The sequence below is a fragment of the Medicago sativa genome, chromosome 3 (genome assembly GCF_051527215.1).
Source record: "Medicago sativa cultivar Bolivia chromosome 3, Bolivia_mono, whole genome shotgun sequence".
NCBI lineage: Eukaryota > Viridiplantae > Streptophyta > Magnoliopsida > Fabales > Fabaceae > Medicago > Medicago sativa.
The window spans coordinates 98,519,185-98,661,453 of record NC_140751.1 but is presented as its reverse complement, the minus strand read 5'-3'; the positions used below and the strand labels follow the sequence as shown (position 1 = coordinate 98,661,453).

The following is a 142,269-nucleotide window of genomic DNA, read 5'->3' as shown; positions in this document are numbered from 1 at the left end:
CATTGCTTAATAAGGCTATGGCTTGTTGGAATCTCTTGCTTGGTAAGGAAAACCTCAATATACTGAAAAGGAAAATGCTATTTATCTAGAAAAATAGCATCAAGAATTTTTCAAGACACATGTGGCAAGTTTTAATTGCATGATTTATTTGTCCACTTCCTATTTTTTAGCCACACCTCCTTGAATTGTGGCAAATAGTGCATTGTGATTTGCTACTCTTTATTCTTGAAGAATTCTTGATGTTTTTTTTTCTTGATAAATAGCATTGCTCTACTGAAAATAGATGTTTGTTATGTGGCTCGTTAATTTTAAGGAGTTAAAAAGTCATTTGTTTTTTGTTTGCAACCTTGCTCTTAGTATTTGGTGTAGTGTGTTCGGGGATTTTGGGTAGAAGCTAGTTGTTCTATCAAACGTTCATCCTGTTATCGATTTTGTGCTCTTTTGAGTTTTGGCAAAGGTTGGCATTCAATAGCATGGGTGATCTAAACGTTGTATAATCATGTTATGTTCTTCAATAAGGGGGTCATATGTGAGCAAATAATGAACTATGTCGATTTTTTTTCTTCTTCTTAAAAATGGTGGTTTGACGAGGCTTATAGGTTTTCATGGTCTTTTTTCGAGTCGAATGTCAGATCTACTTATGTGTTAATTAAATATTTACCGTGCTTTTATTTATATTTTTTACTTATTTGCTTATCTAGGTCTTCTCCTATGTTTTTTTTTTTTTTTGCCATTTCATTTGTTGTGGTTCCTATTTCCTTTATTTGGTTTTGCTTTTTGGTGGCTTATGTCACTTTGTTGAATTGAGTTGGAATACTCACTATACGTTATTTCAATTCAAATAAAACTAAACTCAATTTTTTTTATGAGCTTAATACTGAAGCTTACACATAGGGATGGGAATAGGCTAGGCCAAGCTAGGCTTTGTAAGGCCTAAGTCTAGCCTGTCATATTTTTCTAAAGCCCAAGTCTGGCCTGCGGCCTGTCATAGGCCTACTTTTTAGGCCTGAGCCTAGCCTTCTGAAAGGCCTGCTAGCCTGTTTAAAAGCCTATATTTTATGAACATCTTTAAATAAGCAATGTGATCTAAGTTTAAATGGACTAACAAACTAATAGTTCAATTAGATTAAACTCTATTTTGATAATCAACATGAGGTTTTAGGGAATTCGACTATATATTGTATCATATTTATATTCTAGTTTATAATAATACATTTATATATGCAAAAAAATAATGTAAACTAATAAAACTTAAATTATTGAACAAGTTTACAAATTTATATTTTAATTCAAAGTACAAAATATAATATGATGATAAATAATATTATTCATATTACTTAAATAGGCCTGCCTAATAGGTTTAAGAGGCTTTTTGAGAGGTCTATGACCTGACCTTTTAAGCTAAATAGACTTTAAAAAAAGCTTAGGTCTTTTCTATTTTAGAAAAAAGTTTTGTCTGGCCTGGCCTGTCGTAGGCTAGACCGTAGGCCCCTGTAGGCCGGTCTGGCCTATTCTCATCCCTACTTACACATACAATTCATATCCCAACATATCCCAATGTCTATGAAACTTTTTTTTTAGAAAGTATGAAACTTTTAATCATGCAAATTATATTTACGGGACAAACTAAAATCATTTCATTAAACAAATTCTATATGTATCTATGGCAAATAATTAACACTCAAATTATTTATAAGATTATTTCATACAAATGTTTTACTTGTTATTTTTTCTATTATTGTAGATCTACATCAAAAGAAAATTACACTTCACTTGATTAGTTAATTATATAGAATTCATGAACTCATGGAGATGGAGATGTAGTTGCTACTTGTTGGCTAGTTTATGAACGGGATGAAACAAGTTTCAGTACGACAGTGCTGGTGGTGAGGAGATGTTTGACAGGATAGCAACTTTTTTTTATTTTAAGGAAGGACTGCATACTTACATTATGTTTTTTTTTTGTCAATATCTTGTTAGTAAATTCATGGTTATTCAAAAAATTGTCATACACTCAAATTAAGAGTCTTTTTAATGATTTAATTTTTATGCATCTTATTTTACGTATGCATCTAATTAAATTTAAATCATGTCACATAATTATTTATGAAGATATTTCAAAAACTACATATAAAAGTGGCACTATCGTAGATTTAATTAGATACTACATGTGTAAAAAAGCTTTGCATCATTAAACGAGTGAATAAAAATAGGAATTTATATATGGTTTTTTTTTGGCACATTAATTTGAGGATTTTCTTCTTTTAAGTCGCTTTTTTTATGTTGCCAATACATAGTCTTATACGCACACGAAAAGAAAAAGTGTAGTGGCTCAAGATGAAACCTGAAATCTAACATAAAATGTCCTAAGAGACAATCCACTAAATTGTAACATTTAGAACTTATTTCAAGTCATTGTTTTAAGCATATATTCTTACTTCTTTTTATCCCATTGTTCCACATATTATGAGTTAGTTCAGAGAACAATACATGAATAAAAATATAATTTTTTTTTTTTTACACGGAAGCATTACAAAATCACCTTTCAATAGCATAGCATGTGAAAAAGAAGTTAGAATAGTTAAAAAAAATGAGAGTACAATTAGTACTGTGTAAGTATCACAAAAAATAAAATTAATACCTTATTAATATTATAGAACAACCTTTTAATCTTAATTTAGTCCAGCTTTTGAACAAGTGATTGTGAGCCATCTTTGTAGTTCTTCGTAGAAGTTGGGTAAAATGTTCTTATAATGATGTAGGATTTTGACCTTATTAATATTAATCCTATGTATATGTGTCAATTAATTGTTGAAGTGTCTTAAACAAAACCAACAAAATTGCTCCCTCGGTTTTAAAACGATTGATTTTGTTTGACTACATGTACTTTATATAACATACTTTAACCATATTTTTTTAATAATATAATAAGATAAATTGTAGCATATAAGACTTTGTTGATTTATTTCGATAAATATTTTAAAATAAATTTTTTGCTAATATGTAATTAAAGATATTATTTCCAAAAAAATATAATTAAAAATATTAAAAGTCAAAATTATAGATTGATATATGTGATGTGAGACAATAAACTAGGTCAGTAATCAATCAATATTGAAATTTGAAACACCATTTAGTAGAAATAAAAAATTTGAGTTGTTTAAGAGTTGCATAATTGTTTACCATTGAACTAATATGAATTACATACGTATGACCTAGCATTTTGGGCCACCAATCAGTGGTCTATAAAATCTAAAATGAATTATTTACAAAATAAACCATTAAAGATTCTCTTACAACATTCATGTCCAAACGACTCATTTGTATTGTAACAAAAAAACGACTCGTTTGTATTATTATTTTTCTTGGTACGGATTCGTTTAGACTCTTTTATTGATCTGCATAACAGATTTGAGAATTAGAGGCTTGGGTCTCTATACTTGATTTTCCTAACTACTATTGATCCTGATCGATGAATCATCAGATAAAAATATGAAGCACTTGTGGTACACCATTTGAAAATTAGTACTCTCGCCCAGATCCAACTTTATAACTATTATTTCATTTCTAAAGTGTCAATGGAAAAACTCACACACATTATGAGAAGTTGGATACTACAGGTTCTAAACCCACACCACCCATGATATCTCTGCAGTCTTTTTTTTTTTTTTGAGGGAAGTCTCTGCAGTCTTTTTATACTCATGGTATTACTTGTTAACCAGAAGATTATTATAAATCCATACATTCACTTAGAAGAAATTAATAAGCATACAAGATTACCCTAGAAAGAAATGTCTGGGAAAGGTTCTTTCTGAATATTTCTAATTCTAATTAAATTTTTGAGGTAATGATATTTGAAGTTGAACAACCATTTTTTGACAATTTGTGACAACATTCTCTCTTATATTTATATTATGTTTTTACTTTCTCTCTCTATTGTTTTAGTTTTTGTGCAAAGACCTCGTTTTCTTTGTAAAATTTTGATTATCTTAAAAATTGTCATATAAATTAATATTCAAATAACACAAATCTATTTGAAATGTAGGTATTGGCACAAAAAGTAAAGCAATGAAAAGAGAATAAAAATACAATGAAAGTATGAAAAAATTATAACAAAATATAGTGGTATAAACATCATTTATCTAAATGTTTTTATTTTTGATGGAGCAAATTCTAACTTCTCTAATCACATTGTTTTAAGGATGAAATCAATAAATTCAATGATTTTATTTTTATCATTTAGTTTGACCGGAGAAAGGGAAACAAATAAAGGGGGATCGATAACCCATGGATATAGCAAAGAAATCTGATCTTATGAATTTTCATTGTCTGTCATGTCGTTTTCATGTCGTTAATAATTCACAAGCCTCTTATCAGATGAATTTCCAGTTTGTACCAGAAAAGCTGAGGAATAGGAGGACCCTTGTTTTTTTTTTTTTTTTTTTTTTTTTTTTTTTTTTTATAATTTGGGACATCGCTACTTTTGTAAGTTGTAAAACAAACTTTTTTGCCAAAGAAGATACATATTCCAATTGAAATGATGCTTAAGTATAAAGACACCCCTCCTATCTTAAAAGTTTAATTAGTGTGTACAATTGTATTACACATGTATTTAATAAGGGTGTTGTCATATATTTTCATTGGGTTATGTTAACAAGTGTTCTAAAGGTATTTGTTAAGAAATCAAAAGAGAAAATATATTATTTGTAAATTTTATGTAGAAAATGTTTCCTTTTAAAATTTCAATATAATGAATGCACATTTTCCAAATAAAAGTTTCGTCTTTGGGTACTTTGTTAGCATTTCCCATTTTCATATTCATGAAGTAATTAATATGACAACAACATATTATTAGATGTATGTGTAAAACAACTGTACACCGATAGTATATACAAATTAAATTAATATCTTAAATGTACACAAAAAGTTAAATTTATTTGATTTAAATTTGAATCGAATATATTTAATTTTTTGTTTATATTAAAACAGTATTTGGATTTTATTATATCATTTATACTTTTTTTTAAGAATATCACTTGTACTTGTATTCTATCTTTTTTGTTGACCTTCCAATTAAAGAGGAAAATGATTTTACTAACTCAAAATTCGACTGAAAGATAAGTAAATATTCATTCCACCCAATTAAAATATATGCAAGTTGAACCCTGGACACCACCAAAAAAAAAGTCTTATGATAATTTTTTTTCTTCTTTTGCACTTAACCTGAGTTTCTTTTTATGAGTTTTTTTTTTTTTTTACCAAAAGCCTTGTAGTTTTTGGAGGTCTTATTTATTTTCCTTGTTAGATATTGTCGTTTCTAAATAAAAATTGCATCAAAATATCTATGGTTCTTCCAACATCTTGTTATGAACATTATCCGCTACATAGGATGTAAGTTGAAAACGATTCAACACATGCTTTGGCATATGGTGATTTTGAGTATATTTAGTCGGCGAATGGAATGGCGATGAATAACATTAACGATTCAAAGATTGGACGTACTTATGAGGAGATTTCAATGCTATATTAACAAATAGAGAAAGAAAAGGAACAATGTCTCACAACCGCAACCAGGAAATGGAGGAGTTTGCTGAATTCATAAAAGATATGGAGCTGATAGATGTCCCTGTACTGGGGAAAAAATTTACTTGGTTTAGTTCAGATGGAAAGTCAAAAAGCAGATTGGACAGATTTCTTATCACGGAGGGAATCATTGAAGAGTGGGGAGTGACAAATCAATGGGTTGGTGATAGAGATATCTCTGATCATTGTCCGATATGGTTGGATTGCAACGTTGAAAATTGGGGCCCTAAACCATTCCGCTTCAACAATTGTTGGCTTGATGATAATAGGTTCAGTCCGTTCGTGAAAGAATGTTGGAATTCGTTTGATGTGAATGGAAAGAAAGCTTATGTTATTAAGGAAAAAATGAAATTACTAAAAGAGAAGCTTAGAGTGTGGAACAAAGAGGTGTTCGGATGGGTTGATTTATCAATTGATAACACTGTCAAAGGACTGAATGAACTTGATAGTATGGTGGGGGAGGGGGCTGTACCTGATATACAACAGAGGAAAGAATTACAAGCTCAATTTTGGCAGCAAGTTAGACACAAAGAAAGCTTAATTAGACAAAAATCAAGGCATAAATGGATCTTGGAGGGGGACGCCAACACAAGATTTTTTCACGCGAGTCTACAACAAAGAAGGAGAAAGAATCAACTGGTTTCATTCAAGAAAGGAGATACATGGGTGGAAGGCGTTGAGAATGTGAAGAGGTAAAAATCCACTTTTCGGATCTGTTTGCAGAAAAAGAATTTAACAGACCAGTTTTGAGTGGAGTACCATTCAAATCCATCTCTGAAGAAGACAATGAATTTTTGCTGGCTCCATTTTCTGAGGAGGAGATAAAGGAAGTAATCTGGAACAGCGATGGCAACAAAAGTCCTGGCCCTGACGGCTTCAATTTCAATTTTATCAAAAAAGAATGGGATTTATTGAAACAAGACGTGTCATCATTCATTGGAGAATTCCATCAAAATGCAATTCTGCCAAAAGGAATCACAACATCTTTCTTGGCGCTGATCCCAAAGAACAATCATCCTCAAACCCTCTCTGAATACAGGTCAATCTGCTTAATTGGTAGCCTTTACAAGATACTATCCAAAATACTTGCTGCTCGACTGAAGCAGGTGCTGGGAAAAGTCATTTCGCCTTGCCAAACAGCATTCATTCCAGGCAGACAAATTTTAGATGGAGTGGTTATGCTGAATGAGTTAATTGATCTAATTAAGAAAAGGCAAGATAAGTGCATGTTTCTAAAGGTAGATTTCGAAAAAGCATTTGATTCTGTCAGTTGGAAATATCTGGAATATATGCTCAATCGGATGGGGTTCCATGAGAAATGGATTAAATGGATGAGGGCTTGCGTCTTCTCAAGCTCAATGTCGGTTCTGGTGAATGGAAGCCCGACAGAAGATTTTGAGGTGAGCAAAGGATTAAGGCAAGGAGACCTGCTTTCTCCATTCTTGTTTATTATAGCTACTGAAGGTCTCACAGGTCTTGTAAATAATGCCATCCGAAGTGGTTGTTTTAAAGGTTATATGGTGAGTAATGATCAACAATGTAACACCCCGTTTTTCCCAACTTAAAAATTTCATTTAAATCAGAGTATTTTAAATCATAACGGAATGTCACATACTTCTTGAAAATCATAAAATGGATAATAAGAATTATCTCTCAATATTTAACATCAAAAATCTAAAATCATGCAGCGGAAAATAGTTCAACATACTAAAAGTCTTGGCACGCAGGCCTCATCTGAAATCTTATAATTTTAGTTCGACATTTATTCATAAAAAGTTCATAAAGACACGTAAGGAACAGAAGTAAAAGCAAGCCCCCATCCCGTTACGTATCAGAGCACCTAGACAAAATGTGAGGAGTCCACTCACGTACGCCTCTAGTCTTTTTTTACCTGCAAGTTACCCATATGAAGGGCAACATTTTCAAGCAGAAGGGGTGAGATTTCACAGTCAATAAATTAAGCATGTAATTCATTAAAATGCATTTAGCAACATAAAACATTATTAACATAACAAACATTTATCATTTAGCATATTATCATTACATAATCAAATACCATCATCATATATCATCATCATTAAATATCATGTTCAACTTAACACTTGACTCGACAACACGACTCAACTTGACAATGCAACTCTTATCAACTTAACAACTTAACAACTTTAAACCATCGTGAAACTTCTTGATATGCAAATGCATGTGGTACCAATCAGCAACGTAAATGAGCGTAATTAGGCTCTCGACATGTGAGCACAAAGGCTGCCGGGCCTAAAGCCCCCAACTTTAATGAGCACAAAGGCTGCCGGGCCTAAAGCCCCCAACTTTAATGAGCACAAAGGCTGCCGGGCCTAAAGCCCCCAACTTTAATGAGCACAAAGGCTGCCGGGCCTAAAGCCCCCAACTTTAATGAGCACAAGGGCTGCCGGGCCTAAAGCCCCCAACTTTAATGAGCACAAAGGCTGCCGGGCCTAAAGCCCCCAACTTTAATGAGTATGCAATGGACTCAACTCCTACAACTTAGACATCTTGAACTTCTTAAACAACTTATATCCAATAATTTGGACAACTTCTTACGACTTCACAACTTAGACCGACACTTACAACTTATGACATTAATGGTCAACAGCATCAAACGATAAACATCAACATCTTAAACATCGCATCAACTTAAGCATCATAAATAACACATTTTTAAATCACACATCTTCCAAATAACACATCTTTATATAAGACCTTTCTTTGAATCACACATAGTCAAATAATTCATCAATTACACTTTGTTAAATAAAGCACACAAAGAACAGTTCTAGATCCTCTATTAATATTATAGTATTAAAGTAACAACAACCTTGACACTTCCTTTTAATATAATAAAACTTATACTCTAAGCTTTACTACTCAAGAGATCAAATGAACCAAATACACTCATTATTTAGCTAATATAGTAGTAATCCTTCACATATCAACGTACGTGTTTGTGATATGTTCACAATCTAGATGAAAAATTGATATCTTAAAAGCAAGCCAAACTGAATTATCTAGATTCATGGACGCAAAATTTAGTCAGGATATGATCCATAAAATTATGCAAAGGAGAACAATATTTGGAAACTAAAACCGAAAGCAAGGATGTCCAATGCCTAAAGAATCAATAACGTGCAATTAAGAGAGACTAGTTGAAATCAATTTATTAAACTAATTCAAATCATGTAAAGGTCACATGGAAGCCAATTGAAACACACATATAGGCATAGAAAAAAATTGTTTAAAACCCTTATCTTTTCAATTTAAGTTATATAAAAAAAACGAACCAAAAATACTTAACTTACTAGAGTTTCATGTTATAACCAAAAAGGGTAGTCTTGAATTTAATACCATTAGCATATGCACTATTGCCTACTAGGTTATCCTTTTGATCAATTATTTCACATGCTGGATTTGCGATGGAACAAAAAAAACATACGATCTCCATCAAGCCGGTTAAGTGTACAACAAAAACATAAGATCGAATTCAATTACTAAAAACAAAATATAAGATGGAATTCATTCACATATTTCGGAAACCAACAAACGACTAAAAACAAACAGGATTCAGCGAACAAGAATCTAATAATTCTCAATCAGTTACTAATAAATCAAACATAACATAATCATGAATCACCGACGAATTTAGCACAAGAAAATAATGAATTTAGAGACAAGAATATATCAAAATCACAGCAATAAAATTAGAACACGAATTTAACATGAATTTATCAATAGATCGTAAACAAAAATGGAAAACAAATGCCCTTCACTACACATATGTTCATACAACCCTTATGGTGAATAGAGACTCCCCCATACATCAATTCAGCAGTTTTCCATCATCTAATCATCAATTCTCACTCAAACTCTAATTTCTCATAATCTCACAAACTCATCCTAAAACATGTTAGATGCAATCTAATGATCTACAGACTTAATATTAGTGAAAGATAGTCTCACCCTTACCTGGTAATTGAAGAAAATCGATAGTCTCCTCTTGTTCTTCTCTCTTTCTGACTTTTTCTCCCTTTTATCTAAAAACGTACGTTCTGCCTAAAAACTTTTCTCAATCTAACTCCTTCTATTTATAACCTCACTCTAATTTCTCTTTACACCTCTAAAAATGCTCTTTTCACATCACAGCCCAAATTCTAATATTTTTATTTTATTTTCATATCTTATTTTATTTAATAATAAAATAAGTCACACCAACATTATAACTTCACAAAATCACATACTTCACATCAATCTTGAAAATCACACAATTTACCTATAAATCATGTAAACTACTTAAATTCATAAATCATATAAATCATATAAATATATGTTAAAACTCATCAAAATAGTTAAATAATTACGACGGGCGTTACAACTCTCCCCAACTTAAAGAATTTTCGTCCTCGAAAATTTACCTCAGATCAACGATTCTCACTCTCCGTCTGAGTACCAGATAAAGCAAACACTTTCCCTCTGGTCTGAGCCTTCTTCGGATTCTTGCATTGAGACCCAATATGACCCTCTTCATTGCAGTTAAAGCACACAACGTCTCCATGCTTACACTCTGCAAGTGTATGTCCTTTACTACCACAACGAAAGCATCGTTTAATATCCTTAGTGCAAACATTACTCTTATGGCCTTTCTCGCCGCAAGTGAAACAAACAATCTCCGCACCAGCATCTTTCTTATTTGACCTTCTTTCATCATTAGCTCTTCCTTTTCCTTTGTCAGCAGGAGCACTGTAAGGCTTTGGACGACTTTGCTGGCCCTTACCCCTCTTCTCACTCATAATCTTATAATGAGCTTTGCTATCATCTTCATAGATTCTGCATCTGCTCACCAAAGCAGAAAAGTCACGGATCTGTTGGTAACCAATGGCTCGCTTAATATCAGCACGCAAACCATTCTCAAACTTGATACACTTAGAGAACTCAGCATTGTCCCCAGTATAGTGTGGATAGAACTGAGCCAGCTCCACAAACTTTGCAGCATACTCTGTCACCGACATGTTTCCTTGCTTCAGCTCAAGGAACTCGATCTCTTTTCTTCCGCGAACATCTTCAGGAAAATATCTGTTTAGGAACTCTCTCTTAAACACAGCCCAAGTAATAACTGCATCATCCTGCTCTAGGGTAGGTTGGAGGCTCACCCACCAGTCATCAGCTTCCTCAGCCAGCATATGCGTTCCAAAACGCACCTTCTGATCATCAGTACATTGCATAACTCTGAAAATTCTTTCAAGCTCTTTGAGCCACGTCTGTGCTCCATCAGGGTCGTACCTTCCTTTGAAAGTAGGAGGATGATTTCTCAGAAAGGTCTCCAACATTCTCACATCAGCATTCGCACCAGCACCAGCATTTGGATGTTGTCCCACAGCTTGGGCTACAACTTCCAAAGCAGCAGCAATCGCAGCATCATTTCTTCCAGCCATTCTAGTCCTCTTATAACAGATAAAATTCGCAGCCTCCAGGTCTCTTCTCTGCACAACACACAACAATTAGAATAACATAATAATGGTATTCCAACTGCTAAAGACACAACTCGACTCACTACTTGGCCGGACGGACCGACCTGCTCTGATACCAATTGTAACACCCCGTTTTTCCCAACTTAAAAATTTCATTTAAATCAGAGTATTTTAAATCATAACGGAATGTCACATACTTCTTGAAAATCATAAAATGGATAATAAGAATTATCTCTCAATATTTAACATCAAAAATCTAAAATCATGCAGCGGAAAATAGTTCAACATACTAAAAGTCTTGGCACGCAGGCCTCATCTGAAATCTTATAATTTTAGTTCGACATTTATTCATAAAAAGTTCATAAAGACACGTAAGGAACAGAAGTAAAAGCAAGCCCCCATCCCGTTACGTATCAGAGCACCTAGACAAAATGTGAGGAGTCCACTCACGTACGCCTCTAGTCTTTTTTTACCTGCAAGTTACCCATATGAAGGGCAACATTTTCAAGCAGAAGGGGTGAGATTTCACAGTCAATAAATTAAGCATGTAATTCATTAAAATGCATTTAGCAACATAAAACATTATTAACATAACAAACATTTATCATTTAGCATATTATCATTACATAATCAAATACCATCATCATATATCATCATCATTAAATATCATGTTCAACTTAACACTTGACTCGACAACACGACTCAACTTGACAATGCAACTCTTATCAACTTAACAACTTAACAACTTTAAACCATCGTGAAACTTCTTGATATGCAAATGCATGTGGTACCAATCAGCAACGTAAATGAGCGTAATTAGGCTCTCGACATGTGAGCACAAAGGCTGCCGGGCCTAAAGCCCCCAACTTTAATGAGCACAAAGGCTGCCGGGCCTAAAGCCCCCAACTTTAATGAGCACAAAGGCTGCCGGGCCTAAAGCCCCCAACTTTAATGAGCACAAGGGCTGCCGGGCCTAAAGCCCCCAACTTTAATGAGCACAAAGGCTGCCGGGCCTAAAGCCCCCAACTTTAATGAGCACAAGGGCTGCCGGGCCTAAAGCCCCCAACTTTAATGAGCACAAAGGCTGCCGGGCCTAAAGCCCCCAACTTTAATGAGTATGCAATGGACTCAACTCCTACAACTTAGACATCTTGAACTTCTTAAACAACTTATATCCAATAATTTGGACAACTTCTTACGACTTCACAACTTAGACCGACACTTACAACTTATGACATTAATGGTCAACAGCATCAAACGATAAACATCAACATCTTAAACATCACATCAACTTAAGCATCATAAATAACACATTTTTAAATCACACATCTTCCAAATAACACATCTTTATATAAGACCTTTCTTTGAATCACACATAGTCAAATAATTCATCAATTACACTTTGTTAAATAAAGCACACAAAGAACAGTTCTAGATCCTCTATTAATATTATAGTATTAAAGTAACAACAACCTTGACACTTCCTTTTAATATAATAAAACTTATACTCTAAGCTTTACTACTCAAGAGATCAAATGAACCAAATACACTCATTATTTAGCTAATATAGTAGTAATCCTTCACATATCAACGTACGTGTTTGTGATATGTTCACAATCTAGATGAAAAATTGATATCTTAAAAGCAAGCCAAACTGAATTATCTAGATTCATGGACGCAAAATTTAGTCAGGATATGATCCATAAAATTATGCAAAGGAGAACAATATTTGGAAACTAAAACCGAAAGCAAGGATGTCCAATGCCTAAAGAATCAATAACGTGCAATTAAGAGAGACTAGTTGAAATCAATTTATTAAACTAATTCAAATCATGTAAAGGTCACATGGAAGCCAATTGAAACACACATATAGGCATAGAAAAAAATTGTTTAAAACCCTTATCTTTTCAATTTAAGTTATATAAAAAAAACGAACCAAAAATACTTAACTTACTAGAGTTTCATGTTATAACCAAAAAGGGTAGTCTTGAATTTAATACCATTAGCATATGCACTATTGCCTACTAGGTTATCCTTTTGATCAATTATTTCACATGCTGGATTTGCGATGGAACAAAAAAAACATACGATCTCCATCAAGCCGGTTAAGTGTACAACAAAAACATAAGATCGAATTCAATTACTAAAAACAAAATATAAGATGGAATTCATTCACATATTTCGGAAACCAACAAACGACTAAAAACAAACAGGATTCAGCGAACAAGAATCTAATAATTCTCAATCAGTTACTAATAAATCAAACATAACATAATCATGAATCACCGACGAATTTAGCACAAGAAAATAATGAATTTAGAGACAAGAATATATCAAAATCACAGCAATAAAATTAGAACACGAATTTAACATGAATTTATCAATAGATCGTAAACAAAAATGGAAAACAAATGCCCTTCACTACACATATGTTCATACAACCCTTATGGTGAATAGAGACTCCCCCATACATCAATTCAGCAGTTTTCCATCATCTAATCATCAATTCTCACTCAAACTCTAATTTCTCATAATCTCACAAACTCATCCTAAAACATGTTAGATGCAATCTAATGATCTACAGACTTAATATTAGTGAAAGATAGTCTCACCCTTACCTGGTAATTGAAGAAAATCGATAGTCTCCTCTTGTTCTTCTCTCTTTCTGACTTTTTCTCCCTTTTATCTAAAAACGTACGTTCTGCCTAAAAACTTTTCTCAATCTAACTCCTTCTATTTATAACCTCACTCTAATTTCTCTTTACACCTCTAAAAATGCTCTTTTCACATCACAGCCCAAATTCTAATATTTTTATTTTATTTTCATATCTTATTTTATTTAATAATAAAATAAGTCACACCAACATTATAACTTCACAAAATCACATACTTCACATCAATCTTGAAAATCACACAATTTACCTATAAATCATGTAAACTACTTAAATTCATAAATCATATAAATATATGTTAAAACTCATCAAAATAGTTAAATAATTACGACGGGCGTTACAACTACACCATATATTACAATACGCAGATGATACCATACTTTTGGGTGAAGGTTCGTGGGAAAACTTATGGAGCTTGAAGTCGATTCTCAGAGGCTTTGAATTAGTATCAGGACTAAAAGTCAATTTCTACAAGAGCAAGTTGTATGGAACTAACCTTGAAGATCAATTCCTTAATGCTGCATCTGCCTTCCTCTCTTGCAGTGTTGATAAATTCCCGTTTCGCTTCCTTGGTCTACCTGTTGGGGCAAATCCGCGGCGTTGTGATACTTGGAAGCCGGTTGTAGATGCAATGAAAAAGAAGCTATCATCATGGAATGGGAGGAGTTTATCCGTGGGAGGCAGAGTAACTCTCATCAACTCAGTTTTAAGTAGTCTACCTCTATACTACTTCGCCTTCTTCAAAGCACCGAAAAAAATCCTGAATGAATTGATTAAAATACAAAGAATGTTCTTGTGGGGAGGGTGCTCAGAACAACATAAAACATGTTGGGTAAGTTGGAAACAAGTATGTCTGCCAAAGAATAAAGGTGGGTTAGGTGTCAAAGACTTGGAACTTTTCAATATTTCTCTTTTGAACAAATGGAAGTGGCGGTGTCTTATAGACAAAAATGCATTGTGGTATGATTTGTTAAAATTCAAATATGGTTCGTTAGCTCGTAAAGTACTCAGCCGTGATGGTCCTATGATAAGAAGAAAGGACTCGAATTGGTGGAAAGACATTTTACTTGCAGGCACAACAAACATGGCGAGCGAAGCATGGTTTCCAAACAACATTAAATGTAACTTGGGCAATGGATTGGAGATAGATTTTTGGAAGGACAAATGGTTAGGCAATGAACCATTCTGCAGTTTATTTCCATCAATTTATTTGTCTAGACCTGCAGAATCTTCAATGGTTGCGGACAATGGAATTTGGCAAAACACATCATGGAGGTGGAATTTGAGCTGGGCTGTCAATAATGATATAACAGTTGTGCAAGAATTAACAGATATGAAAGCAGTGCTACAAGGAATAACACCATCGAAGGAGTTTGCAGATTCGTGGAGTTGGATTCCAAACAAAATCACAGGTTTTTCAGTCAAAACATGTTATGAAATTCTGCAGAAGTCTGCATCTTCTTCTTCACCAGAAGTAAGCCAAAAGAAAGCGATTAACAAACTGTGGAAGAGTGGTGCCCCATCAAAGATCAACATGTTTGGGTGGAGACTTTTCTTGGACAGACTCCCAACCAAATCAACACTTATGCATCGAGGAATTCTCGATGATTCACAAAACGCTACTTGCGTATTCTGCTCAGAACATGTAGAATCAAGCTCTCATTTATTCTTTTCTTGTAGGCAATCTGCTGAGTTATGGAAAGAGATACATGAATGGATGGGAATCATTATTCATGAAGACATTGTTGGCATAGAACACTTTCTACAACATGGACAGCAGTTGAAGGGAAAGGCATACCGGAAAACTCGCTTCTTGATTTGGCTAGCTACAGTTTGGAACATTTGGCTGTTGAGGAATGCTATAATTTTCCATGGGGCTGTGGCTGATTTTAAAAATCTAAAGGCCAAAATCCAAGCTCTATCATGGAGTTGGCTAATTAGCAAGAGGGATATGGCATCTGATTCTGTATTCTCAAACTGGTTGGATAATCCTTTAGAACGCCTCTGTAGTCAATAATTATAACTTATTATGTAATGGGGTTAACTCCCCCTATCATCTTTGTATTGTTGTAATGGGTTAGAGTACCCCTTGTACTCCATTCAATATTACATCTCTTGCTTATAAAAAAAAAAACGATATGATCAAGAGAGATGCTATTTCTTGTCAAAAAAAAACAGAGAGATGCTATTTTTTTATTATAAAAATAAACGATATTTATTTATTTAAATTGATAGAGTATATTAATATAATACAAATCTAAACTTGTTAAAAACAAAAATGATGAATTTGCGAACAAAATAACAACATTTATGTTAATAACATAAAACGACAAAATACTTATGTCTACATGTATGATTATATTTAAATCTTCAGAATATTCATGTATTTGGATCTGTAACGTTGACGACACAAAACTCATTGATCAAATATGCACTTACACATAAAAATACATCACGAAAAAAAATACACTTGCGCTAACAACTATCTTGAAATTATAGTGAGATAAGTTTTAACGACGTCTAACAATTTTCTATGATTAAAATTAACTCTTTGGTATGTTTCATTTGTTTTGTTTGGGGACCGATTTATAAAAACATTTAAATCATATATATCATATACTATATATAAATCTTTAAAAAAAAAAATCCGTTTTTTCATAGAAAAGGGGATGGCAATCCGACGTTCGATTGAAGGTAAGTACAATCCACCAAAGAATTATTCGACTAGTAATCGAACTGAAGTTCTCTTAAACAATTTGTCATATGATGATTATGAAATGAGAAATGATAAACAAACACATAAGTTTAGACATAAAATTGACATCAATGGCATTATTGTAATCGTAATTAAAGTGCAAGGACAAAATCGTAATTTCGTCTCTCAATTTTCCAGTTTTCCAGCAGTAGGAACGCGTAACTCTCTTCTCTCCTTCATTGTTCTTCTTTCTGGTTCCCTGACTTCTCTCTCTCCTTGGTCTAGTTGCAGTGAAGGCGAAGGAAATGAGAGGTTCGATTGCGGTGGTGAAACAAGGTGGAAAGGATGACGATGAAGGAGGTTGTTGTTGTAGGAGACGGCGACGATGGTGAACAAGCTCGCTGGTGGTGGTGGTCAGATATGAAACTATCGAAGGAGGAGATGTGTGTGATGGTTGCTGGAGGCGGTGGTGGTCAGATCTGAGAGTATCGGAGGAGAAGAGACTATGACTGGCGAGTGCTCAGGCGGCGGCGGTGAGAACAATGATGACCGTGGTTGCGGTGGGTGAGATGGATCTTAGAAGAAGGTTGAGAGGTGGGGATATGAACGGAAATTGGAGCGATGACCGGAGAGAGGAGCAGCGGTTGGTTGGTGGTGGTGGGAGATGAAAGAAAGGAAGCAGTGGGGAGGGAGAGAAGAAAGAGAAAGAGGAAAAAGACAAATAAAAAACAAAAAAATACCGTATTCTAACATGGTGTCTGTATTGTGTTTGAAAATTTGTGTCCATTTATCATTCCTCTTATGAAATATTTCATATGCCATATGATGATCATGTAACATATTGTATAATTCCTTGCAACAACCTGATCGAGGGATCACATAGAGGTAACTTGACGTCATGGTTTGCCTTTTACTAATCAATTTCCTCCATGTCAACATATCAAGTTCATTCGGTAATTCATAAAAGTAGAAGTTCACGAATTTGTATAAAGATTTTATAGTAAAACCACCATTTCTACTTACATTATTTTCCATAATAAATTAAGCAACAACAACCATATTCATCTTCCTCTTCAAATTGTCCAATTCATCCACGTTCATCAACTTCTAAAAACGAAGCAATTTGAATGATGATCACTCTATAAGGTTTTTAATTAAGTGTAGGAACTTCTCTTAGGTTATTCATATTTCAACAACTAAATAAAACAGTTTTTTGTCAAGGTACATCTATGAATTTTTCTCTCTAGATGGATTGTAGCCCACCCCAACCCTAAAGTAGCTCTCCCTCCGTGTATAGTATATATCATTGTTTTTATTAAACGTAAGAGTCAAGGGAAATGATACTGAATATGGATGAAATATTATATGTGTCACTTTCAATTTTATGGAAAATCTACTTGGGTTGACTTGATGATGTTGACTTGAGATCTTGGAATGTGTTCTTCTCCAATGTCTAAATTCTACCCGAAGCCAATTTGAGTGGATTAGTTATTTTTTTATTATTATGAGCTATGTTATTTTTACAACAAAAATTGGACAACTAATGCAACACCATATATAACATTGTGAAGAACATGCAAATCGAAATTAGTAAACAAGTATTAAAAAATAACAAACAAGTTGTTGGTTGTATAAATGAGATGTTCAGGTATCATTCCTCTTTTATTATTTTGTGACTTTAGTCACTCAAACTTGTTTATTGAAGATGTAGATCCAACGCAGGTGATGGTATGCTTGGCCTTCATGGCGGCATCACCATCACATTTCAACTTTGGGGTTGCTCATCGCCTTTTGTATGTTTTTTTTCTCCGTCGTTGATTTTGTCTGATTATGTCGTTGCCAGTTGCTGTTTCTAGCTAATGTTTGTTCGGATCTGCCTGTTTCCAATCGATGTGGTAGAAAAGGCAGAGGAGGTTGCGACGCTACACAAAGCTGGAGCTTTTGGTTTTTGTCTTGCTTTATGGTTTGGTTTCTCATATCTAGTCCGCTGGAATCATGGTGTCGATGTGTTGTTGTGACGTCGGGTGTATTGTATGTGTGTCATTGTTAGTACTGTTGGTTTCCAACTGTTTTGGTAAATGTTTTTTATGTTTTGTTCTTGATCAGGGACTGATTAAGTGGTTTTAAAATGTGGGCGCTTTTTGTTACGGTCCTGTTTCAAAACCTAAAAGGGCCTGGTTGGTTTCAAAACTCGCAAGCGTCTCGTTCTGTTAACCCAATAAGGTATGGTTACTAACATATTTGACTCATTCCTCGATATGAGTTCTTACGCATCTGTTGGAGTGTTTGGTGGTCTAACCTCTTCGATTATTTGATGTTTCAGATCTGTTGAGATCTGCAGGTTTCAATGTGTCACACCTGTCTCCACTCGGGTATCATGTGGTTCTCTGTGTCATTTATTGATTGTTCTCATAACGGTAACGCTCGAAAGAGCTTTTAGCTTGTTGCTTTGTTCGAGCAGTTGACACTTGGATTCTGATTCCGTGTTGTCAGTCAGTTCATTCATCAGACATTCATTAATCTTTTTTTTTTGTAACTTGGTTCCATGCCCTTACGCGGGTTTGCTGGATTGGGCCCGTTATAAGTAGATTTGTGTTAGGATAGTTTAAGGTCTCGACGTATTCACCGTTTTGGGTTGTACCTGGGTCAGGTCTGATGTCCCCACAATCTTTCCATATCTTTATTTTTATTTAATATATTTTTTCTTTACCTTAAAAATGTATTTTATAGATAAATTGATGATTAAAATAAATTATTTAGATGCATGAAAAAAATGTTATGTAAGAGATGAGATAAAGTCACCAAAGATATACAATCTAAACCCTGTCTTTCTCAAGACTATATGCATCACTCACTCTCAATTTCAATGTAAATTGTCAATTTAATATTAATCAATTTTTTTCAATTACATCATCAAATTAATATTATATATGTATTTATTTTGATTAAATATATCTTTCACTCTACATTTTTCAAAATGATGAGTACATCATTTTAAAAAAAATATTATTAATAATAATATCTTTTTTATGTACACATTTTTTTGAATAAATATACTTTTTAAATTCATTTGTAATTGTCAGATTCCCTTATCATATAAAATAAATATCAATTTTTACTGCGAAACCGCGAAGGGAATTTTTAAATATCAATTTCCTGCGAATAAATATCAACTGCGGCGAATAAATATCAATTTTTAAATTAGTTAATCCAAAACCGCGAAGGAAATTGTTGAACTTCATATCTAGTAGAATAAAATTTTACTGCGAAATAAATCTGGAAAGTTAAGTCTACTTTGAAACATCTAAATATGAGAATGAAATTAATATGCATGAGATAACCAATATAAATATTGAACAAAACTAACAAAATATAAAGCAGTAAAAATCGAATTGAAATATGTTAACAAAATTAAGCCATTTTCGTTGGTATCCCGGTGAGAATTGATGAATAGTGTGAAGATTGTTAGTTTGTTACCAACCCAAAGGAAGAAGACAATTCTTCTTATTGATGATTATTTAAGAAGATGGCGAATCGTGTGAATATGAGAGGAAAAAAAATTGATGAGAGAAGAGGGATATGAAAAAAAGGGAAGTGAGGAAAGCATGTGCAAAGGTAGAGAGGAAACGGACACCAACCACAGTGTTGACTTTTGGACGAACATGGAAGAAACTAGCTAAATTAAAATGGAGTGATCTTAAGTCGTTACCACTATAAAATGTCTGTTTTACCCTTTATAGTTGTAAAAAATCAAAGTACAAAATAATTAGTTTAGGGGTAGTTTAATATTTGTTACCACTATAAAATGTCTGTTTTACCTTTTATAGTTGTAAAAAGTCGAAGTACAAAATAATTAGTTTAGGGGTAGTTTAATATTTTTAGTAGTCATTTGTATTCATATATATAGAGTAGATTTTCAAAACCTCGAGAAAAAACAAGTGACGCTAACCACTCCCACGGTGGATTCACCGCAACAAACTCTCCGGCGATCGTTCTCCGCCGTCAATCTTTCTCGTCACACCGGAAATTCCATTCTCTGCATGTTTTCGTCTCATCGATTACGATAATTTTCTCTCAGAATCGCCGTCGATTTCTTGCTTCAAGAATTACAATCCGTAACGCATAGGTAAAGTTTCTTTTTTCTTCATATGTTTTGAAAACTCAATTCGAAACGGTAATTCGTTAAGATTCACACATTGTGATTTGAAATCGAAGCTTAACGAGATCATTTTTGGTTCATCGTTGAGTTGTCTTTTGCAGGTTTAAGAAGAAACGTTGATGGAGAAGAGCGAAACGACGCTGGATTTAGCTAATCGGAAATTTGCGCGGCAATTGGATTTCGCCGCCGCATGTGGAGGTCCGTCGTACCTGACATTGTCGCCACCGACGCCGCAGTCACTGTCACAAACCATTCTACGACCTCCGACACCGTCGGATTTGCCTCCTCCGGCGCAAATGCATTTGGATTTTCAGTCACCAGTGAGACGGCCGTGGAAACAATCACCACCACAGTGGCAGCAGCAGAGAACGTCACAGTCTCCGCCGGTGATGCCGCATTTTCAATCACCGCGCCCGCAGTTAGTTTCGATGATTCATCGATTACCGTACTCCACACCAAAGCTTCCGGTGAAGAGGTTTCAAGCGCTGTAAGTATTAAGAATTGAATTTAAAAAATAAATGATAATATAATAGAAAAGTGAAAAATAGCGTTTTGATTTTTTTTTTCCTGAATGTGTTGCATTTTATTTATTTTTGGTAGATAGACGAAATGACAAAGTCATTATAAACCCATACACAAGTGGCCCCGTGAGCTTAGCTTTGGTAAGGACAATGCATAATATATGCAAGGTCCGAGTGTCGAACCTCGAACACCACAAAAAAAAAAAAAAAACACCATACACAAGTGAAGGTGTTGGTGTTCGAACCCCGGTCATGTTGTTCGACCTAACAATTTCGGCATTTTGACGGTTGAGCTAGGACCTGTGGATTGTGTTGCATTTAATTTAATGATAAGAATGTTAGTGTATGGAAAGCATGTTGACATCGATATTTTATTGTTTTTTTTTTAAAATGAAGAAATTTAATTAACCACACGTTGTGTTGGTGTTGATGCATATCGAACACCGGACACACTTTTCGTATGGAGTGTTTTTTTTTTTTGACAAATCGTATGAAGTGTTAATGCTACATAATTTAGAATGCAGAATTGGATGTATTAGGGATGTATGTTTGGAATTTTAGTATTAGAAACATAAGGCTTATGCTGGATGTTAGCTTCTATTTGAAGACAAGGGCTCTTGTCTATAATTTGATTAGATGTGCGAAAAGCATGATTCTTGGAGAACTTTTAAAGATATGGATGGCCACATAAGTACTAATGTAAAGAGCATCAGGGATGAAAGTCTGGATTTTCTACCAATTTAAGTCAATAATTCATTTCACTAATCATTTATGTTTTTTATATTTTTCTTCCATGTTTAAAAATAGAACTTTGTTTGCTTGTATCTGAATGCAATCTGAGCATCATTCCGAGGTTTGTTAATGATTGCATTTTTGGGAAAAAAAAGTATTATAAATTTGCCACTAAACTAGGCAATCACCAAATCTTATTAGTTTTTATAAAAGGAAAGAAAAGTGACCTAAACTTGCCAATAAAAATATACTGATCATTTCATCTGTCCATTTATATTTTATACGGTCCCCTTCAAAAAGACTGTTTTATCTCTTACTCTATGATTGAATTTTGCTTCACAGTAAGAACTCTTACTCTACTAATTTGCATTTTGTTGTGTTTGAATGCATTTGTTTTCCTTCAGAAACGAGTCTCCTAGCCCTAGATCACAGCCTCAAAATAAAGCAGGGTTAAAGGACAACACTCTAAAGAAGCAAAAACGGTGTAACTGCAAAAATTCCAAATGCCTTAAATTGTAAGTACTTTAGCTTTGCTGTATGAAAAACTTTCATCAAGGATATTTCATCACATGACCGTGCACTTTCTTTATAACAATAGCTAATTTTGCAACTGCAAGGTACTGTGAGTGCTATGCAGCTGGGATCTATTGTGATGGTTGCAACTGTCAAAATTGTCATAATAATCTGAACAATGAGGCTGCCCGAAAGGAGGCAATTGGAATGACACTGGAAAAAAATCCAAATGCTTTCAGACCAAAAATTGCAAGCAGTCCGCAAAAACCAGAAGTTTCTATGGTTAGTAGTTCAATTCAACTCCCTCATGTATTTATAGTTGGCGTTTTGCATCAGTGAGCTAAAATTTGGTGCTGTTAATAACTATTATGGAGTCAGCTGATATTTTAGCTTACTTGTGGTGCCATTTAAATGTCTTGAACAAACTCAGGAGGAAGTGTCTGAAATTCAATTAATAGGAAGGCACAATAAAGGATGTCACTGCAAGAAAGGTTGCCTTAAGAAGTATTGTGAGTGTTTCCATGCCAACGTCCTCTGCTCTGAAAATTGTAAATGCATTGACTGCAAGAATTTTGAAGGAAGTGACGAATGGAGAATAGTTTTACAAGAAGAGTGTAGTCTAGTTCAAATCAGACAGGCAACTAATGCTGCCATTAATGGAGCAGTTGGACTTGGACCCTCCATCTCTGGAACCCATATAACACCCAAGAAGAGAAAAATCCAGGAAAGTTTTTCTGGCAAATCACTCACAGATCAAACTGTCGGCATGACTGCTCAACACCAACAGGTGCTTCTTTGCATTATTGATACGGTGTCGTTGGATCTATTTAATAATCATTTAGTTACTCTTTCTGTTGTAGGGTCACCATTCAAATTCACTATGTTTGGATTTAAAATCAATGTGAAACTAATAAGGTTATAACATTGTCATATAAATAGTCACTGCACCCCGCATTTATCAACTTCTTAGTTCTGTTTTAATCCCTTGGAACCATCAATTTCCTTGCTACTTCCCTATTAATTTAGCTATCAATATCAGTTTTCTCCATGCTCTGACATCCGATTGTAATTAATATCTTTTACGCTATCTTGAATTTTAATCAGGAACTTGATCCTATAGCTTCATCTCCCTTATCCCTGTCAGCTTCCTTTGTTTCCGACACTGCCTATAAAATAATTTCAAGACCTAAATTCAGGTATGTGATTTTTTTTCAATCATTAGGTGAGCGGTTTATATTATGCTTGAAATATGAATATAAAAAAAAACCGGAATTAACAATATTTCATGTTGAAGGTCTGTGTTGGCTGATGTCCTCCAGACACAGAATGTGAAAAATCTTTGTTCACTTTTAGTTGTTCTCTCCAAAGAAGCTGCAAAGACAAATGCAGGTTTTGACTAACACATGGATGAACACTCTATATTCATCTTATAGTAATTTGATGCATCTATTTTGTGGTGGATGATTGAGAATATTTTTGTTTTCATTTGCAAACTTTCCAAATTTTATGCTGCTAGGACATTTATTTAAGTAAGCATAAGTGTTCTTTTGAACTTCAATATTTGTCTTTATTTTCTATTCTCTAGCTTTTCACCCGTCCCCTACTTTTTCACACATTTGATCTGTGAGACCGACTGACATTGTAATTGTTTTTCAAATTTCCAGAAATGAGAGGGAAAGCTGCTAGGAAAATAGAGACCGAGAAATATGAAGCTTCTATTGCTTCATCATCTCAATTGCTGCAAGACAGTAGAGATGTTGCCAAGCCTGTTTCGGAGAATCATGCAAATAAAGATGTAGCAGATGCAGTTGATATTGACATTCATAATAGGCCACTGTCACCAGAAACACTTAAATTGATGTGTGATGAACAGGATGGGATGTTTTTCGGTAATGGTTCTGCAAATGGAGTTGCAATTGACAATACTTATCAGAACATGATTCAAAAGTCTTCCAACTCTGATGGATACACTGCTGTTTATGCAGAGCAGGAAAGGCTTATCCTGACCAAGTTCAGGGATGTTCTTGGTGAACTGATTATTATTGGTAGCATTAAAGGTTAGGTTTTCATATTATGATGCTGAAGCCTTTGCAATTTTGACATTGTTGGGGGAAAAATTAACTCAGGTTTTCCTGTCTTAAATATACATGTGGTATTCTATGAAGTCATTGTGAAAAGCCTCGTTTGACATAGCTGAAAAATACTTGATTCAAATGGGTTTATATTAAAGAGGATAATTAACCCGTGACCCATCTATAGATTTCTTGCTTTATATCGGAAGAGACCATCTTTTTGTCTCACTCACATTATCCTCATGAGCCAAGAATCTTTTTGCATGGTGAGATGGGCATATTGATTCAGCTGAGGTGACCATGTAGTACACCCATACCTGGCCTCTTTATGATGCATTACGCTTTCTAGCATTTGTCTTATCCAGCTTACTTTGTAGCATCATCATCATATTCATGAAATTAAGAACGTCAAGTTGGAACGTAAAAATTATGAAGCCATATATTCACCCATAGCAGTGTCACCTTGTTGTCATGCATCGGCTTATATCTGAATCAAGAAGCAATTCTGGTCACCAAGGAAGAAAATGGTGATAAGTATGGTTTCATCATTTGTATGCATGTATCCAAACTATAGCAACTATCCTCGTTCCTAGGTAAAAGACTGTAAATGGTACCCTCTCTATCATAAAAAAGATCATCCTCAAAATTATCGATATCAAAACCTTTAGGATAGTTATCCAGGAACATCTTTCTATATTAGACAAAAAAGAGCTTAGGCTCTTCTGCTACTTTTTTCGATACAGAATATTGCATTTCAGCTTACAATATTCTCAAGTGAAATTGCCCAACACACTCAATACATTGTATCATTGCTATAAACAGCATGCCATTTTTTTGCTTTGTTTTTGAGACCTCTTTTTAGGATGTTAAGTTTTTTTTTATTTTTTTTTATAAATTTTCCACAACTGAAAAATCAAGGAAGCGCATTGTTATTTGGTTAAATATGTGATGTGATTGAGGTAATGAACAATCTCTCTATTCTTAGTGTAATATCCCTAAATTATAAATTTTAAAGAGATTGACTGTTCATGCATAAGCCAGATTGCAGAAGCAGAAAGTGGGAACAGAAATAAATGACACTCTGTTCTGTCTCTCTCTTTGGGGAGTTAGTTTTTTTTTTTTCCTTCGTATTCTTTAAGTGTGTTGTCCTTACTCCTTAATGACGATTAAATTAATAAAAATGGCATAGAAACAACAGATGCCTATATTCTAGTGTTTTCTGATCAATTGTTGAGAAGCACTTCACTTTCTTTTATTTTTTCCCAGAATGGCTGGTGGTTCCTGAATTTTTTTTATTTCCTCAGTTCATCTTTAGCCATATGTTTGATTGATACTATAATACTTTGAAATGATTAATGTGACCCTAAAAGTAGCTTTAATTTTTTATTTAACATCAGTAACCTGGGCAACTGCAAGAATAATGATCTATTTTGTTCCTTTATTCCATCAAACTTCTATATTAAGAAATATAATTCACTAATTTTCATTTACTAATATTAGCTATCTTTAAATTTGTAGAAACAATGCACTCTTCATCAGTGAAGAAAGATATGAGTATCGAGAAAACACCTAAAAACAATGGTGATAGTGGTGCTGAAACTAAGGGAATTCTTCTCAACAACTGCACTGCCAATTGCTCCATCCCAGTGGCTACCTATGCAAGAACTAATGGACATGATACTACTGATCTTTCGTTGAGGTTGCCTGCGGATTGAACAACCGGAAGTGGTAATCTGGTGTATCGTGAAAGACTTCCTTTTTCTTTTGACAGGACTGAATTTGGATTGTGAAGGACTTCCTAGTGACCTTACTTGTATATTGGAGTTAAGAAAAGGTTACCAGTTTTTTTGTGCAGCCCGTAAGTGATGCTGCTCATGTGCATATAGTTAGATGTTGGTCCCAATCTCTTTCAAATATTTTGTCTGGAATAACTATCAACTTGACTCAACTGCATGTAACTGGAACCTCTCTAGTGACGTTGATAACCAAGTCTTGGCATGGACACAGATAACTTTTGTGTTTACTTTCAACTTTTCAAGGATATTGATAACACTATGTAATGTCCACCGAAAACCCATTTTTGGTCTTAGAAACTTATCTCCGAAATATAGCCGCTGTAAGGCACATGTACTCACATTCATATCATTTCATGTCGGAATTCAACATCAGGGTGATAAATCTCACTATTAAAACTCACTTGTGTATCTTCAAGTTGATGGAATCATACGAGTTTAAACATTAAATGGTGATTGGTGGGGTCTCACATGTTTTCACTATATCTTGGTACCACTTGCTTAATATTTTTCGAGACATCTTCCTTTAGAATTTGGATCATATTGAGTATTGATACATATTTGTTATAGACTCTCTCTCTGGAGTGTAATAACGCTTCCTCAATTATGTGTTATCATCTTGTTAAGTGTTAACATTGTGACAAATAAGTGCTACCGTAACAATCCTTAAAAAAAAAAAAAAGTACTACTGTAACAAAGAACACAGTAATAGTATTTGATCATGATAAAGCCATGAGCTGAAGCTTCGTTTATATTCTGTTATGTATTCTCAGTAGAAGACATGATTATTTTGTTTGGTAAGCAATAAGCATAATAAATTTGATCTCTAAAATGGATATATTAATGAATTATCTATCTTTCGAGGTCAAAATTAATTTTATTTATATATAGTTTAGATGATAAAAGACTCAACGACGAGATGATTATTTTTTAATAACAAAAAATTTAGAACAGTTATTTAAAAAATGTTAGTTTGTCATGAAATAAAAGTAGAATAATATAAATACGTTAGAAGAAATACTGATTTCGATGAAACGACATGAGTGTCTTTTAGCTTAACCAAAGTCCTAAGTTTGAATACAAACATGGTTATGCAACAATTTTAAAACTCTTAGAAAACATTTCCCTTCCATTTAAGTCTTATAAGACTTGAGAGATTATTTTTCACGGTTGCACACGAAAGATACCATGTTTAAAAAAAAACAATATTATTAAATAGAAAGGAAGAGCACGAGGTGTAATCCTTACAATGCCACATATTAACTGTTGTATTTTAATAGATATAATAAGATAATAAATAATTAAGGTTATGATAAAAAGAAAAAATTATAGTTACGTAAAATATAGTAAAGAGTTTATTGGTTGTATGTTAATAGAAAGCTCTAAATACCAATTAAAAATTAATTGATTGAATATATTTTAAGAGTAAAAAAAAATAAAAAATAAAATTGATGGAATAGATGTCGTGGTCGTTTCTCATTTTTACGATTGGAATAGTGATTTAATTGTTTTTTGAAGTAGATAACGATTAAACTGTTATCAATTTGATTAAAACAACGAAAAATAATTTTAAATAATGATCCATGGTGAACCGCATACGAAAGTGGACCATAGTAGAACTCACACTAATATATACTCCCTCTAAACACTTTTATAGAATAAAATTTGTTTTTTCAGATTCATTTAATAATTGACATATATAAATTATATATTTTTTATTTTCAAAAACCCTGATAATCTAAAGTTCGACTGGAATGTAAATAAAGTTGATTGATTTGTTTTATGGATAAGTTCATTAACCATTTTCCCTAAAAAAACGTTCATTAACCATTTAAATATAATTGCTTGGTTACATATATAAATTATAATAAATCAGATATGTTGGTTTTTCAATAAATCTAATGAAAAAAATAATATTTGATTATAGGGTTAAATATGTTTTTGGTCCTATAAATATACTAACTTTTTGTTTTAGTCCCTTTAAAATTTTCCTTCAACTTTTAATCTCTATAAAATTTTCAATCATTACTTTTGGTCCTTATTTTTAAGTAATTTTTTTGTATTTTTTAATGAAATTGTGCAGAAATGTGTTGAATATTGTAAATATTACTCCCAAAAAAATTAGAATTTTTTAACAAAACATAAATTAAATATGAATTTTTAAGAGACAAAAATATAAAAATTCATATTTAATTCATGTTTTGTTAAAAAATTCTAATATTTTTTTGGAGATATTCTTATAATATTATAAAAAAATTCTGCAAAATATATGCAAGGTCTGAGGTTCGAATCCCGTACACAAAAAAAAAAACTGCAAAATTTTATTAATGAATTTTACACATGAGTTTACTTTAAAGATGGACAAAAAGTAAAGACGAAAAAATTTTAGAAGATTAAAAGTTGAAGAATTTTTTTAGAAAGATTAAAACAAAAAGTTAACATAGTTTTTTTTTTTATTTTTTTGAGAGGAAAAGTTAACATAGTTATAGACACCAAAATCATCTTTAGGAGAATAATAATGGAAGAGTAATAAATAAGTAGAGAGAAAAATTAAAAGTTTTTTTGTCTTGTTGCATAGTATTAAGGAACGAGACAATCGGAGGAAGCTACCCATAACATAACTAGTACCACCCACCGTATCTTCTTCTGGGTTGCATTCAGCAGCTAAATGATGAAAGTCACACCTGCTTACCCACTCCCAAAACTGCACGTGCTAACTCTTTTAAGCCACACGTGCCTTCCTCTAACTGCTGCTACAACTACTAATTTGTTTAATTATAAATTCAAAACTCATGCAACACCTGCCATAATCGCTGAGGCTCACACTCACATAGAATCTCCAAAAATGGAAGAAAATGGCGCCATTGAAGAACAGAGCAAATTCCGATCAGAGTTTCTTCAAATCCTCCGTAACAGACGACCTCCTCAAGGTACAACGTTTCCGCGATCTCGATGGCTATGTATTGATTGTTCACCATTCTTCTAGAAATGAAATTCGTTTGTTATATATGTTTGTTTCAGTTCCGTTAACCGTCCAAGTCGCAAAACCAATGGTGCATAACTTTCCTCCATCAACCGATGAGGAGATTATGAAATCATGTCCAAAGAAAGATATTGAGAACTTCAATGATTTGCTAAAGGAGGAGAATCTCTACTTAACAATAGAGGTAGTTATTATAATAATTAACTAATTAATTTGATTTCATAGGGACGTTGAAATTGAAATATTCGTTGATTTTGTAGGAAGGAGATCAAGGACGGTTGCCTGTGTTGATTTTGAGCTTGAAGGAAACCGATAAGCAGACAAGAAGACCTGCAGTTGTTTTCCTTCACAGTACAAACAAGTATAAAGAATATCTACGTCCGTTGCTTGAGGTTGCTTACTACATTTTCTCAGCTTCAATCATCACTCATTTTGTTCTACTCCTAGGAAACAGGATTTATCATGATTGATTAGCTTATAATAAAAAGGATTTATGATTTATTATAATCATCGATTTTTTTTGCCTTTGGTCTTCGTGTTTCAGGCATATGCTTCGCGAGGATATATAGCAATTTCTGTTGATTCTCGTTACCATGGTGAACGTGCAAAGAACGCAACCACCTATCGCGATGTATGTATTTGCTTTCCTCTGCTTACGTTTAGTTATAGTCTGTGAAGCACTTACACGGACACACGAGACTGACACATAGATATTGATAATAACTTGAGAAAATAGAAGTCACCGTAAGTGTTGTGTCAGACCGCGAATGTTGGTGGTATATATTTTTCAATCAATGAATTGCACTATGTTATTTAGGAAAAAGATTTAGCTGATGCTCAAACTTCAATCTACTCAGAGAAGAAAAAAAAAAAATCTATGAAGCACTTACACGGACACAGGAAAATGAACTGCAACTTATTCAAAGTATTCAAAGTAGCTGAAATAAATTATATATTACACATAAAGTAAATTATTAGTTCAGAAAATGAATTCCAGAATAGCAATTTGATTTTTAAATTAAAACAAAATGACATTTTAGTGATTTTGAATAAGTTGTGAAAGTTGCCTTATAGAATCTAAGCTTTAGAATAAGTAATTTGTCATTTATATTTATGTTTTTCTGTTCATCACATCTTTATATATAAAAGAAATTAACTATTGTTTTTTGACTGAAAACTATTTTTCTGCAATATTACTACTTGAGATCCTTCACAGAGAGAAACATAAGCAGTCCGTATAAATTCAAAATTGATCATTTGTTTTTCACTTTTGTTGGTTAACCCTTTGGGGTAAAAATAACAGGCTCTTATATCCGCATGGAAAACCGGAGACACAATGCCATTCATATATGACACGGTAAATTCCTTCCTTGTCTATCATGCTACTTTGTTGTTTAACTTAGCCACTTTGTGCCCCAAATGATTTGGTTGACCTGTAGCTCCATCGATGAAAGCATTAGCGCAGTTTGAACCATGATTACTTTGGTTTAGAAATAATGTATTATACTATTGTTCCTTGATCTGGCAGGTGTGGGACTTGATTAAATTGGCAGATTATCTAACAGAGAGAGAAGATATAGACCCCTCTAGGATAGGAATTACTGGAATATCACTTGGAGGTTGGTTGAGAGAAGTTGAGAGGAATATGTTGGATACCAAGTTTGTTGTGACACATCACTTACATTATTCCTTGATTCAGGAATGCATGCATGGTTTGCTGCAGCTGTTGAAACTCGCTATGCTGTGGTTGCTCCTCTGATTGGTGTTCAGGTGACATTGAATTATTGAATGAGGATTATATTTAACAAGATGTGCTTCTGAAACAACAATTTCAACACTTTCACATCATATACTTGCAGGGATTTCAATGGGCCATAGACAACGATAAGTGGCAGGCTCGAGTTGACAGTATTAAGCCGGTTTTTGAAGGTACGGTGATGTATTGTTTCTGAAATTTCTTGTATTTCACGTGTTTTTTGCTTTGCTTTAGTTATTGTCCTACTATTTCATTAGATTTATATAAAATGGAAGTCACTGTTCATATAACCCTAGTAACCATGTACCGGTTTGTTATGTGTAGTGCTTTCATAAATTATAGTTAGGATTTCATATGTAATGTCAATCAATTTCTTAAAAGAGAAATGGTCTCGTTTATGATTCATTATTTATAAATTATAATATACTACCTATGGATTAGAGTACATGGTGAAGTTAGAATCGTGTTTAAGAGTAAGACCTAGAAGGAAAATATGATATGAACATAGGTGCTATTGGGTACTTATTCAAGTTTGCCAGCTATGAACGACTAAAAAAATATTCTGAATGTGCCTTGGTAATTTGTACATCCTAATGCTCTTGCCCTCTTGGGTTCATGTATGCAGTGGCTCGTGATGATTTGGGCAAAAGTGCTATTGACAAAGAAGTGGTGGAGAAGGTCAGCTAAGTTTTTATAATTCTAGCTATAATTGTCTCGAGACTTCAAATGAATTTCTATATGCTTTGATATGTTTACTACTTTAAGAAAGCATGCTTGACAATTGTTGGTGCTATGGTACATTAATCTACTATAATATCTAGTTATTCATCCACTGGACAGAATTTCCATATAGAGTTTTGTCTTTGTAAGTCAATTTTACGTCTTTCGCAGTAGATACTGGATACTAACCTTAAGATTTTATATTTCTGAATCAGGTGTGGGACAGGATTGCTCCTGGTTTAGCTTCCCAGTTTGATTCTCCGTACTCAATTCCATTAATTGCACCACGACCTCTGCTTATTCTCAATGGTAGTATTTTGTTGTTTATTCAACACTTTCAAATTGTAGTTGGAAATAATATTCATATGCAAATTGATGTGTGGAAAGCACTACAATACAAGTTTTGCACTTCTTAATTATATATCAATTACTTAGTAGACCTATGCATCTGTATTAGTCAATCTAGATACTTTTGGGGGTTTTGATTTAACTTGGAATTGAAGCATTCAATTGGGTGTTCATAATTCTAGGTGCGGAAGATCCTAGGTGTCCTGTTGCCGGATTGGAAATTCCAACGGCAAAAGCAAGCCAGGCATACAAAAAATTTGACCGTGTAGATAATTTCCAGGTATGCACTCATATTAGCACTTTGTTGAGAAATCTCACACCTGCCAAATGTGGACTCCATCATAAATTTGAAAAAAAAAAGCCTAGATATAACATTGGCTGCAACCATTTAATTTTAAACTACGCATAATAATAGAAATGGTAATGAAGTCGCTTGAACTAAATCTTTGCAATTGATTGCTTTGATACGCAGTTTATTGCAGAACCTGGAATTGGGCACCAAATAACAAAATTCATGGTGAAAGAGTCATCTGATTGGTTTGACAAGTTTCTAAAGCCTCAACTTATGCCCGGATTGTAAACTTATAAACGAACTCACTCTGGATCATTCCAGTTGTCTTTGTATCATTGTATGTGTGTCGTTTTATGATTTTCTGTTTAATGTATCCTCTAGTCCATGTTATTATCGCAATAAAATGTAGAACCATAGTTCTATGTGTGTCTGACTTATGGCCAAGAGATATGATTCCTATCTGTTCTGTATGCACGCACGCCTTTAGAGTGTTATTGGTTAAGGGAGCTACCGAGGCTGTAACAAGAGATATGCGCAGCAGTAGCAAGAGATATTAGCACTTCTCTCTCTTTTCTTTTTTTTAGGATTAAATGTAAAAAAATTAGTATGATTTTCTTATAAATAATAAAATGATGTTTTTTCTTATGAAATGATATTTACTAAAATATAAAATCGATAAATAGTTATTTATTTCATGAAAATGATCGTGAATTTATTGATTTAAAAACAAGTGTATCAATAAACTTCAAATTTTGGATTATTCATATTTGAGTAATGCTAACGAGTGTGTCTTAAATCATAAATTTTTATAAAAATTTATGTATTCAATGCATTAAAAATTGAACTATTTAACTTTTTTATGGAATAATTTCTTAATTTAAAATGTTTAAAGTGTGTTTTGAAGACACTCGTTAGCAAGACCCTTCATATTTTAACCTTATACCGGGGCAATCTTAGGAATAGCTTTTTCAACAAGTGAGAGCTAATGGATGTAGAATTTTGAAAAGAGTCTTTATGTTAAGTGGGAAAGATGAAGTACATCTATACTTTTTTTTTTTAGATAATGAAGTACATATACGTAACGGTGTTACTTGGCACAACAATATTTTGTTTAAAAGCACACGGATGTGTTTGGGACCAATAAAAATACTAAAGTCAAAGTAATGGCGGGAAACACAAAAGCATGATAAACAAGCAACCAACTAAATTAATAGATGTATTTGTCAAGTTTCTGTGTCGTTTTAATAATTATACTATTAATTTTTCTTAATATATTTAAAACATGCAACTAGTGTTTATAAAAAGGGACCGAGTGATTGGTAAACAAAGAGAAAATAAGTGTCACAAAAGTTAATTCCAAAATGGATGAAAAGGAAGCCATTGAAGCTCAGAGCAAGTTCCGATCAGAGTTTCTTCAAATCCTCCGTAGCAGAAGACCTCCTCAAGGTACTATTACAATCTCGATAGCTATGTATTGATTATGCAATGATTCTTTTTTTCTTCTTCTAGAAATGATATTCGTTTGTTATATTCAGTTCCGTTGATCGTCGAAGTTGCAAAACCAGTTGTGCATAACTCTCCTCCATCAGTGGACGAGGTTTTCAAGTTTCAACACTCATTTTCGATTTTCATCTTCATTTGCTTGTTCAATCCATTAACAATTTTATAGCAGGAGATTTTGAAGTCTTGTCCAAAGAAAGTCATTGTGAACTTCAAAGATTTGCTCAAGGAGGAGAATCTCTATCTAACTATAGAGGTAATTATAATTAATTAACTAATTAATTTGATTTCTCTAGAGTTGAATTTTTGGATCGACATTTTCGTTATTTGGATTTGATTTTTGGGTCTAGTATTATAATTCTTGATGGAACTCATAGATGACAAGTATATTGATTAATTGAGAGAATTGTCATTACATACAGTAATAAAGCCTATATAGCAATCAGAACAATTAATAGTTTAACTAACTAACTAATTATAATTAGTCTAACTAACTAGTATGATTAATATTGTATCTAATATCTAGAGAATAATTATGTTTGTTGATTTTGAAGGAAGGTGATCAAGGATGGCTGCCGGTGTTGATTTTGAGCTTAAAGGAAAGTGATAAGCAAAGAAGAAGGCCTGCAGTTGTTTTCCTTCACAGTACAAATTCGCATAAAGAATCTCTGCGTCCGTTGCTTGAGGTTGTTATACTGCATTTTCACTGCTTCACTCATCGCTCATTTTGTTCAACTCCTATGAAATAAGATTTGTGATTGTTTAATTATTATATTGTGGATTTAATTTGTCTTTGGTTTCTATTTTTGTGCTTCTTGTTTCAGGCATATGCTTCGCGGGGATATATAGCAATTTCAGTTGATTCTCATTACCATGGTGAACGTGCGAAGGACATAAACACCTATCGTGATGTATGTATTGATTTGCTTTCTTTACTTCACTTAACTTTCTTTTAGTTCTAATCTATGAAGCGCCGGCACAAACACCAGACATGACACATAAGCAGAGATAAAAATTATAGAAATTAAAAATAAGTAAATGTAACTACATGTATTGGTTAGTATCGTGTTAATTAGTGTAGAATACTAACATATGTCAGACAACATGTACGACAGCTAACTCGTGTTCAATCTAAAATGGGTGTGATGCATAGGTTATGTCCAATGGATTGCACTATGTTATTTAGGGAAAAGATTTAGCTTATGTTCAAACTTCAATCTATTCACAGCAACAAAATTTAGAAATTGATTTGATTTGAAATCATTGGATTAGTGGGGCATATTCAAAATAATGGTAATAAAATAAGTTACTCAGTACATTTTTAGTTCCAAAATAGATTTTGATTTACAAACTAACTCATTTATTGTTGTAATGAATTCCAAACATAGGAATTTCATATATAAATTATATTGTATTGACATCGTAGTGATTCTGAATAAACTGAATGAAAGTTGCCCTATAGAAAATAACTCTCTGGTAATTTATTTTTCACTTTTGTCTTGGTTACCCCTCGGGGTGAAAAAAACAGGCTATTATTTCCGCATGGAAAACTGGAGACACAATGCCATTCATATATGACACGGTATAGCCCCTCCTTGTGTATTATGCTGCTTTGTTGTTTAACTGAGACCACTTTATGCCCTAAATTATTTGGTTGACATGTAGTTTTGTAGTTCGTGGCATTAGCGCAGTTTGAACTCACGATTAACTTTGACTCAGAAACTGTGTATTATTCCTTGATCTGGCAGGTATGGGACTTGATTAAATTGGCAGATTATCTAACACAGAGAGAAGATATAGACCCCTCTAGGATAGGAATTACTGGAATATCCCTTGGAGGTTGGTTAAGAGAAGTTGACACTTGAGAGGAATATGTCAGTTACAAGATTTGTTGTGACTCATCACTTACATGATTCTTTGATTCAGGAATGCATGCATGGTTTGCTGCAGCAGCTGATACTCGCTATGCTGTGATATCTCCTCTGATTGGTGTTCAGGTGACATTGTATTATTGAATGAAGCTTACATTTTAAAAGATGTGCTTCTGAGACGACAACTTCACATGTTTTGCATCATATACTTGTAGGGATTTCGATGGGCCATTGACAACGATAAGTGGCAGGCTCGAGTTGAAAGTATAAAGCCTGTTTTTGAAGGTATTATAATGTATTGTTTGAGAAATTCCTTGTCTTTCACGTGTTTATTATTGCCTTTTGCTTTAGTTATTGCTCCTACCACTTCATTCAGATTTATATAAAATGGAATAACTGTTTTGGTCATATAACCCAGTAATCATACCAGTTTTTGTGTATTATGATTTCATAAATCATAGTTTGGATTTCATATGTAACGTTCAAACAATCTCTTAAAAAGATTAATGTTCTCATTTACGATCAGTTATTTATAATTATGATAGACTGCCTATGGAATCATATGGTGAAGTTGGAAAAGTGTGTAGAAGGGGGTTATGTAATGGTATGAATCTCGGTCCTATTGGGTACTTATGCAAGCATTACCAGCAATGAATGACTGAGCAAATATTCTAAACATGCCTGGAAATTACATCCTAATGCTCTTGAGTTCATGCTTGCAGTGGCTCGTGATGATTTGGGCAAAGATGCTATTGACAAAGAAGTGGTGGAGAAGGTGCGCTAAATTTTTACAATTCCAACTATAATTGTCTCGAGACTCCATATGAATTTAAGTGTTTTGCAGTAGATACTAACCTCAAGAGTTGATATTTCTGAATCAGGTGTGGGACAGGATTGCTCCTGGTTTAGCTTCCCAATTTGATTCCCCCTACTCAATTCCATCAATTGCACCACGTCCTCTGCTTATTCTCAATGGTAAGATCCTTGTCTTTATTGTTTATTCAACATTTCCAAATTGTAGTTGGAAACAATATTCATATGCAAATTGATGTGTTGAAAGCACTGCAATAAAAGTTTTGCACTTCTTAATGAATATATCAATTACTTATTAGACCTATCCATCCGTATTAGTCAATTTAGATACTTTTGGGGGTTTTGATTTTAACTTGGAATTGAAGCATTCACTTGGGTGTTCCTAACTCTAGGTGCCGAAGATCCTAGGTGTCCCCTTGCCGGCTTGGAAATTCCGAGGGCAAAAGCAAGCCAGGCATACGAAGTTTTTCACCGCACAGATAATTTCCAGGTATGTACTCATATTGTATGCTCAACATCACTTTGTTGAAAAATCTCACGCCTGCCAAATGTGAACTTCCCTCGTCAATTTGAAAAAAAGCCTAGAGTTAACATTGGCTGCAACCTGCAATTTTTATTTCCAATGTTGCACCATTTAATTTTAAACTACTCGTAATAATAGAAATGGTAATCAAGTCGCTTGAACTAAATTTTTGCAATTGATTGCTTTGATATGCAGTTTATTGCAGAACCTGGAATTGAGCACCAAATAACGAAATTCATGGTGAAAGAGTCATCTGATTGGTTTGACAAGTTTCTAACAAGTTTCTAAAGCCTCAACATGTACCCGGATTGTAAAATTATAAACAAACTCACATTCCAGTTACCTTTGTATGATTGTTTGTATGTCGTGTTGTGATTCTCTGTTTAATGTATCCTCTAGTCCTTGTTATTATCACAAAAAATGTAGAACCATAGTTCTATATGTGTCTGACAATCTGACTTATGCCGGGGACATAATTCTTTTCTACTTAGGATGCACACGCCTTTAGAGTGTGATTGGTTAAGGGAAATACCGGTGAAGTGTAGCAAGAGAAACGGCCATTTTCTCTTGATTGGCAAGGTAAACCAATGGGGTGGGGGTGCGGGGGAGAGGGTGTGGCCCTCCAATTTTTCTTCATAGATGAGAAGAAAAGTGGCAGGGAGAGCTCTTACCTTTTCGGTTTTTTTTTTTCTCGCATGTCTTTGGCTCTTTGCATTGATAACAATGCCTACATAAAATCATTCATATATAATGTTGACTAAAAAAACATATTCATATATAGTGTTGAGTAATTTCATTTAAATCAAATTAATAATTAAATTAATTGAGTTCAAATAAATTAATATTGATTGATACTAAATAGGGGCATTCTTGTATTTTCATAAATAACTCATACTTATTTCTTCTTTTTTCCGAATAAATCAATACTTATTTGAAGTTGGATTTAATAAAAAAAAAAAAAAAAAAAAGGCTAAGACCCCCCCATAACTCTAGTTTGGATCAAAGTGGTATCCACATTTAGTGTGACATACTGACATGACTCAGAGAATTAACTCCAATGGAATAAACATGCGAAAGAACAAAATAAAAAACCAAAAATTAATTCACGGGAAGGTGTGGGAAGACCTAGAAGCTAGATTGAAAATAGGAAAAACTTTCTCCAACGCCCAACACGAGTTCGGATACAGACATTAATTCTGTTATAATGAATGAACACGACTAGACATTCTATGCTGTCCAAAAATGTACATCAAGAAACGTAGGAGGTTTTTTATAAGGTCCAAGTTTGGTTCTGATACTAATTATGTGGACGTAATCCATGGTCTGTGGTTTCTCCTATCCTCATCCCAGATTGGAAAAAATTTCAAACAAAATGTTAATGTGTACCATACACTATGACCTCCATGTAATGCGTCTTTCTTCCTTGGAGATAAAAGACCATCAGATAGATAAGTGAATCCATTAATAGATAATAAATGGTGTAGTCAATAATCCAATGCTTCCTCCAAAAGGAATCAAGAATTATCACACCATTAATCAAACCATGGAAGTAATTGGGCTGGCACACTACGTTCCACCGTACTTAAAATTATCAGCACAGGAGAAAGCTAAATGTCAACCTCGAAATACGACTTTAATAAAAATGGAAGCAATCAAATGTTATACAAGCACGTTGATTATTGAGCTCAATTCTAGCCCAAGTACAGATACATAAAATCACATCAAACGCTGTACAAGTCACCACTTCAATACACATCTTAAAACAACAAAAATCATTCTTACAGAAAACGTATACATTTTAAACAATTTAAGATTTGAACAATGAACTGCTATATTAATTGCTAACTTGTTACCTAGACAAACATAGAACATAAATGATCAGAAATCAATCAGCCTTTTTTTGGCATTGCTGCAAGCCTAGTGTACATTCTTGCCATGGACTGATAGCCTCTAACATCACCTGAACGTAGAAGATTACCTGCACCGCCAACAGAAAATAAGTGAGAAATGACATTCTTTCCAACTAGATTACAAGTTTTCAGTTCACATTATTTTTGTTTCAGTACAAAGAAAATAAGGTGTATATATTTTGGAATGAGTTGCGGGCTTAAGGATTTGAAGTCCTTTATCTTCCAAAAAATACTGATATGCTAAGACCTGCTGGGAAATTTTATAATGAACAACGAAAATCTGGAAGCATGCATATAAATTCAAATAGCACGCAGTTAAAGAACAGAAGGGCCATCATTAAGTGAAATGTCAAATCCTAGTGGACCACCACACCCATTCTATCGAGCATAATTGATAAGCATGATGATGTTTAAAAATAGTTAATTGGCAAATCTTTTGCAGTTTCTAAATCCTCAAGTCCAGTTTCAATCTGATCGCCTATAATCAATAAAGCTATACTACATGGGATCCATATCTGAATACAAGTTTCTTTTTCTAGCAGTTTTATTATTTATTTGGAGGGAGGAGGATATAACTTCTTTCCATTCCATGGCATTAGAGAAAGAAAAAAATGATATGGAACAGAGAAAGTTTAACAACCTGAATCACAATTCAGTGGGCTGTCAGGTTCTGGATGAGCCATCAATGCAATTATAGCTCTACAAACAGATTGCAGAGTCCATGCGGGGCTCCAAGCAGTTTTCAAGATATCTAGGCAAATCTCTCCGGTCTGCAAAATTATTACAAGATTAAAAAGTATTCATGAAAAAATGTCAAGAAAAACAAATCCAATTGAATAAAATGAAGTTATCTATCAAATTTATAAAGAACAAAAGGAAAGCAAAAATAATTGACTAGGAATTCAACTTCAAATCAATATTGTTGTCAGTTTCCAACAAGTTTTTATGAAACTCAAAGGGTAGGGGGCGTAATAGTGGAAATTACTAGTCTCTAACTTATCAACATCATTGGTTTTCCCATTATAGAGAGGGCAGTCAAGACAACCATACCAGTCTAAATCTTAATTCAACCGTTTGATTCAGATTGGCTGGAGAAAAAAAATTAAAACCGATCTAATCACATGCAACATGTTTGGATCCTCCTATACCACAAACTCGAAACAAGCCAACTTGTGAATATCCCTAATTTCACACTGATGGTTCAGATCCCATTCACTCTTCATGTGAACAACTACTAGATATTTTTAAGTGCAAATTACAATGACTTCCCTGAGATATCTTCAAATAACACAAACATCCCCTCTATTTTTAAATCAAGCTCTATCCTCGTTTAATTTTAAAGGTGACAGTTGCCTCCCTTATAAATTAACATCGTTTGCCATCCATTAAAACAAAAATTCCTCAGACCATAGTTTTAAAAACCGGACAGGCCGAACCGGAAACCAGACCCATGGCCGGTCCAGTAACGGTGTTGGACCAGATATGCATATGAACCGGTTGATTTCCAGTTCAACCGGTTGAACCGGTTTGATTCAAAAGTTAAACTGGTTTGTAGTTACATCAAAAATTAAATAAATGGCACTGGATCTCTAAGGAGTAGAACTTGAGACACTTGTACTACTTTACATCCTTAACCGCTGGGAAAACGTGGAATCTTGCAAAATTATCACTTCTACTTGTAAATAAATATATATATATATATATATATATATATATGTTACTAGTTTTCTTGTGTTAGATTACTTGCTTTAATACGTATGTTACTACTTTTTTCAAAAAAAGTATATACTAACATTTAACTTCTATAAACTAAATTGTTATAACTTAAACTTTCAAGACTTATCAAATTAAAAATAAATTTAGTATATGTATTTATAAGTAATAAATTTGTAACGATTTATATTTTAATATAAATCTACCTTTTTCATCACAATTAAAATACAGCACCTGAATTACCATGTGTTGCCGAATTAACATTAACTTACTGGTACATTTTATTTTGCTAATTAAAATCCATATTTCAACAAGTTCAATGAAATTGACAGAGCATAAAGTTCACCCAAATTGGTCGGCTTATTGTTAACCCGACAACAAGTGGCATACAGGATGCGGACATCCAGATAATGGCTCAATACCCCAATCATGTGAGGCATATTAGTGGTGCCATGTTCCAACCAATTTGGTATATTAGTTGCTCAATTTGGCATAGAGATAATTAAGTTTTGCCAGCCAAACCAAGATGAAAATAGACCAACCAATTTGATATATTATTAGCTATTGTCATCGTGTTCTTGATTTTGTAGACAAAATATATGAAGTCAAACACCAAACTGAAAAAAGCAAAGTCACGGGGTGTATCCATCACTCACACCAGACTTCAGAAAAACACCATTATTACCCTCAAGCATAGGAGCTTTAGGCTGAGAAAGCCAGTTTCATAGATGAGACACCAAATGAAGAAGACGACAGACAAAAACTTTTTCTCTTTTTGTCTATAACAGCAAGGTAACAGTGTTAAAGTTGGGGGAGGTTAGTGTCTTTGGCAAACTAGAGGGGTGTATGTGTAACATTTTAACATATCTCAGGGGAATGTAATGCAATTTACCCTATTTTTATCATACAATTGTGTTCTAAAAGTGAAAAGCATCAGCAAACAACAATCTGATAGTAACCTGCAGAAGGATCCATCGTACCTTAAAATGCACGTTGGGGTGAAATATTTTAGTCAAAAAGCGAACTTGAGGAGGTTGTAAAGGATAATGCTCTGGAACAGAAAATGCAAGCTGGAAAACACCCCCGTCATATGGAGTCTCTGAAGGTCCCTAATATTGAACAAAATAAACCAGAGCAAATTTCAAATCATCGCAGACCGGTTCGTTCAAATTCAAATCTTTTAAAATTCGAGATTATTAGCTACTATACCTTGATTAAAGCTGTCCATTTAAAAATGTTGGAATCATCGCAAACGAGTTGAATATCAGGATCAGCTGTCTTCTCTCGTTGCACTTCTTTGTACTCCTTGAACAGCCTCGCCCTTGATGCCTGCGTTAAAAACACAAACAAATCCAATTTCAATGCTAAGCTTGCTACAATTACAATAACACAAATCCAATTTTGCATAACCCTAACTCCTAACCAACAAACAAATACAAGTTAATTAAAGACACTAAGAATTGAATCCATTAACGAACGAACCTGCATGATTCAAGAATTGCACAGCAGCAACAGGGGTGAAGAAATCTCAAAAAAATATCCAAGAAAATTGACACTACATTCGTTTCTCTCTCATCTAATTGCTACTTTTCCCTTTTGTGAATCAACCGTTGGATTAATACAACGGTGGAGAATTGCACGGGATAGACTGTAAAAATAGACAAAAATGCACTAGGGGATTGGATTCCAGCTGGCTTTCTTTTTTTATAATTTTTTTATTTTTTAATTATATTGAATAATTTATAATTTTAAGAGATTAGTGATGATGATCGTGTAAAATAATTTTCCATCGTCATCATACACACTTCATCTCGTTATATAGATATATCTTGTAACCATCTTTTAAAACTAACAAACAATTGCATTTTTCTATTCTTTTAGTTTAAGGCTTAGTAAGGAAAAATTACTAACATAACTATAATTTTTCATTCAAAACATGTTTACTCTTTTTGGTGGTGACCGGGATTTGAACTTCAGACCGACCTTGTATATATTATTCATTGTCCCAACCAACTGAGCTTAGCTCACGAGGACAAAACTTGTTTACTCTAATGATACATATTATATTTCTTTAATCTAATTTGATAAATAATAAGACTTTAATGGTGGTGAGTTGACGATTCAAAACAATTTTGCACACACAATCAATCAAAACATTTCGAATCGTCACATCAATTAATATTTTTAATCAATGTGGCAATTTAAAATGTTTTGATTGGTTGTGTGACAAAATTGCTTTGAACTGTCGACCCACCACCATTAAATTTAAATAATTATAAGGGTCATGTTAACTTTTGCAACTTTTAAGACATTGAATGCACAAGTTCCAAGAAAAACCTTAGTGAATATGAACTAATTGGGTAAATTAGAGCATGTCCCATTTTCTCAATAATTAGGGTACACAAATCAAGTATAATTGGTATCCATTTCAATGTTAACTTTTTTATAAGAATTCAATCTTATATTATTATTTTGGTCCTCGTTATTTCTTTAATCCATATAATATTATTTTTCATTTAAGTCTCTGTAATATACATTTTCCCATTTCAAACTCATTTTTCGGGTCGAGACACTATCATATATGGAACTAATTAAGCATAAACCAAGCGTGACCCTAGTATGGACCCTGAATTAAAAGAACCATTGGTGAACCTCAACAAATCAAAAAATGAAAGGTCCATGTCTCAAAAACAGTGACAAAAATGATGGGGAACAAAACTAACAGGAACCCAGAGTATAACAAGGATCGTAATGAAACGAAGGTGGCATTTAGGGTGGGTGAGGGAAAGAATTCCCCACCATGGAAAAGTATTATTTTGACCATTAGATCAAAATAAGAGCACCCTATTACCATACACTCCCAACACTAAATTACACTTCCATCTCCCTTTCTCTCTCCTCCCACACTCACCCACCACCACTAGCAACAACAACTTCTGGTTCCTCATTTTTCTCTATCTCCTTTAATCAGTTCTTTCTCCCTTCCAATCGTTCGTTTCCTTTCAATTTACTCATTCATCATTTCAAATAAAATTGTTACAATCAAATCACCATTGAATTTTAAGAAGGAAAAAAAACGATACTGTTATGTGATTTGTTTGATTCAATGGTTTCATTTTGTGAATTTCTTAATCACTGCAAAATATTTATTTTTGTAAATATGTTTAAAGTTTTGATTTTTGTTTATCTTGATCTTGGAAATTATCTAAATATAGAGGGTATTAGAAAAAGAAAGTGATATTTTCATGTTTTTGTTTGGTTGTGATTTTTATCTTGGACACAAGAACAAATTCTTATGATTTCATACCCAAAGTTATTTGTAAAAGGGTTGCAAGATGTATACACGATTGCTGGGTTTTCGTTGTTTTGTGGCTGTTTGCGGCTGGCACTGGTGATTCTTGACTGGTGTGGTGTTTTGCATTCTTTTGGACCCTGCAGTATGTTTTTTGGCTGCCTGTCGCTACTGATTGGGTGCTGGTTTTGTTAGGCTAGTGGAGGAAGAGTTTTCCGGATTAAAGGTTTTATTGATAATTCTAAGGTTGAAGACAAAGTGACAAAAAGATATTGTGTGGATGGACCATAATAAAATCTATGTTCCTCTTTAATTTAATGGTCAGAATCTACTTTCCTATGGTGGGAAATTCTTCCCCTCACCCACCCTAAATGCCACCTGAAACGAATACATTTAATGGAGATCACTCCAAAAAAATAAAAAATCAGGGATCAAAGTAAAAATGTAGGTATATTTTTGAAAAAATGTAGGTATATATTACAGGGATAAAAAAAGAAATATTATTATAGCCTAAATCTATCGCCGGTTGGCAGAGAAACAAAACAATATGGAACGGTAACAAAAAAAATATACATACATATTAATACTATATAAGAAAGTAAAATGTAAAGAATAATGAAGAAAAAAAATGGCAAACAAGTGAAAAAGGCAAAAAACAAATCATAGTTTTGTAAGGGCTATCAGCTCGGGCCTGGAGTGGATTTTGGTTTCACTTTTGAAAAGTCAATAAGGTCCCCAAATAACTTATCCTCTGGTTTGGAAGGCGGCTTTCCGGATGGCGCATAAGATGCAGCAGAAACCTGGTAAGGATTTCTTGAAGCATTATCATCTCTCACAGATAAACCATACATTTGCTGCTCGATATATTGAGGCCCTTGTTGCTGTTGCTGTTGCTGACCATAGCCATATCCCATAAATTGGTTACCATACATCTGTTGAGGATACATGGAAGCCACAGGACCATTTTGCATTTGATGCGGAACCATGCCCATATAAGGACCTGCAACACCCTGAATATACGGAGGCTGCAATCCCAATTGGTTACTTTGAACCTGGTTATTGATTGAAGAGAAATGGCTAGCATTTGGCTGCATATACATTCCAGCAGCCTGGTCATACCCGGTTGCTTGAGGTCCTTGAGGAAAGGCAGCAGTTTGTACATGTACTGTGACTTGCACTGGCTGCGGGTATTGACTGCCAGCTACTGGACTACCTTTGTCTGCAGGTTGAATTTCCCAAGGAGGAGGGGGAAATGATCCGCCACTGTGTGTACCTGTATGCAAGAATAAAAAAAAAGTCCAACATAAATGAGAGCAGAAATCCTAAATAATGACATCTCAAAATTCAACAGGTTACTGCTACTGAGTTGGAAAATAAAACACCAAAGATTTGCAAATTTTTCATGAACCAACTTAAAAGCAGAGATCAGAAATCATAGAAACTACTAAAAAGAATAGAACATAATTGTGAAAGGGTTTGAGCTAGACAGGAATTAAATCTAAAAAGAAGCATTAAGCACACCATAAACAGGTGAAAGTGGCTGTTGCTGTTGCTGCTGCACAACCTGACCATTCCAGGCAGGACCTGTGTTTTGAGTATATAGTGATTGATCGTACCGAGGTGACCCCACATTAGGCATACTTCCATTCGGGTAAAATACACCTTGAGATATGATAGTTTGTTGTTGAAATTGGGGAGCTATTGGCTGGGTATTAACAGGAGTTGGCACAATGTTTCCATTAGAAAACAAATCAAAAGGAACAAGGGCATTCTGTTGAGACACAGGACTGGCAGGCTGTTGTTCTACAGGAACAAGGGCAAGTGAATTATCTGCTTTTGGTGAGTTATACTCTTCACCACTGAGCAGATCCCATTTGGGATCAACCTTCACTGGAGGAGCTGAACCATTTGATGTAGAGGGTGCAGGAAGCAACAATTGATTAAATGTTTGAGACCCTGTTTCAGCACTAGAAGATGATCTGCAAAAAAACATTAACTTGAGAGCCATATAATATAACCAAAAGGCACCAGACAGGTTTAGTCAACTTGAAATGCTTTTCGACACCAATCTATTTCTGCATGTTTATACTTAATATACACAAATCTGCAGCCAAAACTAAGCCTATGATCCATTGCTCCGACATATAGTAGAACACATAAATGGAGACTTCCTGTGACACATAATGCTCCCAGGTCAAATAAGAAGAATGAAAAAAACTAAGTGTCTGTTTGATTCCCTTACTAAAATTCATTTTTCAGTTTTTAAATAAAAATTGAAAACCTTGTCTGATTAACTTTTTAGTGAAATTGTTTGACAAAAATGATTCTTGTTTTCTTGTTTTTAAAACTTGAAAATCAAAACAGGTAATACTGGTTTTAAAAACTAAAAACCAAAATACAATCAAACAAGCCCTAACAATCCAAAATAAATTAGAACAGAACTTCACACAGCCCTAGCTTTAAAGCCAAAACTCATCTTCAATTCCCCATAAAGCAAAGAGATCAGACACTAGAAACAATATAATAAAGTTTCCCAGTATCATTGGCAAATATAACTTTTAATTTATTTTGAATTAGAAAAATCAGTGTCAAGAAGAAAATAGCAAACAGAAAAGAATCATGTGTATTATAACAGGGTGAAAAATGAATTACTTGAATTATAATTGGGTAAGAGTTAAGAACAATAGTATCCTATGTTAATGAATGCAGAGAGTAGAAATGGAGAGCGGCAATAGACATTGGACTACCTCGCATCAGTTTGTTTACTAGTATCTCCAGTATCAATCAAAGGACCATCAACATCTATAAGTGCTCCACTAGGTTCAGGATTTGGTTTCTCAGTGTGATTTTGAACAGCAGCTCCCGAAGAAATGGATTCATGCTTGTCATTTTGAACAGCAGCTCCCGAAGAAATGGATTCATGCTTGGAAAGTACACGCTGCAGATCATCATTAAGCGCTAGTCCTTGGCATAGAAGTGACTCATCCCTGGAGAAAATTAAACCATAAATAATAACTAGTTTTTTCTTTGGATTTAAATAAGAAATTTCGTCAAGAATACACTAAAATGAATTTAACATGTAAAGAATATGATGATGTGGTCATCATGAAAAAGAACAGCAGGCCTTACGAAGTTGAATTAACAAGGTGTACCACTCTTTGCTTGTATGTGCGACATTGCTCCACCAAATCAACAATAACTTCCTGCCGGAGCCCCTAAACATAGAAGTAATGGTCATACATGTAATGCACTAATGCTACATATTCAAAAAAAAAACGGTGCTTCCCCCATTGATAAAACCCTCAAGTTTCACATGATATTTTTCTATCTAGATACTAGATACATCATAATTTGAAAGCTGAAATTGAACATCTTACTTCTTTGTTACCAGGCTCTAAAGCAGTGAGCATTTCTGCAAGAACGTCCATAATACCACGTGCATTCTGAATTTCGGTCAAACTGACAACAAAAAGCTCAATTAGAACAAATCAATGCACAGTCAGATATGGTAATTTGTACCACAAAGAATAATGTTTATCATCGTCTAAGAATAGTTAAGAATACCAACAACAGACTTTTCTCAAAACATTCAATATTATTCGGTAAGTTTTCCCTCTTAAAAACCTAGGTCCTCTCTATGTAGTGGGACCAACATGAAATTGACCAATAATAGTGTGTTGTAAAAATTGTCAGATGTTCCTCTAATAGTTATTACTGATAACCTACTCTTGAACAGCCTTATCGTAGTTCATAATGTCAATCCATTTAAATTCCCAAAGGTTAAGGGCCTGTTTGATTGTGTTTTAGTTTTTAGTTTTTAAATACTCTTTTGTAAATCTGTTTTTAAAAAGTCTTTTTAAGAAGAAAAAGAAAAAAAATCTTGTTTGGTAATCCTGCTTTTGAAAACGGTTTTAGAGATGAAAAATGAAAAAACTTGTTTGATAAATTTATTACCAAACTTCCACTTAATTACCAAACTGCCATTAATGAAAATTGTACATTTTCTCCATGTTTTCTGTTTTCAATCTTTGTAGAAAGAGAAAAGCAAAAGTGAAAAGCAAAACCCATATTTGCTGTTTTGATTTTTTACTTTTAAAAACTGCAAAATGGAAAAAAGTTTTTAAAAACAATTTTACAAAATCATACATCCAAACAAGTTTTCTAGTTTTTAATTTTTAAAAACTGAAAAACAGTTTTTGAAAACTCAATCAAACAGACCCTAAGTTATTAGATTTTGGGTGGGGGGCTTGTTCAAAAAAAGATTTAGGGCGGGGGAAGGGGTTGGTCTTACAAATTTCGAGATACTGTTGAATGTACCCATATACAAGCATTTCTTAAGCGATCATATAAATCGAGAAACAAGAGAAAGCTTTAAAGTCCAATTACATATTGATCTTCCAAGCTATCTTACATAGATCAAGAAACAAACAAACAAACAATAAATATGAAAATGGAGTGACAAAGTGATTTAAGGGGAGGAACATATGATAAATGTATAGAAAAACTATGATGTAACAAACATCTTAACTGAAAAAATAATATGCAAGGCTATGCCAAATACAAAATGAAACAGAACATGTCTTAAAAGGTGGCATTTTAGCTTAAAAGAAAATCTACACAGATAATGAATATGGTTATGATAATGTACTACACTAAAATTAAGTATAATTAACAAATTCCATATAATAAAGATATGAAGATAGCTTGAGGGTTAGAAAATAGGAAATATGAAGATAGCTTGAGGGTTAGAAAATAGGAAATGAAAACAATTATGATAGCATCCTTTTATATGATAACACGGAGAGAGATGTACCTAAGGGTTGGAAACTCAGCCTCCACTGAGGACTCAGCTTCCGGTTGCCGAGAATCAGAATCACGTATATTTTGAGGGTATGATCCCAATGGTTGTGTTTGTACTGGTGTGAATACAGGTGCAGATTGCTCAGATCTTGAAGGGAACGGAGCCCCCGCATGCTAACAAAAAAATCCATTTATAGAATTAAAGAGATGTACAAAGATATTAATTTAAAAAAGTTTTATGCAAATATTCTGGGTGCAACCATTCATTCCCAAAACCTATATAAGCAAGCAGATGAGATTAGAGAGCATTATATCCTCAAAAAAAGTGCCAAATGCATCTCAACTGTAATACGATATGAAAATATCTTTTAGTACCTTGGTATTGTCTTGAAGTATCTTAGATTATCTAATCTCATAGGACAAGTTATTTCATTTCATCTTAGAGGCTCTTGCAAGATTAGATTGCTGCTTAAATTAGATTCCATATTTATTTAGTATATTATTGTGATTTGTTTCCCTCTCTTAAATTAGGATTTGGAGTCTTGTATCTGAATAAATAAAGGTCGGTGTTTAATCTTAATGCGTCAATCATATAAAAACATATTTATCATTGAAACTCTTTATTCTTTCTTTTCCCTGTTAATCTAAAATCTTACAACTTCACATAGATTCAGAGTAACCCTCCCTATTGCTAGGGGGACTCTACTATAATAATAATTGTATTCAAAAACCTTTCTTGGCCATCACTGTCTTCCATCAAGGAGGCTGATCTTTCTAATTTGGTTGTCATATGTCCAAGGAAATGACATGGTTTGGTACAGAGCCTGCCAATTGGGTGTTCCCACAAACACGGTCACCGGAGGAGTCTCACGGATAGTCACATACATATGTCTCGAGACTCCAAAGCTTTTCTTGTCGGCATGTGAGGTCCAGAGTACCTTTATGTGGTCTACTCATTGTATCGCTGGTTACCTTTGGTCCAAAGTGCTTCCTGGTTATGTTGAGAGTAAGACCCCTTTTAGCTTGTGGGTCTCACATTCAAATTGATTTTGCCACCATTTGCATTGAGCTGTTGTGGCCCCTCAACATGATCTTCCAAGATATACTCCTATTCCTTCAATCCATCCTAAAATAAGACGTGTTTCTTTAAAGACACTCGGTCTTTGGCATTGATCTTGTCCCAGTCACAATTTGGTGTTGGTTTTTGTCTTTAACCGCACTTTGGTACGATTTTATCCCAAATTTGGTCTCCTCGACAGCTATATTTGGCCATTTTTGTCTTTTAAAAGATGCAACTATAATAAGTAAATTGTAATAAGCTTTAACTTGAGGGAGATCGTTAGAAGCAACAAGAATATGTTATAATATCTTGATATTTTTTAGAATGTCTTCGGTCATTTCATAAGATTAATTTCAATCTTGGGGTATCCTAGATTATCTCTTAGAATTAATTTCCACGCCTTTTTGTATCACATCATATCATGAATCCTAAACCATATTCAAGAGTTTAAGTCTTCATTCTTTATCTTTCCTCTTTATCTAAAACCCTGCAGCTTCAACATCAGCTAACAGTTCCCTTCCTACCTACTCATAATGGCAGGTAGAGAGCAAGGATAACGTACCAGCAGTTCCTGGTAGGCAGCATAATACTGTGGATATTTTGCCCTTGTTCCTCCAAAAGCTTCTTGCCAAGTATCAATAAGAGCCAGTATCTTCTCTCGGACATGATAATCGGGCTACAATTGGCGTGACAAATATTATAAACATATTTTGCATGATGAAAGCGGGTAACGAAATAGGAAGGCTACTGAAACATTAAAGAAATATGAATACCTTCTTCTTTACTATTTTCACCATCTCATGAAGAACCTCTCTCTCGGCAACATGCATGTGGACAATGTCCCCGCAATTCTTTATGATTGTCTCCAGCAGCTAGAATATAACAAAAACAGACCAATAAAAAAAGTATTCTAATTGTTAAAGATGATAGAGGCTGTTAGACCGGTGATTCAAAAGAAATGATGTGTATTACCCATCCACAAAGAATACAAGATGAATACAATCTCACTAAGGCATTTGAGAGGCCTTTTCTCTCCTAACAGAATGTCAATCACAAATAAAAAATAATATATATATATATATATATTGTCGGCTCTCTCTATATGCTTGGGGTTGTTTAAAGTGGAATGCTTATTTCAGAAAGTAACAGGAAACATTAAATCAAACAACCGCAGTGTGAAAAGAAGGTCAAAAAATACATATATACAAAAGCTGATTGAACAATGTTAAGATCTGGGCTGAAAATACTTATAGTAAAGTATATGAGCTCACAGTTAGCGCAAGAATTTGAATTTTAGAATTTCTGTGTCCAATCCGCTTCTTTAAACCTTTAACAATATGCTTTGCTTGCCTGAAAAATCATAACCACAATGAGTTCTCAAACTATGAAGAAGCAAAACTAAAAAATTATATATAAGATTTCCACTTAAACACTCTTGCTAATTAAAAAAACCAAAGAAAATAAACATTCAGCTCCAAACTGTATATACAGAAGAGTAGAGAAACGTGAACATGTAAAAATTGGGACATACCACCCGTTTCTCCCAATAGTAGAAGACATAAAACAAAAGAAATACTACATTCATACATGGGATTCCCAAACTTTGATACATAACTTGATATACACAAACCCGAAACTATTGGTACCTGAACGAATGCTCTAATGGTCCTTTTGGAACGGCGTCTGCCTCACATTTATCGCGCCTCAAAGCAACTCTAATAATGGTATTATATTGAAGCTAGAAAATGTAGCCGTGAACGCACGTGCAATTAACTATGTTTTCAACATAAAAATGTAATGTTCAAGTGCAAATATTTCTTCCTCGATGATAAATAGCCAGCAGTTATGAATGTTTAACGAAGACAAAGTGAAAATTTCTTTCACAAAAAAAATTCATAATAGCCTATCATACAGCGACCAAAAACAAAAGACATGGTGTCTTGTAATTACAGCTCAGATGGTAAACGCATGCATGACATTTGATATGATGTGTTCGAACCTGCAATTCCTCACTACACAAGTGGATCACACTCAAATTTGCAGAATTCAAAATAGCCATGTACTATCCCTATTCCCTGATTGATCAAACAATCTAAAAAAAAAAAAATAGCACTCAAATTCAAATTCAACAAAAATTTGCTATTTCTAATTTTCTCTGTTCCATTGCAATGTTTATCACAGCGATCAACACAAACTCCAGTCAATAACTTAACTGTCATGAATCATCCATACAAGAAAATCAAAGGAATTCAGTCTTTAATTTTATTTTATTTTATGTGTTAATTCTGCAAGAAAAACAAGTATTCGATGAAAATACGCAAGAAAGAAGAAGAAGATTTGAAATGGAAATGCCAACGCAATTGGTAGTTTCGTACCCGGGATCACGATTGAGTACATCACAGATCTCGAGATTCAAAGCCCAATCAGGACCAATGAGGAAGTCGCTGGTGGCACGTTCAACCAAAGGATTCACCATCGCAGTTTCACCAAGAGAATCGATCAAACACTTCACCACGTTGCAACGATCAAAGAAAGAGTGATACAGCAGAGATAAAAAAACGTAACGGTTCCTCTCTTTCTATCTATCTCTCACAACACACGCACAGACACAAAGAAGATGGTGAACTCAACTGAATTCCGTTGAGGTAAATTTGCAAGGGTGGAAGAATAATGTTACTTATCAACCAATAACAACACTCCACGTGTTTGTCCAGCTATGCCGACCAAGTTTATTTAATAAGCAAATAATGGCATGCAGCTTCGAATGTTCAGTTCCACCACACCTGACTTAAAAACAAGAAACATTTTGGGATCTTCTTCTTCTTTCGAATCTTCTATTTCTATTTTGGGAGTATTTAAGTTTCAATATATACCTTTCTCATTTAATTTTTAACACAAAGTACTACTTTTCTGATTTAGATCATAAATAACATTCATAATTTATTTTTGAGAAATGATATTTTGACAACCACTCTTTGACAACTTTTGGACAACTTTCTCTCTCATACTCACATGATATTGTTATCCTCTCTCTTCCTTTTCTTCTCTCCATTGTTTTTGACCAATAAGAAGTGAGAAAAACAAGGTTGTCAACAAAGTTGTCATCAAATGGATGTCAAAATATCATTACTCTTTATTTTTTTAGGAAATAAACATTCATAATTATTTATTGTGCATTCATAACCTTAAAAGAAGTTTATATATTCAATACAATATTTATTGTTTCATTCTATTTTAAGATCCTTATCTTGTAATTACATCACTTTTTTACGTAAAAAGTTTATTGTTAAATACCCTGAAAAAATTAGATTTTTAGTTGTTTTTACCTTTTTATCACCAGAAAATTATTTAAATTTAATAATTCTAAATATAAGTATTTTATTCTTGAAAAAAGTAAAGGGATGACTTATTTTTACAAAATCATAACTAGAAAACCAAGTACTACCTCCGTCCCAATTTAATTGACACAATTTTGTTTTTCACACATATTAAGAAAAATGTATAAATAAAGGGGGAAGTGGAATATATTGTATTGGGAATTATAAAAGTAGTATTATTTAGTGTTATATTGTATTGGGAATGATGAAAGTTGTATTGAAAATTGAAATGGGTCAGTTATTTTGGGACACTTTTTTTTAGAAAATGTGTCAGTTATTCCGGGACGGATGGAGTAACTAATAGTTAACAACCACATTATCATAAATAAATATTCCTTTTTAGTTTTATCAAGTAATAGATGTACATATCAAATAATAGATGCTCATATAGTGTATTATAAATCAGATACATTAATTATTCAATTAGTTTAAAAAAAGAAATATTGGCTTGTAAGTACTACGATGGTTAACCAATTTGCTTAAAAGTCAAAAGTCAACTTCATCTGTATATCCTGTCAAAAAAAAAAAAAAATCATCACCTTTTGTACACGGATGTCATCCATTCTCTTTATTAAACAGAAAAGCCATGTCCGTTCTAAGTTGGCTTGTTTTGGTTGTTTTGTTTGTTTGTTAGTTAGGGTTGTTGACCCCTTTATCAGCACGAATAAACTACCTTTCTTCTACTGTTTCTTCCATAGAACGCTAAAATCTACTGCCTCTGTTAATGTTGATATTTTGTTGGATGATAAACAACAGTTTTAAAGAATTAAGAACCAATTTGGGACTGGTAATTTATTTGGTGAAAAAAGATATCAATAACTGCACACCTGTGGTGCAACAATCATAAACGGAATCATGGTTCAATGAGATATTTGGGACCAAAAGATTAACTACCTCAAAATAATATCAATAGGGGAAAAGAAATATATCCTGAAGAAAATTCAATTTATAACCTCCGAAGGAACTGAAGGAAAATTTTCACAAATTCCCAATTCAATGAACAGTTACCTAACTATCTTAGTTATCTTTTCCACCCATTTCGATTACTCCTTCACTCTGCAACTCCAAAAAGTATGTGTAGCCGAGCATCCTTTAGATGAAAATAAAGGATGCAGGAAACTAAGTTTGTGCAGAATACCAAACAGAAAAGGCAGAGATCACTTCAAGTCTTCTTCGGCCTCTTTGAACTTCCTTCTCTTTTGTCGATCTCTGCAGACTTCTTCTTATCCTTCCTTTCTCTCTTCTTCAAAGCAGTCATGTGGGCCTTTAATATAGTTGCATAAGAAGCTTGAAAGCGTTGATGATCCTTTGGGCCAACCTTTCAAATGACAATCCAGTAAAATTAAATATTAGAAGTGGAAAAGAAAACTTACATAAACATGAAAAGCATGGAGAGAAGGGAAGAGTAGAAATAGCCAAAGAGATATGGGGGGACTCGCGCATGATGTTTCATCCAATTCAAAAACAAAATCTACATAAACTAGGCAACTAACAAGAATTCTTCACTTAGGGCATGTTTGTATTCATTTATTATAATTTATCCAGTGACAAGCTATTCAACTTATTTCCATAAACTCTCAAGGATTGCTTATGAAAACAAACCTTAGATGTACATAAATTATGTACATGAATCAAGTGTGGAAGGAATCCAAAAAGATTTGCTAATTTGGACAGTCATACCGAAATTGAAGATTTAGCAAGAATGTGTGATGTTCACTTACCTAACTTCAATTCTGTTTTGAATGAGTGATAGTATCTCCATAATTGAACTTTTTAAGTGATATTTGACATGTTGAGGATAAGAAAATAAAGGATCTTAAAGATATAACCAAAGGTTAAAGTGTAGCTTATAACTAACTTGACCCTAAAGTGTTAATAGGAGCCCAAAACCAAGTAAGGTGGCAAGCTAGATAACAAACTTTGATTAATTGATCAAGCCTAATTACATAAACCCAAATGGCATTAACATAAGCAGAGCCAAGATAACATCTATGATAAGGCATTACCAAACAGCAAAATGAAACAGAGTCAAGAGATGATCCCTTCTGTTGCCCTTCATTTTCATGCCTTACCTAAAACTAATTGTGCTAATATTCTTGATGGTGTATGAAAAATAATATTCGGTCACTGATATTTTAAAAAACGACTTAATAATTACATGCTATTCTGGGCCTAAATAACATCGAAAATCAGCTTAGGGAGACAGGGAATCCATTCAAGTGAAATGTAGTCACCAGAGTATAGCACAAACCAAAAGATCTACCAGTAAAAAAATTGGTAGATATTAGGACAACACATTTCACAGCATAAACTAACTGCAACGTTTTCCACAAAAGTAGGTTGTACCATAACATATAAAACATGTTTCAAATTCAAGAAGCTTTTCCACTGAAATCACATCTCCAGCTCAAATGTCCATTCCAATAAATAAAAGCAAAGATCGAAGTTATCTTCAAGAGAACTGATGCAGGAAAGATTGATAGGAGGTGCTTGGAATATTTAAACCATAATATTCATGATATTAATAGTTTCATAAATCCCTTTGAACTAGTTTTAAGAAATTCATTCATGTTGTTCAAAACAAAGCTTATTTTTGAACTAGTTTATAACGTCACAAGGAAGAACTTGCAGAGTTATTCAGAAAAATCTGCATAATTTTTAATATAGCCAGCTTGACCCTGAAAAGTATAGGAAGTTAGGAACACAAAACCAAGTAAGGTACCAAGCTAGACAACAATCTTTGATGAATTGGTCAAGATTCAAGCCTAATTGCCTAAGCTCAAATTGCACCAACAAAAGTATAGCCATGGTTGGTTGTAACCCGTGTACAATATACATATATAACACCATTAATGATTATTGAGGTGTTATCGAGCAAAATGAAATAGAGTCGAGAGATTGTTCATTTTGTTTCACTTTATTTTCATGGTTTGGTCTACAATTAGTTTTTAAATAATATTCCGCACAAGCATGCCATAATACACAAAACAATTTTCAAAGTTGAGAAATATTTCTACTGGAATTATATCTCCAACTCAATTGTCTGGTCCAATAAATAAAAGCAAAGATCAGGAAATCTCCAAAAGAACTGATGCAGGAAAGATTGATAGGAGATGTTTGGCATATTTAAACTATAATTTATGGTATAACCAGTTTTGTAAATCCCTATGAAAGTTTTTTACAGAATTCATGTTGTTTATAATAAAACATGGCTTAGAAGTTAGAACTAGTTCAATATCAAATATTTTTCAGTAAATCTTTGTTAATCTGTTTTGAACTTCAGAATTAGTATAAATGTTCAGTAAATGTAAATCTTTGTGAACCTGTTTTGAACTTCAGAATTAGTATAAATATAGGAAGAAAGAGAAATATGGAAACTTTTATTTCTTTACATTTGAATTCGTTTTGACATAAATGATGTTCCAATAAGAACTGGTTTTTCAAGTGTGAGAAAGTAATAAACATACAAGATCATGAAACCACCTCCAATTGACCTGCTTATCCTGTTTTTGGAGTTTGGAAAGCACGCTAAAGATTTATTATATGCAAGCCATGCAGTGAATCTTTATTTATTTATCTTTCATTTATTTCTCTGTGGTGAAAAATCAGTCTATTCTAATCAAGGGCTTTTCACCAACACTAACAGCAAAGCAAAAATTACATTTTGGAATGAGACAAATACAACATGAAAACTGAAATTTAGATAAATCCACATTCACATAAAATATATATTATGCAACAAGTGAATTAATTTAAAAAGAACATTGTTTGATGATTAAACACGATAAAATATACATATGCACAATAAAAAAGCGGACATATGGGCACATTAGTCTCTGTCTACCCGTTAGCCTTGATTAAGAAACTCCTATAAGTTAGAAGCCAATCAAAATGTGCCTAAAAATTTAATGCCTAAATAGCCAGAAGGTTGTATTTCACTAAGTAACCTAGTAAAATATTGCAAGAGTTCATCTAACAACATAGTTTTAATTAAAAGCATAGTGAAAACAACAAACTCAAAGATACATACCGTAGTAGAAATTGTCTTTTTCCCATTGGTGGCACGTATAAGGCATCTATACTCAATTGCTTCACCAGCAGTAACCAATTTATTCTGCTGAACTTTGGATTTCAAGGATGCTGGAAGATAGAAGAAAACGCAACAACAACAAAAATACAAAAATAAGTTAATGAACATATAAAACCAAAACCTTCACTCAACCTAGCAAATAAAATGGTTAAATATGTTTTTGATCCTATAAATATCTATATGGACTAGACATATTTTATTTAACCCCAAATGAAAACAACATTAAAACATACATCGTTTGAGAGTAACCCAAACAGTGCCCTTCTCAGTGCTGCGCTCGAACATGCTGGTGAGTTCATTGAGAAACGGATCTAACTGTAGCAGAACCTAGTAAAATCGGGAAACGCAGTGGTCATTAGGATTAAAATGATTCAGAAAGATCCCTTAGTACATTGATTAATGACATAATACTACGTTAACACTGATTCGTTGTAGATCAAGACAACATGATGATTTTTCCAGATGAATGTGGTCCAAAATTCAAATGAAAATAAAAGATTAAAAATTAAAAAATGACAATATTTTCTTAAGTAAATCTACACAATTGAAGAAGCTTTAAAGGTCACGGCCGCATATAAGTCAGAATGCCATCTTCCGCTTTGCTCCTCACTGTTTAACTATGTAGCACTGGCACTCATGACCAAATCTAATCAAAGACGTGTCAATATCTAACACCGAGACAAACTGATTACATTCAATTATATCATTTTCTCAAATTATTATCACTGTCGACGTGTGTTTGTGCCCGGATTCAGTTTTTTATAGCTATCTAATCAAATCACATACAACTCACGATTTCATCATGAAGCAATAGATCAATGAATATTATAATTCGCAGATCCGATCAATTTAACAGAGGGAAAAATCTAGAGCTTAAAATTGATTGTTGAGATTAAAATTTACCATGATCGAGTAGCAGCTGTAACGTTTGCGGGATGGTTGCGATGAAAAATTGACGGAGAGAAACCCTAAAACACTGCTAGAGACGAGTAGAGAAAAAAGAAGAAAGTTGAAGAAGAAAGGAAATATTTGGTTTATGATAATGGGCTTGGACTTTTTCTGATCCAAGATAATCATGGACCAATTTATTATTTATTTCTAATTTTATTTTTTTATTTTTCTTTGACACATTAAAATAGTTAAATATGTGTTTACTCCTGTAAAATTGAGACTTTCAAGTTTAGTCATTTCATTCTTTTTATTTCACTAACGCATGTAAATTATGAACAGTTTTATTACACTAACGCATGTAAATTATAAATGGTTTTTTATATGAAATTTTAGTTTTAATTAAAATCTATATTTATACCATATGTAAAGAAAACTACACCTTTCAGCATTTTTTGGTTAGATTTTTCTTTCTAAAAATACCATTAACTTTAAATACAAATAACACGTATAACAAATAGATTTATACTATATTTATATTATATATAAAGAAAAATACCATTTTCAGCACTTTTGGGTTGAATTTTTTCTTTCCAAAAATACCCTTAATTTTAAATACAAATAACACATGTAACAAATAAATGTTCTTACCTCATTGCGATGTTTTGGCCCATAGGGTTTTAGATACAGTGATGTATAATGTTTATATTAATTTGTCTAAATTGTGATCCCCTATCAATCCTTCTTGTTTTCTCACACAATTTCTATCTTGCCCCTAAATCGATTTACTTGTGTTGTTTTCATCACCACTCATTTCAATCCATACAAATTATTACAGTGTTCCCTAATATTCCTCTATGTTGCAATTTATGGTAGTGTTGCTCGGGTTTTCACACAACCACAATCATGTTTCCTTACAACGCTTTGGTTGTGTGAGTGATCTCTCGACCATATTTGAAATTCTAACTCATCATTTATGCGATTTCTCGACCATTGCAATCATTTATGCGATTAATCACCCTCTACCTCGTGTATATTTTACTGCCATCGATGTCTTGTCATTTGTTGAAATAACTTTTGACCGCTTATTTAAAAGCCACCACGACAACTTAGTGGTTTGACCACTTCATCGTTTGTTAGTGTTTTTATGATTTCATTGTTATGCTTTTTTGTTTGTGTTTTTCCTTTCTCAATTATAATCAAAGCTGAACTCCACATGTTTGTTGAAATACTTGAGAAATACATGTTTTATCACCAACATATTTTGAGGATGAGGCTAACGATGTGTATCACCGATTTTGGCACATACGACTTGTCAACAAGTGATTAAATTGGTCATCTTAGAGACTATCAATGGTCGATTTTAGTGAACACTTGCAAATATATTTTTTCCACAGCTGAATGTCAAATACCGTTCATCTTAAATTTTTACCCACCTTTGACCATTTGGCAAAGAAATTAGATTTGTTGTTAGTATTTTAGTGAACCTTTGATTTGTCAACGCTTTATTAGCTTATGAACTTGTTTTATGTATAATTAGTGTGTATCTAGCCAGCCATTTTAATCACTTTTATTCATCCCAAGTTATGGATGCGGATGACATACTTCACCATTCTTTGGATTGTATTACTATTATTTTAGGATTTCAACGATTGTAGTTATGTTAGTTTAAAAAAATATGTAATCATCTAGTTCGAAAACATATCTTTATTTAACAAAATAAGAGTAGATGCCGCAATTATATCATAATATCAAATAATTCTTGAAATAAAGTCATGCTTTTTTTCGCATCAAATATCCTCTACATGCAACATAAGCCATAATTGAATAGGACAACGGTGGATAACACGCTTATGAAAGATTTGTATTATCATGATTGAATTTAGAAATAAGATTTACGGTTAAGTTGAAAAATATCCCTTAACAAAATCATGAATTTGTTAAATTAACATCACCTAATATTTTTAACTTCTTATAAAAAAAACTTAATTTTATCTTCCTCAAACTTTAATCATTTAGAGGATCCGAATCCCAATTTAATGATCAAAACAATCCGGTAATTCCGATCGGACCAGTTATTTTTGGCGATCCTCCACTCTTTTTTGTTAAGCAGCATGCCATAAATTCACCTTTTACATACCAATTATTTTTGGCGATCCTTCACCATTTTTTTGTCAAGTAGCGTCGTAGATAGAAATTCATATTTATATTTTATAAGGTGAATATACAGGGTGTCTGAGCTCGAACACCAACCATGCATACATTATGCATTTGTCTCTGCCAATTAAAGCAAGTTCGTAGACCTCCCTCCACATTTTTTTAATTACATTACAATAAATTAAAATCCAAAGTAGTAACTTGTAAGGATGTTATGTCTTGTGAGCTTACCTCAAGATATGAATAATCCAATAATATATGCAAGGTTTGGATTCGTTGTCATGCATAATCTTTTGAGCTAGTACTATTTTGAGCTTCATTGTCATGCATAATCTTTTGGCTAGTACTAAAAAGGGGTAATAGTCACTTTGGTCCCTGAAATTGTAATGAGTAGTCAAAACAGTTCTTCAATGTATCAAAACTTCAAAGTAGTCCCTGATTGTGCATTTTGTTAGTCAAAATAGTCCTTAATGTTAAAATATTTCATTAATATTGTCAGATTAGTCCTCCAATATACTTACTTATTGTCATATTATTCCTTATAAGCAGTACATGTTTATTGTCATTTTAGTCCCTATATGAAAAGAGTTACTGTTAACATTGAGAGGTTATTTTTAGTGTCAAGGACTATTTTAACTAACAGAATGCACAATCAGGGACTATTTTGAAATTTTGATACAATGAAGAACTAAAATGACTAATCATTACATATTCAGAGACTAAAGTGACTATTACCGCTACTAAAAAATATTGTTCGTCACCTGTATAAAAAATTAATAAAATTGAAAAAACATTCATTTCATTCATGTTTAGTTCCACCGTTTAATCATTTTTAATTGGAGATTCAAACCCTAATCCTTCAATTACAATTTTGAACCACTTTCACTCCGCAAGACAGATTTCAGTGATTAAATTCATCAGAGTTAGGGTTTTAATAAACCAATCTGGAAGAAATTGGAAACCCTAATTTAGAAGCCGGTTGCTGTTTCCGTCGATGTCGATCATCAGCGACGCGCTTCGGCAAGCGTTTATGCCGAAGCGCGAGTACGAGAGTCTCAGAGAAGAAGAAAAAGCATGGGGCAAGCTTCAAAGACCAGTGACAATTTCATTTGTGGCTATAATTTGGCTTGCAATCATTATTTCTACCGTTATCAGTTTGAAGATAGTGTTTCCCGCTAGCGATAGGAAGAGACCGTTCTGCGTTCGGAAAATTCAATCGATGGAAATCGGAATGAAAGGTCGCTCTTATTCGGATTTGATTCCTGGTGCTTTTTATCTTACTGATCAAGAGATTGCTGATTATTATTGGATGGTCGTGTTCATTCCTTCTTTAATCGTTTTCGTCCTTTCCGGTGTCTATCTCATTGCTGGTAAGAAATTTAATTTTATCTTTGCTTTCTATGAGTGTTTAATTTTATCTGATTATTATCGCCATGCGTAGCTAGAAAATAAAAGGATATTAGCGTATGTTTGGATTCACGGTGAGTTTAACAGAATCTCAGAGTTGAATCACAGTGACAGTGATTTTACAAAAGCTACATTTTTTGAGCTTCTGTAAAACCAGGGTCTACACCTACCCAGAGATGAGATTGCATGTAATTTTTTCAGAGTTTTGATTTGAAAATATTTATAGTTGCAATGTGATATAATAAATAAGACAATATAGGTAGCAGACTGCAGTTCCTTTGAGACGGAGGATTTTTTGGCATTGAAACAAATTTCAAGAGTGTGCTGGTAGAAAATAGGGAGAGTTCAACTGTAGATATAATCCTTTTCATGGTGAAATCACAGCTATAAGGAAAAAGCTTTGAATTAAAAGTATAGAAATTAGAAAGCCTAATGAAGATGGTTAATGTCAATAAAATATTAAACGAGAGAGAGATAGAGAGAGAGAGAGAGAGCCGTGATGCTTAGAATGGAAATTGTCTTGATTTCTCCATAAACTTGTCTAGTTTATGATTTTTGGAAATTAGAATGCAAAGACAAACTATAGTTATAGATCTTGTTATTTGCTGTATGTAGAAGTATGCGATTGTCCTCTTTATAAATTTGAATCTAAGATTTATAGTATTCTAGAGGATTATTAGAGAATTTGACCACTTGGTGCTTTTCTGGAAATCTTCCTTGCATTTGTGTAACTTTTATCACTTGATTCATTTCTAAGATGAAAGTCGAGAAGGGGAAGTGTCAATTTTAGAGTAGAGTAGTGCCACATTCTCAAATCTTGGATGTACAACTTTACATAACCATATAGTTTGCTTCATCCAAATCAAATAATTTTACTTTTTCAACCTAAGAGAAGCAACCGATACCAGCTGCAGCCTGCACCAATTTGTCAATTCAAGAGTTGCACAAATTCCATCTCTGTTATGTTGGACTGTTTCTGTTTCTCATTTGTACTTCAGTACAATCGACCTTGTTGGATTTTTTCAATAACAGGACAGTTCCAACCATGTAATTTCCTTTTACAGATTTCTCAAATAACGTGATTTTAAGATTGCCAGCCACATTATCATGCTCTGGACTATATTTAATCTATAGCTTAAGTTGTTGCCAGAACTAATCCTTTTTTAATTGTCTTCTTGAATTGATGATCTTGAACATATTTGATGGTTTGTGGTGCCAACAGCTAAGAGCATATTTGAATATAAGTTTGCTAACTATGGTTTTATTCAATAGGAAAACATATATCTATTTTGCCAAACATACTGCAAATTAAGGTGCAAACTGCAATCCAATAGGGAGAGTTGGGGTAGCACCTATAGTAGAAAAGATGGTAGAAAATAGGCTTAGGTGGTTTGGACTAGAGAGAAGACCTATGTTGTAGTAAGAAGAGTAGATCAGATGGAGGAGAGTCAGATCAAAATAGGGAGAGGAAGACCTAGAAAAACTTTAAGAGAAACTATTAGGAAAGGTTTAGAGATTAATGAGTTGGATCCAAATATGGTGTATCATAGACCATTATGGTGTAATTTGATCCATTTAACCGACCCCACTTAGTGGGATAAGGCTTGGTTGTTGCTGTTTATTTTGCCAAACTGCAAATTAATGTGCAAACTGTAATCCAAATATTTATTTAAAGAATGATTTTCCATTCTCTATTTTGTACTTCCCCTCTTGATCCATAACTTGTTTTTTACTGTACTATACACATCCTATTTTATAACACTTCTCTTCTTTAGTAGTGCAGTATTATTTGATTGTTTATAAATAAACACCTATTTTATATTCCTGGTATATTATCTTGTTTAACTAGAAGGTAATTCTGTTTTTTGGTGTGAAAAATGACTTGTCAACTTCATTCAAAAGCTTTATGCCATAATTATGGAGAATATATTTTTGCCTTTGCCGATGTTTTAGTATTTTATATTATAATTATCTTGCAGGTATCACTGTAGCTTATTCTGCTCCAACAAGGCATGGATGCTTGAAGGTGGTTGACAATAATTATTGTGCCTCAAGACGGGGTATGATTCCTCTACTGTCTGATATTTTCACTTATGTCCTTCTGTGCACTTTCAGTTAAGGCCTCATTTTTCATCTGACACTGGAGAATTTTTTTGGTTCAATTAATTGAAGTTTTATATTGGATAACCTACAGGTGGCGTCCGCTGTCTATCCATCTTGAATCTTATATTTGCCATCATCTTTGGTCTTCTTGCCTTGTTTCTTGGTTCAAGTCTCTTGACATTCATGAGCAACTGCTCTACACCTTTGTTTTGGTGCTATGAAGTTGCATCGTGGGGACTGGCTGTTCTATACGGTGGCACTGCCTTCTTCCTTAGGAGAAAGGCAGCTTTGATTCTTGATGAGGGGAGCTTTAGTGGACGAAATCTAGGTCTCGAAATGTTGGAAACGACTCCCCTGGAAGTCACACCAGAGGTGGAAAGACGTGTTAATGAAGGTTTTAAAGCATGGATGGGTTCGTCCCTTCTTTCTTCTGATGAAGAAGATGAACCCGACAGTTATGAGGAGGCACCTCATTTAACACATACTAACTCAAACAGGCAAATACCGTGAACTCGATAAATTCAGTTCTAAGAAGTTGGCACTATCTTTCAAGCCTTTCATGAATTGAAGAATGCTATGATGGGTGGAATTCAGTTTTGGACAAATAATTGTTTCAGCATGTATCATAAGACGAGAATAACAATTACAAATGTTGGTTAAAGGAGTATGGACTTGATGCTCCTTTGGACGAGGATAACAATTACAGATGTTGGTTAAAGGAGTATGAACTTGATGCTCCTCTGGACGAGGATTTCACCTCATATATTAGGGATCTAGGTAGTTTAGTTTGTTAATATTTATGAATTTGTTAATGACCAAGCTTTGTCTTCCTGAGGTGGATGGCATAGCACTCTTGCTAATCTCTGTTCGTGCTCACTTGTTTTACATGGTTTGTGTGCTTCATTTGGAGCTACTTAATAGATAAAGTGGTTTTTACTTTTGCGTGAAGTTATAGGCCATAGAGTAATCTTGAAGCTTCAAAAGATCACGTTTGGGAGCTTGTCGCTGAGCATTTTTCCACAGCTTTGTGCTTGGCACTTGGCAAGTAGTCAATATCTTAAGATAATGAATTTCTTGATGTTTAAATATTTTCTATTTGAAAAAAAAAAAAAAGAAGCTCAGCATAATTTGAATCTGAGGTAGGTTCCAGACAATTTTGACCTGTTCTCACCTTAAGTGCAATCTAGCATTTTTTTTTTCTTCAAGTAAGCTAGTGGCTAGATTCACATATAATATGGTGGAGAAGTGGGGGGAATCTGGGGTTCGAACCCCGACCCATGGACATAATGTCTCTGGGAGCTACCAATTGAGCTACATTTAGGGGATATTTTTATTAAGGGTCTTGCTAATCAGTGTCCTTAGGGCAATGGTTAAGAAATCTCCAAATATAAATTTTGTCTTGGAAATATAACATGTTACTGTTGATCAAGAAATGATTACACAACTTTTTCATAAAAACTTACTTGTATTGGTTAACATTCTCCTTTTTCATAAACTCTGTATTGACGCAACCGTAAAGAATAATTGCATTGCCCTATTTATAAATAGAGATGAAAATTAATTTGACTATTGATTGGAACTAATAATTTTTAATCAATACTTCGGTTTCAATTAACTTTGACGTCCTTATATTGCACAACAACTCATTATTGCAAAGTTACTTATTTTAGTACTTTAACCAATGTCCCAAGAACACTAGTTAGCATTCTCCTTTATTTATTGATGTGAAGTATCTATCCACTTTGACGATAACTAATTTTTGTAGGAGAATCTCCTTGTCTACTTTTTCGTGAGATCTCCCCTTCCAACCGCATTCATAAAATTTAAAGGGTCTTATAGAGACATCCAACTTTGTGAATGTCTCGTTATTAAATATCTTGAGAGAGAGAGAGAGAGAGAGAGAAAGAGAGAGAGAGAGAGAGAGAGAGAGAGAGAGAGAGAGTTTAATCGTCCAATGCAGGTTTCTCACATAATTTTACAATAAACAATTTCTCTTAATAAAAACTTACCATTTTTAATTGTCTTGACATATGCAATATTGTACTGATAGACAAATCATTATTTAAAATTTATTTGAATTAAGTTCAGCCTAAAGCGAATTTAAATTTTCAAAATAAAACTAAAAAATGGATTTTATTTGTATGTATTGTTAGTGTAAAATTATTTTACACATATATTCAAATAACATATTGTTAGAATATTTAACGTGTTTAAAAACACGTGAGTTGTCATATTTATTAGCTGATGAGATTAGGGTCCTCGTGAACTTAACTTAATCGATAAAAACAATTTATAATATATGTGGAGACCATGTTCGAACCTCAAACATCCTATTTTTCACATTTAAAATGTGTGACAAAATGGGGGTAACACACCATTGAATGTATATATAAAACTAGAATTTTGACCCGTGCAACGCACGAGTTTTGTCGACTATAATAGAGACCAATGAATAATCTTTAACCCGTAAGATCATAGGTCGATCAATAAACACAAATTAGATTATTAGAGATACAATATTAAAAACAAATTTGTCTTACTGTGTCCTTCAATGACACTTGAATCTTATCAAATTTTACATTTTAGTTTTGGAAAACAGATCAATTAAAGACTGTTATTTTATTTTATCAAAATATATTATTGGGGCATTATCTTATCATTTTTTTAAAAAAAAATTATAAAGAAAAAAGAATTTAATATTATATTGTTGCACGAGTCAATTTTATTTATTACTTTTATAGTTAAACATCAAAAATTGACTTGTAATAATTGTTTTAAATTTCTACTAACATGAAAAACAAAGTCACTTCAATTAATAGAAATTTTAAATCACACGTACAACTCTAAAAAGAATAATTACAATTGATATTTACTAAAAGTAATAATATATTTTTCCAACCAAATACATATCATATCTGCATATATCATAGAATTTAATAATAGAAGAGATCTTATACAATGTATTAATTATTTTGAAGATGTGTGTGCTCTTGGTTGAAGAGCTGTGTATTTTCCAACGGGTATAACAATAGATGTAATTTAATGCAGTTCATCGTTCCTAACAATTTTTTTTGAATTTCAAATTGACGAAGTGTTGGAAGGAAATACATAATTAGGTTAGCACTTAGCAATTAATGCGGATCATTTAAAAGAAACTAGAACGCCGACCCGTGCAACGCACGGGTCTCACGGGCAGGAATAATTTGATACATTATAAAACGAATAATTAATAAAGTTTTTAGTCCCTATAAATATATCAAATTTAGTTTTTAGTCCTCGTAAATTTTTTTGATAGATTTTGGTTTCTATAAAAAATTTCAGCACGTAGTTTAGTCCCTATTAAATTAAAATTTATTTAATTATGCTTAAAATTTTAAATTTTTTAATGATCTGTTACATACTTGTTTAAAACATTATAAAATGTTCCTTCGCTTAAACACATACTAAGCAAAGGCAAGCAGACTAACTTGGTTTTATCAATCTGTACTTTTAATTTAACATGTGAATGCGTGGGATCTAGTTACTTAAGCCAAATCAGTATTGGGTTTTCTTCATCAAGCATACCAACTTGGTGAATGACTATCTAACATTCAGAAAAATATTAACACCTTCCGGAGGTAAATCTAAAAATAAATTTCGTACATTTAGAGGTCGAAGCGCTAATAAAAGACAATGATAATAAATTGTTGAATTAATACTTATGCCAATGAATAAATTTATTTAGGTGGACTGGAAAAAGTTTCCTTAGCTAAGTAAATATAGACGACACAGCAACTTGAAGAAAATTAAAAACCAAACTGTAAAAAACAAAAGGAAAAAACACAGATTATTTAATGTCTGATTTATGCAGATTGAAGGAATTCGATAACAAAGCAAACGACTCTAGCATTCGAGCAAGCTAAACATCTCTGTCGTCCTTGTGCTCAATTTTGACACGAACAACTCTGGTAGGTTTTGTGGCCGACGTCTGGCCAGCTTCATCATCATCAACAGCCACATATTCAATGCTTTTAGAGGACCTCTTAGCACCTGTTTTGGTGGTTGGTGTGTCAATCACACATGTATTGCTGCATGAGTCCTCAGCCTCTGGTACATCCTGCAGACATTGGCGGCAAACAATTTGATCAATTGTGTTACGGATTAAACCTTTACGGACTCATGAAAGATTAATGTAATAATTACCATCTGAACATTTGAATTGTTTGGCGCAGCACAATCCACACTAAGCTCAACAACAGATCCATCGTCGGAGTTATTAATTGTATTTGTTTCTCTACTGACTTTAGTCTCGTAGAGCTAACGTGCCTGCATGCACCTTCCATTCCACCGTAAAGACTCATCGCCACTGTATCAGAACACTTTTCACCACTGTTGCCTCCATCGATTCCTCACCGAACAGATCAGTTACCATACATTGATTGATTAGTAACTAATTTAGTAAGGGAACCATAGTTTCAATTATAAAATTAAAAAAGTGTACCAAAAATTATATTAGGAGAATACCAGCACACAGATTTGTTAGCAAACAAATGAATAGTCACGTAACCGTTTAAAATTTCAGAGTAAACTTAAAAATGTCGTGATTTTATAGGAACTAAACATATTTATTTATAAACATAAAATTTCATTAGATATAGATAAAGAAACTATAAATTGTAATAAGTTAAATATAAAGTATGTAAATAAATTAAAAATTAAAAATATAATTATGTCTATATATACTATATTTTATTACCGTGTTTTTTAAATTCGTTTAAATATTATTTTAATTAATGGTTAAGAAAAGGGAAAATTTCTTATACGATATTTAGTGTGACAATAACAATAGTTAAATATCATAGTAATATGAAATCATGAATATAAATATGATAAAGGGCGACAACGGATTATACCCATGTTGGAGAATCGACTTAAACTAAACAATTTTAGAAGCTACTATGCATGTGTTTGATTATGCGGTGACCAAAATTGAGTTTGATTGAATTGATTTTATATATTTTTTTGAAAAATAAAAGAAGGATTATATTAATTGGAAATGGATCCCAAATTTCTTTTGGATTTTCTTCTACCCAAATCTTATTTAAAAGACTTAAACGCACTTTTGGCCCCTAACTTTATCATAGTTGCAATTTTGGTCCCCTATTAAAAAAACCACTTTTTAACCCCCTAAGTTTACCCTTTTTTTTTCAACTTTAAGGTCCCCTTAATCTTGACTCTATCAACGCCCACGTGGCTCATCACTTAAGTGAGTTGGACGCCACATGCATTATTTTTCAATTAAATTTAAAAGAAAAAGCCACATGTGTATATTATAATTAAAGAAACAAAAAAGAAAAAGGTAATGGGAAGGGGCGCATGTGACAATCTTCATCTAAAACACAAACAACGATGTGAGCAGTTCAACATCTTACAACATGAACAACAACAAACCACTTATTATCAAAAGAAAAAAAAACTATGGTCCTCTTTAGAAAGAATTTATCAGGCCACACTCATGCTTTCTCACCTACCATTTCTTCTTCCTTTTCATGGATAAGAAAATTCAAGGATGAAGGTGACATTCACAGCCATGGTCGTGTGTATTTATAGTTATACCGTATGAAAGAAAGAAGTAACAAACAACACCTTTGTGTTCTTAGTAAAGTGGATGAAAAAATGGGGGGAAAAAATTAGGTTTAGGGTTAGCTTTACGGATTAAGCATTTACCACGGTTTAGGGTTTATTTTTATCGAGAGAAACAGGTTTAGGGCTTCGTATATATAACCAAAATATTTGCTTCATAAAAAAAAGGCGAGGATAAGAATAAAATTTGTGCGATGCATTTTTTTAGATGGAATTTGTTATGTTAAATTGCAATCGTAAAAGTGTAGAAAATATTTGTTTAAAAAAAAAAAAAAGGAGGATACGAATGAAATTTGTTAGGTTAATTTTTTTTTTTGAAAGGGAAATTTGCTAGGTTAATTAATAAATAAGGATTCGGATGGCCAAAACTATAGGAAAACAAATTTCGGATTTAAGTGAATTGATAACAAATTTCGGATATGACCAAAATTATAATTAGAGATAAATATGAAATAGTTGTTTCGGAAAATAGAAAAGATAAATACGAAATAGTTGTTTCGGAAAATAGAAGAGATAAATATAATATGATCAATGGCTAAAATTGAATGGCGCCTAAATGCGCAAGATCCAATGGTTTAGAAAAGTGGATGAAAAAATGGGGGGAAAAAATTAGGTTTAGGGTTAGCTTTACGGGTTAAGCTTTAGTAAATAAGATTAGGTTTAGGGTTAGCTTTACGGATTAAGCATTTACCACGGTTTAGGGTTTATTTTTATCGAGAGAAACAGGTTTAGGGCTTCGTATATATAACCAAAATATTTGCTTCATAAAAAAAAGGCGAGGATAAGAATAAAATTTGTGCGATGCATTTTTTTAGATGGAATTTGTTATGTTAAATTGCAATCGTAAAAGTGTAGAAAATATTTGTTTAAAAAAAAAAAAGGAGGATACGAATGAAATTTGTTAGGTTAATTTTTTTTTTTTTTGAAAGGGAAATTTGCTAGGTTAATTAATAAATAAGGATTCGGATGGCCAAAACTATAGGAAAACAAATTTCGGATTTAAGTGAATTGATAACAAATTTCGGATATGACCAAAATTATAATTAGAGATAAATATGAAATAGTTGTTTCGGAAAATAGAAAAGATAAATACGAAATAGTTGTTTCGGAAAATAGAAGAGATAAATATAATATGATCAATGGCTAAAATTGAATGGCGCCTAAATGCGCAAGATCCAATGGTTTAGAAAAGTGGATGAAAAAATGGGGGGAAAAAATTAGGTTTAGGGTTAGCTTTACGGGTTAAGCTTTAGTAAATAAGATTTGATCAATTGTGTTACGGATTAAACCTTTACGGACTCATGAAAGATTAATGTAATAATTACCATCTGAACATTTGAATTGTTTGGCGCAGCACAATCCACACTAAGCTCAACAACAGATCCATCGTCGGAGTTATTAATTGTATTTGTTTCTCTACTGACTTTAGTCTCGTAGAGCTAACGTGCCTGCATGCACCTTCCATTCCACCGTAAAGACTCATCGCCACTGTATCAGAACACTTTTCACCACTGTTGCCTCCATCGATTCCTCACCGAACAGATCAGTTACCATACATTGATTGATTAGTAACTAATTTAGTAAGGGAACCATAGTTTCAATTATAAAATTAAAAAAGTGTACCAAAAATTATATTAGGAGAATACCAGCACACAGATTTGTTAGCAAACAAATGAATAGTCACGTAACCGTTTAAAATTTCAGAGTAAACTTAAAAATGTCGTGATTTTATAGGAACTAAACATATTTATTTATAAACATAAAATTTCATTAGATATAGATAAAGAAACTATAAATTGTAATAAGTTAAATATAAAGTATGTAAATAAATTAAAAATTAAAAATATAATTATGTCTATATATACTATATTTTATTACCGTGTTTTTTAAATTCGTTTAAATATTATTTTAATTAATGGTTAAGAAAAGGGAAAATTTCTTATACGATATTTAGTGTGACAATAACAATAGTTAAATATCATAGTAATATGAAATCATGAATATAAATATGATAAAGGGCGACAACGGATTATACCCATGTTGGAGAATCGACTTAAACTAAACAATTTTAGAAGCTACTATGCATGTGTTTGATTATGCGGTGACCAAAATTGAGTTTGATTGAATTGATTTTATATATTTTTTTGAAAAATAAAAGAAGGATTATATTAATTGGAAATGGATCCCAAATTTCTTTTGGATTTTCTTCTACCCAAATCTTATTTAAAAGACTTAAACGCACTTTTGGCCCCTAACTTTATCATAGTTGCAATTTTGGTCCCCTATTAAAAAAACCACTTTTTAACCCCCTAAGTTTACCCTTTTTTTTTCAACTTTAAGGTCCCCTTAATCTTGACTCTATCAACGCCCACGTGGCTCATCACTTAAGTGAGTTGGACGCCACATGCATTATTTTTCAATTAAATTTAAAAGAAAAAGCCACATGTGTATATTATAATTAAAGAAACAAAAAAGAAAAAGGTAATGGGAAGGGGCGCATGTGACAATCTTCATCTAAAACACAAACAACGATGTGAGCAGTTCAACATCTTACAACATGAACAACAACAAACCACTTATTATCAAAAGAAAAAAAAACTATGGTCCTCTTTAGAAAGAATTTATCAGGCCACACTCATGCTTTCTCACCTACCATTTCTTCTTCCTTTTCATGGATAAGAAAATTCAAGGATGAAGGTGACATTCACAGCCATGGTCGTGTGTATTTATAGTTATACCGTATGAAAGAAAGAAGTAACAAACAACACCTTTGTGTTCTTAGTAAAGTGGATGAAAAAATGGGGGGAAAAAATTAGGTTTAGGGTTAGCTTTACGGATTAAGCATTTACCACGGTTTAGGGTTTATTTTTATCGAGAGAAACAGGTTTAGGGCTTCGTATATATAACCAAAATATTTGCTTCATAAAAAAAAGGCGAGGATAAGAATAAAATTTGTGCGATGCATTTTTTTAGATGGAATTTGTTATGTTAAATTGCAATCGTAAAAGTGTAGAAAATATTTGTTTAAAAAAAAAAAAAGGAGGATACGAATGAAATTTGTTAGGTTAATTTTTTTTTTTGAAAGGGAAATTTGCTAGGTTAATTAATAAATAAGGATTCGGATGGCCAAAACTATAGGAAAACAAATTTCGGATTTAAGTGAATTGATAACAAATTTCGGATATGACCAAAATTATAATTAGAGATAAATATGAAATAGTTGTTTCGGAAAATAGAAAAGATAAATACGAAATAGTTGTTTCGGAAAATAGAAGAGATAAATATAATATGATCAATGGCTAAAATTGAATGGCGCCTAAATGCGCAAGATCCAATGGTTTAGAAAAGTGGATGAAAAAATGGGGGGAAAAAATTAGGTTTAGGGTTAGCTTTACGGGTTAAGCTTTAGTAAATAAGATTAGGTTTAGGGTTAGCTTTACGGATTAAGCATTTACCACGGTTTAGGGTTTATTTTTATCGAGAGAAACAGGTTTAGGGCTTCGTATATATAACCAAAATATTTGCTTCATAAAAAAAAGGCGAGGATAAGAATAAAATTTGTGCGATGCATTTTTTTAGATGGAATTTGTTATGTTAAATTGCAATCGTAAAAGTGTAGAAAATATTTGTTTAAAAAAAAAAAAGGAGGATACGAATGAAATTTGTTAGGTTAATTTTTTTTTTTTTTGAAAGGGAAATTTGCTAGGTTAATTAATAAATAAGGATTCGGATGGCCAAAACTATAGGAAAACAAATTTCGGATTTAAGTGAATTGATAACAAATTTCGGATATGACCAAAATTATAATTAGAGATAAATATGAAATAGTTGTTTCGGAAAATAGAAAAGATAAATACGAAATAGTTGTTTCGGAAAATAGAAGAGATAAATATAATATGATCAATGGCTAAAATTGAATGGCGCCTAAATGCGCAAGATCCAATGGTTTAGAAAAGTGGATGAAAAAATGGGGGGAAAAAATTAGGTTTAGGGTTAGCTTTACGGGTTAAGCTTTAGTAAATAAGATTTGATCAATTGTGTTACGGATTAAACCTTTACGGACTCATGAAAGATTAATGTAATAATTACCATCTGAACATTTGAATTGTTTGGCGCAGCACAATCCACACTAAGCTCAACAACAGATCCATCGTCGGAGTTATTAATTGTATTTGTTTCTCTACTGACTTTAGTCTCGTAGAGCTAACGTGCCTGCATGCACCTTCCATTCCACCGTAAAGACTCATCGCCACTGTATCAGAACACTTTTCACCACTGTTGCCTCCATCGATTCCTCACCGAACAGATCAGTTACCATACATTGATTGATTAGTAACTAATTTAGTAAGGGAACCATAGTTTCAATTATAAAATTAAAAAAGTGTACCAAAAATTATATTAGGAGAATACCAGCACACAGATTTGTTAGCAAACAAATGAATAGTCACGTAACCGTTTAAAATTTCAGAGTAAACTTAAAAATGTCGTGATTTTATAGGAACTAAACATATTTATTTATAAACATAAAATTTCATTAGATATAGATAAAGAAACTATAAATTGTAATAAGTTAAATATAAAGTATGTAAATAAATTAAAAATTAAAAATATAATTATGTCTATATATACTATATTTTATTACCGTGTTTTTTAAATTCGTTTAAATATTATTTTAATTAATGGTTAAGAAAAGGGAAAATTTCTTATACGATATTTAGTGTGACAATAACAATAGTTAAATATCATAGTAATATGAAATCATGAATATAAATATGATAAAGGGCGACAACGGATTATACCCATGTTGGAGAATCGACTTAAACTAAACAATTTTAGAAGCTACTATGCATGTGTTTGATTATGCGGTGACCAAAATTGAGTTTGATTGAATTGATTTTATATATTTTTTTGAAAAATAAAAGAAGGATTATATTAATTGGAAATGGATCCCAAATTTCTTTTGGATTTTCTTCTACCCAAATCTTATTTAAAAGACTTAAACGCACTTTTGGCCCCTAACTTTATCATAGTTGCAATTTTGGTCCCCTATTAAAAAAACCACTTTTTAACCCCCTAAGTTTACCCTTTTTTTTTCAACTTTAAGGTCCCCTTAATCTTGACTCTATCAACGCCCACGTGGCTCATCACTTAAGTGAGTTGGACGCCACATGCATTATTTTTCAATTAAATTTAAAAGAAAAAGCCACATGTGTATATTATAATTAAAGAAACAAAAAAGAAAAAGGTAATGGGAAGGGGCGCATGTGACAATCTTCATCTAAAACACAAACAACGATGTGAGCAGTTCAACATCTTACAACATGAACAACAACAAACCACTTATTATCAAAAGAAAAAAAAACTATGGTCCTCTTTAGAAAGAATTTATCAGGCCACACTCATGCTTTCTCACCTACCATTTCTTCTTCCTTTTCATGGATAAGAAAATTCAAGGATGAAGGTGACATTCACAGCCATGGTCGTGTGTATTTATAGTTATACCGTATGAAAGAAAGAAGTAACAAACAACACCTTTGTGTTCTTAGTAAAGTGGATGAAAAAATGGGGGAAAAAATTAGGTTTAGGGTTAGCTTTACGGATTAAGCATTTACCACGGTTTAGGGTTTATTTTTATCGAGAGAAACAGGTTTAGGGCTTCGTATATATAACCAAAATATTTGCTTCATAAAAAAAAGGCGAGGATAAGAATAAAATTTGTGCGATGCATTTTTTTAGATGGAATTTGTTATGTTAAATTGCAATCGTAAAAGTGTAGAAAATATTTGTTTAAAAAAAAAAAAGGAGGATACGAATGAAATTTGTTAGGTTAATTTTTTTTTTTTGAAAGGGAAATTTGCTAGGTTAATTAATAAATAAGGATTCGGATGGCCAAAACTATAGGAAAACAAATTTCGGATTTAAGTGAATTGATAACAAATTTCGGATATGACCAAAATTATAATTAGAGATAAATATGAAATAGCTGTTTCGGAAAATAGAAAAGATAAATACGAAATAGTTGTTTCGGAAAATAGAAGAGATAAATATAATATGATCAATGGCTAAAATTGAATGGCGCCTAAATGCGCAAGATCCAATGGTTTAGAAAAGTGGATGAAAAAATGGGGGGAAAAAATTAGGTTTAGGGTTAGCTTTACGGGTTAAGTTTTAGTAAATAAGATTTTTTAGGTTTAGTTGTTACAAACCTAATAAGATTAAAGAGTAAGGGAAATCATTTTTTTTAGAGTGTAATAAAAACTTAAAAAAAAAAACTATTTCTAAAAAAAAAATGAGGGTAAATGAATCGCAGTGAAACAACAAAAACCCTAATCTGTTTGGATACTGCGGCCGTAAGCTACCTTCACTCTCTCTGAATCTGCTGTGACAATGGCGAATGACGAAGAACGTCTCCAAGCTCAAGACCTAGGCTACGATCCCAACTTCGTTCCCGATCCAGTCAAAACCTTCGTTGTTCACCTCTACCGTCACATCAGAGAGAAGAATGTATACGAGATCCACCAAATGTACGAAACTTCTTTCCAAACCCTATCTGACCGTTTCTTCAAGGACACACCATGGCCCTCCGTAGACGCTGTCGCTCAATACGTCGATAACGACCATGTCTTCTGTCTTCTCTACCGTGAGATGTGGTTTCGCCACCTCTATGCTCGTCTCACTCCTACGCTTCGTCAGAGAATCGATTCGTGGGATAATTACTGCAGTCTCTTTCAGGTGGTTCTTCATGGTGTTGTCAATATGCAGCTTCCGAATCAATGGCTTTGGGATATGGTTGATGAGTTTGTTTATCAGTTTCAAAGCTTTTGTCAGTATCGTGCTAAAATGAAGAACAAAACTGAACAAGAAATTGCTCTCTTGAAACAGTTCGATCAGGTATATATAATTAGCTCATTTTTATTGTAATTCATTGTGTAATGTTGAATTTGATTTGTCTTTGTGTTTTTTTTATTATCTATTTTATCGGAGGTAGGGTTTGTTTGGATTGATTTATTTGAGTTTGGGTCTGTTTGGATTGACTTTTTTGTTCAGTAGAACTTTTGGAAACAACTTATGGCAATTTTGTAAGCTTTTTTCAACTTATTTTCATAAGTTGTGCAATATAGCTTGTAAAAACAACCTATAGCATTTGCAAAAACAATTTAAAATTAGTTTATCTTTTGCTATAACAACAGCTTATGCAAGCTTATACATAAGCACTTATGCTACATGTTGCAAATATGTTGTTTATCCAAACAAGCCCTTTATATACTAGCATAAACACTTACGAGACTCTGGACCTGTTTGAATGGACTTATTTGAGCTTATCCATTGGCATAAACACTTGTGACACTGATTGAGAGAACACATGAAGACAGGTTATGACATGTTCATAAACTGTTTTAAGCTTATTTCCATAAGCACTCCAAGATAGTTTATGACAACAGCTATATAGCTTATATGAAAACAGTTTAACTTTATTTATCCTTTGTTATAGAAATAGCTTATACTTAGGCGCTTATCATGGTAAATAAGCGCTTATGCTAGAGCTTATGTAAACACCTTATGATGTGTTCCATAGCTGTTTTTACCTTATTTCCACAAGTTTTCCAACTTGACTCATGAAAACAACTTACAACTTATATGAAATCATTTTGACTTAATTTATCTTTTGTAGTAGAAATATATTTTACATAAGCACTTAATGAAGCTGTTCATCCAAAAAGGGTCTTAATTATGTTGTCTTTTGCTGTCTTAGGCTTGGAATGTTTTTGGTGTTCTGAACTTCTTGCAAGCACTAGTTGAGAAGTCAACAATTATTCAGATACTCGAGCAGGAGAAGGAAGGGCTTGAGCAATTCACTGCAAACGATGGCTATGATTACAATGGTGGTAGCAATGTCTTGAAAGTTTTGGGGTATTTCAGTATGGTTGGTTTGCTGAGGGTTCATTGTCTCTTGGGTGATTATCACACTGGTCTCAAGTGCTTGGAACCTATTGATATTAGTCAGTCAGGTGTTTACACCATTGTTATTGGATGCCACATTACCACCATTTACCACTATGGTTTTGCCAATCTTATGCTCCGCAGGTCACGACTTCCACTAATCAATTGCTTGCTTGCTGTTTTGTGTGTATATGATGACATGTAGCTCTTTCAATAATAGCTTCATGTTGTTAGCGATTCATGTGTCTTAACTAACTAAAATAATTTTACCAACTAAACTAATTTATTTGAGGCAGCTTTGCCTTGTATCACTTGAATGGCCGTCTCTATTCTGTCAGTGTATGGTTCATGTCCACAGGCTCAAATAATATTGGTAGTGTTCATTGTGTGTTGTCTTATATAGAATAATATCTTGCACATATCCACACATGGAATGGGATTTCTATCTCTGTTCTTTCTGGGGTTTTTAGGTTATGAATTACAATTGAACATTTAGGATTCATTAGAAATTGGCAAGTAGTTGAGTATCATTTGAAGGTGTGGCATCTCCATTGTAGAATTATATTTCAAAGAGTAAATTACACTCCCCTCCCCTCAAAGATGCTTAAATTACACTCCCCTCCCCTCTTATGTTAAAATATACACTTCCCTCCCCTTTTATTCAAAACATATTAGAAAATATTTCAATCCCCTCCCTTGAGAGAAGCTTGAATTACATTCCCCTCCCCTCTTATGTTAAAATAAAATCTATGCTTTAGTCCCTCAATAATTTTTTTTATTTATAATAATCTAACAAAAAAAATAATCCAACACACTTCAAAGAAAAATAGCATTGTAGGTTCATTTTAATATAATCAAATTTTGAACACATATCTTTCTCTATTTTTTATTCACAATTTCATTAACATATAGTTTTAAACTCTATTATAAAATATGAAACAACCCAAAATAAAATTAAAATATGTGAAAAATTATTAAAGCCGATTAAGTATGGTTATTTAAAAGTGAATTTTATACTCTAAATTATAAAATTAATAACAACATATTTAAATTTAATTGTCATTGACATTTAGATTATAAAGAAACGAATTTATATTTTTTAAATGGTGATGCAAAATTAATATATATTATACAAGTATTTATTTATGTTAAAATGGATTAAAGTGTAGTCCTTATTTACTTATTAAGGGAGGGGGTTGTAATTCAAGCATCTTATAGGGAAGGGGAGTATAAATTTTACTTTTCAAGGGAGGGGGTTGTAATTCAAGCATCTTATAGGGAAGGGGAGTATAAATTTTACTTTTCAAGGGAGGGGAGTGTATATTTCAACATAAGAGGGGAGGGGAGTGTAATTCAAGCATCTTTGAGGGGAGGGGAGTGTAATTTACTCTATTTCAAAAGATGTTTTTTTTTTAATTTTTTTTTTATTTTTTATGTGTGCTTTCCCTTCATGGGTTATAAATTATTACATTACATGGCATGAAATGTAGCCTTTTCTACAGATACGTGGATGCAATTCGTGAATTCAACAAAATTCTCTTGTACATCTTTAAGTACAAGGTGTACCATCAGAAGTCTCCACAATATGAACAGATATTGAAGAAGAATGAACAAATGTATGCGTTGCTGGCGATTTCCCTCTCGCTCTGCCCCCAAAGCAGGCTTGTTGATGAAACTGTGAACTCTCAGTTGCGAGAGAAGTATGGCGAAAAGATGAGTAGAATGCAACGATATGATGATGAGGCTTTTGCTATGTACGATGAGCTCTTCTCATATGCATGCCCCAAGTTTATTACCCCTTCAGCGCCCAGTTTTGAAGAGCCTCTAGTAAATTACAACCAGGTATATCTTATCTTAGACTCCATCTGTGATCTTGGTTCTGGACCATAGAGCATTTTGAGTGAGTGCATAGACCCAAACATTTCAAATTTGAAGTTAGCTCCAATTAGCTTCAAATTTGAATTTCAAAGTCCTTGTTTTCTCTCTCTCTCTCTCTCTCTCTCTCTCTATTGTTTAACTTGTGACTCGTGAGTCGTGAGTAATCATCTTTGCTTCTAGATTGAAATAAATCTGGTTTGGAGTACCTAGCTCCATCTCCCAAAAAGCTGCATAAAGAGAAAGAGAAAATGATCTGTTAATCTATAATCAGATGAGCAGTTAGTGAGCTGTCATAAAAATAATTTTGACTTTTTGAAACTCAAGTTCTCTTGAATTTCATTTAGAATGACTCATGCTTGTTACCTGATTTTTTATGGGGTACATATTTCTTCTTTTTCTACAGTTATATGCTCATTTATCGACATTTATTTTCACATATCTGTTTTTAGACCTCTATTGACTCTGAGCCTTCTATGTTAATGGCTTTATTTGAGGTTTGCAATGATCTGACAAAGTCACTCAACCCATCAGCTGTCATTGTTTAGATGTTATTTTTGCTCCTTTCCAATCCCCCCTTTTAATATATAAATTACTTAAAGTTATTTGTTTCCCCAGGATGCGTATAGACTTCAATTGAAACTGTTCCTTTATGAAGCAAAGCAACAACAGTTGTTATCAGGTCTCCGGACCTTCTTGAAAGTATATTCAACAATCTCCCTTGCAAAACTTGCAAGTTACATGGAAGTAGATGAACCAACTTTAAGGTTGCAAGACTTCTAATTAATCTAGCATTTCCTTGGATCAATATTTTTTTTTTGTTTATTAAATATATATTTGGACACTAGTTTGTTTATGCATTTCCATTTTGATGCTTGGCAGGACTATCTTGATGACATACAAGCACAAGACTCATGCTGTTGATAGTGCTGGAAAAGTAATATCCAATGCTGATGTGGATTTCTATATTGATGATGTAAGTTTGCTTACTATTTCCTCTTGCCTAATCCTTTTCTCTTTGAAGAGATTCATATTTCAAATACAGTTTTTAAATTTTTTAAATAGTTTCTGGGCCACATAAACACAGGTATTTTGTTGAGTTTAAACCTGTGTCTTGATGGTAACAGTAGTATCATTTCGTTGTTCTCAAAATCTATATGAAATTGATGATCAAGTAACTCTGAGCTAAGACCGTTGTTAACTCGCTTCTTGGTCAGGAATTCATATTAATTGTCCTAGCTTGAAGGCGAGAATCAGGCTTTAGGAACTGAACTGTATAGCAATATTTATCTCGAATGATGCTGCAACAATTTTTTAATGATGTTTTCATTTATTGCAGGACACAATTCATGTTGTGGAGTCTAAACCTTCCAAACGGTATGGAGATTACTTCTTGCGTCAGGTTGTTAAGGTATGGTTGCGTCTCCTTTGCGGTCCATATTATTTAGATTTGTCAAGAGTATTCTCTCTAAAATTTAGACAAAAACATTTGACTTTTGGAGCCCATTGCTTGCATTTTGTTACGAAGTAATTATTAGTTCTTATGTAAACCGTCTGTCTTGTTTGCAGCTTGAAAAGGTGATCAACGAGATGGACAGTATAAAGCTGGAGTGAGTTGATGTACTTGGCACCCTTATCGGTTCCCCTTTTTAATTTGCTTTGCCGGCAGAATTTTGTTCACATTTTGTTGAAGGGAAGATGTAGTTAGCTTCCTACGTGTAATACCAAATACTATTTTTTGCTTGTCTTTTATTTAGAGGTATTACCCACCCACTTATGTTTTCAAATGGGGGCATAAAGATTCAATATTCCTTTTTTTGTGGACAAATACCATGTTTCTTTTGATGCGTTGTTCGTTTCTGTTCCTTGTTTATTGCTGAACGCTGTTAATGGCTAGTTTGTAGCATCTATCACTTAACAGTGCAAATATGTAGATTAATGATACGGCTGGGCCTTTCAAAAGCGGAGGAGTCGCAAACTCCGTTAGCTGTCCTTTGTGCTTATCCTTACTCAGTATGTGATGCTCACTATCAGTTTGTTATCAGTTGTCCAATAATGTTTTTGAACATATAAATTTGGTACAAATACTCGACAAAGTACGTTTGGACGTATAATATTTTGTTAATGATTTTTTTTTTTTAAATTTTTTATAGATAAAATTAGAATATATTGTTAGCACAAATATTTTTTTTACAATGATTTTTTGGAACACAAATGTGTTTGATTTCTCACGGGAACAATTTTTGGCGGTTTTAAGGTTCATTTCCTTTAGAAATCAAAGGTTTAGTACAATTTTTCTGTTTTTTAGGGCGTTAATTAATCACTTATTTAACATGTATGTCATTAACCACTAAAGTGCATTGATAAGTCATTAACGACTTAGAGTATTTCATTTTAGTAATTGATAAAATATTTTTTAAATGGTTGCTCAAAAAAAATATTTTAAATGGTTGATGATTCGCAATTGAATTGTTAACTTTGTAAGCAACTAATGAAATGTGTGTTTACTTAAATCATTTTGTAACTGTCAAATAAATTACTAATGTCTAGCATTTTTTGGTTAATAAAAATGTATATACTTCATCATTCAACTCCATATTTTGTCTTTTCTTTTTGAAAGGAACTTTATCAATGAATGGCGTACACTCTGACTTAATTATAATTAAAAATATAAAAAATATTAGCTCGTGTTCTTACAACAAACATCAAGGAATAAAATAAAAATATCTTTTTGAAGATGTGTATTTAAAAAATTTATATTTCCGTTTTAAAATTTGTGTTTTTGTTTTATATTTACCTCGTTAACTTGTTTTCTAAGATACAAGTTAACATGGCCTCAAATTAAATTTTGGTAACTGTATAAGGTAGTCGATACCCTTTACTTGCGGCATTGTTTTTTGTTGCAACAAACAAGTTGAAGAGAGAAGAACGAAAACCAAGGTAAGAATGCAATAAGATAGATAGATAACCCGCCGACTACTACTAGTACATGATATTTATACATGCTTTGCTTCATGATCATGACACGTGATAACAATAAGAAGGGGTTTTCATCAAACCACAACCAAACAAATTCATTACTCCATATATAGAGAGAGTTTTCAACACCATAAAGTTTCTTTCTTTCTTGTTACAAACCGCATAAAGTTCACGAGAGTATACCACCTTTCTACATATTTTAAAATTAAATTTAAATAGGAACCAAAACCAAGGAAATAATACATAGAATATATACAGCATGCGCCCACCGGTTATTCTCGAATCAACAACCACTTTTTATTCTTCTTCACCTGATCGCAGGCTAAACACTATTGCAAAACACTTTCTCGACGTTAACGATCAAAATCAAATGGCTTCTCAAAACATCACTCCTTCTCCAACCGCTTCTTCTGATTCCGTCTTCGCTCATCTCGTTCGTGCTCCTGAAGATCCTATCCTCGGTGTATGTTTGTTTTCTTCTCTTTCTCTTTCTCTTCGATCATCAGATCACTATTTATTTACTTTTTTTTTAATGCTTTTTCATGATCCAATTTCGTCATCTCATTAAGATCGTTTCGTCTGTGATCTTATCTGCACAATTTCAATTTATTAATTATTTTGTATTTATTTGATGAGATTATTATGCAATTTTGATTGTAAATTACGCATGATTGAATTTCAAAGCGATACGGTTCTGATGCTGATGGATTCTTATGTTACGTATCGCAATTGTTTTCTTGTGTTGTGACTTGCGAAGCTTACGCTTCTTTGATAGTGACATAAATTTAATTTCATTCCAAAATTTTGTTAACGATGATTGCTCTGTTATCTTACCTCTGTTTTTTTTGTCTATTTCTTGTGTCTGTGTTTGAAAAATAGGTAACTGTCGCTTACAACAAGGATCCAAGCCCAATTAAGCTCAACTTGGGTGTTGGTGCTTACCGAACTGAGGTTAGAATCTTATTTATTTGGGATGTGGTAGTATTATGTGATACACTATTGCATAATCTGTGACATAATCTATATGAACATCAAACACAACACCAATGCATAATAATTTAAAAAATGGAAGTGATTGAATGCAAATCACATGTGTCAGTGTTGGAGTTCAACACGTCTTCATTCTGAAATATATAGGCATTGTTTGGATATACAACTTATTTGCAGCTTATAGCAGAAATGATTACAGCGTTTTTGTTTAAGCCATTTGATAGTAAAGAAAGAGTTATATTGTTTTCTCATAAACTATTTTGGGGAACTTATGAAAATAAGCTGAGAACAATTTATGAGCTAGTGTTGTAAGCTGTTTTTATAAGCTGTCTCAAACAATATCACAAATCTTATGTTAGGAGATAAACTCAAATAAGTCAATCCAAACAGACCTATACTGCATAATCATCTTTTGCATAATTTGGTCATTGAAAATGCATGTTAAGGAATGATAGATCGATAAGGTAATGAACAATGAAAGCTTCAATTAAAGTGTCAAGATAAGCTTTAAAAATATACTTACTTATTGTGACTTGTGAGTTTTACTAATGGCCTGTGATACTTACCAGGAAGGTAAACCCCTTGTGTTGGATGTTGTGAGGCGAGTTGAACGCCAACTATTGAATGACATGTTAGTACCTGATTCACTATACTTTCTTTTTGCTCATTTGCGAAGATAATTTTTTTCTTTCAGTCTTTATATAAATTTCTGTTCTGCATTGTTTTTAGGTCACGCAACAAGGAGTATATTCCAATTGTTGGGCTCGCTGATTTTAACAAATTGAGTGCTAAGCTTATTTTTGGTGCAGACAGGTTAATAATTGAAACTTGATGTTATTATATTAACTTTTCTTGTTCAATCAATAATTTCTTGTTTGCAATTAAATATTCTTATCAGTGTCCCCGTGAGCTTAGCTCAGTTATGCATAATTTATGCAAGGTCCGAGGTTCACCACCAAAAAAAAAAAAATATTCTTATCAGTCAGTTCCTAACTGTTCTTTTGCCCACTTTTTTGAACATAGCCCTGCTATTCAAGAGAACAGGGTTACCACTGTTCAAGGCTTATCTGGTACTGGTTCGCTAAGAGTTGGGGGTGAATTTCTAGCTAAACACTATCATCAAGTAAAGTGATCTATCCTTAACTTTCTCTCCCCTTTATATTTTTTTAACTAATATTGCTGTATATCGTTGGGCTTACCGTGTTTGTTTGCCTTGATCTTTTCAGCGCATTATATACTTGCCAACACCTACTTGGGGCAATCATACAAAGGTTTTCAACTTGGCAGGTTTAACTGTCAAAACATATCGCTACTATGCTCCAGCAACACGAGGGCTTGACTTTCAAGGTTAGAAACTATTCTATCAAGCTGTGAAATGTTCATTCCTTATTTTCGCATTTGTATCAACGTTCATGTGTCCCAATATGCATCATGATCAATACTCAATAACATAATTGGATTTCATTTAATGGTATTTCCCCCTCCTTGTTCCTTACAGGACTTCTTGAGGATCTTGGTTCTGCCCCATCTGGATCTGTTGTTTTGCTACATGCATGTGCACATAACCCTACTGGTGTTGATCCAACGCTTGAACAATGGGAGCAGATTAGACAGCTGATAAGATCAAAATCTTTGTTACCTTTCTTTGACAGTGCTTATCAGGCAAGCATTTTGCATAACATTGTGCTTTTTGTTTTCTACCATTGAGAAACTTGTGTGTGGACATAATCTACAAATGTTTACTTCAAAATCACAAATCCAACCATTTCTAATCTCTTGAATCTTGAAGCTTCCCATTTCTTGGGATAATCCATGGTGAATAATGTCCACACAAGAATATACTTCTACCATATCTCCAATGCATATTCTTTTATTGAAAACTCTTTTTTAGCCACATCTATTTTTGTTCAACAGGGTTTTGCCAGTGGAAGTCTAGATGCAGATGCACAGCCTGTTCGTTTGTTTGTTGCTGATGGTGGAGAATTGCTGGTAGCCCAGAGTTATGCGAAGAACATGGGTCTTTATGGTGAACGTGTTGGTGCCTTGAGCATTGTAAGCATTTCAAAGCATTAAATGGAGACAATTTTATGGGTTTCATCTGTAGTGATTAGTGATCTGGCCTTGTATTTCATCCCATTCAATATGATTTTTTCCCTGCTTATGATTTGAATCATGTTATCTTTTTAGCACAAATAATGTGATTGATAAATTTAGATTTTTCTACATAAAGAAGCTTGGCCACAAGTAACATGTGTTTTTGACGAGTTTCCCTGATTTTCCTTTTCTACAATAAATGCTCCCCAGGTCAGCAAGTCAGCGGATGTTTCAAGCAGGGTTGAGAGCCAACTGAAACTTGTGATTAGGCCCATGTACTCAAGTCCTCCTATTCATGGTGCATCCATTGTGGCCGCCATTCTCAAGGACAGGTAGTGAGACAATATACTTCTGCTTCCCTTGGCTGGACTTGGACATATGTATTCTTACTTGTTTTGCTCCTCTTTCAGGGATTTGTACAATGACTGGACTATTGAGTTGAAGGCAATGGCTGATCGCATTATCAATATGCGCCAACAACTTTTTGATGCTTTACGTGCTAGAGGTTGGTCTCTACAAAGAATCTTTTGCAATTCCTTTGGCTTGTCCTTTCTGTACAGTTCTTTATCATTGTTTTGCACATGTATGCGAGAAGTTCTTGTTTGCTTTTGCTTGCTCATTCTTTCTAATCTCTGTCTATCTTCTCCTGCGAGAATCTTTCAAGGATTTTATATCCATGAAACATTTATTTGAGTTGTACTTATTTCTCCTGCAATTGAATAGGTACACCAGGTGATTGGAGTCACATTATCAAGCAAATTGGAATGTTTACTTTCACAGGGTTGAATCCTGAGCAAGTTTCCATCTTGACTAAAGAGTACCATATATACCTGACATCTGATGGGTAAGACAATTTTATTTCTGACTTATTCAATTAGTTCAGACGAGTAGGATGCAAATTCTCTTTTGTTTCTTTATGTTCCAGTTAAGTGTGAACATGGTGCCTATAGCTTGCGTACCATGCTGTTGTCCAATTTATTTTGCTGTTAATAAATATGAAGTTGCAATGTGCAACATGTTGGGGGCTAAAGTTTAGAATCCATTATTCTCTTAATCAAGTCATCATACATATGTTTGTGTTTTCTGCATCATGCTCATTGTTTATAACAAGAATTTATTTTGTTATTAAGGCTGGTTTTTGAAGTCTAAATAAATTCTTACAGTTCATTTAAAAAAAGATTATAGTTCATTTATAAAAAGATAAATTCTTATAAACAAACTCTTGAACCAAAGATTTTTGAAAGTATGTACTGTTTGATGTGGTATTTAGTTACTTTTTAGTTTGAGTTGCATTCTTTTTAGTTTAAGGACTATGAGAGATGATGCTGTCTCAGTAACTATTTGCTTCTGCTGTCTCTTGCTGTTAATCTCTACCTACAGCATGGATATATATTTCTGATAACCCTTATGTGTAATCATTCATTTATGCTGAAATTCCACATAACTCAAGACATGCATTTGTTTATTGTGCAGGAGGATTAGCATGGCTGGTTTGAGCTCCAAAACAGTCCCACATCTGGCTGATGCAATACATGCAGTTGTAACCCGAGTTGCTTAAATTTCAATGTTTGTTATCAATTCATCCCCGTGATGGTGGATATTTTTTGTCTAATAAGTGTCCCATCAACAATGAAACCTTTATTTGTCAAAAACGATCAAGTCTTTTATATGATGTGAGAATTACAAACAACTTCCTGATGCCTTCCCCCCATAGAGAACTTTCCTTGTACATCTGTTGCTGGGGAGAGCCGTTAAGTTCTCATAGGACATATTGAAAAAGAAAAAACGACTCTGTCGTAGGATTTGGCATGTACTTTAGTTTCTTAATTTCATGAAGAGTCTCAAATCTTTGTATGGTTTTGGGGGTTTAAGTTTCCTCTTACAAAAGAAAAGGTATCATTTTTTTGACAAAAAATAAGGAATGATTTTGAGCAGGAATGTATTCTTAATTTAAGGGTTTGACATTGTGGTAAAAAAAAACAAGTCTTGCAAGTCTAGTATCTTCTAAAAATTATACATCATATTAATTATAACTCAACAATGGACATTTATTATAAAATTAATTTACTGAGGTTTAATGATGCTAGTTTACTGAGGCCTAATCCCTACTTTGATTTCGGTCTTGCTAGTTTAATTAGACTAGTTTTCGAGCCTCCAATCTTATGGAACAAGTCAAGTGGAGTTTGAGTTTCACTAGGCTTATTCTGATGCTAAAACCCCTTATAAAGCTCTCATGTAACACCCCGTTTTCCCAACGTAAAAAAATTTCATAATTAAAAATCAGAGTATTTCACTTTAAACGGAATGCTACACTTCTTAAAAATTCATAAACTGAATGAATAACAATTTATTCTTCAAGATCATTTAACATAAGTAATTCAAAACTTCGCAACGGAAATTAGTTCAACAATAAAAATAATCTTTGGCACGCAGGCCTCAACATAAAAATCTCATAAGTCTTGTTCAACATTTATTCATAATAATCCATAAGTAATACGTAAGGAATAGAAATAGAAGACATAATCTCATCCCGTTACGTATCAGAGCACCTAAGACACACTTGTGAGGAGTCCACTCACGACCGCAACTAATCCTGGTTACCTGCAAGTTACCCATACGAAGAGCAACATTTTCAAGCAGAGGGGTGAGATTTCTCAAACAATAATATTAAGCATATAAATCATATAAAGTACATTCAACAACTTAAACATCTTATAATTCATTAATCATATCTAACAACTTAAACTTCCTTAACTAGTGTCATTAATCTTCTTATATTGGTCGTAAAACTATCTTAATACTAATCATAAACATCTTCATATATTATCAATTACTAATCTTAACATCATCATATAACATCAAATAATAGTCTCCAACAATCATCACATAACATCAATATTAATCACAAACGTTACCACATTTCATCAAACATTATTTATAAGCATCAACACCTAATATCAAATATAATCATAAGCATCATCATGTAATTTCACATAAGTATTATTATCAAAACATAGCATTACCGAAAACAACTTCATAATCAAATTCGTAATCAACTTCATATATCAACATAATTATAACTCACGTAACATCTTATCATAAATCATTCGTCTTCATTCATCATAGCTCTTCATTAATAATTTATCAACTTGACATCTTAACAACTTGACAACTTGACATCTCAACATCTTAACAACTTCGACTCGACTATGCAACTTCTACTTCTCAAATCATCTTAAATCATCTTAGACATCTTCATTATGCATGTGGTACCACCAGGGCATTAAGCCCTCTTCTCTAAGGTCATAAAGGACCTGTCGGGCATTAAGCCCCCATCTCTAAGGTCATAAAGGACCTGTCGGACATTGAGCCCCCATCTCTGACTATGCAACGACACAACTCAAATGCAACGACATAACTTTCGTACAACTTAGACAACTTCATGAACATCTATGACACCCTAACATCTTGACATCTTGACAACATAACATCTTAACAACTTGATGACTTCATAACGACTCTACGACTTAACAACTCTTATCATCTTAACGTCTTAACATCTTAACATCTTAGCATCTTAACAACATATGGATCACATAAATAATTCATGTCATATCATAATATAACAATATCAAATGATAATAAACAACATCTTAAAACATCATATTCATCAATCATAAACAACTTCATATAACATCGTATTTAAACATCGACAATAATTCACTATGTATCTTTGTAAAAACATAATAAATTATCCACAACATATTTTCATGTCAAACCAAAGCTACTGGAAAGATATCACAAATATCAACAACTTTCATGTTTACAACAAAGATCAATTCAAAACAGAAACATATGAACAAAACGCAAAAACATGAAACAGAGAATGCTGTCACCGTACAATTTTGCTAAGACCTCCCTGTAGTATTTTCATCATAACTCAAAGACCAAACGTCATTTTCACGTCAAACCAAAGCCACTAGAAAGCTAACAAAATTATCTAAAACTTTCATGTTTACTCCTAAGACCAATTCTGTACCGATCAATACCAGTTTTCATTTTAAATTCGGAAAAGTTGTGCTGAAAGTCCATAAAAATTCACTGTGACCTACGTGCAGTAATTTGACCATAAATCAAGTTCTATAAATCGTTTTGACGTGAGACCAATGGCATTAGAAAGCTAACATTCATACCTACAACTTTCGTGTTTACACCTAAGACCAATTCCGCACCGATCAATACCAGTTTTAATATCAAAATTCGGGCAGAATGCAGATTTTCTTCAAGTTTCACCTAATCTCATGGTGCTAACCTCAAAACTGATTCTAAATATCATTCTAATGATTATCTAAGGTTTGTACACAATTTCTACATCAATTCAACAAGTTTTCATCATCTAATCATCAAATCTCTCTCAAAACCCTAATTCTCAAATTCTCACAAACTCTCCCCAACTTGTTAGATGTAATCTAATGATTTAACAACTTAATATTAATGCAAGATAGTCTCACCCTCACCTTAGATTAATTCTTGAATCAGCAGCAACGTTCTTCTTTCCTAAGGTATTCTCTTCTTCTCTTGACTTTTCTCTTCTCTTCTCTTCTTTCTTGTTCTCCTCTTTTCCAAAAAGCGGTTTAAGGTAAACTCTTTCTAACATAAGCTTCTCTATTTATAATACTAAAATATTCTTCCCAAATCTATTTAGGCCCAACAACTTATTCTTCTTTCTATTCTAACCTCCAATTTTACTCACACTAATAATTCTCATATTCTAATAAATAATATTTCTCTACTAAATATATAATAATACACCAAATAACAAATATATATCTATAACAATTAACAAATATATTATGCTAGTAAATACCAACATATAACATAACAAAATATATTAACTAAATTATAAAAAGACATCTAATCTCAACAAATCATATATCTCTCATATACATCATATAAATATATAAATATATTCTAAAACTAATTAAAATAATTAAATAAAAAGGAGGGCGTTACATCTGATGGGTGGTGGAAAGTGGTTAGCAAAAGATGGATTTTGGTTGAAAATCGTTCTAGAAGGATTTGATGAGTAAATCAATCAATTTTTTTTAGAACAAAAATCAATTAACTTGACAGACATGGTAAAAACTGAATTTTGTAATACCATTAATCGATTTGACACGAGGATTGAATACATATACTTTCAAATGCTTCTGATACACAAGGAAAACCAAAACAACTGGAAACGATAAAACCATGGGTAACTAGCGATTTAACGAATATCATCTATTAGAATATGACAAATTTTATAAAAGAAATGTAGAAAAACACGATTCATCATGTACACCCATAAAAACAATCATCTCGAACGCAAAGGTGGGAGGAGAAATTCAAGATTATATCATGAGGAGTGAATCGTTGGTAGTGACTAAGAGTGCACAAACGACACAACATGCAATAAGTCAAAAAATCTGAGTGAAATTGCAACAAGCCTGTTAAGGTTCTTATGTACATTGCAAACAAAATTCACTTTATTTTTCAATGTTATGCATTCTAGTTAGGAATTCGCGCAATTAAAGTTTGAAAGTTACGTGTAAAAGGCTAAAAATATTGAGTGAAAAAAAGTTTATTATACAAAATCATATAAAGTTCAAAGAAAATAATTATAGTGACAAAAATATATAATAACATATTAATATGATTTTTTTTTTATAAAAATCTGGGGAGACAGTGACTGTAACACCCGGTTTTCCCAACTTAAAAATTTCACAAAAATTATCAGAGTTTATCAACATAACGGAGCATCACATACATCATTTCCAACAATTATAGTAATAGGAATACTATTTATTTAAGCGACCTGTCTTTATAAAATTCAATAATCAAATGCAGCGGAATTTAGTTTACATCATCTCATAAAATCCTTGGCATTAAAAGGCCACAACTTAACATCTCAATTAGTCTTCATAAAATACTTCAACATTATTAAAATAAAATACGTAACAAGGAAAAACAAGCATCAGACAATCCCCATACCGTTACGTATCAGAGCATTCTAGACACGATGTGAGGAGTCTACTCACGAACACATCTAGTCCTGGTTACCTGCAAGTTACCCATACGAAGGGCAACATTTTCAAGCAGAAAGGGTGAGATTTCACATTCATTAATTAACAAATAATAATTCATAAAAAGATAACCAACAACATATATCTAACATTAATATCATCATTCTAACATCATTTAACAAAGCTAAGTAGTCAACAACTTCATAGTTACCAAAAGCAACATATTCATTCTTATAACTCATCATTTATATCATTTATTAACGTTAGGACAGCAACAACAACGGCAAGACAGCAACATCATCACATCATTCATCATTTATCATAAGTTATGATGACTCTACAATGCAACAACAAATCCAACAACAACTTAGACAACTTCAACATGCATGTGGTACCACCAGGGCATTAAGCCCCCATCGCTAAGGTCATATTTGGACCTGTCGGGCATTAAGCCCCCATCGCTAAGGTCATAAAGAACCTGTCGGGCATTAAGCCCCCATCGCTGACTATGCATCAACTCGACTCTAAATGCAACAACTTCATTTTTCATGTTAAATTCATTAATAATTACTCACAAGGATTTCATCACAACATAGATTAAATACTTATAAACATCTTAATTACACTCATAGTACTCAAGCTTTGAAGTTTGGAGACAATCTATAAGTTTTGGGTTAGTTTTCATAAAATTTCACTAAGACCTCCTTAAAGTGTTTTCATCATATCTCAAAAACTAAGACACATTTTCACGTCAAACCAAAGCCACTAGAAAACTACCTCAATTATCTACAACTCTCATGTTTACACCAAGAGCCAGTTCAAAACAGAAACGGGTGAAAAAGACGCAAGAATGCGAAAACAGGGGATGCTGTCACTATTACATCGTACTACGATGGAATGCATCTTACTACGATGGAAGGTGCTGAAAAAGTCTTGTTTGCTACTGGAAAAATCGTAGTACGATTTCCCAGCATCGTACTACGATGGAACGTGAACAGCTCTACGGGAACAGACCAGTTTTCACTCCAAAAACCCCAATTTCATCAACCCAAACCCCAAATTTGATAGGGAACATTACCTATGATAAATCTAAGACCTGAACATCAATTTAACACAACTCCAATGAATTTTCTACTCTATTAACAACCCAGCACATCTTCAAAATCTAATTTCTCAAACAACCAAAACTATGAACATCAACATAAGATTAACCCTAATCCCAATCCCTTAAACCTACAACAATTGACCACTTCCTATGAATCAAAACTTGTTAATAATGAGAGTTAGTCTCACCCTTACCTTAGATTATCTTCCTGAAATCCAACAGCCGCGTTCTTCGTTCTTAGGGTTCTCTCTGACTTCTCTTCTTTCTCTCCTCTTTTCTCAGTTGTACGCGTTCTAATTTTTCTTTCTCACTTACAGATTTTATTCTTTCCCTAATTGCTCTTCTCACCACAATCCTACTCTTTCCCCTATTAATTAATTATTTCTACTAACAATAATATTTCTCCCCCACTTAAGAATAATACTTATATTATCAACTATTAACATATATTCCACCAATATAAATATAATAACAATAATAATAATAATAATATTCTAATAAAATGCAATAGTTCACTCAAATAATAATTATGAAAAAGTGGGCGTTACAGTGACCTCTGTTGGTTCCCCTTCTAACTCCATCCTTGACTGCAGCCAAGTAATTAAATGGACAAATAAGTCCACTTCTAGAAGGCCCAAACCTTACTATATGGATTGAGAAATTTTATCGTTTCATGGGAATAATTTACTCCTCACCCCAAAAATTATATATCCCTACAAATCATAAAAAATATAAATTTTAACCTTTTTTTAAAATAAACCAGTTCACTCCAAGTTTTTTCCACCGATAAAAAAATTCATATAACAACTCATACATATAAAACTTTTTAATGTAAAGAATCAGATGTTTGTTTCTCTTTTAATGATATAAGTCTGATTACCGATTTCATCATAAAATTTCCTAGGCTATTCTCATGCTTCGAAACCTGTGCCTAACCTTAAATTTTCAGCAACATCTTTGTCTCTCGACTAAAGTGGATGCCTAATATTTTCTTAAACACACTAGGACTAGATTAGGTTTTGAATTCCCTTAACAAAAGAAAAGAATGAGGTTTTGAAAAAATTCATCATATGACTACTTTCCATGATCCCAAGACAAAAAGAGACTACTCATTTGTCATAGTAATGAGCAATCTAAAAAAATAAATAAAGAGATCAAGTAAATAACAAGTAAAAACAATAAAACTTTTATCGGAAACATGTGCACAATTACAAGAGATCTACTCCCTCCGGTCATTATTATAAGCAAAAATCAACTTTTTAGGTTCATTCATTAAATGATGTATTTAGTCAATAATATAGACTAAATACATCATTTAATGAATGAACCTAAAAAGTTGATTTTTGCTTATAATAGTGACAGGAGGGAGTATATGAAATGCCGTGTGAGATAAAGGTTAGGCTTGTCTCCCTAAAAAAAAAGGTTAGGCTTATCATATAAAATTCAATCACACAATTGTAAGATTTTCGATTCAAACTCAGAAGAAGATATCAACATTGAGAGTTAAACCAAATTAGACACTTGCTAGTGAATTTAGAGTAAGAAGGAAAATTTATATTTAAGACCAATTTATATTTAAGACCACTTTCTCTCGTGGCCTAGTCAAATATCTTTTTTAATAGGTAGGCAAAATGACAATAACCATTGAAAACTAGCAACAGACCCGTGCTAAGCACGGGACCGTGCTCCGCACGGGCTGCTCCTTAAATCACGATTTATGCGTCAAAACGCATTTACAATATTATTTACATTGAGAAATAAGAAAAAAAATTATTGATAAAGATGAAGATAATAATAAAAATATTGAAATATTTTTTATTAAATAATATAAAGTGGTAGACTAAAAATATGTGAAAATATTATAAATAATAAAATCACAATAATGATAACGGAGACTTTAATAAACCCAGTGATTTTTATATATCATTGAAAAATATTTGTAATTTTTTTAGCATTTTTTTATTTTTATATGAATTCATAAACAATGAATATGTATATCGTGCAAGATTATTATATCAAATTATAATTAGTATATGTAACCAAAAAAAATATAATTAGTATATTATAGTTACTCCCACTATTATTTAGAAGATACAATTAAACATGACAATGAGGCGGGTGGGGATAGGTTTTACCTTCCCCGTCCCCATACCCTACTACCATATACTTACCCGCTATCCTACCCATACCCAACAGGGATGAGAAATCAAATCTCATCCCTGTCTTCGATGGGTTCGGGTATCTCAGCTCCATCCCCGCAATGGATATTTTTTTTTAATAAAAGAGAAGTATTTTTCTGCCTCAGACGCAATGTTGCAATGCATTATCCTGCAAAGAAATGACGACGATAGATCATGGCTATGGTGATGGAGAATAGAGAGAACTCTGAGAAGTGAGTATCATTTGATAGACTGAGACTTTGATTATGTGACTGAAATGATTTATGGTTTGAGTTTCTTTTTATATAAAAGGGGGCAATAAAATGTTTTTCTACATTTGGGACGAGTTTGAGTATAGATTTAGGGTGGGTATACCTATTTCCCCGTTACTCTTCCCGTACCCGTGTTTTAAAATCGAGGAAAAATCAAACCGAGTCAAAGAGGGGAAAAATCCATCAAATTGAGTTCGGTTCGGATGGGTACTCACGGGTATGAGTTTTGTTGTCATGCCTAGATACAATACATAAAAAAAATCAATTTAATTAATTAATGTGACTGATTGGTGTCCCATGTATGATTTGTACAACAATATTAGTTAGTGTCTAATTAATTAGAGAGTTGTCTTGTGTTTTTTTATATAGTCATTCTTTGAAAGGATATAATGATTAATAATGAATAACGATTAAAAATAATAATTTTATATGATATTAAGATAAACCAAAAAACGTATGAAAATCATTTATACAAAAAAAGTAATCTTGAAGATGTGTAATTTTATGTAAGGTAGTTGTATTTCTCATAATAAATACTAACCCTGTGTATAAATTATAAATGAGAAAGATTTTGTAACTCTCTAAAAGTTATGTTATAGTTATGTTATTTGTGCTCATTCAATTGGATATACTTGAATAAATTTAAATGTAAAAATTTGTGCCAAAAAAAAAAAAAAATAGATGTAAAAACATGTATCAGTGAGAAATAGTCCTATGTTTTTTTTTTTTTTGTAAAAAAAGTCCTGTGTTTTTTTTCTTTTTTATTTACTCTTTTTTTCCATGTTTTTTTAAGTATCGGTATAAAATGTTTCTCCTATATTTTTTATATTATTCATAAGTGAAATGTATTTATTAATGTTTTTTATTAGAAACACACGATGAGATAAAATCACACGTGTGTCATATAATTTATTTTTAGTAAATGTAAATTAAATATATGACAAATTTGTTACGAAATAAAAAAACGTCATTCAATAATTTGTAGATATTTTTATCATGATAAAAACAACCTCTTTAGGGCCTTTGGCCCTCTTTTGTACCAAAAAAAAAAAAATTACCTCTTTAAAAAGAACAATTCCGAACCCGTTTTGTTACAAATGAAAATAAAAGTGATTTTGATATCTATTATTTAAGAGAATTTATATAACAAATCACGATTTATTTTGTTTGGTTATTGTAATTAAAATCACATGTTTTAAATAATTTAATTTGTTTGGATACAACTATAAAAAAATGGATTTTTTGTTACAAAACTACATCAACTTTAATAAAAAAGATTAAGTTAGTGTGTTTTATCGAGTGAGAGTTTGTTTTAGTTTGTTTATAAAAGAGAAAAAATAGAGGGAGGTTGAAACAAAAGACACAAAAAGATATAATTTTGATGACATGTCAAAAAATTAAGAAGGGGTAAGATTGTAATTTTGGTAGACATTAAGTTTCATAATTAGAGAATAGATTCATAATCACACACACAAGTGAAGAAGTCGGGGTTTGAATCCCAATCACAACATCCAACCTAATAATTTCGGCATTTTTTTGGCGGTTGAGCGTGGACCAGAATTTTGTTTTTTTGTTAAAAACCTTACCCTGGCGCGTATATATACCCATTCCCTCGAATAACGTTGTCTGTGCCGCACGGCTTATACAAAATTGCTACTGAACTCTCTCTCTCTCTCTCTCTCTCTCTCTCTCTCTCTCTCTCTCTCTCTCTATCCAACCCTACTCTTAGGTCAACTCCGCTCATCGCTTTAAATTCTTTATGCTTTTCTCTCGTAATCATCTGTAATGTTTTCTTCTCACTTTCAATGAACTTATTTTTTCATGGTTTTGAGCATGATTATTCATCTATGAAGCACCGACACAAACATAGACACCGGATATGAAACTGATACCAACATGACACCGGCGAGGCGGCGATCATTTTAAATAGATGAACTAATGGAACGTAATCACATGTGCCGGTGTCGGACAATCTTTAATCAGAGGTGTTGGTGCTTCATAGTTGTTCATAGCCGTAATGCTATATACGTATATCATGAAGGAATTTATTTCTGTCTTCACATACACACCGCTGTTGTTATTTGAGAAGGTGTTGCATTTTGGTTTGTGTTTCTTATATCATCATGCTTTTGGAAGTTTTTTTTTTGGAACTACATATTTTGGAAGTTTATTTATTTACTCTTGTAGGTTGAGTTAATGATAGTTTCAACATGTACATTAAGAAGGTAACTGTTCTTTGATACATTTATTTATTTAATTTAATTTTTAATTTGCATTTACTTCTCCTGTAATATAACTAACATTTGGTTAAATTATTTTTCTGTATTTTTAAGGTTGTGATCGAAGGTTTCAAGAGAGAAATTTGACACGGAGGATTTCAGTCCTAAAGTTAATTGTGTTGGTAATAATTTTATTGAAAAGCTTTTAGATGATTCCATCTATTGATTTAGCATAATTCTTTAATAGAACGTTGTAGGCATTTCATTCATGACATGCCATGATGGCAGGTTGATACAATGTGAAATGAAAGACTTCACTTTAGAACAACCTTTTATTCCATTTTCTAACGGCCACTAAAAGGAATCCTATTTGGAAGATGAGTTTGAGAGTAGGTTTAAATAAAAGCAGATTTACTTGTTAAACTATTTGTGGGAGGGGATTTAGCGAAAATGATCCTATCTGGGAAGTACATTCTTTGTTCACTACATTCTCTTCATTTTCATTACCTCTTTATGCTCTGAAGATTCTTCCTTTTGTTTATTCAATCTAATTTAATCTGAAGTTGTTTCATAAAGTCATTTTGCATCTTTCGTTTAGGTCAAATTAGTGCGCCATGATTGTATTTCTTAGTAACATCAATAGTATTTATTTGCTCATTCTTTTCTTTTTTGCAGTTGGTGCTAATGGATCTGGTAAAACTAATTTTTTCTATGGTAAGAAAATTGCCATTTCCTGTGCCACTGTACTTATTATTTGATCAGCTTTTACTCTTTGTGAAGTAGCTGAACTAAATTGCTCGCCTTGAATTTGACACGTTTTCCCGTTTTCTTTTGTTTCCAGCCATTCGTTTTGTGCTGAGTGATCTCTTTCAGAAGCTAGGCAGTGAGGATAAGCATGCACTCCTCCATGTATGACACAGTTCATATCCAGAACTAATCAATAATAGTAGAATTTGATAAATCTTAAATGAATTTTTCTCTTTACAGGAAGGGGCTGGACACCAGGTTTTATCTGCGTTTGTGGAGATCGTGTTTGATAATTCAGACAATCGTATACCGGTAATATTTTGAAAACAACAATTTCATATCATTTCTATTAATAGAAAAGGAAGATGATTTTCCACCTCTCTAAGTTCCTTTGCTACTAATCGTATACCGGTAACTTAAACCAACCTATAAGCTTTCCTTCCTATCTTCTTTTCTATTTCAAAAGGTCCATTAAATCTAGGGCTTATTTCTCACTGGGTCTGCTAGCTAAGGACCTAAACCGATATGGTTGAGCTCCCTCACCTCATACTTCATGGCCATCCTTTCTTGTTAGCTTGTAGTTTCATATTATCGTGTCCTCCACAAGTGGGTCTTTAACAGATGAAATTTCCAAGCACTTGTGAATTAGATTTAAAAAATTACTATATAAACAAACACAAATTTCCTTAAATAAGGTTTGAAAATCTCATCCACGAGTGCCTGAAAAGTAGATCGGGCATTTTTGTGTCCTAAAATTTTATGAATGTCACTCTACTTCAACTGAATTTGATACCTCGACTTCAAGTCTAATTTAGAAAAGAGAACGACATCCCACAACTCAACTGAAAGCTCATCAATAACCGGAATAGGGAATTTATTGGGAATTCTTCCTTTGTTTTGACTAGAATTTAAGGGCATTGTTCTCAGGGGTTTTTATTGTACCTACTGCCTACTATCTTCCTCAAGTTTAGAAGTAATTTGATTAATGATATAGTTCTCTGAGTTGGCCAAAATTTTTATTTGATACACTTTCAGATGCAATGTCATTTGTTCAAAACTTATTGGATATTGAATATCCTTTTTATATATGTTGTCTGCAAAAAAATTCGGTCGATGCATGGCGATGTACCTCTTTTTACATTGCACCCTGTTAGCTACTGTGTTAAGAACTGTTGCCACGTTTGCAGAGTTTAGTTTTCCTTTTATTTCTCATTCTGTTTTGAATATTTAAAAGGACAATGCTATATATAGCAAAGAAATATCCAGCGAATTTATTTATCCCGAACAGAGAGCAACTATTTAAAAGCCCCCACTAACCATACATGGGGAGTTAGTGTTGTAGAATTAATTTACTTATAAATAGGTCATGTTACTGTCGTGATGCTTTGGGATACAATCTTTCGCGATGAACAACATTTCCCTATTTAAAATATGTTGCCTAGTTTCTATTTCAGTTTGTTTTTTCCTAGTTTTCAGTCAGCAGTTTGTTTCTAGTATTCTACTGTGACCAAACTTATAGGAACATGATCTGAGTGGGCCGTTATTGTTCTATTATGTATTTGTACTTTGGAATTGATTGAAGTATTACTCTTCTTCCACTTGTTCTAGCAACTGCCTTTAATATTTTCCACTGCAACTTTACAAAATAACAACACACCTGAATAACTTTCTTTTTCCTTTCTTTATTATTTAAGTGATTTATCTTTGATAACCACTTATTTGCGAAATTTGCACATGTACATTATGTTGGTATCTATTTTTGTGGGTGAATAGGTTGACAAGGAGGAAGTGCACTTACGCCGGACAATTAGTTTGAAAAAGGATGAATATTTTCTAGATGGAAAACACATAACGTGAGTATAATAGATTAAGACATAGAGAATGTAGGATACATTCATTTTAAGATAAAATTGACATTTTATCCTATGCTCTCTAGTTATTTGAGTATTTTATTTAGGTATGTCTTAAAGAAAGATGATAAATAATTTGCAGGAAAACTGAAGTGATGAGTTTACTGGAAAGTGCTGGGTTCTCTCGCTCAAATCCATATTATGTGGTACAACAAGGAAAGGTATTGGTGCATGCTGATGGTGCTATGATTTGGATTTTAAAAATTTTATGTTGTTGATAAACTTTGAAGTAATTACTAAACTTGCTCATTTCTTGCTCTTTCTCTAGATAGCAGCCCTAACCTTGATGAAAAACTCCGAACGATTGGATTTACTGAAGGAAATAGGCGGTACTAGAACTTATGAGGAGAGGCGTCGTGAAAGTTTCAAAATAATTCAGGATACAGGCAAGTCTTTCCTACTTTTTAATTTTAAGATTTCTCATTTTTTATGTTCATTTCTTGTTATAGATGTTGCTATTGTCATGTATTTTACTGTGAGGCAGATAACAAAAGAAAACAGATTGACCAAGTTGTACAGAATTTAGATGAGAGGTTGAAGGAACTAGATGAGGAGAAAGAGGAGCTTGGAAAATATCATAATCTTGACAAGCAAAGAAAGTCATTGGAATATGCCATATTGGACAAAGCAGTTCAAGATGCTAAGCAAAACCTTGCAAAGGTTATTTACATTAAAATGTTTCTACATTTGTAATTATTTGAATGACATCCATTTTTGTGATGATATGTTGATTTTGTTAATTCTTGATGCATGATTCAAAACCAATGCTTTGATAATACGAAAATGGTTATAATAAGTTCTTATGAAGACCTCATTTATGCCAAAAATCTGGCACTTTAAGATGCCTTCTCTGCTATAAAAGCGCCATGGTGTGACTGTCCTTCACTAATTTTCCATAGTGGATGTCAAAAAATTCGCCGCTGCAATTCACAGTGGCCGGTATTTTGACAACACATGAGCTAGATCATGTAGAGAGTAAAATTCACTTTCATTATAGTAGTAGCAAATTAATGACCTTCCAACTTAGCTTACATCTCTAAATTTGTAATGTTTGAGAGAGAGACCAGATTAATAATAACATCTGTTTCTCAGAGCAAGTTTTAGGGGAAGTCTTCCACCTCATTCATACCCAAATCTTCCACTTCTTAGTCTTCTGGCAATTGGCTAGTCTTTCACTCCTCCCTTTCTCTCCTGCAAATGTCTCATCTCAGTTTCATCCCCGTCCATTACCAATCTGCCTAACATCCTTGACGCCTTTTATCCCTACTATGAACTTGGGTAGAATCCTCTCCAGTATTCAATGCAATTATTTGCAGTTTATAATTGCACACTTAATTTTTGTTGTTGATCTTTATAGATCAATTAAAAATTAACATGTCAAGTTTATTTTTTTTCTAGTTTTCTAGATATTTTTAATTCTGGTTTTACTATATTACATTTCTGATGCATAAAGGTATATTCTTGACTCCTTGTTTTAGATAGAAGAGTATCGGACCAAGGTTTCCAAAATATCAGCAAAGTCGCATGACGAATTTCTTGATGCACGTGAGAAATCCAAAGATTTGGAGAATAGTTTGAAAGATGTAACAAAGGAACATCAAAACTTTATCAAAGAAAAAGAAGTTATTGAAAATCTTCAAACAAAAGCATTAAAGAAGCACACTGAGCTTGAGCTTGATGTTAAAGACTTACAAGAGAAGATCTCTGGAAATATCCATGCCAAAGTATTATTCTGAAGATATCATGTTATGAGTTCTTTTGAATGGGGTAGTTCTGTTCATGATTTATATTTTACCTAAATGGTTTCAGGAAGATGCCACAAAACAACTGGAGATGCTTGAGAATGAAATTCAAGTCTCAATGGATGAACTAGACAAAATCATTCCTTTATATGATGGTCAAGTTCAGAAAGAAAAAGACATTACCAAGCGGTATGTTGTAGTTGTACTTGTCTACTGATATACTTCAATAAAGTATAATGTATTTAACTCGCCCGGTGCATACATTTTGACATCCCGTTTTCTTTGTTGCTCTGTGTGTGTGTGTGTGTGTGTGTGTGTGTGTGTCTCATTTAAAAATAAACATTAAAGTAGTTTGGTTACATGATAGAGAAATATAATTTATCTTTCACATATTTGTACAGTTTTTATTCAAATCTTATTTCTTACAAAATTATGAATTGTTAGAATCATGGAGCGTGAGAAAAAACTCAGTATACTTTATCAAAAGCAAGGGCGTGCAACACAATTTTCGAGTAAAGCTGCGCGTGATAAGTGGCTTCAAAAGGAGATTGATGATCTTGAACGGGTGCTCTCTTCAATCACAATGCAGGCAAGTGTTCATTTAATGGCATAAGTTATTCTGAATTGTGGACAAAATACTGTTTTTTCTTTTCCACAAGAAGTTATCAGCTATTCATCGGGCTGTTAATTCGTTTTCTATAAATTTTAGCTCAATAAACAGAAATCGCATCTTTGAGATCCATTATATACACATCATTCTGCATAATGGATTTCTATTACTCCCTCTATCCTTAATTATAAGACCCCTTATGAACATTTGCTCCTCCTAAATATAAGACTCTTAACAAATATCTGGATACATTTATTGCAATTTGCATTGGAATATGAAACTTCAACATTGAATGTATTCATACATAATACACATTAATTACACCCTTCTTATTATTCTCGGGGAATATATACAACAACAACAACAACCAGACTTTATCCCACTAAGGGGTCTGGGGAATATATGCTTCAATGAAATCCAATTAAGTTTTTTCATAAAGCTTTATGTTTATTATTGTTTAAGAAACAAAAATAAGACGCCAGCTAACTTTTGCCTCTGATTATCAAGTTCTGCCCTCCTAAACTGCTACCAATTTCTTATAGCAGGCTTTTCAGCACTCTGTCAGACACTTGAAATTTGTTACTAAGATTAGAAGCATATTATATAAAAGTAATCTCTAACTTCTTAATGGGAGTTTTTATGTAGATTAGTTATTAAGAATTGGGTTATGTACATAGATTTTTCATTTTTTTCCCACTTCCTAAATCTTATATTATATTCATAATTCTTATTAGCTGATGAGCCATGTGATATTTATATTGTTAAGATTGACATATTAAATTGTGCTGACCGAGTATTTTATGAAGGTAGTGGAACTTGGAGTATTAATCCCTGATGTGAACATTAAATAAATTTCATTGGCACTTAACTAAAACTAGCGCCGTTTTGGGTATAAAAAAGAGGCATTTTCCTCACTCAACATTTCTAAGTAAAACCCTGCATGTTTTCCAATCGGCAGTGTATGAGTAAGAGTAGTTCCATGCTCCCCTTTAACTTAGTTGTAGTCAATACTGTGCTATAGCGCCATAGCAGAGCGGCCCCTGTGCTATATTCTGAGATAGCTTCACACCTCAGAATAAGATAAAAAATTCCAAAAAATCCCTTTAAGATTTAAGCATTAAGACTTTTTGTTGGGATATTATTGGAATTATGCAATTTTGAAACACCAAAATAGTGCCACCATCGCATCTAGTTATTAAGTTTTTATTTATATAATTAGATTGTATAAATGATATAAATTGTTTAAAAGTGTCAAGATAATGGCCATGCCGCTTTCCACTATCATTTTATAGCATTTTTGGGGTTGGCCGTTATGCTCTACTATCCGTGTTTTGTAACACTGATCGTTACCCCTTACTATGTTGTCTTGTACTGTTACAGATTTTTTTTTTTCTTTTTATTCTTGTTTTTGGCAACAGGAGAAAAATCTGATGGAAGAAATTGCACGGCTTAATAATGAAATCCATGGCCGTGATGAGAATATCAAGAGCCGTAGAACAAATATTACTACTTTGGAATCTCAGACTGCCATGTTACGTAAAGGCTCTAATGATTATAAAGTAAAGAGAGATGAGCTTCAAGACGAGAGGAAGTTCGTATATCTTGTCTATTTTTTTTTTTTTTATGTGTATAGATGTTTTTTTTTTCTGGATGAAAAAAAGTCATTAAATTGAAGAAAGTTAGATATTTCTTAACTTTCATAGTAAATGAGATATTTCTTATAGTTTTGTATTGTTATATTATAGGTCCTTATGGACTCAAGAGAATGAACTTACGGCTATAATTGATAAAGGGAAAGTAGAACTTGAAAAGGCTGAAAAGAATCTTCATCGTGCAATTCCTGGTGTGAGTAAACTATCTTAAAAACTTCTTTTAACGTTGTATTTCCATTGCATAAAATGTTAGATCCCTTGTGGTATTTCCTAAGCATTACACCTCTCACTACATGTGGGGTACTCTATGCTTGTTTATTGTATATAGTTTTAATGATTTGTAGATACCGTGTCCGAAATAACACAACACTTGATCATAGATATAAATTAATGTCATTCTACTAATTTAGGAATACTCTCAACTTTTCCATTCCATTAGGTGTTTATATAAGTATCTTTCGATTATGTGCAGGGAATTAGAAGAGGGTTGAATTCAGTTCGGAAGATCTGCAAAAGTCACAACATTTCTGGTGTTCATGGTCCAGTTATTGAGTTGCTGAACTGTGATGAAAAGTTTTTCGCCGCAGTTGAAATGACTGCAGGAATCAGGTATGCCTTGTAATTTTTTGAATAAATGTGTCACATTCGTAGAGTGTATTTTGTTTTGGATATGGGAATGGGGTAGATTCGGCACATCCATAGCATGTAGTTTTCTTTTAATCAACTTTAAAATTTGTTCTTAGCTGAATCTTCTATTGGTTTTTATAATTTTTCATATTTGGCTTGATTTCTTAATTTAACAAATTGATTTTAACAGCTTATTTCATGTGGTTGTTGAAAATGATGACAAGTCAACCGAGATAATTAAACATCTTAATCAAGAAAATGGTGGACGTGTTACATTTATTCCACTTAACAGAGTACGTGCTCCCAACGTCACTTATCCACAGAGATCCGATGTCACGCCTCTTATACATAAATTGAATTTTAAAGATGACTATACTCCAGCATTCAGAAAGGTTAGTTTCTACTCAAGTGCTGTTTCTTACTTGCATATGGGGTATATGGCATGGTATCTTCGGGTGATATGTTAAAATTAGCTTAATTCTAAAATGGTTTATCTGGTTTCATCATAGCATATTAAAATTGGCGCATCGTGTAGTATGGGATGCTAGAGGGTAGTTTAGTTTGGTTCTTTCCCTCTGACAACTGATTTTTAAGGGAAGGTTTCCCAGGAGCTTGGGTGCTTATCATCCTTGGATTATAAGTACCCTTTAGGCTCCTTTTGTTATTTAGATTGTTGGTATTAATAGAATTATTTAATTGAATCCCAAGTATTTTGTGGGATCCTAAGAATTCATGATAGTTGCTGATTTTCTTCCTCTTGATTGTTTGGGAACTCTATTCTTTTAGTGAAATGCATATATTGTTTAAATAAATTTACACCGACTTCAAAATTAGAAGGTATATGTTTTGGACAAGAAAACATTTTTTTTACTAATCTAAACCAGCTTAAAATAAGGGGTAGTTTTGTAAGTTTCATTTAATTATTTTAAAACACGAATATAAATTCTCTTTCTCGTAAGCTGCTGGTTTGTCCATCTTAGGTTTTTATATTGGGTCCATGTCATTCTCACAAAACCAACTTGTAATGTAAAGGGTGCCTCTATTTATAAACTTGTTTCATGTCTTATCTCTTTCTAGTGTAGGATTTGAGTTTTTTCTAATACACCTTCTCATGCCCAAACACTATTAGATTGGTGCGTGGATTATTTGGTGGCTGGTCTGAACAGGTAAACTCTGATATTATCTTAGGTTTTTGTACTTGACCTAACTTATCCTTACAAAACTGGTTTATAAGGTGTGGGGTGCCACTTTTTATAAATTCTTTTAGGCCTTATCTCTTTTCAGTGTGGGATATAGATTTTTCTCAATAGTCCAAAAGTGGGTATGGCCGCAGAGAAAATAACGATCTTATTATAGATTATGCATATTTAAAAAAAAAAATTCTTAGCAATTAGAAATAAAACAGATACAAGACACTATTTTGGGGGACTAAAAGCATTACTTAGTATATTTTGGGGGATTAGAAACATATCTAAGCCATTATTAATTAGAGTGTCTAAGTTTGAAGCATAGTAGCACTCTATACCTAAAGGGGTATTCAGGTTTTCAAGGGAATATCCTTCCAAGGGAGCACTTCAAACCTGAATATTACTTTGTCTAATCAGTGATGTCATCCTCTTAGTCATGCAGTTGCATTATGTTCCTTAACATCAATTATGATATTATTTCTATTAGGTATTTGCTGGAACAGTTATCTGCAAGGATCTGGATGTGGCTTCAAAGGTAGCTCGCACAAATGGTTTGAACTGCATAACACCGGAAGGTTCTCCTAGCTCTGTGCATGTGTCTACATAGTGTGGATGATCAATTGTTTTGTTTTGACAAATTGTAGTCTATCTCTTTACAGGTGATCAAGTAAGCAATAATGGTACTATGACCGGAGGATTTTTTGATCACAGGCAATCAATATTGAAGTTTATGAATATCGTTAACAAGAGTACTGATAGTATTCACATTAAAGAGGGAGAATTGGAGCAAGTTAAACTTAAGATACAAGATATCCTTTAATGTTAGTTAATAAACAGTACTATATATGAAAGACATATAGGGGGAAACTGAGAAAACAAAGTAAATCCGGATGACCTTGATTACCATCGCAAGTTTGAAAAGAACAGCTCTAAGAGTGAAGGAAACAAGAGTTCTACCTGTGATATTTGGTAATCAAGGATGGTAATATTGCTTACTTGCGAGTGAAGGAAACAAGAGTTCTACCTGTGATTTTATCACATGTAAAGTTGGGCAGAACTTGCTTGTTACTGCACTTCCTTGGTTTAATAAGCCTTCGCACATATTTGGTGTTTGTTGTCGACTCTATATGGTTTTCTACACTTAGTTCATTCATTGATGATGATTGATTTTCCTTTTACATTATCCATTGTTTTTTCTTGTACTAATTTTTTTAAGAAGTGCTTGATTTGTTTTTGACAAGATAACATGAAAAACCACATATTCATTAGTTTCTTGATTCATTCTCTAATGCCTATGCTATTCCTTGTCGTAAAGCCATTTTCCCTATGGTTTTGTTTTCACTGAGCTGGTCTCACAGATAGACCAAAAGATTAATGAACTTGTTACTGAGAAGCAAAAGGTCGATGGTCAATGTGCTCATAACAAATCACAGATAGAAGACCTTAAGCAGGACATTGCTAATTTTAACAAAGATAAGCAATCATTTTCAAAAGCACTTGCAAAGAAGGTGTCATTGAGTTTCTCAGATTATACCCAATAATCACTCATGAGCTTCCTTTCTATTGAGTTACTTGTGAGACTGGTCACTGCTAATTGCTTTTTATCTTTTCCTTAATTGCTTGTAGGATAAATCACTTGTTGATGTCCAGAATCATATTGAACAGCTTAAGGCTAGCATTGATAGGAAAAGAGATGAGATGGGCACAGACCTCATTGATCATTTAACGCCAGAAGAAAAAAAACTTATGTCAGAATTGAACCCTGAAATCAAAGACTTTAAAGAGAAGCTTGTTTCTTGCAAGAATGATCGCATTGAGGTTATTGAGTGAACTGTATTGATGTTCATAATATGAAAAGTGCTATCGTTTCAATTTTAACTTCAAATTTTGCAGAGTGAAGCACTAAAAACGGAGCTGGAGACTAATCTAAGGACTAATCTCAAGAGAAGAAAACAAGACCTGGAGGCTGTGATATCATCTGTTGATGCCGACTCTATGGTTGTTGATGCTGTATTGAAGAGGCAGGAACTTAGTGATGCTAAAATATTGGTTAATGATGCATCAGCTAAGCTTAAAAGTGAGTACTTCAGCCAATGTTGTCTTTTATCTATACATCTAAGCTCAAATTGTTGTTCCTTGTTTGACCAAGTTTTCTTCCTCAGGTATTTCTGACCGTATAATTAATCGAACCAACAAAATTGCAGAGATCAAAGACGAAATGAATAAATTGAAGGTATTTCTCTTTTAAATTGATTGATTGTTATGTGTTGTTTGTCCATAGTGACGAAGTTATATATCTGCAGACTTTGGAGGAGGAGTATGAGAGAAAACATCAGGAAGAAGCTAAAGAATTAGAGGAATTGCTTGCCTTGCAGCATATTTATACTTTTCTTACTTTTGTGTGTAGAAGATTTATTTTTTAAGAGGGATATGATAAAAGAGGATGATATTCTGAAAAGAAAAGAAATGATAGTTAAATTATAAAGCTCTAAAGCCACATTTCATTCTCACTTCAAAGTTGATAGCATGTGCTTCCTAAGAAAGCCTTGTGCTCTTACAAATACTCCTAACTTCTCTTCAAAGCCACATTTTCCTGAAAAGCATATTCCTTTTGACTCCAGTGTCACTTAACTGTTTTCTCTGTACTTAGTTGACTCTTTTCCTTTTATCATCGGCCATGATAGGTACAAACAGAGGAGTATTAAAGATTTGAAAAAAAGGCTGCACAAGTGCAAAGATAAATTGCAACAGTTTAGTCATGTTAACAAGAAAGCGCTCGATCAGTACATAAATTTTACAGAACAGCGAGAAGAACTTCAGAAAAGACAAGCTGAACTTGTTGTTGGAGAGAAGGTATACTGTCATTTCAGTTAAGGAAGTTCTTTATACTTGTTACGAAGATACATAAGTCTTTGGTGGCCAAATTTGCCTGACCTGTTTGCTGGTTCTGTACTTTAATATCGCTTTTCAAACAATTGATCTTGGCTGTGAAAGTTGTCGCATCTGTGTCCATGAAGTCGGTATTGTTGAACACTTACCTGCATCTGGAATAACATATTTTTGTGTTATTTTTCTTATTGAGTTTACATTTTCTGATGTTTCATGTCCTGTAATGTAGTATTAATGTGATTTTTGGTATTAAGATTGGGTTTGAGTGTAGGACTGACTCAATGCCAACTTTTGAATTTGTGATTGTATTGTATGCAACATTGCTAAATTGTTTGACTTTTTTCTATTAAATAATTGCAGGATATAAGAGAGCTAATATCATCGCTAGATCATCAGAAAGATGAATCAATAGAACGAACTTTCAAAGGTGTTGCTAGCCATTTTCGAAAAGTATTCTCTGAGCGTGTAAAGGGGGGTGATGCTGATCTTGTTATGATAAGGAAGAAGAAGGTTTGTGGCTATTAAATAATGTCTTAGATTCTCCCATCAATTCTATTGATTGCATTGGATAGGAAAAGATGACGCTTTATAGCTTGTTATCCGTGTTTCATATTGCATATGTGTTTTTTTTTTTTTTTTTTTTGATCAAAGCTAGAAAAATTAAATTGCAAAACAGGAGAAGGCCTGAACCTTATTACAACATATAAGCAGGCCGGTTATGACCAGACTCAACTAAAACAAAACCTAACTCGAACAACATATACGCAAAGAAGCAATCAACTAGCTAGAATAAGCTGCCAAACAACTAGCTACTAGCACCTGTTAAGAAACATATTTGGGATTGCTTTTTATTACACCCTTTTTGGAACGAGTTTGGATGTGCTCACTACTAGTGGTGCCATCAGAGTCTTTGCCTCTTGCAGAGCTGCTACTCTTTCTTGACTTCCTGCTGGGCTTAGTTTGATGAAGAGCATCTGGTTGTGCCTCCAAGAACTTCAAAGCCACAGGGTGCATATTCATCTTTTCATTGTCACTGTCATGGTCCATAGTGTCATCTGTTGTGTGGTCAGAGTCCACCACATCCCCCCAATATTTACTAAGAATTTGGACACTTTTCTTGGCTGCAGCAGTAACATTTTTAGAGCCACTAATAACATGAGCCTTACCTTTGTCTGGGCCTAACTCTTCATAAGTTGTGACAGGAATGGCCATTTTAATAGGAGAAAGCACATTCAGATGTTACTCCTGCAACACTTGAACCCTCTCAGCCTGCTCAACAGACTTAGGGTATGTGTTGAAAATATTATAGCAAGAGAGAATTATTATTTCAGTAGAAGGGCACTCCTTTTTATAGGAGGAATACATTATGACAACTTCTCAAATTAAGGAGTGATATACCCCCCCCCCCCCCACTATTTTTGATGATGTGACGCAACCGAGTTGAGGATCTCGACGTTGAACTAAGCTACCTTCGCGAAATCAAACTCCCGAGGCTCAACAACCATGGGATCTCAAAGCTTCTTCGAGAGTAGAAGATCAGGGACGAAGTGTTGGGGGAGCTTAGTGGAGTGGTGGAGGTTGCAGAGTTGTGCCACATCATAAAAAATAGAGGGCGACCAAAAAAATCCCAAAAGTTGGACCAAAAACCTGGTTTTAGAAATGAGGGAATTCAGGTTAATTACGGTCAAAATAGGAAGACCGAAAGTGCATTTAAGCCTAAAAATGAATATACATCATGACCAACTTTCTTATTAGATGCTCAAACGCCGGTCTTGTTAAACTCTAACTTAATTGTTGGCTTTTTGTTGATTTGAAGGCATAAATGACAAGCATAAAATTTCGAAGTCTATTTTTCCCTTATATAGTGACGATCAATTTCAATATGCTTTGTCATGTTGGAAGAGATTGTGGGCTATACTTGCTATCACATGAAAACTTCAACGGAAATTCTATCATCATCTTTAGTTCCTTTAGGACTCTATAAATCCACAGGCCTTCACAAATTCCGTGGATCGTTGCTCTAAACTCAGATTTCGTGCTACATTTTGCAAACACTTTGTTTTTCGCTTCTCCAACCTATCAAGTTTCACTACACGTAGGTACAATAACCTAAAGCAGACTTCCTATCTTTTACAGAACTTGTCTAGTCTATATTAGTAAAAATAGCAACATTGTTATGATTGGTTTTTCTTCAAAGAATATACCCTTTTCCGGGGTATCCTTTAACTATCTCAAAATTTTGTAGACAGCCCCTCAAGATGCTCTTCATAAGGAGAGTACATAAAATGACTGACAACACTTGCAGGAAAGGCAACATCGGGACAAGTATGTGCCAAGTATATTAATTTTCCAGCTAACCTCTAGTATCTCCGAAAATCAACCAGAATATTTCCTTTTTGCCCAAGATTTTCGTTTGAGTTCACAGGTGTATCATCTGACCTTCAACCACTCATTCCAGTCTACAAGAGATCAAGAATGCACTTTTGTTGAGAAGCTAATATTCCTTTTATAGAAGCAATACATAAACTCCCAAATTAATGAGTGATATAAACATAAAATAAAAACTAGGCTTAGTAGCAGTTTTAGCCCCCTAACTTTCCCAAAGTTGCGATTTTGGCCCCCTAAGAAAAATAAACTACAAAACCGCCCCCTAAGTTTTGTACCTGTGGCATTTTTGGTCCCCAAGACCAATTTTGACTCGGTCTACGCTGACATGGCACCCTAAGTGAGGTGCCACATATTATTTTTTTTATTTTTTTTTGCCTTGGGGGGCAAAAACTGCTATAGTTGCAAAACTTAGGGGGCGGTTTTGTAGTTTTTTTCTCAGGGGGCCAAAATCGCAACTTCGTGAAAGTTAGGGGGCGAAAACTGCTATTAAGCCTAAAAACTAATATTAATAATAAAGACTAAGAATTTTCTAATATTTTCGACAACAATATTTTCGCTTCATTAATTTTTTTATGTTTTCCTATCAAACTGTTTTCTTGCTCTTGTTTGCATGTGGTGGTTGAACATTGCTTTATTTCTATTTTATTTACAAAATTTGTGAGGATTCTCCAAATGCAAATTGATGTTTAATTTTGTTATTGTAACTCATGAAAATGGTATTTCTATATTTTGTTTCCTTTCCCTCAGGATGGTGATCATGATGATGATGATGAGGATGATCAAGATGAGGGTGGTCATCGGGAAGCAAATCCAAAGGGGAGAGTAGACAAGTACATTGGAGTGAAAGTGAAGGCAAGTATATTTGATTTTTGCTTCTTTATTTTTCAATTTTATTTTTAGTCAGAAATGGCACGGTGTGTATATATTAATATTCATGTCTAGAGATATTAGGTGAAATTTTCTAGACAAAACAACACAAAACAAGCCTTTAAGATACTGGACAATTTTGTCATCTACGATATTTGGTGGACAACAAACAACACAATAAAAAATAAGGTGAAATTTACTGCAATAAGGTGAAACCCTTTAAAAATATAAACATCATTAGAGAGGAGAGAGAGAGAGAGAGTAGTTAAATCAAACATAATACGAATAGAGTTGTGTTGTCCAATCCCTTATTTTTCAGCAAATCAAATGCATTCAGTCATTTTGTTCTGGTTGGCATTTAGAGAGAAATTACATTCAATTGGTAGCACAGCCAAATAAAAGCAAAATTTGATATCATTCAACAAAGATGTGTCTTGTTCCTCGACGCTTTAGTGATTGTAAAGCCGACACGTGTGTTCTTTCTACCACATTTTGGTTGGGGTTGTGTGCTTCTTCAGTTGCTCTGGCATTGTTCCAAAAAGTCGAAGGTTTGCATTCCTACCTGATATTCGTAGACATGTTTATACCTTTCAGGTCTCTTTTACTAAGCAAGGGAAGACAATGAGCATGAAGCAGTTATCGGGGGGTCAAAAAACTGTTGTCGCCCTTGCACTTATCTTTGCCATACAAAAATGTGATCCGGCTCCCTTTTATCTATTCGACGAGATTGATGCAGCATTAGATACAGAGTACAGAACTGCTGTTGGAAGTATCCATTCTATCAGTTTGGATGCTATATTGTCATGTCCAATGTCTGTTCTTGCACTTTCTTCATCTATATTTACCGCATGCTGCATCTACCACTTCACAAGGGCTTGTTTGTTAGAACTTTTTTTTAACAGCTTTTATCTTAAAATATAACTTACTTTTTGAAAAAAAAAAAAGAATCTGAAGATAAGAATATCTGAAATTCACTTTATTTGTTTGTTTCATTCAAGGTGCATATAAAATGCTTTGAACCGTACTTAACCGATTCTGTTCTGTCCTTCAGCTATTGCCAACAAAATACTTCATAACATGAGTTAATTATTGCATTTAGTACTTCTGTTTAGAACACATGCATGAAAAAAAAATTAAAATTTGTCAATGGATGTGATATTCTGAGTGACATCTATATTTCCTTATATATACCGTCGTTCCTTTGGAGATCCTTGACTTCCATAGAAATGATCCAGCGCCTGGCAGATGAAGGAAACACTCAATTTATCACGACAACATTCCGTCCAGAGATAGTGAAAGTTGCCAACAAGATATATGGAGTGACACATAAAAACAGGGTCAGCCGTGTTAATGTTATATCGGAGAATGATGCTCTACAATTCATTAATTATGTTTAGACAAAAAAATGCTGAATAAGGTAACATAATAATAATAATAATATATATATATATATATATATATATATATATATATATATATTTACAATGTTTTTGACGTGGTGATGCTCGCCGCTCTTATTTGAGGCAAGGCAAAACGGAAGTAATTGTATTATTTGTTTGCTTGAAAGGTTGGAGCAACACTATACACACATCCGATAGAGGAATACGATAGATGGATCTGAAGTTGGAGAAAGAGGGATCTGATCAATGATAGTATGAAGAAAATCTGGAAGAATGGAAGCAACTATACAGACATATTGATAGAGAAAAATGACAGAGGCGCTAAGATATCACAAGTCACGTGACTATTTAATTTAAGTTTTTTAATCTCATATCTTAATTTTATCCAACGTTTGAAACAAATAGTTCTCATTTGATACATTTTCTCTCTATCTCTGTGTGCGAGCGCTCATGCTTTCTATATATTGATTTGATTTCGTTTCATTTGCAAAAACGTAAGAGGCCTGAATGAGACCGAGAGACAGAAATAAGCCGTCGTGAAAAAGTTGATAGAAAAGATTGTGATATTCATTCATTTGTTTCAAGTTATACATTAGAACTAGAAAATACAAACATTTCCTGCTACAGGTCTACATAGGCTCATCAAATTTCCATGACCAACCTAAAGTATTTGATTTATAAATCAATAGAAATGTTCCGTTGATATAAATAAATCACAAGTTAAAAGCTTCACTTGATCTCAATAACTGTTTCATTGAGATTGAATAAAGCTTCAAATTTGGGTTTATAATAATGGGAGCGTGTTTCTCAAATATGAGAGAAGCGAAACAAGTAGTTGTTGCTCAAATTGCAACAAGCAAACAATGGCATCGTCGATTTCTTATACACTGCTCAAGGTTTTCAGCCATTGTTCATCCAAGTTGAGGTACGAAGGCGTGTACACACACCTTCAAAGTCTGAACTTGGATGATAAATATTCCCTTTAAATTAAATGATTGTAACTTCTTGGACTTGATAAATATTGATTGTAACCTGCTAGCAAATTGGCACACGATTTAAAAGTATTTATTTGCATGTAAATTCTGTATGACGCGGAGAGAAATGAGTCATAGTGAAAAAGTTGACAGAAAAAAATTGATATTCATTCCTTTATTTCTAGTTATTTAGAAGGACTAGAAACTACCAACATTTCCTGCTACAGGTCTACATAGACTCATCAAATTTCCACGACCAACCTAAAAGTATTTGATAAATCCATAGATATGTTCCATTAATATAACTCTTTCTCTGGCACAATCAAATCAATAGTTACCGATCCTGATTCTTCCTCGTAACTGAATTCCACCTCTTCCGAATCAACATTAATCAACTCCAGCAAAGCTGATGAATAAGTACTGAATAGGTCACACCACTGACACCAGCACACTTTCATAGAAACATTTGCAACTCCCTTAAATCCAGTACTGAACTCTTTGACAGCCCCTCCTGAATTGAACATGTTTTGATTAAACCAGTAGGAAATTTTTTGACAGGGACTATCCTAAAAAGTTCGTATTCTCAGGATTTCATGGTAATTCAAATGGAAACATCATTTGGAAGGTAGACTACTTCACCTGCAAATCAATATCGATCATAAACAAAGAAACAATTATACAAAAGAAAAAGTGGTGTCTCCTGTCCATTTATCATCTGCAACCGTTGACCAATAGTCGATATCTTTAGCCCTAATGATGCCAATGATTTTGCCTGGATTCTCGTCGTGGATAAGATTCTTCTTTCTACCGGCTCCTTGACAATTGAATACCCCAACAACTCTAGAATGGTCATTCATGTTCCGTATCTTTAGAAGAATGCAATAACAAAATCCATGGGCAAAGAACAGACTAATATATATATCAACTGGTCAATTGAGTATATTAGGTACGTAGAGAATTGTGGATTTTTTTACCTTTTTCCATCTCTAGCAGGATCAACAAATAAGAAATCCTTGGTTAAAGTTGTGGTGTTCAGGCTTATCACTGCAAAACATTACAAATCAGAAGGTAAGATATCATCTATCTAATTCGGTTGTGTGTGCAACACTAAAATATGAAAGATTAAAGGATTTGCAACATCAATGTAAAATTGTTTTACACTGACAATCATTCACAACTCAGCATGACAACAAACAATTACATAACTGCTATTTATTTAAAAATGACACAATGTGAATTGTGTGAGATGCAGGGTCTCTTTGCCAGAAACCATTTGAAGCTCCAATAACAACAGAACGCTTTGAACTCCAGCAAGTAAATTCATTAAAATAAAGTCATATTAATGTATAAACCTAGAGGAGGTTCGGTAAAATCATTCACTTGAGTTTGTAAAGAATTCTTTACCGTACAATCCGTCTGTACTGTGACTCATGCAACAAATGATTCCATTATCAACAAACCTAGATATTGATGCCTTTGGAATGCCTGATGATATTTCCTAGCAAGTTTCACCTTCCCACCATGTTCTGAACCAAGAGATTCTAGGATATTCTGAACATCAACTTCCAGAATTAGGAGCATTAATTATGATTTATGACTTTATCTGCAAAAATTACCTAGTAATTTGAAATAAAACTTTATAGATATTTCCACAAAAACATTACAACTGCAATTGCAGTCACATTTACCCGCATTTTACTACAATATCAAATGCAGTGTAACTGCGACTATAATTTAAAACCATCTAATCAACTGTAAAACAAGGAGAACGCTCAATCCAAATTGTGGATATAACTATCTTCCCACTGGGGGGGTAAGATTTAGCACACCTCGAGAAAATTTCTTTATTGTTGTAATGACCTAAACTTCTTCTTTGTTAGAAGTAGGTTGCATTGCATACGGAGTATTAGGTTTGCTTGCTTGTTTGCTTTAAGTCCCATATCACCTAAATATTTCACGTTTTGAGTGTTTATATAGAACAGGCAAACGACAAGCCTTGACCCTTTGGAAACATCCTATAAAATTGGAACGGTACAGAGAAAATTAGCATAGATGGCCCCTGCCCAAGGATGACACGCACAAATCGATCATGGTCCAATTTTTTTAACTTGTTGTGTTTATTTTGTTGCATATTATCTATGAAGCATAGACACGGACAGGTCAACCCCAGTAATAATTTAAGAAAATGACATAATTCAATGTAATCATATGTATCTAAGCCGTTTCGAACACGATACCTATATGACACCGGGACAACGCCTAATCTTAGGAGTGTTTTGCTTCATAGTTTGCTATAGATAGATAATTTTATTTATGATTGTCACTATTATTATGGATAGATAGTTTTATTTCAGTCTTCTATTATGTTATGTCCATTCAAATATTATGTTATGTCCATTCAAATGCTTCACAAATCCAAATAGCATAGCTTTCGATTATTTATTGAATACGAATTTTCAAATATTTTTAAAAAAAATTCAAAGTTGGTCTTGAGTCAAACATAAAAAGTCCAAGACAAACATTTAGATATTTATTAAGAAAAATGTTAACTAGTGTCCTCGAGTCAGTGGTTAAAGAAACGATTGTAAATATCCTAAACTTTGTTCGGGCAAAACATTAAAAATGTAAAAAATGATATTTTCAATGTAAAAATTTTCGTTTTGCCATTTATAAAACCACTTAAAAGTGCATTGTTTTTTTGAGTTTATCTAACATGTGAAATATTGTATATGTTAAAATGACTAAAGTAGACACTTTTTTTTATTGAAAACAACAATTATTATTTATTAAAAGGAACATATTTTAATATTTGTCAAGTCATGAATGATGACACAATGTTTCAACAACTCCACTCAAGAGACTGTTTGTTCAACATATATCAGAAAATTCGTATTCAATAAGATTTATGAGTGGTAGAAGAAGAAAAATGACCAAGATTATTAAAAATATTTGATTTAGACATTAAATGTTAAGATAGTAAAAAAGATTAAGAAGATTAAGATTTATGAGTGATAGAAGAAGAAAAATGACCAAGATTAATTTGTAATATCTGGACATTAATCAACTAGCCGGCGTTCCAAAAACTCTTTTTCTCTTCTCCTTTCTTCATTCTCTTCTTCAACCCTTTTGCCCTAAATCACCCTCAAATTTATTTTTCTGTGCTCTTTAATTTAAATAAATAAATGATTTTAATATCTATTTTTTTTTTTGAGAAACGAATATAACAATAAAGGTCAAAGATACAACAAAATAATTTCTTGGCTTAATTACTCTTTTGGTCCCTTAAGTTATTTGTTGGTTACATTTTGGTCCCATAAGTTATTAACGTTACAATTTGGTCCCTTAAGTTACTTTTTGGTTTCGTTTTGGTCCCTTAACTATTAAAAGTTTCATTTTGGTCCCTTAACTTATTTTTTGGTTTTGTTTTGGTCCCTTAACTTATTTTTTTGGTTTCGTTTTGGTCCCTTAACTTATTTTTTGGTTTCGTTTTGGTCCCTTAACTCTAATACATTCATTCTAACGTAAAGGACCAAAGTGGTTGACGGAGGAAGAGTTAAGGGACCAAAACGAAACCAAAAAACAAGTTAAGGGACCAAAACGAAATCAAAAAATAAGTTAAGGGACCAAAACGAAACTTTTAATAGTTAAGGGACCAAAACGAAACCAAAAAGTAACTTAAGGGACCAAATTGTAACGTTAATAACTTATGAGACCAAAATGTAACCAACAAATAACTTAAGGGACCAAATCATTAATTAAGCCTAATTTCTTTTGACAAACGAATATAATAACGATAAAACACACATCATGATCATGGGTCAAACTAGAAAATCACTCAAAATCAACATTGCAGCCAAGTTTGATTCATTCAAATGCCCATTGATTTTCCCTGCGAACATCTTCCTCTTCCTGCGGAGTGAAATCATTCTCGATGTTGAAAGTCTCTCGAATTTCCTCTGGTGTCTTCCCTTTCATCATGTCCGCCACAGTCTGGCAGGTAAGATCCAGCAAACTCTTGATTTCCAAATAGTTTGCAGCAAGAATGAGTTCGAAAAGCGTACCCCGATTAACCTTCTCAAATTCAGCATCCCAATTCTCAAGATCATCTTCTAAAGGTTTTCCATCGGCATCCACATGCTTCTTACAGTATTCAATCACCATCTCCAAAATATTTGCGGTGACGTTCTCAAGAGGGTTGCGTCATGGGTGCAACCTTCCTCTATCAAATGCTTGATCACCTGCGATTCAAGTGCCACCATCTTGGAAACTTTGAAGGTTTCGCCATCGGAACTCTTGAGAGTGATCTTCTTGGTGGATGAAGACATCGTGATCGTGTTTGGGGAAAGGTGTGAAATCGCTTCTGAATTAGAAATTTGTTTGTGAGACTGGTTGAAACTTTGAATTGCATTTCTCTCATTTATAGGCGTTTTGTGAGAGAAATTTCCAAAATATTTGAAAAGTTGCAATGGTTAAATACAGACCTTTTGGAGGAAAGGTGTAATGCTTGACATTTGAAGCAATGTAACCATTCATGAACATACTCTTCCAAAGGGTTGTTTCTCTTCACTAAAGGGACATAACTTTGAAGAGAAAGAGAGATAGAACATCAAATTCTTGTGAGTCTAAATTCTGCCAAAAATTATACTAGGGTTCAAATATATTTAAAAATATAGAGTAAATCTTTTTTTTGGTACAAGTGAGTCACACATATTCCTTAAAATCTAGCTAAAAATAATTAATAATAATGTAATACAATGTAATTTTTTTTTTTTTAACAAGAATGTAATACAATGTAATTGTTTTTTTTAATAAATCTATATGTACTATCTATAAAAGAATACATGTTTTTGGGGTGTCTTTTTTAGTTCCAATTATATCTTTAAAGAATGCAATCTGATTGATATCATTTTAAAAGATAAGAATCTATATTATATTTACTATATATATTGTTTAATAAGAATCTATATTATATTTACTATATATATTGTTTATGTCATTTAAAAAGATAAGTATTGTTTGTTACAACATGAAAATGTCAAATTTCATGACTGATAAAATTGACTTGACAAATATAGAAATGAGTGAAATAATGTTGTTCAGTATGCATGTGTGTCATTCATATAGACAAATTTTGACCCCTTTTCCCAGTCACGGGAAAAGGAAAAATATTTGCAAGTGTAAAAAAAATGCCTATTGTTCAAAATGTCACTACTAATCTATGTCACTCTCTTGCAGCTGCAGATTTACAGCCCATTGAAGCGAGAAGTGATATGCAAAAAAACATCTTCTGTGCAAGGAATTGTGAGGCCACCCATTGGATGATCATATCCGAATTCTTCCTCTGCTCGACTCAACAAGTCTTGAAATGAAGTTTGGTTCAAGTAGGACATAGGGATCATAAACTGCTTCATTTCTTCTCCAACGTACACTGCAAGATAGCACTTTGGCACATTTGTCGCTTTTGTTGATGCTTGGCTACTGCTAAAGGAAGCCCTTCTTATAGCTGCAGGTAAACGGAAGCCCAATATAAATGTTTCAAACAACAGGCTAATGCTCTCAAATTTAAGAAAAATATATTTATCTTTTGATGTTTGAGTGTGTGAATGATTTGTGATGGCTGTAATGGAAAGTAGTAGTCTATTTATAGTCTTCAAAAGTTTCTTCAAATCCATTTCTTTGAGAAATTAAATTATTGTTAAAGGATGGGTTCCATGAGATGAGGGAACACGGAACACATGCTATTGTCTTTTGATGTCTCTCAATAAATCAATGGTCAACATGTTCAATAAGAGGTCACATTGTATTGTCTTTGTGACGGTTGTGAAGGAAGGTAGTGCACTTATAGTCTTCAAGATTTTCTTCAAAATTCAAATCCATTTTTTTTAAGAAATTATTGCAAAATAATGGGGTCCATCAGATGAGGGATCACATGGTATTGTCATGGATGTATCTCTAGCATGTATCAGTAAATTCAATAAGAGATTACCCACTTCGAAGTCAAATGAGATGGCCAGGTTAAACTTTGTGCTTGACTTATGGATAATACTCATATTTTTCTGGACATACATTAGACATTTTATATGTTCTCTTCATATTGATAATGCGGCTTAATGCCAACGTATAGCTAGCTACCAGAAATCTTGTTCTAGTTTGAAGTTTAAAGTATATATTGACTTGTTGGCTACTAATCATAAAAGATAGGAAGCAAAAGAGAACCTTTATGTAGAGCTTGGTCATTAGTCATGATGACCAGAAGAGTAGTATATGTTTGGATGAGTTTCTATGATTCTATCTTTTAGGAACTTTCAAATTTGCAATTGAGATGAGATTATTTGATACTTGAAATTAATGTTTTACTTCTATTCTATTTGTAGATTATGGCTGGTCCTAGAGAACTGGCAATGGTAGACTTCTCATAATTGTGTGCTTTCTATAATATAACTTTAACGATAAGTCCATGTCAAGATCATGGAAAGGTTTGTATGGCCTCGTAATATTAGCAAAAGAATTACCAGTCTTGGTGCATGCCATGCAACTATTTGAGATGACACAAAAAATAACACATAAATTCATAAAAATATAGTTTCTGAAGGTTCTCATTTAAGATTTCCACTTAAGAGGAAGCATCAAAATTGACAAAGAAATTGCTGATGTACAAAACTTGTCTCAACTAGTCAGTCCTACTATCCTATGTTATCACTTGTACATGAATTATAGTCTGTTCAAGTGAGAAGCTGTATGTAAGAAGACATCTTCCTTGCAGGGAATTGTAAGACCACCCATTGGCTGACAGTAGCCAAATTCCTCTTCAGCTTGGCTAAGCAATTCTTGAAATAAAGGCTCATTCAATAATGATAATGGAATCAAGAACCTCTTCATTTTCTCTCCAACATACACTGCAAGATAGCCTTTTGGGACTTCCACTTCTTTGCTAGATGATTGACTTGCACTAAATGTTGATCTTCTAATACCAGGTAAGTGAAACCCCATTCTTGTTTTTTTTTCTTCACGACAAAATGATCACAAAGTAGTAGAAGAAATATGCGAACTTGAATTATGAGCTTCAAGGTAAGAATGATTTGTGTTGCTTGTAAACTCAAGGATGGTTATATATATAACTTTGAAAGCCAATTGTATGGTGTGAATGAGTTATAATTCAATGGGGTTTCATTGGAGACATAGCTCATTAATGATCACATAGCACTGTCTTGGAGGTTTTCATTGAGGATTAGACTTGTGATAGAGACCTGTTTCAAATCTTTCAGAATTCAGACAAGCTCTAAACAAATCATTATCAAGTATATTTTGTCGTTGTTTCTATAGGACAGGAAAACTGGTAGCTGTTAATGCTTGAAAAAATCTATCAATAAACCATGAAATCTACTTGGAAGCTGTTGCAAAGCCCTTCTCATTACGAGCTTTATTTTTAGGCACTTTCACATCCACGATGGGGTCAATCTCAATAAGGTGGGACATATATTTAATTGCTCTCTAAAGTGTTAAGCGATAATTCAATCTTTGAGAAATACCTATAGACAGTATCATGTGATCTCTTGTGAACCATAGCTTGATTGTCTCCAACTATACTCTTCAACAACTAAGTCAAGAAAAATAAATATGCACAATTCATAAATAATGTGTTAGGTGTATGGTTGATATTTTTCTCATAATTCTTCAGGTCATTCATCAACAAACATCATGTTACATTATCAATATGAAGAGAACATGTGCCATGTCTGATGCTTGTGTGAAAAGAAATGAGTAGGCATTGATATATAGCGGGTACTCTATCGGCCATTCATATTGCGCTCCTATTGAACTTATTGATCCTTGACAGAGGCATCAAAGACAATACCATGTGATCTCGTCTCATGGGTCCCATTATTTTAACAACCATTTTCTAGCAAATGGATTTCAAAGAAACTCTTGAATTCTATAAATACACTGTCCCTCCTTCACAACTTCACAAATCACTCGAGCAAACAAATATAGAAAGATTTTGCTGAAATCTGAGAAATTCAGTTTTTTCTTCAAAATATTTGAAATGGGTTTCCGTTTACCTGCCATTAGACGAACTTCATTTACAGGTAGCCAAGCATCATCGAAAGTTGTGAATGTGCCAAAGGGCTATCTTGCAGTGTATGTTGGAGACAAGATGAAACGGTTTGTGATCCCCATGTCATACTTGAACCAAGCTTCATTTCAAAACTTGTTGAGTCAAGCAGAGGAAGAATTTGGATATGATCACCCAATGGGTGGCCTAACAATTCCTTGCAAAGAAGATGTTTTCTTGCACATTACTGCTAGCTTCAATGGGCTATAGTTCTAAAACTGTCATAGACTGACATAGATTAGAAGTGACATTTTGTACAAAGTCATGATTTAGATTTGTAAAGAATTTTTCCCCTTTCCTGCCTTTGGAATGGGTTAGCAATGTCCATCTGAATGACAAATTCAGGAAGAGATTGTATGTCATTATTTACTTTATTTCCAATTCTAATCATAATGACATGATATATTCAACAACTCAAAGGGCTTCTATATGCTTCTATTTTATAAGTTACAAAACTAATGATTGTTTGGGATAAAAATAAGTATACTACGTTCATCAAAATTCAAATTTCAGTCAAATCTGTCCTATTTTACTTGTGTTGAAGGCGAATATGCTGCGAATATACAGACTGTGTGAAAATTTGAAACATATTTTATTCAAAGAAGAAAAAAATGAAACAAATTGAAGGGAGTAGTTTTTTTAGGATAATTGAACGGAGTGGTTATTATAGATTGTGATGATTATAAAGGGTATATTTTATTACCATTTTACGTATTATTTTGGTCAATCTCTCTACTCCTTTTGCTACAAGGATGGATGGTACAAAATGAAACTTTATAATCACTAGTGAATACGGTTTTACTTTTAACTGTTTTTAGTTAATGTTTGGCTCAATTGTGGAACTAAATTTCGTGGTATGATCCTTCTCATTCTGCGATTGATATATCGGCCATTTTTACAGCTAGATCAACAATGTGGAAGTAGCCTATCCATACAAAGTTACAGCAGTTGCTTCAGATCAAAATGATTGCGGATTTTTTGCTTATAATTGGAGATTCTATAACTGAACAGGATCAAATTAATGTTGTACTTGAGGGATTACCAGAAGAGTATAGTCAATTTGTTGTGATGATCTGTGGAAGCCCTGATTCACCCTCAACCCTCTCAGCAAACAAATTCTGCTACCTCAGTGCAGAATTCCACTTTACCAAAATAAAGCATGTTAAGATAAATTGTTATAAAAAAGTTATAAGTGATTATACAGTTTTCTTTTGCACCATCGCTGGACCCAATTCAACCTTAAAAAAACTATCTTATAAGGTGAGGGTGTCACTCTTTATAAACTCTAAACTGACCTTTTCTTTATTCAATGTGGGGTTTGGGTTTTTCCCAGTAGAAATATATCCTTTCTAATCATCAGAAGCTTGCTTTCAGAGTTTGGGTATTGAATCTCACTGGACTTGGAATAGTTGGAGGAGCTTTCTTATTTATGATAGCCTAATTCATCTGCCTAGATGAAGAAGCAATTGATAGAAGCACAATACATGTAAAAAAAATTGTGAGCTTAGATCCAGGATAACTTATCAACTACTAAAGTTTGGCTGAATGTTTTATTAGGTCAGAAATTTGCAGGAATATTCGAGCTCGAAATTGCTTACAGCACATACTCTTATGTCATCATTATGGTAAACCAAGAAAATCTAGATAATGTTTCATAATTTCTTTTTCTTTTTTTGCCAAGGAATCACCAGTTTTGTAATTTATAAAGAGAAGCATATTGGAGTTGTTGAATGTATTCTGTCATTATGATTAGAAAATAGAAATAAATAATAACAATTATTCTAACCCATTCCAGAGGTAGGAAAATGAAACAAAATCTTTACAAAATCTAAATTATGACTATTGTACAAAATTTCCCTGCTAATCTATGTCAGTCTCCTTTATTGAAAGATTTATAGCTCATTGAAGCGAGCAGTAATATGCAAGAAAACATCTTCTGTGCAAGGAATTGTGAGGCCACCCATTGGATGATCATATCCGAATTCTTCCTCCACTTGATTCAACAAGTTTTGAAATGAAGCTTGGTTCAAGTATGACATGGGGATAACAAACCGCTTCATTTGCTCTCCAACGTACACTGCAAGATAACCCTTTGGCACATTCAATACTTTTGATGTTTGGCTACTGCTAAATGAAGCTCGTCTAATAGCTGCAGGTAAACGGAAACCCATTTCAAATGTTTTGAAGAAATAAGATGAATTTTTCAGATGTAAGATAAAAGTATCCAAGTTTGATTTCTTGAGTGATTTGTGATTGTTGTGAAGGAGGACACAATATTTATAGTTTCCAAGAGTTTCTTGAAATCCCTTTGTTAGAGAAATGATTGCTAAAGGGATGGGGGCCATGAGATGAGATATCACATGGGGTTGTCTTAGATGCCACTATTAAGGATCAGTAAGTTCAATAAGAGTGAAAACCCCACCTTTGGAATGAAAGGTTCATGTTAAACTCAATGCTTGTATAGTGCCTACTCATTTCATTTCAGACATGCATCAGACATGGCACATGTTATCTTCACATTGATGACACAGCTCAATGCTGATGAAACCTGACGAATTATGAGAAAAATATTAGTCATACACAAATATAATATTTATCAACAGTGCATATTTATTGTTCTTTATTTAGATCTTGAAGGGACATGTTGGAGACAATACACAAGCAGATTTTGGTTCACAAGATATCACATGATACATCTCAAGAGGTCTTTCTCAATACTGAATAATTGCTTCAGACTTGAGAGAGTTGGTTGTTACAAAGGCTAAAAAATTCTGATAACAAAACTGTAGGTGGCCTACAAAATTAATTTAGCAGACATAGACAACAATGATTGTGGTCAATTGTAAGGGACTGCAAAAAGAGGATAGAAGTCCAAGTTTTGATTTTGTCGTTATTCAAAATTGACATCTGTTGTTTCCTGATAATACTGATCAAATTAATTTGAGGCAAGGTGTCAACCATTCATCTTTGTGATGCAAACCTAATTGGTTAGATCCACATTTCCTACCAAAATACCTTATGAATTATCAATTTATGATCATTTTCCGTGCAAAATGTATAAAAAATTGTACTGAGATAACAAGGATGCAAGTCCACCGATCAGAATTAAATGCTATAAGCTCAAGTTTTTTTAGCTGACTTATCCCAATACAAAAACTGATTCTACAATGTAAGCAGCTTACAACAACAACAACAACAACAACCAAGCCTTATCCCACTAAATGGGGTCGGCTACATGGATCAAATGACGCCATAGTGTCCTATCATAAACCATATTTGGATCCAACTCAATGTAAGCAGCTATAAAGTTAAAAAATTCCTCATCAATTTTGAACCAGATTTAACAACAACCTAGTTAATTGGAACACTACCTTTACAATGCAGTAAAGCTTGCAAAGAATACAAACCATATCATATTTTAAATCCAGCTAGTTCTGTGGAAGAGTGAAAACTCGAAACATGATGGATCTTTTGACTGTTAGATTAAAATTCAATCATGTTGCAAGAAATTATATCCATATGAAGATTGGCAACAGCTTCAAAGTATATTTCATGGTTGATTGAATTTCAAGCAATAATAGCAACCAGTTGCCACATCCCCAAGGACAAAATACTTAATATGTTAACAGATTGTCTGAAACAGGTCTGTTTCACAAGCCTAATCCTAAGTGAAAACCTCCAAGACAGTGCCATGTGATTATTAATGAGCTATGTCTCCAACTAAACCCATTGAACAACTCATTCACCATACAATTGGTTTTCGAAGTCTATATATACACATCATTGGGTTTAGAAACAACACAAATCATTCTTACTTCAAAGCATCATAATTCAAGTTCACTTATTTTTTCAACTACTTCTTCGAGATCATTCAGTCGTCAAGAAACAAAACAAGAATGGGTTTTCGCTTACCTGGTATTAGACAATCATCATTTAGTGCAAGTCAATCATCTAGCAAACAAGTGGAAGTCCCAAAAGGCTATTTTGCAGTGTATGTTGGAGAGGAAAATAAGAGGTTTTTGATTCCAGTGTCATTCTTGAATGAGCCTTCATTTCAAGAATTGTTGCGCCAAGGTGAAGAGGAATTCGGTTACTGTCATCCAATGGGTGGTCTTACAATTCCTTGCAAGGAAGATGTGTTTTTACATACAACTTCCCGCTTGAACAGCCTATAAATAAATTCATACCGCTTAACGATAACATAACACAATAGGATTGACTAGTTGAGACAACTTTTGTATATCACAATTTTGTTTTGTTTATTTTGATGTTTCCTCTTAAGTGGAAATCAGAAATGAGAATGTTACAAAACTATATTCTTTTGAATTTAGCTATTGTTTTTTGTGTCACCTGAAATACTTGCATTGCACAAACACAAGCCATGCGCTGATTTTATGGATACTGTTTATTACATACTTACTCATTGATATGGTGATGCAAAATTGGCATATATTACAAGGATATACAACAAAACTTGAAACAAATAAATATTTAAAGAAAACCCTTTCTTTAACCTATAAAGATTATCAACCTGATTGGCACATAATATAATTTTGAAAACAGGCCAGTAGAAGTTAAATTAAAATGACGAAAAGAATATACCACATAATAAAACGTCTTAGTTCTTACCAATTATTTATTAAGTTGGATTCTTCTTGTGATGCTGGAAGAAGGTGGAGGAGACCATAATCACATGTAGTTCTCGTCAAAGTTGTTGTCCTAAAACACACATTCAACGGAAATCCTTTAATTTGAATTCCTTGCAGCCTCAACTGTTCATAAAAGTGTATGTTAGCTAAGAGTCAAACCTAAACATACAAAAATAGAACCAAGAGTCAAATAATCATCTCAATTCTTTAAAGCTAGAAACTCACCCAAACTAAACTGTGATCTCTTGCCTCCTTATATCTGTTAACCAGTTTTAAATGGAGAACTTCGACACTTAAAGCAGTAAATCATCAACTGTACGGTAATTTGGATCTGATACTTGAGTTACAAAAACCATCAGGCCTTCTTTGGAGGAAAAGAAAAATAAAAATATTATTGAACATTAAATACAACTCAACATGTTCATCTAGAAAGCATCGCTTATATAGTAGTACAGAAGAAGACATTACATGCCAGTTTAATGCAGTTTCATGAATCAAGGTTCTACTGGCTAATTATCTTATATGCAGAAAAAGTCATCGGACAAACTTTGGTACAAGTTCAAGTTTTGATCTATAGTCCTCCTTATAATCGTGTCAAAGCAGTTGTTCCTAGGCTTTCTTCAAAAGACTGCGATTATTTAAAACGAAATATATACGGATGTTGAAATTAAAAATCCAATTTTCAGAGTACAGCTTTTCTGCTATTTGTGGGTTCAAACATGTACTACTATCTTCTGACTGCTGACCAAGACTTTGATACAGGTTCCAAGTTCTCTCCTAACATTTATGAGCCAACTAGCCATTACCTTAGAATTCACACTACAACAGAAATTTTTGGTAGCTAGCTATATGTCGGCATTGAGCCGCGCAATCAATAGGAAGAACACACGTTACATGTCTAATGCATGTCTAAAAAATATGACAATCCATAAAAGAAATTTAATTTAAATCTAGCCATCTCATTTGACTTCCAAGTGGGTACTCTACTGGCCTTTCTTTCAAATGGTGGGGCTTATTATATATGTACTCTTATTGAACTTGTTGAGCCTTGATTTATGGAGAGACGTCAAAAGACAATAGCATGTGTTCCCTCATCTCATGGAGCCCATCCTTTAACAATAATTTAATTTCTCAAAGAAATGGATTTGAAGAAACTCTTGAACCCATAAATACACTACTACTTTCCATCACAACCATCACAAATCATTCACATACTAAAGCATCAAAAGATAAATACTATTTTCCTTAAATTTGAGAGGTTTAGTCTGTTGTTTGAAACATTTAAAATGGGCTTCCGTTTACCAGCAGCTATAAGAAGGGCTTCCTTTAGCAGTAGCCAAGCATCAACAAAAGCGACAAATGTGCCAAAGGGCTATCTTGCAGTGTACGTTGGAGAGGAAATGAAGCGGTTTGTGATCCCTATGTCCTACTTGAACCAAACTTCATTACAAGACTTGTTGAGTCGAGCAGAGGAAGAATTCGGATATGATCATCCAATGGGTGGCCTCACAATTCCTTGCACAGAAGATGTTTTTTTGCATATCACTTCTCGCTTCAATGGGCTGTAAATCTGCAGCTGCAAGAGAGTGACATAGATTAGGAATAACATTTTGAACAATAGGCGTTTTTTTTTTTTTACACTTGTAAATTTTCCTTTTCCCATGATCGGGAAAATGGGTGAGAATTTGTCTAAATGAATGACATACAGACTCGAGTACTGAGTAACAATATTTGTCAAATCATGAATGATGACACAATTTTTCAACAACTCGACTCGAGTGATTGTTTGTTCAACATATATCAGAAAATTCATTGAATAATTAATTGAAAGCTATGGTATATGGATTAGTGAGGCATTTGAATAGACATACTGAAACGAAAATATCTATGCATAATGCAATACTGACAGAACAATAAGACCATCCCCAATCCAATGGTAATACCCATCTATCTATCCAACAAAATAAGCAGAACAAGAATTACAATACTTTGATGGAAATACAGGTTGTTGAAAGAAGTAGAAGGAGACAATAACCCCCAATTTTTTGGGGGTTCTTTTTTTTAACCCCCAATTTCAAAATTTTAAACAAAACCCTAAACGAAAAAATCAAATAGTGAGAAGAGGAACCACCGAATGGAAAACGAAATTAATTTGCAGAAAAATGGAAGAAGAACGTACCTGAACGAAGAAGAAATCGGAAAAAAAAAAATCCAAAAAAATTTGGACCATTTCTCGATTTGTGCGTGTCATCCTTGCGCAGGGGCCATGCTAATCTTCTCTGTATCGTTCCAATTTTATCAGATGTCCCCGAAGGGACAAGCCCTGATGTCTGCCTCTTCTATATAAACACTCAAACCATGAAATATTTAGGCGATGTGGGACTAAAAGCGAAGCATGCCAATACTCCATATGCAATGCACATACATTCACCTGAACGATACAAGCAACCTACTTCCAATAAAGAAGAAGTTCGTCCCTCTCCTTCACACTACTCAAACAATGCCAATCAATCAATTAATAGTTTAATACAATCATCATATCATAGATACTTACATACCTGGATAGAATAGAATCTTGGGTCCTGTCATGCTACTTTCACACAAGTTTTTTTTCTTTTCTTTCACAATCCACTCAAAAGTAAAAGGATTAAGCGTCAATAATTTACTTTAGAGAGTAAAGTAACTAATATCACCGGTATTAATAAATTGATGCTTACATATGCACATACATAACAAATGAATTAAAGGTAATTACACTTGATCCAACTCGTCTGAAGTGAGCAACTCACTTTAGAATGTAAAGTGGACAATATCAACCGTTAATTAACAAATTAAATATAGATACATCATAACGGTGGCATAGCCAGGACCCTGGTTCAGAGGGTGTAGTTATTTATTTTTCATAGGTTATTTTTGCTAAAGATTTTCTAATTTAAAGTGCGTCGTACATTAAACGAGAGTCCACCTTCTGTCTAAAATTCGAACATTAGTTTTCTACATTGCAGAAGTGTAGTTACTTCTCTTAGACACATCTCTTGTCGACAATGTAAATTATTTTAAATAATGACAATAAAAATCATATATGTTTTGCTAAAAATCATATAAGTTATTCGGAGTCTAAAAGTGACAATTAAAATAACTTAAAAGATCTAAGTATTACAAAAAAATACTTAACTAACTTTTTTTTTTGAAAGGTAAGTGGTACGAAAAATACTTAACTAACTTGTTACATTTAAATAACTTAAAAACGCAAGTGGTACGGAAAAAAACTTAAAAACCAATTTATTACAATTAAATGTAATTTAATCTTGAATTTTATCTAATGTTTTTTTCATAACTAATTTACGTCCCTTGCTATTGGATTGTTTTGATTGTTAATTCACCAAACAGAACTTCACATCCTGTTAAAAAAATTGTCAATTCATTAACCACATGATTAATGAACTAAATTTAGCAAATATTTACACGTCATTAATCATCCATTATTATTATATATAAACAATGACATATAGCAAATATTTACACGTCATTAATCATCCATTATTATTATATATAAACAATGACATATGGTGTCAGTGTATGTTGTATACAACTCCAAGCAACGAAGGACTAATTCGGCATTATTTGTATTGATTCTGATATTGGTATTCTCACACCTTCCTCAGGTGGACAAAAGTTAAAATGGTCGTCTCCAAAGTAAAGTTCACACTGCGTTTATGCTCCTCTTGCATGTTTTTTGTCGAGGTATCTTTGCAATTTGTTGAGTTCCTCAACTATGAGTTAGAAACTTTTTACGTGTAGGGATCGCATCGAGGGTGTCAAGCTCCGATAATCCTCCCCTTTTCTGAGGTGTGTCTATTCTACAATGCCATGTGATTATTTGGAGGCATAGATTCTCATGTTGTATAAAGCTGAAGATTACGTTGTTGTTCTAAACCATTCCTAACGATGTGAAGCTGAGCGAGGTTGTCAAAGTCATGATTCATCACTTAACGAAAGTAAGAGAATTGCAAAAGAAATAACAGAGTAAAAGAAAAATAAATATCGAGTAAACAAGTCAAAAGAGTCATGTAAACATAGTTCAATCTTGGGTTAGGGTTCAAACTTAAATCCCTCACTATTTCACCTTAGAACCCAAATTCCTCGCTTATTCACCTTATAACCCAAATTTCTCACTTATTCACCTTAAGAATGTTGTATTTCTAGCTGTTAGTCTAATAGACAAAAAAAAAAAAAAAACAAGTCAAAAGAATCACCAATAAAGTCTAATAGATGTAAAAAAAAAAAAATGTTCGTAGTCCAGCCAGATGATTACAACTCTAACAAAGACTTACTATGGGGGGTTGCACAAACAATGAATGACTTCTTACTATGGGTTGCACAAACAATATTCTTCACAAAGTATCATCATCATTATAAATGTCTTTTGGATATAAAACTTCCATCATCTTCAATTCTGTTCTGTGTGGCTGTTCAATCTCACTGTAGTAGTTAAGCAACACTATTGATAAGTCAGGTGCCTTGATGAATGTTTTCATATAAAACTTGAAAAAATCTTAAATTTTGTTTGGTGGCTGCTCAATCTCATTATAGGAGTTAAGCTACCACCATTGATTGGCCTGGTACAGTGACCTTAATGAATGTTCCAAGGCTACAATGGATTGATATACAACACAACTATCTAGTGTTTTAAGAATTACATATGTAATTGTGTAATTTTCTCTACACACTATCCGCTGCACAATCTAAATAGAGCACAAGTTATCCTCTCACGATCTTGAATTGTCACAATCTAAATAGTAGTATTTCTTCCTATGGTCTCTGGATCTAATTAGGTAATATTATTACACTAGTTGGAACAAGGTATATGTAAAATAGACCATTGATAAAATGAAATGAAAATCAGAATAAGAATCATAACAACCACTGCAAGAAAAAGAAGTATCCTCATTGCCATAATATTTCAGAATATAAAAGAGGCATAAATCACAATATTTCAGGAAAAATAAAAATGAAAATCCCTCTCAAATGTTTGCACCAAATTAGATTGGACACTAAATTGAAGTTATTTCAATAAACCTAATCATCATAATTTGCACTTTATCAAACACAAACACTAGTCCATGAATCAATCACGCAGAATGCCCAAAATGTCCTCATCCCTAAACAAATGAAACTCTTTGTCATCAAGCTTAATTTGAGAGCCACCATATTCCGGCAAGAGAACGTGGTCACCTTCTTTGACAGACACCGGAATCAAATTCCCAGATTTGTCTCTCGATCCAGGTCCAACAGCTACAACCTTTCCTGAATTAAGCTGTTTTCAAACCAGAATCAATTAAATCCAAATCGATTAACACAGAGACATACATATATAAAAAAAATGAAGAAGAGAGTTTCTACAAACCTGGGAGGTCTTCTCAGGGAGAAGAATACCGGCGGAGGTCTTGGAAGGAGGGATGATTTTCTCGACGAGGATGCGGTTGAAGGTTGGAATCAAACGCTTAGCCATTGATGAAGGTTTGACGGATTAAATAATAAATTAAGGTTTTTCTGGAAATAAGATTCAAGAAATGGATTAGGGTTTTAATAGGGTACTAGAGGCCCTGGTTCTAGATCAGAATGGAAGGTTCTAGCGATGTCGAAATTTGGAACATTTTACCCTATACCCCTACATTTATACCCTCACCCCAACATTTTATATGAACTACCTATTTTACCCTCTATATAAAGTTAAAACACTTCATTTTTTTATTTGTCTCTTAACATGTCCAACTTTCATCGTTCATGTTCGAGAGAACGAGTGATCATGGAGATTCATTCCGGAAGACATTAATTAAAGTTTTTTGGTTTGCTTGAATCGACCAAAAATATGCAGTTTTAATTTTCCGACTACAATTTGATACCGAAATCATCAACGCCTCCCTTCCAGTTCAGATCTTGTGTTCGAAAGATTAAAAGATACATTTCTGATTCAGATCTAGCGTTCGGAAAACACATAGAAACGTTGTCAGTTCAGATCTTGCATTTCCGGAAAAATTCATGGATGTTGATTTCAGTTCATATTTATTTCCGGAATAATCATTTTCACATTTTCGGTTTATTAGAGGCATCGGAAATCCACTATTTCATTTTCATTCGTCAATATCCACCATTAACATCGATGAAATAAAATCTTTGAGAAATGTTAGTGATATTCACCGATGACAAATAAAGTCAAGCATTGAATTCACCGATGACAAATATTCAAATTAATGTCTCATTTACTCCATTTATTTAGATTATAATTCAAAAGCTTTGAGAGATAATTCTGGACGCAATTAGAAGAAAGTTAAACTGGAAAAGTTGTTTGCTACAAACAAATAAACACAACATACAAGATTTATGGTATTAATTTTGGAAATGTACATATGAGTTTTCTGGAAAATTATAAACAAATCATGAAAGTTTTTAATAGTTTTCTGAAACTATATATTAATCCGGAAATGTTAGTGATAGTTTTCCAGAAAATATGTAGGGGTGAGTGCAGTCATACTCAAAAAAGGAAGATGTAAAAGTTAAGTGGAAGAAGGATAAAATTGGAATTATTAGTGATTTGTAAGGGTGAAGGTACAAATGTAGGGGTATAGGGTAAAACTTCCCGAAATTTGAAGTAGGGTTTTTAGGGTTTTGGAATTGCCAACGGAAAGGCCTGCTTCAGCCCACTTCTTGTTTTTCGGTTTCAACTATCCGCACCCCCTAATAATTCTAGTACACCCTTCCAATTCAATTTATTATACACACATACGCAATATAAATAAATGTAGGAGGGTAGGAGCTAAATTTCATAAACACTTTTAGCATGATTCAAACTCATGGAAGGAAAAAGAAACTTATGGAGAGGTTTAAATTATTTTTTCCTTCTTTTTTAAAAGAAAAATCTACATTCCTTGTGTTGTCTTGATTAATTTGTATGATCTTTGAACGCAGAAGGGATGAGTATCATTGTAACCAAAAAAAAGAAGGGATGAGTATCATTTGATATTATTAATATTCTACGAATTTAAATATGTTTGTTTTAGTTCTTATAAAATTAGAACCTTTTAAGTATAGTTCTTAATAGAGAAGATAGGAATTTTAGTCATCCATATATTCACCCTTTGCAACTTTAGGGCTTTTTTTATAGGGGAAGAATTATAATTAGAATTATGATTTTAAAATTGAAATAAATAAATAAAACAAACATAATCAATAATTCTCCCTATTTCATTTTACATACGGAGTGCTATTCATTTTATAGCATCAGAACGCCCCATAACTTGCAGCTTAATACATAAACTGCATAAAATAAATCAGATATTTAGGTTATGTTGTGAGAACTGAGCACCTCAAATGCAACTTAAGCCATTCTATTTTTTATTTTGCAAGGATTGTCCCTATTTCAGCATTGCACAAATTCTACAACTACTGGATTCACTGATTCGAATTTAAAAAGCATCAGGGAAAACAGTTTTTTTAAACTGGTCAATCCTCCATTCGCTGCTCCATTTTTGCGGTAGATAAAACAGAGTGGACCAACTTGAATGGCCGAGTTCAAAACATCAATCCGTTCCACTTAAAATAGCGGGTTATACCGTCAAACACATGGGTTCTACTCGCTTTGCCACACCTATCAACACCAAAGAAGAAATATAACTATTATTTCCTCGCTTCCCTCTTCTGCTTATCTTTCCTCTACCTTTTTACGTTCTAAACGGACCCGGAGAATCAAGAATCATCATAACTTAGGATAATTTTTTTTGTTGTTGTTGTTACAAACTTACAAATTCAAGTCTTGTACTACAAGCTTAACAACAAAATAATTTTTTCTATAAATAAACGGCATTTTATATATATAAAGTATACTCATCAAAGAGCAAAACAGCTGAGGGCATTAGCCATAACAATGAACAGGCAGCTATCTATCTACATCCCTTCAACAAATACGAAGAAGGGCTTGAAACACTCATAGCTGAGGATTTGCCCTTATCACCTTTGTTTGGAGTTCCACATTCGCTGAAGTCAAGCATGCGTCGCTCCACCTGAAAACAAATATATTTCTTTATGCTATTAGATATATAACTGACAAAAACTAGAAAAAAAAAACTCCTAAATGATTACTTTCTATTAACTAGTCTCTGAACTAATAAATATAAACTATTCTCAATCTAACAAGTTTAGGACTAAATTGAAATTTTGTTGAAAAAATACGGAAACAATTACCAAAGCATTTGAAGGTGACTTAGAATGGTTCCCAGGCTGATTATGAGGATCGTTGTTTTCCTGGTTGTCTCCAGAGACATCTTTTGGTAGTGCCTTAGGAGTTTCATTTTCTAAAACATCTAGAGCATTGGCATATTGAGCAGCAGTGTGTTCACCAATCTGCTTAATCCATCCAAGTGCATCATAGCCGCTTTTATCACCCGGGCTAAAGAAACATCCGTAGTCCTGTAGGCATGCTCACTTCTTTAATCGAGGAGAAAGAAACTAATAGTTCAGAACAACAGTAAATTAAATCAACAGAACATATAGTACCTCGATAGTAATTTCAGCATCAATCCTAGGACTAGACAAAAAGGTGTTTATGAACAAAGGGGATTTCCATGCTGAAGGTGATTCAAAGCTTTTCCTAAAAGGCGTTCCTCCAAAACTGAAACCAAACAAGAAGTTACTCAAAAACAATGTGATCCATTAAAAACTTTGAAAAAAAATTAGATAACAATAAAATCATTTTAAAGAATAGTACATGCTATTTGTTTCAAAACCATCATCATTTCCGGTTTGATCGCCCATATTCTCTCCTGGGATTGATGATGAACAGACGGATTGCACACAAGTAACAGAAACTGAGAGTCTTTCGTGCTCCTTTAATCGAACACAAGGAGAGCTAAATCTTGAGACTGATTTTTTATGACTTCGAGCACTTAAACTTAGAACTATGTCTGATTTCAAACCAACTTGATTAGGAGAATACAGCGATGGATCATTCATATCATGTTCAATCAAAACTCGAGAAGGCTGTTGCACCTGACCAATAAAAATAACAAGTCAATATTACAAACTTTGGACTGCAATCGACCACAATAGAATAATAACATTTTGGAGCGCAGTGACAAGTTAGTATTTACAACTACTAATATTCTTAACAGACAAGTTAGTATTTACAACTACTAATATTCTTAACAGGCAAGGACCATGGTGGTTCTCGAATAGTAAAAGTAGTACTTACAATTTCAGCAGTAGTATCAATATCATTCTTCATCTTAGAATCGGCATCAAGCGGAGGCTGCTCATTCTTCTCCTTAGAGTTAATTTTATCCTCCACCTTAAAAGCTGGTCCACGATTTTCTTTATCATCTTCAATACCTTGAGTCTCATTGTCATCAAACATGACATCCAAACGGGAAAAGTTTCTAATCAGAGTTGACGTCATGTCAATCTCATGTTTCTTCTCCATTCTTCTATCTGATAGTGGAGATAAAAGGTCTCGGTCTCGGTTTCGTTTCTTCTTCTTCATTATGGACGGTGTACTTGTGAAAGTTTTAGCAGCACTTTTTAACAAAGCGTCCGGACTATCAATGCGGGAAGGTGAGTCCCACAATCTGAAAGGAGTCAGACAGTTCATAGAAGACATCATAAACTGGCGGATACCTAAGGGACTAAATTCTTGCTGCATATCTCCAGATTGTATAAGATCACAGCTCAAGAAAGGTATATCCACGCTTGGAAAACGGGGTGGTTCATAACATAGAGTTCCTCCTGTTTCCTCCTGTTGTGTATGCACATTTGGCTTTTCATCAATTGGATAGCAAGTTTGCATCGTATCTGATCCACATCCAGAACTACTTACAGACTCCAATTTTAAACTATCATCTTTCACATCATCTTCCCTCGAGACAAACTGCTGATCCTCAGAGCCGACCAACTGATTTGCTTCGGCAGTATACATTATCATCCTACTATCAGATGGTAAAGACGAATGACAAAGAGATGAAGTGTATCCACACAAGTCAACATTATTTACTCCTCCAGAGGAAAAACATTCATCGCTCATTGACTCTGAAAATAGGAATCTGCATTCATCATCAGTTATCAACATGTTTTGTTCTCCTTTAGCATTGCCCATAGATGAAGGCTGATATTCATATGGAACAATCATCATGTCATGACTTTCACTAGAAGCTAAAGAATCATTTTGCAACTGCATCGATTCCTGCCCAAAGTCCAGTGAGGCGGGCAAAGCATGTAAATTAAATTGGCAGTCCACGTTTGCGGAGGAACTCCCAGGTTTGTTTGAATATTTTTGCTCAAGAAATTGAGAGGAGCAAACCTCTTGGCGGGTAACACCATCCAGAGACATGTAATATGGCTCTGAACATGATGCTTGATTAGATTCTGCGTTGTGCCTGTACTCCTCCACATTTTGTATAACGGCAATGCTCAACTCTCTGCCAGATGGAAAGTGACTAGCGTTAACCGACTCTTGGCTACACTGTGAAACTTCCACACCTTCCGTGCCCCTAGGACCATTATCATCTACACTAAACTGCAACCTTGCAGGGGATGAAGCAATAGGTTGATTTGGATTTCCAACAAGTGGGACATTTTGAAACTGAGCAAGCAAGCCTGACGCCAAGTAGGAATCCAATTTTTTCTTAACAGAACTATTCCAGTGGTTCTTTATAGCATTGTCTGTCCTGTTTCCACATCAGAAAATGAAAAATCACAACTTTAAATGCTAACTAATAAACAGAAGTGAAAAATGAATCTAAATTTCACCCAGAAAAAACATGCATATTCTGATGGCATGATATTTTTCTTGATAAAAAGATATTTTTTCTACCTGACGCCAATCAGCCCCAGAAAATACATAAGAAACTGTGATTTCAAAAATGAAGTGAGAGCATGGTTGCATGCACTTTTCAACTTCGTTCCTTATTTAAATGAAATGCAAAAACCAAATTAACGTGTATTTACCTTCCAGGCAAAAACTTTGATAATTCTGCCCATCTGTTCCCATATATCTGATGAGCATGTATTAGAGCCAACTCTTCTTCCTGCGTCCATGCTTCTTTGTTTATAGAAGGATTAAGATGATTATGCCACCTAATAATTTTTCAAAAATCATCAGCGAGAATGAGAATTGACTACTACAACCCCCCAAGCAATTTAATTTATATTTGTACATATGTGCAATACGTAAAAAATAGAACAACAATCAAGTCTTATCCCACTAATTGGCAATAAGAAAATGTAGTCGGAATAAATATTAAATACATTGTACTCTAGTTTAATGTTTTTGGACATAAAGTATGTTAATCATAACATACATTAATTATTAGGAATCCAATAACCATACCTTTCTCGACATTGCTTACCGATACGTCCAGGTAAATGTTGTGCGATAGTAGACCACTTTTTAGGCCCATATTTGTTTACCAAATCAACAATTGTTTCATCTTCCTGTTTGCATTCAGATTGGTAGGTAAGTAAATAACAGATATCCAAACAGAAAATGGATAAAATAGACTATCATGTCAGAACCAACACAAAATTGTTAAGTATATAATCTACGCCGGCAAAAAATGAGAAGTTGATATTACCTCTTTAGACCAAGGACCTTTGATAAGTTCTGGATTTAAGACTTTTTGCCACCTATGCAGGCATTGTACATCAGTTCTATCCTTGAAACACTCCGCTGCAAACACATTGTACAGTCATAACAAGTCAAAAAACAATATTGAATAGGTGTAAAGACTACAGAAAAATATAAATTGAGTTTACTACAAATATATAGATTGATTCCCCGACAAACACCAGTTCTTTTTCCCATTTTAAATCTCCTCAGTTAAGCATGTAAAGGTCCAACTGAAAAAGCTAGTTTTTTGAAGAATTGAACACAACCAATGCTCCACTATGCAGCTATACGCCAACAGAAGTATGTCGTGAAAATATTACCTATTTTTTTCCAATTTTTTCCTTGAAAACGCTCAACAGCCTTCCTCAATATATCATCCTGCATACACAGAATTCATGTATTTCACTTGATCATATAATACTTTTTTACATAGAAGAAATTCAAAGAAAAATTAAGTAAAATTTCTAAATGCACATGTATACAAAAAAAAAAAGCCATTGCATTATTTATCCATTTATGATCTTCAAAGTCTGCACAATAACTATTAGTAGTACTATAATGATTGAAAGTGAAAAAGTTAACACAATAAGTCCTATAGATGCTAAATTTCACATGATACAAAATTTTATTGTGCGTCTCCTAAAACAGACAAATAAAGTTGCCGTAGAGCAATATTACCAAACTTTAGAAAGATGTAATATGTTAAAGTATTAAAAATTCACCTCCTCAGGCGTCCATTGTCCTTTAGTGGAGCGCCTTGTAGGGCCAGTAGTCCTCCTGCAAATACGTGCTTTATTGTAAGAGTAAACTCATTTCACTGCTTATAAATATATAATGACATGTTATAGATTGCACAAAATTATTTTCATGTAGAAATGTATTAAAATCCTCATCCTCATAAACTACATGTCTTTTGCCTTTTGCATATAAAATTTTCATAATCTTCAATTTTGTTTGGCAGCTGCTCAATCTCATTATAATAGCTAAGCTATCACCATTGATTGACCACGTATAGTGACCTTGATGAATAATTGGAGATTAAAGTGGATACACCCCATTGAAGTTGAGAAAGTTTAGAGAGTGCCTCATTTTGCCTTTTCTTGTGCAACTTCACACTCAGGTGTTAAGCCAGCAATGTGGCACCAATTGGAAGTGTTGGAGTGTACAGCGGACGGGTAAATCTATTTGACTTTTGTTGAACAAATCAAATTAACAGCAATGTGACAGAAAAATGTCACAAATGTGATAGGATAATGTCACAAGTATAATGTTACCACTTACCACTCTTTCAGACCTCTTTTCAACTAGCTTAAAAAGGCATTAGCATGTGCTTATAATCTTGGTTTTCTGTTATTGGTAAAAAGATGCGTTTGTTCTTTAAATTTGCAATATTATTTAATTTAAAAGTTCAAAAGGTTATAAAATGTGTTTTCTTAGTTAATCAGTTAAAAGATCTACCGCAGCAATTGTTAGAAATTTGAGAAACAATTATGATGAAACTAAGAATAAAGGCAAATTTAAGGAAAATTGTAATGATGGATACAATAAGCTATAATTGGGAAATTAAGGATCCAGTGCTTGGTCTTGGTAATAAATCATTTCATGCTCAAAAAAAGCAAATAACAACTCCAAACTTAAACATATCAATGATTCTAAAATTTACTTCCAAAAGGGGTATCTGAGATTAAAGCAACAAATGCATATCAAGCATGTTAGTAAAACAAAAGATGATTGTAAGATTTACCCATGTAATGCTCTAATTTTCTGTACACCATCTGATAGAGCAGGAATTGTGGTCTCACTTCCCATAGTGTACCGCAATTTCCACTTGTCTGCAATTATCTCCACGATTTGTCCTCCAAATCATTCTAATCCCTAATCCACCTTTATAAAATTTCGCAAGCAAAACTTCCTGCAAAGAAACACATGAATCAATATAAATTTAATTCAAATTTCAAATAAATCACCTAAGTCGCACAAAGTGGGATCCGCTACATGGATAAAACACATGGCAGCATTACAAATGAAATAGAGAAATATTAACAGACTCGATCCTTTCAAAATCAAACAATTAAAGTAAAAAATTCAAAAAAAAGGAAGAAAAAAAAAATTAAGGAATTGAAATTTAAAGTAATTTGAAAACTCATAATAGAATTTACATTTAAACATAAACATGATTTGTAGATCGGAGAGTTAACGATGAAGGAATCGAAATCAAAATCAAAATGCAAGCGTTCACTGACCAGATTGAGCTTCAGAAATGAAGATATTGGAGAAAATGGATGAGGAAATTGAAGCTGTGTGAAAATGCAAATCCGAATGGATAGATGTTGAAGAAAGATCTAGAATTTGACATCAACGTTCAAAGTAGGGAGAAGAATAAGAAGAGGTTTTAGTGAGAGAAAGTGTTAAAGGAAACGGTCTTCTCAATATTCAAACATAAAGGGGCGGAAACTATTTTCTCTTTTTCTTTTCTTTTCTTTTTTGAAAATTAATTCTTTTTTCCTTTTTTCACAAACAATATTATTGACTTTTTTGAGGTTTTTTTTTTTCTTCCCAAAAGTGCAACGGTCATATATTTTATTTTCTTTCTTCAAATTTCCTCCACATATTTTTTTGGAGTTTACTAATATGTATTGCTGGTGTGTTTGGTATTTAATTTTATTTTTATAGTATATCACTTACTTATGCTAATTCTTAAAATATATTTTTCTAAGTATCTTTTCATAAAAAAAAAAAAAAAAAATCTATACATGTAAAACTTTTTTACTTATGCATTCAATCAAATTATTCTAAATATATTGTCCATTTAATTAGTATACATTGTCAGTTTATAATTATTTTATACATATATTCAACGATGTGTTGTCACATCAATTAATGAATATGAGAACTCATGTGTTTTCATATTCATTAACTGACGTTGTAAGACATCATTAGATACATGTCTAAAATAATTTTACATTGTTAATATATGGCAATTAAATCATATATATTATTCTCTAAAAAAAAACTCATATATATTAAAACATTTTAGAATGAACCTAACAAATGTGGCATCAATATTGATTTGATTGAATGCATGTGTCAAAAATATTTGTATCACTGGTGTTTACTAGTTAAATCTAAAATTAAATATATATTTTTAAGTATTTATGTGTTGTCAAAAGAATTATCGCTATGATATAAAGTGTCATGCATGTATAAAATTTTACAATTTACAAAACTTCCTTTTTCCCTGTTTTATTTTGAGTTCCTACATAAGAAACAATAAACACAAATGTACATTTGTCAAAAAAAAAATAAACACAACTGTACTATCTATTTTTACTCAGGATTAAAACAAGTTACCCAAAAAAAAAAACAAGATTATGCTCTAAAAAAAGAAGATTTTTAAATTTTTTTTTTGAAGGAAACAAAGATGATGAAGGTTTTTTTTTTTGACCAACAAAAACTCATATCATTTCATTCATCACACAATTTGGAATACAAGATGGAATCAAATCAAAGACTTGGTGACGAGCTTGTAATATTGACACCCTAGCGAAACTATGAGCGACAACATTCGCTTGTCTCCTAACAAAATTTATCTTGAAGTTTGTACATTGTTGTAATAGTGACCTGCAGTCATCAATGATACTACCAAATTCTGCCTGGTTGTTATTCTTATCATATATGCTATCAACCACTAGTTTACAA

At 33.2% G+C, this 142,269-nt stretch overlaps 18 protein-coding genes, 1 non-coding gene and 4 pseudogenes across 21 annotated transcripts; 11 read left to right on the top strand and 12 right to left on the bottom strand.

Annotated features, from left to right (window-relative positions):
* Positions 1-10,027: 10,027 nt before the first annotated feature.
* On the bottom strand, positions 10,028-11,539 carry LOC146942714 (uncharacterized). Its single transcript, XM_085756748.1, has one exon. It carries the CDS (start codon positions 11,040-11,042, stop codon positions 10,032-10,034), a length of 1,011 nt encoding a protein of 336 aa, XP_085612874.1. The 5' UTR covers positions 11,043-11,539; the 3' UTR covers positions 10,028-10,031.
* An 8,842-nt stretch (positions 11,540-20,381) lies between these two features.
* Positions 20,382-26,718, top strand: LOC146942713 (protein tesmin/TSO1-like CXC 6). Of its 2 annotated transcripts, XM_085756765.1 has the most exons (10): positions 20,382-20,571; positions 20,706-21,091; positions 22,262-22,372; positions 22,475-22,652; positions 22,801-23,157; positions 23,475-23,566; positions 23,665-23,759; positions 24,035-24,259; positions 24,356-24,427; positions 25,961-26,718. In XM_085756765.1, the coding sequence occupies exons 2-10, from the start codon at positions 20,724-20,726 to the stop codon at positions 26,155-26,157; spliced, it is 1,695 nt and encodes a 564-aa protein (XP_085612891.1). In that variant the 5' UTR covers positions 20,382-20,571; positions 20,706-20,723; the 3' UTR covers positions 26,158-26,718. The 2 variants fall into 2 exon arrangements, with proteins under 2 accessions (XP_085612891.1, XP_085612890.1); XM_085756764.1 differs by having other exon boundaries at positions 24,035-24,427.
* Positions 26,719-28,843: 2,125 nt separating this feature from the next.
* Positions 28,844-32,778, top strand: LOC146942712 (uncharacterized). Its single transcript, XM_085756762.1, has 12 exons — positions 28,844-29,165; positions 29,257-29,402; positions 29,479-29,610; positions 29,763-29,849; positions 30,522-30,575; positions 30,747-30,837; positions 30,918-30,988; positions 31,078-31,147; positions 31,600-31,652; positions 31,910-32,003; positions 32,225-32,322; positions 32,515-32,778. The coding sequence occupies exons 1-12, from the start codon at positions 28,904-28,906 to the stop codon at positions 32,620-32,622; spliced, it is 1,266 nt and encodes a 421-aa protein (XP_085612888.1). The 5' UTR covers positions 28,844-28,903; the 3' UTR covers positions 32,623-32,778.
* Positions 32,779-33,659: 881 nt separating this feature from the next.
* LOC146942711 (uncharacterized) lies at positions 33,660-37,570 on the top strand (annotated as a pseudogene). Its single transcript, XR_015032827.1, has 13 exons — positions 33,660-33,780; positions 33,870-33,931; positions 34,007-34,090; positions 34,389-34,520; positions 34,659-34,745; positions 35,363-35,416; positions 35,583-35,673; positions 35,761-35,831; positions 35,921-35,990; positions 36,428-36,480; positions 36,587-36,680; positions 36,911-37,008; positions 37,237-37,570. The product of XR_015032827.1 is annotated as an uncharacterized LOC146942711 (transcript).
* A 1,085-nt stretch (positions 37,571-38,655) lies between these two features.
* On the bottom strand, positions 38,656-42,215 carry PEX4 (peroxin4). The gene is made up of 5 exons (XM_085756763.1): positions 42,147-42,215; positions 41,874-41,993; positions 41,645-41,773; positions 39,592-39,721; positions 38,656-39,019 (listed from the first exon to the last, which is right to left on the bottom strand). The coding sequence occupies exons 1-5, from the start codon at positions 42,150-42,152 to the stop codon at positions 38,931-38,933; spliced, it is 474 nt and encodes a 157-aa protein (XP_085612889.1). The 5' UTR covers positions 42,153-42,215; the 3' UTR covers positions 38,656-38,930.
* A 2,172-nt stretch (positions 42,216-44,387) lies between these two features.
* LOC146942709 (TOM1-like protein 9) lies at positions 44,388-52,458 on the bottom strand. Its single transcript, XM_085756761.1, has 10 exons — positions 52,192-52,458; positions 51,088-51,166; positions 50,590-50,688; positions 50,379-50,492; positions 48,770-48,930; positions 47,334-47,415; positions 47,086-47,171; positions 46,704-46,943; positions 45,478-45,935; positions 44,388-45,229 (listed from the first exon to the last, which is right to left on the bottom strand). The coding sequence occupies exons 1-10, from the start codon at positions 52,290-52,292 to the stop codon at positions 44,637-44,639; spliced, it is 2,013 nt and encodes a 670-aa protein (XP_085612887.1). The 5' UTR covers positions 52,293-52,458; the 3' UTR covers positions 44,388-44,636.
* A 1,606-nt stretch (positions 52,459-54,064) lies between these two features.
* LOC146942708 (Signal recognition particle, SRP9/SRP14 subunit) lies at positions 54,065-58,375 on the bottom strand. The gene is made up of 4 exons (XM_085756759.1): positions 58,187-58,375; positions 57,517-57,610; positions 57,224-57,333; positions 54,065-54,511 (listed from the first exon to the last, which is right to left on the bottom strand). The coding sequence occupies exons 1-4, from the start codon at positions 58,358-58,360 to the stop codon at positions 54,356-54,358; spliced, it is 534 nt and encodes a 177-aa protein (XP_085612885.1). The 5' UTR covers positions 58,361-58,375; the 3' UTR covers positions 54,065-54,355.
* Positions 58,376-61,124: 2,749 nt separating this feature from the next.
* On the top strand, positions 61,125-64,786 carry LOC146942707 (uncharacterized). The gene is made up of 3 exons (XM_085756758.1): positions 61,125-61,698; positions 63,715-63,795; positions 63,930-64,786. Exons 1-3 carry the CDS (start codon positions 61,323-61,325, stop codon positions 64,346-64,348), a joined length of 876 nt encoding a protein of 291 aa, XP_085612884.1. The 5' UTR covers positions 61,125-61,322; the 3' UTR covers positions 64,349-64,786.
* An 11,002-nt stretch (positions 64,787-75,788) lies between these two features.
* On the top strand, positions 75,789-81,121 carry LOC146942706 (RNA polymerase I-associated factor PAF67). Its single transcript, XM_085756756.1, has 7 exons — positions 75,789-76,351; positions 77,214-77,545; positions 78,904-79,243; positions 79,895-80,043; positions 80,159-80,252; positions 80,616-80,687; positions 80,846-81,121. The coding sequence occupies exons 1-7, from the start codon at positions 75,848-75,850 to the stop codon at positions 80,888-80,890; spliced, it is 1,536 nt and encodes a 511-aa protein (XP_085612882.1). The 5' UTR covers positions 75,789-75,847; the 3' UTR covers positions 80,891-81,121.
* Positions 81,122-82,405: 1,284 nt separating this feature from the next.
* LOC146942705 (aspartate aminotransferase 1) lies at positions 82,406-87,029 on the top strand. Its single transcript, XM_085756757.1, has 12 exons — positions 82,406-82,718; positions 83,135-83,206; positions 83,815-83,876; positions 83,975-84,058; positions 84,269-84,368; positions 84,472-84,592; positions 84,744-84,907; positions 85,160-85,297; positions 85,550-85,671; positions 85,750-85,844; positions 86,063-86,183; positions 86,813-87,029. Exons 1-12 carry the CDS (start codon positions 82,515-82,517, stop codon positions 86,895-86,897), a joined length of 1,368 nt encoding a protein of 455 aa, XP_085612883.1. The 5' UTR covers positions 82,406-82,514; the 3' UTR covers positions 86,898-87,029.
* Positions 87,030-97,150: 10,121 nt separating this feature from the next.
* Positions 97,151-113,661, top strand: LOC146942704 (structural maintenance of chromosomes protein 3-like). The gene is made up of 29 exons (XM_085750054.1): positions 97,151-97,165; positions 97,287-97,341; positions 97,835-97,873; positions 98,001-98,068; positions 98,147-98,218; positions 99,680-99,759; positions 99,899-99,977; positions 100,085-100,202; positions 100,301-100,476; positions 101,295-101,540; positions 101,626-101,747; positions 102,003-102,147; positions 103,587-103,759; positions 103,914-104,013; positions 104,293-104,429; positions 104,638-104,839; positions 106,122-106,209; positions 106,294-106,447; positions 106,950-107,142; positions 107,261-107,452; positions 107,528-107,711; positions 107,797-107,867; positions 107,938-108,037; positions 108,285-108,487; positions 108,884-109,033; positions 111,659-111,763; positions 112,373-112,547; positions 113,003-113,195; positions 113,346-113,661. Exons 1-28 carry the CDS (start codon positions 97,151-97,153, stop codon positions 113,173-113,175), a joined length of 3,615 nt encoding a protein of 1,204 aa, XP_085606180.1. The 3' UTR covers positions 113,176-113,195; positions 113,346-113,661.
* Positions 113,662-114,394: 733 nt separating this feature from the next.
* LOC146942703 (putative galactinol--sucrose galactosyltransferase 1) lies at positions 114,395-115,733 on the bottom strand (annotated as a pseudogene).
* Positions 115,734-116,145: 412 nt separating this feature from the next.
* Positions 116,146-116,256, top strand: LOC146942702 (U6 spliceosomal RNA; annotated as a pseudogene).
* Positions 116,257-117,827: 1,571 nt separating this feature from the next.
* Positions 117,828-118,526, bottom strand: LOC146942701 (SKP1-like protein 1A pseudogene; annotated as a pseudogene).
* A 704-nt stretch (positions 118,527-119,230) lies between these two features.
* LOC146942700 (auxin-induced protein 6B-like) lies at positions 119,231-120,149 on the bottom strand. Its single transcript, XM_085756742.1, has one exon. It carries the CDS (start codon positions 119,822-119,824, stop codon positions 119,396-119,398), a length of 429 nt encoding a protein of 142 aa, XP_085612868.1. The 5' UTR covers positions 119,825-120,149; the 3' UTR covers positions 119,231-119,395.
* A 571-nt stretch (positions 120,150-120,720) lies between these two features.
* On the bottom strand, positions 120,721-121,859 carry LOC146942699 (auxin-induced protein X10A-like). The gene has a single exon (XM_085756747.1). The coding sequence runs from the start codon at positions 121,140-121,142 to the stop codon at positions 120,864-120,866; it is 279 nt and encodes a 92-aa protein (XP_085612873.1). The 5' UTR covers positions 121,143-121,859; the 3' UTR covers positions 120,721-120,863.
* Positions 121,860-121,971: 112 nt separating this feature from the next.
* LOC146942698 (auxin-induced protein X10A-like) lies at positions 121,972-122,678 on the top strand. Its single transcript, XM_085756746.1, has one exon. It carries the CDS (start codon positions 122,197-122,199, stop codon positions 122,473-122,475), a length of 279 nt encoding a protein of 92 aa, XP_085612872.1. The 5' UTR covers positions 121,972-122,196; the 3' UTR covers positions 122,476-122,678.
* Positions 122,679-123,988: 1,310 nt separating this feature from the next.
* LOC146942697 (auxin-induced protein 15A-like) lies at positions 123,989-124,681 on the bottom strand. The gene has a single exon (XM_085756741.1). The coding sequence runs from the start codon at positions 124,608-124,610 to the stop codon at positions 124,158-124,160; it is 453 nt and encodes a 150-aa protein (XP_085612867.1). The 5' UTR covers positions 124,611-124,681; the 3' UTR covers positions 123,989-124,157.
* Positions 124,682-126,078: 1,397 nt separating this feature from the next.
* LOC146942696 (auxin-induced protein X10A-like) lies at positions 126,079-126,591 on the top strand. Its single transcript, XM_085756745.1, has one exon. It carries the CDS (start codon positions 126,162-126,164, stop codon positions 126,438-126,440), a length of 279 nt encoding a protein of 92 aa, XP_085612871.1. The 5' UTR covers positions 126,079-126,161; the 3' UTR covers positions 126,441-126,591.
* Positions 126,592-128,025: 1,434 nt separating this feature from the next.
* Positions 128,026-128,734, top strand: LOC146942695 (auxin-induced protein 6B-like). Its single transcript, XM_085756744.1, has one exon. It carries the CDS (start codon positions 128,201-128,203, stop codon positions 128,480-128,482), a length of 282 nt encoding a protein of 93 aa, XP_085612870.1. The 5' UTR covers positions 128,026-128,200; the 3' UTR covers positions 128,483-128,734.
* Positions 128,735-129,129: 395 nt separating this feature from the next.
* LOC146942694 (U6 spliceosomal RNA) lies at positions 129,130-129,232 on the bottom strand. Its single transcript, XR_015033742.1, has one exon. It is a non-coding gene; the product is annotated as a U6 spliceosomal RNA (small nuclear RNA).
* Positions 129,233-131,841: 2,609 nt separating this feature from the next.
* Positions 131,842-132,552, bottom strand: LOC146942693 (10 kDa chaperonin, mitochondrial-like). Its single transcript, XM_085756743.1, has 2 exons — positions 132,322-132,552; positions 131,842-132,231 (listed from the first exon to the last, which is right to left on the bottom strand). The coding sequence occupies exons 1-2, from the start codon at positions 132,424-132,426 to the stop codon at positions 132,043-132,045; spliced, it is 294 nt and encodes a 97-aa protein (XP_085612869.1). The 5' UTR covers positions 132,427-132,552; the 3' UTR covers positions 131,842-132,042.
* Positions 132,553-134,660: 2,108 nt separating this feature from the next.
* LOC146942692 (transcription factor MYB3R-1-like) lies at positions 134,661-140,980 on the bottom strand. Its single transcript, XM_085756755.1, has 12 exons — positions 140,814-140,980; positions 140,315-140,482; positions 139,293-139,347; positions 138,891-138,948; positions 138,536-138,630; positions 138,292-138,395; positions 137,910-138,038; positions 136,162-137,629; positions 135,679-135,959; positions 135,468-135,582; positions 135,156-135,380; positions 134,661-134,974 (listed from the first exon to the last, which is right to left on the bottom strand). The coding sequence occupies exons 2-12, from the start codon at positions 140,377-140,379 to the stop codon at positions 134,855-134,857; spliced, it is 2,715 nt and encodes a 904-aa protein (XP_085612881.1). The 5' UTR covers positions 140,380-140,482; positions 140,814-140,980; the 3' UTR covers positions 134,661-134,854.
* Positions 140,981-142,269: the final 1,289 nt, after the last annotated feature.

Coding starts and splice junctions, on each gene's coding strand:
- LOC146942700 (XM_085756742.1), bottom strand. CDS start 119,824: ATGGATTTGAAGAAACTTTTGAAGACTATAAATAGACTACTACTTTCC.
- LOC146942714 (XM_085756748.1), bottom strand. CDS start 11,042: ATGGCTGGAAGAAATGATGCTGCGATTGCTGCTGCTTTGGAAGTTGTA.
- LOC146942692 (XM_085756755.1), bottom strand. CDS start 140,379: ATGGGAAGTGAGACCACAATTCCTGCTCTATCAGATGGTGTACAGAAA. Junction 138,949..139,292: donor GACAATGGACGCCTGAGGAG/GTGAATTTTTAA, acceptor CTGTGTATGCAG/GATGATATATTGAGGAAGGC. Junction 135,583..135,678: donor GGTTTTGAAACAAATAGCAT/GTACTATTCTTT, acceptor GTTTGGTTTCAG/TTTTGGAGGAACGCCTTTTA.
- LOC146942708 (XM_085756759.1), bottom strand. CDS start 58,360: ATGATTATCTTGGATCAGAAAAAGTCCAAGCCCATTATCATAAACCAA. Junction 57,611..58,186: donor ACAGCTGCTACTCGATCATG/GTAAATTTTAAT, acceptor CGATTTTACTAG/GTTCTGCTACAGTTAGATCC. Junction 57,334..57,516: donor TTGGGTTACTCTCAAACGAT/GTATGTTTTAAT, acceptor TCTATCTTCCAG/CATCCTTGAAATCCAAAGTT.
- LOC146942693 (XM_085756743.1), bottom strand. CDS start 132,426: ATGGCTAAGCGTTTGATTCCAACCTTCAACCGCATCCTCGTCGAGAAA. Junction 132,232..132,321: donor TCCCTGAGAAGACCTCCCAG/GTTTGTAGAAAC, acceptor GTTTGAAAACAG/CTTAATTCAGGAAAGGTTGT.
- LOC146942698 (XM_085756746.1), top strand. CDS start 122,197: ATGGGTTTCCGTTTACCTGCCATTAGACGAACTTCATTTACAGGTAGC.
- LOC146942697 (XM_085756741.1), bottom strand. CDS start 124,610: ATGGCCCCCATCCCTTTAGCAATCATTTCTCTAACAAAGGGATTTCAA.
- LOC146942712 (XM_085756762.1), top strand. CDS start 28,904: ATGATGAAAGTCACACCTGCTTACCCACTCCCAAAACTGCACGTGCTA. Junction 29,850..30,521: donor ACGCAACCACCTATCGCGAT/GTATGTATTTGC, acceptor TAAAAATAACAG/GCTCTTATATCCGCATGGAA. Junction 31,148..31,599: donor TATTAAGCCGGTTTTTGAAG/GTACGGTGATGT, acceptor TCATGTATGCAG/TGGCTCGTGATGATTTGGGC.
- LOC146942705 (XM_085756757.1), top strand. CDS start 82,515: ATGCGCCCACCGGTTATTCTCGAATCAACAACCACTTTTTATTCTTCT. Junction 84,059..84,268: donor CTTATTTTTGGTGCAGACAG/GTTAATAATTGA, acceptor TTTTGAACATAG/CCCTGCTATTCAAGAGAACA. Junction 86,184..86,812: donor ATATACCTGACATCTGATGG/GTAAGACAATTT, acceptor TTTATTGTGCAG/GAGGATTAGCATGGCTGGTT.
- LOC146942706 (XM_085756756.1), top strand. CDS start 75,848: ATGGCGAATGACGAAGAACGTCTCCAAGCTCAAGACCTAGGCTACGAT. Junction 77,546..78,903: donor GCCAATCTTATGCTCCGCAG/GTCACGACTTCC, acceptor CCTTTTCTACAG/ATACGTGGATGCAATTCGTG. Junction 80,253..80,615: donor TGGATTTCTATATTGATGAT/GTAAGTTTGCTT, acceptor CATTTATTGCAG/GACACAATTCATGTTGTGGA.
- LOC146942709 (XM_085756761.1), bottom strand. CDS start 52,292: ATGGTGAATCCTTTGGTTGAACGTGCCACCAGCGACTTCCTCATTGGT. Junction 50,689..51,087: donor TTCAAATTCTTGCGCTAACT/GTGAGCTCATAT, acceptor GTTATATTCTAG/CTGCTGGAGACAATCATAAA. Junction 46,944..47,085: donor CACCTTGTTAATTCAACTTC/GTAAGGCCTGCT, acceptor AATTTTCTCCAG/GGATGAGTCACTTCTATGCC.
- PEX4 (XM_085756763.1), bottom strand. Junction 41,774..41,873: donor AATGGACAGCTTTAATCAAG/GTATAGTAGCTA, acceptor GTTCAATATTAG/GGACCTTCAGAGACTCCATA. Junction 39,722..41,644: donor ACCCCAACGTGCATTTTAAG/GTACGATGGATC, acceptor ATAATTTTGCAG/ACCGGAGAGATTTGCCTAGA.
- LOC146942696 (XM_085756745.1), top strand. CDS start 126,162: ATGGGTTTTCGCTTACCTGGTATTAGACAATCATCATTTAGTGCAAGT.
- LOC146942707 (XM_085756758.1), top strand. CDS start 61,323: ATGTCGATCATCAGCGACGCGCTTCGGCAAGCGTTTATGCCGAAGCGC. Junction 61,699..63,714: donor CGGTGTCTATCTCATTGCTG/GTAAGAAATTTA, acceptor ATTATCTTGCAG/GTATCACTGTAGCTTATTCT. Junction 63,796..63,929: donor TTATTGTGCCTCAAGACGGG/GTATGATTCCTC, acceptor GATAACCTACAG/GTGGCGTCCGCTGTCTATCC.
- LOC146942713 (XM_085756764.1), top strand. CDS start 20,724: ATGGAGAAGAGCGAAACGACGCTGGATTTAGCTAATCGGAAATTTGCG. Junction 22,653..22,800: donor AAAAACCAGAAGTTTCTATG/GTTAGTAGTTCA, acceptor GAACAAACTCAG/GAGGAAGTGTCTGAAATTCA. Junction 23,567..23,664: donor ATTTCAAGACCTAAATTCAG/GTATGTGATTTT, acceptor TTCATGTTGAAG/GTCTGTGTTGGCTGATGTCC.
- LOC146942704 (XM_085750054.1), top strand. Junction 99,978..100,084: donor ATGTGGTACAACAAGGAAAG/GTATTGGTGCAT, acceptor CTCTTTCTCTAG/ATAGCAGCCCTAACCTTGAT. Junction 101,748..102,002: donor GAAAAAGACATTACCAAGCG/GTATGTTGTAGT, acceptor ATGAATTGTTAG/AATCATGGAGCGTGAGAAAA.
- LOC146942699 (XM_085756747.1), bottom strand. CDS start 121,142: ATGGGGTTTCACTTACCTGGTATTAGAAGATCAACATTTAGTGCAAGT.
- LOC146942695 (XM_085756744.1), top strand. CDS start 128,201: ATGGGCTTCCGTTTACCAGCAGCTATAAGAAGGGCTTCCTTTAGCAGT.